The sequence below is a fragment of the Salarias fasciatus genome, chromosome 6, assembly GCF_902148845.1.
Source record: "Salarias fasciatus chromosome 6, fSalaFa1.1, whole genome shotgun sequence".
Taxonomy (NCBI): Eukaryota; Metazoa; Chordata; class Actinopteri; order Blenniiformes; family Blenniidae; genus Salarias; species Salarias fasciatus.
Window position 1 is genome coordinate 2,345,331 of NC_043750.1, and position 144,179 is coordinate 2,489,509.

Consider the following 144,179-nt stretch of genomic DNA (forward strand, 5'->3'; position numbering starts at 1 on the left):
TCCTGGAGGAACACACCTGCCGGAGGAGCGAGGCCATGGAGTGTTTGCCAGGGGGAATCTGCACCAAAAGGAATACAACTTTGTGCTTTTTGGGATCCTCTGGATTATACAATTGTTTACCATGGAGCCACCGGGCTGGAGAGGAGTAGTCGGGGACCAGAGGGCTGAGGATTGTCCCGGGCATGAGTAATTAACTGCCGCCGGCCGCTCAGTTGGTCACTTGCTGAGATGTGCACCTCGGACTTTGGGGAACATTGGGCTACAAAGATAGGACTTTGTGAAGCCTTTGGTGTTTGTTTCCAATCTTACCATGTTGACTCATTTGAAATTTATAAGGAGGAGCACTCGAGGGTCGGGTTGCTTGTTTTCTGTTGGGGGGAGGTTTGTCAGGATAAATGCTGCATTTTATTCCATCCTTCAATTTTTTGTCTGCATGACAATCACCCCTGCTGATTGGTGCTATCTGCCCATGGCCTCTTAAAGCATAGTGGCAATATCATCTTGAAAGTGACAGGTGAGTTGTTACATGTCTATCAGAAGGAGTTTGGAAATAAAGACTTACCATGTGTCTATCATTTCAAACAACATCCAACATTTAAATTTTTTATCCTGAAAATAATTCAACGCAATAATATGGAGTATTTTAGCTGGATGCCAAGGTCAAATGTGCCTAAAATCACCATCATCTTCCATAACCAGATGAAACAAATCTCCTGTTTTTGTTCTTGGAACTGCCTCATGGGGATGGACATCATCAGTTGTGCTCATATTCTTTTAAAGATATTGCTTTAAGATTCAGTTATGTCTTTTTGTGCTCTGGGTGGCAGTAGTTAGTCAGTCTTCTCACAGTTTCAGCAGATTGGCTTAAAAAATGAACAGAAGCATTAGTTTAATGCGTTGTATGTTGGGCTGGACCAGGGCACCCTGCAGCGCCTGCAAAGCGTACAAAATGCTGCAGCCCGTCTTCTGACGGAAACAAAGAAGCGGGAGCACATCACCCCTGTGCTGTGCTCTTTACATTGGCTGCCAATCCGCTTTCGAGTGGAATTCCAAGTTTTACTGATCACTTTTAAGTGTCTGAACTCCTTGGGCCCCCATACCTGAGTGATATGTTGCAGCCCTACACAACAACCAGAGACTTGAGGTCAGCTGACCTGCTCCAGCTGGTTGTCCCTAAAACCAGGCTAAAACCAGAGGTGAAAGAGCCTTCTGGGTAGCTGCACCCACCCTCTGGAACAGCCCCCCCTGGATGTCAGGTCCTCCCAGTCTGTTGGTCAGTTTAAGTCCAGACTGAAAACACACCTCTTCTCGCAGACTTTCAACACTAGCTAAACTGGAGTCTATCCTGGTGTCTGATTTGTGTGTAATAAATATATTTATGTGAGCCTTTTTATTTTTATTTATTTATTTTTTTACTTTTGTCATTCTGTGAAACACTTTGGTCAACTGTAGTTGTTTTTAAATGTGCTATACAAATAAAATTGAATTGAATTGAATTGAATAACCCAACAGAGTGAGAAGGTCTGGGGCTGTGAGTGATAAAAAAAAAACATGTCTATTTGATTCCCAGAAGTTGTTGAAGACTTGTGTGAACAGTGAATTCACATTGTTCCTGTTTGATGTGCGGTTCATCCATGGCTGGCGTAAGACCAACAACGCTGCTCTTATGATCCACCAGCTGCTCGAAGCCTCATATTCATCAGGGCAGCCCTCCCTTCATGTCACAGCACCACAGTTCTCCATGTTGAGGCTCCAGGGACAGAACTTCTAGAAGGATTTCCACCGGATGGCAGACAGGATAGTGTGAACGAAGTAGAGGAGAGTTGCAATGTAAGAGAAAACCTGAAAAGACAAAAAGACCAGAGGCATCATTTAAAGTTAACCTTAGTGCACATCAGTAAGGGTCAGTACATACTACAGGATGATCGGGCTGAATTTTGCCCCAATCTTCTTCTCCCGATCGAAGGCGACAAAGGTCCTATTGTCGGGAGTATACAAATGAGTTCGGGTCTGACCTTCCTGTGGTGTGCGGTGTATTCACAGTTTTTTTTTTTTTTTTTTTTTTCCCAGTCGGGCCCGCTTGAGAGGCGTCGGAAGGGGAGATCATAGATAATGAACATGTTTAACATTTACGATCGTAAAGACTGTTGTGTGTGGTGAGCTCCAAGAGGAGCCGATCAGCTCAGAGCCGACCTGGCCACACCCTCGGAATAGAGCTCCCTTATTGGCTGAACAGCTCAGCCTTACCAAGGTGTTAAAAATTCCCTCTCAGCTGTCAGTGCTGCAGACATGAATATATGTCTGTGAAATATATTCACTATATGACAGTGTATGACTAGAGAAGACCCGTGAATTCCGTAACGACTGCCATCTGTATATCGGATTCATTGATCTGAAGGCCACCTCTGACACGTCTGCCACTCCTCACTGTGGAACATCCTCCAACCCCTCGTAGCCCCACCGAAGATCATGGCTCTGTTTAAGCTGCTCTACAGCAATGCAGAGAGCTGTGTCCATATGAACAGTACTGACTCCAACTGGTTTACCATCTCCAGTGGCATTCGCCAGGGCTGTGTGGCTCCTGATCTTTTTAACTGCATCATCGACCATCTGATGTCCAAGGTCTGCGAGCATGTACCTGGAGTGTCCTTCAGCAGAGACCACCTGAAGGACCTGGAATACGCTGATGATACCATCCTGCTCAGCACAGCCTACAGTCAGCTGAGAGACGCTCTGGGCTTTACTGTGAGGAGGAGCACAGCTCAGCCTCCAGGTGAGCTGGACTAAAACCAAGTTCATGCATGTCGGTAATGGACAAGATCCACCTCCCATGAAAACCGGGAGCCACATCGTGGAGCCTGTCAAGAACTTTGTGTACGTGGGGTCCATGGTGACAGACAGCAGGGACCTCAAACCAGAGATTGATGGCAGATGAGCCCTGGCAGCATCTGCTCTGCAGTCCCTCTGGAAACCACTCTGATGGCACCAGACCATCTCACCAAGACCAAGCTCCGGATCTACAGCTTAGCCGTACTCTCCATCCTGCTTTATGGCTCAGAAACGTGGCCCCTGAACCACAGTCTGGCCGCCAGAATTGATGGCTTTGATAGCAGGGCTCTGAGAAACATGGAGAACGTCAGGTGGCCCCAGCGAGTTTCCAATGAAGTGCTGAGAGCCGCACAGGCCAGCCCCGAGCGTCTTCACTGGTCACACAACGCTGTACCTGCTGGCCAGTTTGACCCAAACGCCTCAGACTGGAGACGGCCATGAGGGAAACCCCCGACCCGATGGCTCAACGTCGTTGTGGGCGACCTCCAACAACACAGAGTTGCTGTGGAGGATGCAGAGCAGCTGGCACAAGACTTCCAGCACTGGAAAAATCTGGTTCATCTGGTCGGCTCAACGCACCGGGACGGGATACCCCGACCCTCGCTGGAGCACTAAGTAAGTACAGTGACACAGAAAAGCCAGAGCTCCTAAACTCAGTGGTCCAGAAAGTGAGTGATTTTGTATTTGTATTTTTTACGATCTCCATTAGCTGTAACAAGTACATAGTCCAAAAAGGTTCATTGGTCTTCCAAGTTATAATCCAAAAACAAAGGTTGTTTTCCAAAGACCAGATTGGTATTTAGTTATTTACCTGACGGTTTCGGCAGTTGTCAGTCTTGTAATAAGAACACTTTTTGACCGAACCAATATAATCACAGACGAGGAGGACAGGAAAAAAGAAGAACAACATATCATTCAAGCGCTCAAACAATGCGGATACCCCAACTGGGCAATACAAAAAGGAAGAAGGCAGATTCAGGAGAAGAAAAAGAGACCCAAGCCAAAAGAAAACAACAGAGAGCGGATGGAGAGCAGCACGATGGTAACCCTCCCATACATCAGGGGCGTCACAGAGAAAGTACAAAGAGCAATGAAAAAACACAACATCAATACTCCAGTGAAACCACATAGAAAACTCAGACAAATACTTGTACGCCCCAAAGACAGAATACAACCGGAACAAAAATGCAATATTATCTATGAAATCCCATGTAAGTTATGTAACAAAACATACAGTGGAGAGACAGGGAGGACTTTCAGCACACGAAAAAAGGAACACATGATAGAATGTGAGAAAGAAACCACAACAGCACTAACACGACCAACAAAAAGAAAAGCTGAACAGGAACAACTCAAGTCGGCTATTTCAGATCATTGCAAAAGAGAAAATCACATTATGGATTGGGACGGAGCGAGAGTCATCGGAACAGAAGAGAACAAACACCGGCACTGGATAAAAGAGGCTATTGAAATTCGGGAACGTGCCCCCAAGACAGTGAACCGGGATGAGGGGGCCTTTCTGCTTTCACACACCTGGGATGCTGTACTCAAGAAGTCGGACTGCAGATGGCGCTGTTCTCCCGCTTCCACTAGTGGGAGAATAGCGCCAAAACCTGTACAAATCAGCTGACAAGATACGTCACAACAACATCACGTGACTCTCTGAAGAAGACAGCTGACAGCTGCCGAAACTGTCAGGTAAATAACTAAATACCAATCTGGTCTTTGGAAAAGAACCTTTGTTTTTGGATTGTAACAAGTACAGCTAATCTTCCTGGAGTCATCACCACAAGAAAATACAGCATGCTCCTCACATACAGTATTTTTACACTAGCTTAAAGGTGCATTAAGGAGTTTTACAACCTTAAAAATACTTATTTTCCACCATAAATATGTTACACATTTTTAATGATGTGTACAATGTGCCCTGACATATTCATTACCAGAACCTCTAACAGCGCTAAATTGTCACTTGAAAGTCACAGTGCCGGTCCGGCACCAGCATTTTTTGGGGGGAGAATTTAAAAGGAATGACGTAATGCACGCTCCGGCTTGTTCAGTTTCGCTTTGTCCGCCATTACTCCGCCAGATGCTTAGTGAGCAACAACTGAGCAGGAGCTTCCAGAAATTAAGAAAATACTGGCTTCTAGCACTGCCACAGCTCCAGCACAGACTCCACCAGGTAGAAGAAACTTAAATCTTACTTGAGCGCTTCTAAACGAGCGAAGACGGAGTTCCCCTCTTCCGTGCACGCGAGCCACAGGGACGAGTTTTTCACTAAGCTGCATTACGCCCAAGGCCTGCAGGGGGTGCTGTTTCGCATAAAACGTGCAAACTCCTTAAGGCACCTTTAACAAAAATAACAAATAACAATTTCCCTTTCCCTCCCACACTCCCCGCATTCACACCCATTCACACACACTCACACAAATGAAAAATAATAAAAAAGGATGCACATGAAGTTATACACATTTCGCCAGCATGTTGATGTGTGGCACACCCTCCATACCTGAAAATAGAACCCAGATCTTACTGCTACTCCTGTAGTAAAACAGATACCTAAATCATGTATCAATATTGCAACAATTGCAAATATTTATTACACTGGTTAATCCTCAATAACGATATCGCTCCTGGATGAACTGTACTTCCTCCATTCAGACCCACACCCTGATCTGATTAATTCATCGGCATATCCGCCACTCCTGCAATAATCCCAATGTTTTAATTCATCTCCATTATCAAACATCACATAAATATAGGAAGAAAAAAAACTTTCCGAGGACTATGGGCCATCAGAGTGGATAGAGCAGAAGTACAATGAAAGTTTGTCTAATCAAAGCTAAATGTGTTTTTATTCTGGTCTAATCTATCCAAACTATGGAAAAAAAGAATAATTTAAGCTATTTGCTGAATTAAAAAAGTAGCTTGTATTTGTCACAGACTGTTACTAATAACATATTTCTACTGCTCCACTCAGGAGTCAAAAGAAAAAAACCCAACGCATTAATAAGCTCAATTGTTAACAAATGTGGAGGGGTAAAGTATAGATAAAAACATGGCAATACTTTACTTGAAGACCCCTGTGTTACACATTATAAGTAGTTATAAACTCTCATAAACGATCACAATGCTTTATAACCTACTATACAGCATAGGGTTAGGTCCTGATGCTAAAAAGCATTGTGATCATTGCTAAGTGTTTATCACTATAGTTATACAGTGCTATAATCTGTGTTGGGCAAGTTACTTTAAAAATTAATTAGTTAGAATTACAAATTACTTCTCCCAAAAAGTAACTGAGTTAGTAACTCAGTTACCTCTTTGAAAAAGTAATTAGTTACTCAGCAAAGTAACTGACGTTATTTTTCATGTTCTACGCATTACTACATTCTATAACATCTATAACATCAAAGATGTTTATATCAACTGATTGAAGAATAAAAACACTTTATACAGTATTTTAGAACAGTTAGTATTTATTTGAATTAAATTGCAGCCTGTTAGGAAAACACAAATGTAAACTTCTGGCCATTAAGTAGTGCAAATCTCTGTAACTGTATATTAAGCCTACTGTGTGCCAGTGGACCTGCAGTCAGTGTGTTCAGCTCGGCTCTGGTCGCCTGCTGGTTGCTTGTTTTAACTGAGTGGCTCGTCTCCCTCCTGGCTGCATTTGGGCTCGGGGTCGGGTTAGCAGCAGCAGCAACAAGTGTCATGCTAGCATATGGCAGACGTGGATAAAGTCTTCCAGTGAGACTTCCAGTTTCAGAACGGTACCTTTCTATGTCCTGGGATCGAGCTTCATGCCATTGTCTCTGTATTGTTGTGTTTACCGGTCAGAGCGTGCAGCGAGTGAAACACATGAGCAGGGCATGCCCGCCCACCAGCCAATCATCATCGCGTCTTCATCACCCCCCCAATTCCCCTCTCCCCCCTCTTCCCTGCTCTCTCCTGCAGCTGATGTGCGGCAGAAGCGGACACTCGCGCTTCATTCAATCTAATTATCATAACGCGCCACTTCATATTCTTAATAACGGTAACGGCGTTGCAACGATGGGAAAAGTAACTAATTAGATTATTCATTACTGAAAAAAATAACGCCATTACTAACGCTGTTTATTCTAACGCCCTTATTCCCAACACTGGCTATAATGTACTTATAATGTGTTATACAGGGGTGTTTCAAGTAAAGTGTTACCAAAAAACTACAGCCAATAAATCACATTTACGTTTGAATGTCTGAAATCACTAAGAAATCATACAGACCACTCTGTCTCTGTTATTGTTGTTGTTTTTAATGTCTGTGTGTGTCGTTTATGTAATGTTCTGTTACATTATTGGCATGTTATTTTAGTATTGTCTTTTTTACATTTATGTTTTTTTCAGAATATTGGTAATGATTCCGGATCAGTTTCCTAAAAGATACATCAAAAAGAAAACAAACTGTCAGGTCTGAATAAATTTTTCCATTGCTCCATATTCAAAATGAAAGAGCCTGACTCACCACTGCAGAAATGTCCAGCTGGTAGTTTTGAAAATTGGTGCCTTCACTCATTTCCAGGGTCACTTTGGCCAAAGCTACTGAAGCGCTGAGGTAGAAGAATGCGGCAAGGCCGTGATAGGCAAAGTCCTGACTCAAAAAGAACAGGAAGAAGAAGAAGGAGCGGGGGAGGGAGAGGGTGAGGGAGTAGGAGAGGGAGAGAGACATGAATAAAGTCAATATACTGTGATACAAACCCACCCATCCACCCACCTCCTACCATTGAGTACACATGCAAAAGATTAGTAAATAAATACAATTCCGAAATCCTACAACAGGTTGAAAATGATAGTTAAATGTGTTAAAAAGCTGCAGCATTCAGGTTTTCCACAGTATGCTCCAAAAACATGGTACATAATTCTGGAGAGCAGCCTCATCAAACAAAAAGGTGCAAGACCATGAAGACATTTAAAAACCATTTAAGTTTGATCCTGTAAAACATAGAAAGCCAGTGCAATGGTCTCAAAACCAACAAAATATGATCCTGATCCTGCTATCGGGTCCTCTTCAACACCTGAGCAGCTGAGGGTTATGGAACAGCTGAGGGTTATGGAACAGCTGAGGGTTATGGAACAGCTGAGGGTTATGGAACAGCTGAGGGTTATGGAACAGCTGAGGGTTATCCCTCATGCACACTGGATGCGGTCCCGCTGCAGTCCGGCTGCGGTCCATCTCTGGTCCGGAATCACCGCAGCACTGTGATTCACACCGCCTGCGGTGTCTATGTAGTCCTCTGGAGGAGGTTGCCAGATCTGTCGCTGTCCCCCGAAAACAGTATGAAACTCATTTAACTCAATAGAAAGCAGCCCAAATCGCCATCCCGGTGAAAATGCATGTTAAAACCATATTTGTATAATAAACAACACGTCATAAACACAATCATTTCATCAACTTGTTCGACGTGTTTAAAAAAGAAGCTTGGTACGGCAGAAACCCACTCAATTTGACAACCCAGAGCTGGTCCAGTCAAACAGCTTTTTGGAGTTGTCTGACTTTCCTGCAGTAGAAGAAGAAACAATTCATTCTTCTAATGTGTATAATGACTACATCACTGTTTGTTCTGTATTCTACCAGAAAAAGTAAAGTATAAAATATTAAGACAAAAAAACGACACAGGTTTTATTTTGAAGTCACTTATTTTGGAACACGTATCGCGTTTCCTTCCAGCACCAACCTGCTTCTGTCTGGAGTGACGCGGCAGGGCTGCGGCATGCGGAGAAATAGGATGCTAGCGGAAAGATACCAGAGCTCTGCAAGGGCTCCGCAGCCAGACCGGAGCCGGACCGGAGCCAGACCGCAGCCGGACCGGAGCCGAACCGGAGCCGGACCGGAGCCAGACCGCAGCCGGACCGGAGCCGGACCGGAGCCGGACCGCAGCCGGACCGGAGCCGGACCGCAGCCGGACCGCAGCCGGACCGGAGCCGGACCGCGACCGGTGTGCACCACAGCATTGAATTTAATGACTACGGATTCGCTGCGGTGTCCATTCCACAGCCGGACTGCATCCAGTGTGCATCGGAGGTTGTGGAACAGCTGAAGATTCTGGAGCAGCTGAGGGTTCTCGAGCAGTTTAAGGTTCTGGAGCAGCCGAAGGTTATGGAACGGCTTAGGGTTCTGAAGCATCTGAATGTTATAGAACAGCTGAAGGTTCTGGAACAGCTGAAGATTCTAGAGAACAGCTAAGGGTTCTGGAACAGCTGAAGATTCTAGAGAACAGCTAATGGTTCTGGAACAGCTAAATATTTTGGAGAACAGCTAAGGATCCTGGATCAGCTGAGGGTTCTGGAGCAGCTCAAAGTAATGGAACAGATGACGGTTTTGGAGCAGCTGTGGGTTATGGAACAGCTGAAGGTTCTGTGGAGTGGCTAAGGCTTCTGGAGCAGTTGAGGATTCTCGAGCAGTTGAGGGTTCTGGAGAAGCTGAAGTTTATGGAACAGATGAGGGCTCTGGAGCAGCTGAAGGTTATGGAACAGCTGCAGGTTCTGGGGAGCAGCAAAGGGTTCTCGAGCAGTTTAAGGTTCTGGAGCAGCCGAAGGTTATGGAACGGCTTAGGGTTCTGAAGCATCTGAATGTTATAGAACAGCTGAAGGTTCTGGAACAGCTGAAGATTCTAGAGAACAGCTAAGGGTTCTGGAACAGCTGAAGATTCTAGAGAACAGCTAATGGTTCTGGAACAGCTAAATATTTTGGAGAACAGCTAAGGATCCTGGATCAGCTGAGGGTTCTGGAGCAGCTCAAAGTAATGGAACAGATGACGGTTTTGGAGCAGCTGTGGGTTATGGAACAGCTGAAGGTTCTGTGGAGTGGCTAAGGCTTCTGGAGCAGTTGAGGATTCTCGAGCAGTTGAGGGTTCTGGAGAAGCTGAAGTTTATGGAACAGATGAGGGCTCTGGAGCAGCTGAAGGTTATGGAACAGCTGCAGGTTCTGGGGAGCAGCAAAGGGTTCTCGAGCAGTTTAAGGTTCTGGAGCAGCTGAAGGTTATGGAATAGCTGAGGGTTCTGGAACAGCTGAGGCTTCTGGGCAAACTGAAAGTTATGGAACACCTGAGGGTTATGGAGCAGCTGAAGATTCTGGAGAATAGCTAAGGGGTTATGGAACAGCTGAAGATCTCGGAGAGCAAGTAGAAGTTTTGGAGTACCTGAGGGTTCTGGAGAGCAGCTAAGGATCCTGGATCAGCTGAGGGTTCTGGAGCAGCTGAAATTTTTGAAACAGCTGGGGGTTCTGGAGCAGCTGAAGGTTCTCGAACAGCTAAGGGTTATGGAGCAACTGAAAGTTATGGAATACTTTAGGGTTATGGAGCTACTGAGGGTTCTGGAGCAGCTTAGGGTTCTGGGGAAACTGAAGGTTATGGAAATGCTGAGGGTTCTGGATCAGCTGAGGGTTCTAGAGTTGCTCCTCAAACTCCAGCATTGTCCTGCACCCCGGCACCATCTGATTGATTACACTCAAAGCTGACAGGGCTAATAGCCAATCAGCACAGTGCCTGTAGAGCCACAGATGTATGGGCATAGGGGAAAGGAGAGATGGAACTTTATCAGTTAAAGGAATACTCCGAAGATTTTGGACCCACGCCCTATCCCGATCATTTACAGAGTGAGATAAGCTCATAAATACCTTTTTGTGTCCGTTAGTCCAGTGCCTGGCTAACAGCTGTTAGCATCGTAGTTAGCTTAGCTCAACTACAGCAGGTGAAGAGGAAACAGAGCCAGACTGAGAAAGTGGACAAAATACTCCTTCCAGTGGTTCATGGGATGGCGTATTAGCACGCGAAGTAAATCCGAGTGGTTATAAAGCATTTTAAAATACTTTTTTTTTTTTTCAATCCGTTAAAAATTATGTTTTGATCCACACAGGCCTGCGCGTGCACAGTGCTCCGCAGAAGGATATGCTGGAGCACAGCAGTAGAAGCATAGACTCAGCCGTTGTGCGCCTGGTATATCCTTCCGCAGCGCACTATGCTTGTTCAGTTTTGTGTGTATCAAAACGCTATTTTAAGGGATTGAAAAGAAAATATGTCTTTTAAAAAGTTTTATAACCATTGGGATTTACTTCGCCGTCCCCTGGACCACTGGAAGGAGTATTTTGTCCACTTTCTCAGTCTGCCTCTGTTTCCTCTTCACCTGCCGTAGTTGAGCTAAGCTAACTACGATGCTAACAGCTATTAGCCAGGCACTGGACTAACGGACACAAAAAAGGTATTTATGGGCTTATCTCACTTTGTAAACGATAGAGATAGGGCGTGGGTTCAAAATCTTCGGAGTATTCTTTTAAATAAGCTCTGGAGGGAAGAGATTTGTCTCCTGACTATATTCATGTTAAAGCTAAATTTTGCTTTCCACACGGACCTGATGCTGTAAAACACAGTAAATCACAACATGTATTATGAAAAAAGTCTTGCTAGCTTAATGCTAACTTCAATGGGAAAGCCCATTCACATGCTAACAGTTAGCACAATATTTATAGAACTTGTTGGATCAAACTAAACTAAGCAACAATTCAGTGACTAAATCACTCAAAATACAAAATAAAAAAGACAAACGCTAATCATTTCAATACTAACAGATATATATTCCCCTCACTCAGAAAATGAGCGATAATGAAAAACTCAAAAAACTCAGAAATTCGCCTACAAAACAAACAGGAAGTAGTTACAGACGTCTGAAAGGATTTGCACTATTCAGACTTTTGCCACCATTATTTTTAATTTCATTGCAAATAAATATCGGCTGTTATCAGGTACCGATAATTGGAATCCGTATCAACCCCCCCCAAAAAAAGAACATAACAGTCTATCTCTAATTCTGATGCAGCTGAGAGTTATGAAGCAGCTGAAGGTTCTGGAGCAACAAAGGATTATGGAACAGCCAACGGTTTTGGAGCAGCTGAAGGTTGTGGAACAGGCGAGGGTTCTAGAGCAGCTGAATGTTCAGTTCTCCTATCAAATGGACTCTATGCACAACTCAACCACTTCCTGAACTTCAGGAGGCTCCTTTGCTTCCTGCCATTCATGATAGGGTGAGCTGATTACTGCAGGCGTGTCTGACCATTACTGTTGTTGTTACAGAGGTCATTGACACCTGGATTAATCAGCTCATCCTGTCATAAAAGACAGGAAACAAGGAGCCTCCTGGAGTTCAGGAAGTGGTGAAGTTGTGCATAGAGTCCATTGCATCCTCAGATTGATCAGAAGCAGTGATCATGTCTTCCTGGGAGCAGGTGAGAGAGAGAGAACAGTGTTTAAAATTAAGTTTAAGGCCCACCTTTTTAGTTTTTCCTTTAGCTGATTCATCAGTCTCATGTTCCTGTTCATTTTTCATCTTTTCTCCCTCGATTTTTGATTCTTTTTTCAGTGTGTGTGTGTGTGTGTGTGTGTGTGTGTGTGTTCTTGTATTTCTATCCTTGTTGGGGCCAAATGTCCCCACAAGGATAGCAAAACGTGGAACGACGTGCCTTGTGGGGACCTTTTTCCGGTCCTAAGTAGGAGAAACAGTGTTTTCTTGACCATGTTGTTGTTACTGAAAAAAGTAAAAGTGCAAAAACATTTCTTTAGGGTTAGGCTTTGTTGTGGTGTGGGTTAGGGTTAGGGTGAGGGTCAGGGTTAGGGGCTAGACATGAATGGGAGTCAATGGATGGTCCCCACAAGGATAGAAATACAAGACTGAGCGTGTGTGTGTGTGTGTGTGTGTGTGTGTGTGTGTGTGTGTGTGTGTGTGTGTGTGTGTGTGTGTGTGTGTGTGTGTGTGAATGTAGGGAGGATAAAGGGGTTTCTGTTGGGTATGGTGGGGTGTGGTCAGGTGGGCTTTGGGGTTTGGGATTTGTTTTCATCCTGCAAAGCACTTTGTGTTATTATATGGATGAAAAGCATTTTATAAACACACTTTGATTTGATTTGAAAATAAAACCAACCGTTGCCATAAAGCTACCAAAGTTATTCTTTGTGCCTGCCCCTGGCTGAAAGAGCTGACTGGAAAAAAATGAAAAAATTCAAGTCCATCATGCCTTGCATTATTTCACATAGATCCATCATTACAATATCAGAATTTTGCCATTTTTGCTCTTTATCTAAAAATGAAAACCTCATTTCAATATCTTCTATCAAATTTAAACTGAGCTTTAAAGTGTGGAGACAATTTCAGCAGTTTGTGGAGTTTATAATGGGTGTGTATTGGAGAGGCCTAGAGTAGGACGGGATTTCAGTTAAAACCAAAAAAAGTTTTCTCTTGTCCCCACGGCCACATTTCTAGCTCAGTCTTAACAAATCATTTCTTCAATGATTGGTTGATTCAATGACTGGTTGCTTGTGTCTTTTGAAGAAACTGGCAGGCAGACAATGAAATTGGACTGAAATTCTGTATAAACTCTGATGGAGTGTGTGGTGGACTTACTGCTGCAGCCCAGCTGCCCTTGTTGTTGTGTCCTCCACAGGCAAACACTACCAGCCAGATAAACGTCATGAGAAAGCAGAAGACGGACACGAACATGACCCAGCCCTGGGGGTTTGGAGGGACCACCAATGTGCATGCAACTAGGATCCAGACCAGACCGCCAAAAATCTGTGGAGACAAATACTTGTGAGAGGATGCCTGTCACAAAATCTTTAATTTTAATTTATAAAATGTAGAGGATCTATTATACATAAAGAAATGCTGGGTTGGATTCAACCAAACTGCTAGGTTGAGCCTGTTGGTTAATTTAATTGGGTTATTTTCATCAGAAACCAATTAACTTGATTATTTCTGTTGGAAATTGAGTTATTTGCTGTTGGGTTGCAATTTCTATAATGCTGTGTTGGTTTATTTTGGACTATCCAACACATGGGGTTGGCGTTCTGGCAGGCGCAGGCAAATACCTCCCATGAGCTCAACCCTGACACTTGGATGGATTCTGGTCATGGCGGTGCTCACTGTAGCTGTAGCTAACTGCTCTCCCAGCCAGTACTTTGAAAACAGACTCATAGATAATCTGAAAACTATCTATAGCAGACACAAACTCCTCCGGATAGGACAGGAGGTCATACAGAGTGTTACTGCTGTTTTCATTGACTCACACAACATCCCGACGGACATAGCAAGAACTCCCAGGTCTTCGTGGATCACCACTGCCCATTATTGAGACCCCTTCTCTCGCAATTTGTTCAGTGTTCTCTCCACCACAGCCTCCAGTGTCCAGTTTGCAGCCGATCACGGAGCCAGCTCTCCTGATCAGTTTGTTGAGTCTGGTGGAATCGCTGGCTCCCATGCTGCTCCCCCAGCAAACCACAGCGAAGAAAAGAACACTGGCCACTACAGACTGGTAGAACATCTCCAACATCGCGCTGCACTTGTTGAAGGATCTCACCTTCCTCAGGAAGCTACACTGTTTACTACATTTTAAGACATTTAATTGATAGTGATATAAAAGTTTAGACTTATATTTGTATGCAATGTGTAATACTCTTATTGCACCAAATTATTTCTACAATAATCCTGAATAAAGTATTTTCAAATTTACTGTATGAATATTTGTGAACCCATAATTCAGAATTTTTTTTCTTTTATTTTGAAAGCCCTCATAGGACTCACATCCTGTCGCATTCACATTATTGACACTCAAGGCAACAAAGGATGAGCAGATCCTGGTTTTGCAAGTGTAAATCCATATAATACTTTTTCGTCCTTTCTACATAGACACCATGAGAAAGGGGAGAGTCTAGACGACAGGGCACCAGTTTGATGGTGGACGGTGATTTGAACTCACTGACTTGGCTGTAATGAGTGTTTATCACTGTACTGCCTCAGGGGACTTTGGATTTACATCTTTAAGTTGAAAATAATAGAATAGACTTTATTTACCTCACCATGGAGATATTTACTGTTACAGAGGCTCGTAGGACACGGGGGGGATGATGAAAGGCGCATACAAAGAATAATGTTGGGGACGCACTGATGGACAGACCCAGCTAAGGCATGACCCGGAGTCATGTTGTCTGCGAATACTGTCCCCCGTCATGAAGGAGACATGACCCCCGCTGTGGTGGAGACGCAGCAGACTTTGAAGCTCTCTAGAACAAAGAGAGAAACTTCTTCCTCTCAGCAGGAGGCCCCAGCCATCTTGTTCCCCAGAACCTGAGATGGCTGCCCATCTCCTCCACCATGTGCTCAGAACAAAGAAACCTCATGTAATGGCCGCTTATCTGTCCTCACAGAACAAAGAAGCCAGATAAGGGTGCAATACCACTGCCAACCTCACGAGGGCGCTCGTGAGGCTCCTCCCCAGAGCAGCGGAGGGAGGACTCAGATCGCCTTCTGATTGGCTGAGCGACCGCCACTCAAAAGTGGAGATCCCGCCCTCCATCTTCAGAGTTCTAAAAGAATTTTATCCAGGAAGGACGCACAGCCGTCTCTCCAACGGATTATACCCGGTACCTAACGGACCCGCTGGCCGGGACTTTTGGGACCAGTTTCTCTTCACCGGTGAACCCCCTTTTCCCAGCGGAGCAGAACGGCAGGGACTCCCCTGGAGCGGACCGAGGACACCAGCCGGACCGCACTGCTAGAGCTCAGCTCTCCTCCGTTCTCCTCCCCCTGCAGCCGACCAAAACCCAACTGAGGACCCGGACAGAGGAACCGGGACCTCTTCCTCCACGTGGACCTCTCCAAGAGCCCGAGGTTCTGTTGGACGCAACAGAACCCGATCGAGATCCGAGCGACGGCTTTGATCTCCCCACAGAACACCTCATCAGCCACAGGACCCACAGCGGCGGAGAGCCGCTCGTTAAAGCCCCACCACACAAGGTTTGAGACCTGGGCGGCTTTAGGCAGCTTAGATAGTGGTGATGATTCAATGCTTGTGTGTTTTTATTGTGAACCAGGACTGAAGCCGTTCATGATATATGCATTGTTGTTTCCTTTGTTTCTTTTCTTCATCTTTCTCCATCTCTCTCTCTCCTCGTGCGCTCCCGTGCGCACGTTCACGAGCACGCGCTTCCTCCTCACAGATCAGACCCGCAAGATGCCGGCTAGCCCTGCATCTGTGCGTGTGAGGTAGGAAGACAGGCTCATCTTCCTCCGCCTTTCCTCTTTACTAACCCGAGAGTAGGGAATTGAACCGCGCGGTAGACCTCGAGTCGAGAGCACGCACGCGCGCCGCTCGCCCGCCCGCTCGCTCTCTCTCTCACTCTCTCACTCCGCCCCTCCCCGTTACCCCTCCCGTGGTAGCCGGACAGGGACCGTCGCTCCGCTCTCACTCAGTTCGCGGAGCCCAGACCCGGGACCCAGAGAGACTCCCCCGCTCTCTCATCCTCTCTCCCTCTCTCTCTCATCTACGCAAGCGTGGATCGCGGGGTCCACAGATGCGCCGCCCGTCGGGCGTTCCCTCATCCTCTCTCTCTCTCTCTCTACCGCGCATGCGGACACCCACGTGCCGACTCCTCAGCGATCCGCACACTCACGAACACCCGAACGTGACCCGAGTCACGCCTACTTCGTGAGTGACTCAGGATCGCCCCCTGTCGCTTCGGGTGGCCGCTCCGACACACACACACACCCACGCTCACGCCCACAATCACACACACCTCCTCTTCCTCCAGGAAGAAGGACCACACAGCCGACCCCATCGGGCCACGCTCTGAACGGGTTAATGCCCCTTCCTGTGCGTCTCCGGACGCTCACACACACACACACACACACACACACACACACACACGACTTGCAAGTTTGAATGTTTTGTTTTGTTGATCATGTGTTAATTAGTAATAGACATTGTTAATAAACGCTCATTAACTGAACTGAACGATTCATGCTTCTTTTTGGATGTCTTGTGACAAATGCCCATGGTTGGACAGTCTATGCTCGATCTCACACCTTCTCTGATAATTTAACGGTTGTTTATCCAAAGATTAACATCCAGCTTAAATTATCTTTCCATCTTTGAGACTGAAAATTGGTAATGAATGTTCCTCTGACGAGGTGGTGCCCCGGAATTATCAATTCAATAACCCACAGGTTTATTTAATGCATAATTCACAACTTCCCTCAGCTCATTTTCTGTAATTTGCCCATTTCCAGTAATTGGTAATTTGTGGCATTATTGATTAATTAATAACACCTTGTTAATCAATAAGTTAATGGTTAAATCACTCTGTGGTCTACTCCATTCCCAAATAACTGATTATTTAGCATTATTAATGAATAAATAACCATTTATTCTGATTAATAATAATTGATGTTGGGTTAAATTACTTGGTGCTTCACCTTAAACAGTTTATTACGCCGTAATTGATTGTTATTGGTGATCCACTGTTAATGACCTGCAATTATTAATTGGTAAATCAAAATTTACCCAAATTAATATGTAACTAAATTACCTAAAGTAATCCATTACTCTCAGTAATCAATACTTTAGTAATTTATTCCCAATTACCAATCATAAACCCCAACATATTGGTGCGGCCCGTGTGAGGCTGTTTTAAACCAGACTTTGTCACAAGACTCCAAAACCTGAATTGTTCCTTTGTTGTTTTTCGTTGCTGTTAACTTTATTCTGGCAGAATTTGGTTTTTCAGGGAACGTGTTACAACATTGCCGAACAAAGTCAGTTGTGGTTGTGACAAGCAAGCTCATCTGATATTGAGTGTAAGCCTCTATTATCATGGATAATCAGAGCATTCAGACATCAGGAGCAGCAGAGGCGCTGCGGACGCCTCCAGAGCCAGCCCTGCATGGCACAGCAGCGGCAGTGCTCTCATGCCTCTCCGTGCCAGAGAGAAGACGCTTCAATGACTTCAGCATTGAAGAGTGCGACGCAGAGATCCGGAGGCTGACTGACAAGCTCACCCAGCCGGACGGCATCCAGCCGAGCGTCATTACAAGCACTTTAAACGAACTTACGCTACTCTGCCAGCGTAAAGCCGAGCTCCAAGCTCAGAAAGCCCAAGTGCATCTGTTTCAGCTGCAACATCAAAACGATCAGCTGACCTGTGACGTCACGGACCCACAGGACCTGGCCCGGCCGGGCCAGAACCACCTTGTGGAGCTCCCAGAGTCACACATCACTCCTCCACCACCAGAGGAGAAATATACCGCAGGTTTTTCAGAAACATCATCCGAGGTCGTCGACCTCCCATCCGCTGACAGGACCGGGGACCCGGTCCAGCCACAGCTCAGCGCTCCTCGGGAGGGAGGAGCAGACCTGCGATGTGATCTTCAACCTGTCCAGTCAGATGGACAGCCCGACCCCAACCAGGGTCATCTTGAAGCAACCCGATCAGGGAGGCTCGACATCGTCTGCCAGCTGAGTGTCATAGCATGGATGCAGACCGTATATTACCATGACGTAAGTGATTCTGCTCCACATCACCATCATGCTTCCTCCCCCGCTTCTTACGCTGAGGTCTCTCAGCTTCCACCTCCAGCCGGTCCCCTGCCATCTGGGTCCCGCCGCTTCGGCGTGCACCTTGGCGTTCCCGCCGCTCCTTCACTGCAGGCCCCCCGCGGTGCCAGCAGCTTTGGACCCCTGGCTACTGTGGAGACCATCCACCCCAGTAGCCTCCACTTTCACCGGCCTAGAGATCCTCGGTTGTATCCGCACCGAGATCGGTCAGAGTTAGACCCAGCAGACTCTGACAGCTTCAGCTCTCCCAGGGGGCGTGGTCCGAGCACCCGCCAGTCAGGATCCCTGGTGAGAGACATTGATCGCTTCGACCCCAGTAGTTCGGAGGTTAGTATAGAGGACTACCTCCGAGAGGTCGAGCGGCTCTTCCTGGACTCTCCCTCCGCTTCCACTCATGAAAAGCTGAAGCTTTTCTGGAAGAAAAAGTCCAGAAGCAGCCATGTGTGCATGGAATCACTTCCACCCTCCATCAGAGACCGACACCCTGACTTCCATCAGGCGCTCAGTGAAGTGTACATTGACCCTGCCTCCGCGATACTTGGTCACCGCGTGATCTCCCATGAAAAGTCTGAACCTCCAGGGGAGGTTTACAGACACCTGAGAGATAGCCGCACAGAACCAGAGCTGGAGGATGATCATGCACCCTGGTCCATGTTTGTTAATAACCCACACGGCCGTGTGAGGTTCAATGTCGCTCTGTTTTCCAGGACCGCCGGACACACCATGACAGAACTCCGCAGACGTGCGCAGTTGGTGTGGGAGCAGCGTCAACGCCATACCGGCACAAAGCCTGTAGGTGGCGCCAGAGTCCATGGAATCCAGGCGACAGGCAGCACAAACCAGCGATCTGAAGGTCGTGAGTTCCCTCCCTTCAAAGCGGTTGGCATAGGAGGGTCTAATACACACCCACCGCCTCGACACCAGGGTGAACAACCAGGTCACATGGGTGTGAAACCGGGTCCACAGAACCCTCAACACAAAAGGGGGTCAGACCCAAACCACACATGGAGAGGTGAGTCTGAAAAGAACCAAGGGCTCCCCCTAGGGGACGACCTGAGAACAGAGCTGCAGCAGTGGATGAAAACCTGCACTCAAGCAGCCACACAGGGCCTGGACCTGACCTCCCGGAGGGGGGTGCAGGACCACCAGCCCCTCCTCGCCTGACTAGGCCGAGACTCCCTCCCCGCCGCTCACAGGGCTCCCCCTGTGGGTTGGGGAAGGGAGTTCGGTAAGTCAAAGAGGGGGGCCAAGACCACCGATCTCCAGCCCTCAGACTTACCGTTCCTGACTTTCCTGAGCCGTTTTGAGCGCAGAGATCATCTCAAGCGCATGTACACCACCATGGTGGTAGAGGTGTTTGTCATCATTTCTGCCCTGCTTCATTCTGGGTCTGAAACAACATTCATGTGTTCAGTGACTTTCGCAGTGGTCTGGAGAACCCTGCTCTCTCTTGGTAAACCATCTCATGCGGCAGCCTGCAGTGTTAGCATCACCAGCTACACTCAGGATTCTTCACCCACAACACCATCGGTCTGGGTGAACATCATGTTCCAAGAGACATCATTGGTGCAACCCACCGACGTCACCACACTGAACACAGAACCACGAGTCATCGGCCACGACCTCCTCGACCGACCAGCGCTGCTGATCGATCACCATCTTGGGCACCCGCGAGCCCAAATCAGCGATCCGATTCCATCTGGTCCAGAAATGGACCAGGCCGCTTCCAACAGCAGAGTCGCTGTCACCGAGTCCCGAGGTCCGACACCGATGCTCATGCCGCTCCCAGAATCCAGCTTGCAGACACCGCTGACCACACCTCCTTTCAGTCACCAGCCACCACATGCTGAGACCCAAAACCGCTTTCAGGATTACCCGTCTCGTTTATGCTCACTAAAACCCATGAGCTCTCCTTTGTACAGCCTCCACGCCGTGGTAGGAGTACATTTAAGTGGAACTTCAGTTCCTGAGACACTCTTGGACCTCTGGTCCAAGAAATCCACCATCGACGTGGACCTGCTGAAGCTTTCGTGCTCGCACGATGCACCTCCCAAGCAGGTGCAACACAGTCACCACCGACTCTCAGCAGGCTCCACCCAGACCTCCATTAAGGCCATCGGCATATGCGTTCTGTCCGTGCGCGCCGGACAGAAAGAAACCATGCACCGTATGAGCATAATTTATGGTCTGTGTCCCCCTGGTCTCACCAGGGTGGACCTCCTTCTCAGGCCTGGGACCCAACTGCACGCTGTGAACCAAGATCTGTGGTCGCCACCGAGCACTGACCCGCAGCCGCTGACGGCGGAGCCAGAAGAGCTGGCATCTGGCCAAACCAGCCCGCAGGCGCGTCATGTGGCCCGCGACACAGAAGTCACAGCCCCGGCACGACCAGCAGGGGTCCCCATTCACCTGACACTCCTTCAGGGGCAGAAAATGCCTGATCCACAGGCCCTTCTCCAACCATTGCCCCGCTTTCGTCACCTTCATCTAACGATCTGTGGCACACCTCTTCTTGAGCTGAACCGTCGTTCAGCCTACCTGCTAGTCCAGAATCCAACACAGATTGTGATTCAAGTGACTGCACGGCAACCACCGAGGGTGCCAACCGACAGTTCGTTCCACCATTTTGAGCCACTGGTCCCAGCCATCGGCGACCAATCCCCGTCCTTAAACAGGGACGGCGTGCTCAGTGACGCTTCTTTTACAGTACCGACCAGGGTGATCACAGTTAGCCGCCATAACGCCGTCGAGCAGGAGGCAGTTTGTGATGCAACCCCGGGTACGACAGGTGACATGATCGTGTACACCCTGGCAGTCCAGCCAGGAGACACAAGTACACCCGGTGAACCGGTTGAGCATGCACTCGGAAAGCCTTGCTCCGGTTCCCAGCCAGCGATCGAGCGACAGCTTGCAGAAGCGGATGTTCTCGCAACTCGGAACCGGAGAAACGGGCTCAGAGGTGCTTTCCGTGATCTTCAAGCGACCCTCGCCCGGGACTCGCATAACGGTGGGGTCACCGACCTCCACCCTGTGCCTGTTCCCACTGACCCCGGTCCGCCACCGTCCTTTGCATGGCAGTGCAGAGTTCGGTCGGCTGCCTACGAGTCAGCGCAGAGGATCCTTGACGGATCGCCGGAGGAGAACCTCAACCAAGAGTGCAGCTCAACCCACAACTCACCAATCTGGCCAGCGTTAAAACCCAAGGGTAAATGGCGGCCCACCATGGCGGTGGACCCCGCTGACCAGTACAGACTCGCCTTTTCCTTCGGCAACCGCCAGCATGCCTGGAACCGGTGCCCATTCGGCTACTTGAACCCACCATCAGAGTTCACCATCTTTCCCCACAAAGCCCTGAGCGACGCTGCCACCGGCAGCAGCCTCATCTATGTGGGTGACATCCTCATGAGGAGCCGCTCCCCGGAGGACCATTCAGCCGAAACCGAACGCGTCTTGAGCCAGCTCCTGGCTCACTTTTCGAACAGCCGTATTGCCTCAGGAATGATGGCACTTAAAGGCTATGACACCGAGGTCGAGTACGCTCAGAACCAGAAAGTGGCCGCAGGCCAAAGCCTGGTTGAGCGTCAGCATTGTGACTGTACAGAACAGTCTAACATCAAACCTCTCCTTGTCACGACTCAGACCCTCTCTTCCCCTCATCATCACCATGATGAGGACGTCTGTCAGGGTCTTCCCCGAGTCTATGTCCACGGCTGCTCATTCCACCATGACAGCCAGCTTAGGGCCGGTGTGGGTATTGTTTGGATCGGTCAAAACGGTGACCTGCCAAGTCATTTCCAGCTGAGCCCTAAGACCAATCAGTACGCTGAAACGCCAGCGGTGCTCACAGCACTGCAGCAGGCAGCAAAACTGTCCATCACACAACTGGTGCTTTGTTCCACCCTGAACTATGCCCGCCATAGTTCCACGTCGCACCTCCCCACCGGGACGGCGAACGGCATGAGAAATGCCTGGAACAAAGACGTCAAACAGTCAAAACTGTTTTCAACATGCAACCAGCTTGTGACCGACAAAGGAATGGTAGTGGACCCTGAGAGGGTCAAAGGTCATTCCCATGTCACAGGTCCGGACAAAGCTGGAGATGATGAGGCAGAACACCTAGCCAAGCTGGGAGTAAAACAGGGAACACGCTGGGAATTCCAGCACGAGTGGCTCTATGCTCTGCAGTCGTGTGTGGTCCACGCCGTCACCCGCCGTCAGGCCAGGGAAACACCAGGGGGCGCCAACGCGCAGACCCTCCACCTGGTACGGAACCTGGGCGATGACGACCTGATCACGACGCAGGAGCAGGACCCCGTGCTCGGAATCCTCCGACAGCGTGTGGAGAACACATCTACGGATGGAGTCCCACGCGTCCCGCCGGACGGGCCAACTCAACTACAGACCTTCACCCGTGATCTATCACACCTGACACGGGAGGGGGGCCCGTTAGTTCACACCAACGGCAAGGGACCCGCCCGGGGGGCGGTCCCAACCGACCACCGAGGTGCCATGTTAGCTCACGCGCATGACTCCCCGGTGGGCGGCCGCCATGGCCCCCGCGCAACCCTCCGAACTCCCCAGCAGGTGGCATACCGGCCCACAATGGCCCACAACACCGAGCTTTACGCCCAAAGCCGCCTCATCCGATGTCAATTTCAACCCTCAAGACCACTGAACCGAGCTCCACTCCTAAGGAGGGGGGTTATCTTCCGGTGGTCTCATCCGCAAGTTGACTGGATCGGGCCCGGCCCCAGATCCTCCAGAGGTAAAAACTACCTCCTCACCGTCACTTGCTCCTCCACCAAGCGGGTTGAAGGCCTTCCAGCGCCCAGTGACGCAACCATCACAACCGCGGCCCTGTTCCTGAACCACCGGTTCAGATGCTGGGGCCTCCCTCCGTCTGGGAACACAGACAGAGGCACACATTCCGTGTCACAGGTCATGACACCCCGATACGACATCTGGGGGGTGGAAGTAAGCTTCCACCTGTCATACCACACTCAGTCATCTCGTCAGGTTGAAAGAACCAACCCAACCATTACCAGCAGACCCAGAGAGCATGCTGGTAGAAGTGGTAAAGACCAGAACGTGAAACTCCCCCTGGTGCTGATGACCAACCGGTCTACACCGCACCACTCCACCAGAGTCACTCCCCTCGAACTGATGACTGACACAGAAATGACACCTCCCTTGCACATCCTGCACCACCCTGAAGGTGTCAGTGTGGCCACCGCCCACATTGCACATCAAAACGCGGCCAACCTGCGTAGACACACCCGAACCACCTTCTCATGGGCCCAAGGAGACTTGGAGGCCAGCGTTCCAGGGGCGAAGGCCGACTTGGGTCGCGCGGCACCCGCAGAGAGCACCAGGTGGCCGGCCAAGTGTTTTACGTCAGACAGGCCCAGCAAGCAGGAACCTCCAGAATGTTCCACCTCGGGTGGTCAGGACCATTTGAGACCGTGGGGAAACTGTCACCAGCGGCTGACTGGATCAGAATCCTGAAGCCCAGATAGCCCCCAGGATACAAATGGGTCCACACAAACCAGATCAAACTCGTCAAACCATTCACTCCTCAGGTACCGGAGGTCAGCTCCCCGCCTGGCGAGGGGGGAGGACCTCTAACCCGGGTAGAGTAATGAGGTCACTAGCAGGGTCCAGTAGACTGCCATGTTCAACTAACATCATGCATGCCCGAGTCCTGCCCACGTCATCCACCTGACCTAGTGACTAATGATGAGGTTCGAGTAACCGTTCAGGGTCCATAGTCGCTGTAAACTTACACTTTGCTTCAATAACACCTTGCATGCCTGAAAGACTGTGAAGTACCATGAAGAACAACCTGCGTGAGTAGTCAGAAATCAGAAGCTTCCCCCGTTAGCAGCCTCAGGATAGGTGAAACACCACCGTACTTAGCATACTAACCCCGGGTGAGCAGATTTCCAGAACTAACACCGCCACGGTTATACAACGTTCACAGGTGCCTCTGACAGAGTCTCGGCAGTGCCATTCCGTTCTCTGTTAGCCAACAGAGCCAAGAGTTGGGTTTTACACAAAACCTAATTAGCATAAAGCAGAAAGTGTAATGTCTAAGTCCGTACTGAATGTTGGATTTGGGAGGGTGACACACACATACACTTCCAAACACACCACCAACACTCACTCACCATCACGGCCGTGGTTCCCGCACCGCGTATACCATCCAAATTTACAGACCAGACTGTAGCCCTGATTCTGATATCACCGTGCGTCGTAAGGCAATGCGCATACCAACCACGGGTTATTCCTACTCCCCCCGGGGGGCGGAAATAACCTACTAACCTTGGTCTAACAACCAGCTTCCTTTCTTACTCTTTTCTTTGCTCTACACCTTCACTCTTCCATTTTGAACATGTGATCCAACTGTCTGAAATGAAGCGAGTATGTGTATGTAGCTAATTAGAACAACAACTGAGAGCCCTGCCCAGGTTCCCCTCTGCCTTACCGCCCAGGTGCTCACCTCTCAACCTTGAACTGTTTGAACATGAACTGTTTCAACATGAACTGTTTGAACCTTGAACTGTTTGAACTCTGGACTGTTTATGGACATTATGCTTCACAGAATCTGTGGATTATTCGTCCCGTACGTTGCTCCAAAGACTGTGAACCGAATCCCACTCTTCGGACCAAAGGGGGGATGTTGGGGACGCACTGATGGACAGACCCAGCTAAGGCATGACCCGGAGTCATGTTGTCTGCGAATACTGTCCCCCGTCATGAAGGAGACATGACCCCCGCTGTGGTGGAGACGCAGCAGACTTTGAAGCTCTCTAGAACAAAGAGAGAAACTTCTTCCTCTCAGCAGGAGGCCCCAGCCATCTTGTTCCCCAGAACCTGAGATGGCTGCCCATCTCCTCCACCATGTGCTCAGAACAAAGAAACCTCATGTAATGGCCGCTTATCTGTCCTCACAGAACAAAGAAGCCAGATAAGGGTGCAATACCACTGCCAACCTCACGAGGGCGCTCGTGAGGCTCCTCCCCAGAGCAGCGGAGGGAGGACTCAGATCGCCTTCTGATTGGCTGAGCGACCGCCACTCAAAAGTGGAGATCCCGCCCTCCATCTTCAGAGTTCTAAAAGAATTTTATCCAGGAAGGACGCACAGCCGTCTCTCCAACGGATTATACCCGGTACCTAACGGACCCGCTGGCCGGGACTTTTGGGACCAGTTTCTCTTCACCGGTGAACCCCCTTTTCCCAGCGGAGCAGAACGGCAGGGACTCCCCTGGAGCGGACCGAGGACACCAGCCGGACCGCACTGCTAGAGCTCAGCTCTCCTCCGTTCTCCTCCCCCTGCAGCCGACCAAAACCCAACTGAGGACCCGGACAGAGGAACCGGGACCTCTTCCTCCACGTGGACCTCTCCAAGAGCCCGAGGTTCTGTTGGACGCAACAGAACCCGATCGAGATCCGAGCGACGGCTTTGATCTCCCCACAGAACACCTCATCAGCCACAGGACCCACAGCGGCGGAGAGCCGCTCGTTAAAGCCCCACCACACAAGGTTTGAGACCTGGGCGGCTTTAGGCAGCTTAGATAGTGGTGATGATTCAATGCTTGTGTGTTTTTATTGTGAACCAGGACTGAAGCCGTTCATGATATATGCATTGTTGTTTCCTTTGTTTCTTTTCTTCATCTTTCTCCATCTCTCTCTCTCCTCGTGCGCTCCCGTGCGCACGTTCACGAGCACGCGCTTCCTCCTCACAGATCAGACCCGCAAGATGCCGGCTAGCCCTGCATCTGTGCGTGTGAGGTAGGAAGACAGGCTCATCTTCCTCCGCCTTTCCTCTTTACTAACCCGAGAGTAGGGAATTGAACCGCGCGGTAGACCTCGAGTCGAGAGCACGCACGCGCGCCGCTCGCCCGCCCGCTCGCTCTCTCTCTCACTCTCTCACTCCGCCCCTCCCCGTTACCCCTCCCGTGGTAGCCGGACAGGGACCGTCGCTCCGCTCTCACTCAGTTCGCGGAGCCCAGACCCGGGACCCAGAGAGACTCCCCCGCTCTCTCATCCTCTCTCCCTCTCTCTCTCATCTACGCAAGCGTGGATCGCGGGGTCCACAGATGCGCCGCCCGTCGGGCGTTCCCTCATCCTCTCTCTCTCTCTCTCTACCGCGCATGCGGACACCCACGTGCCGACTCCTCAGCGATCCGCACACTCACGAACACCCGAACGTGACCCGAGTCACGCCTACTTCGTGAGTGACTCAGGATCGCCCCCTGTCGCTTCGGGTGGCCGCTCCGACACACACACACACCCACGCTCACGCCCACAATCACACACACCTCCTCTTCCTCCAGGAAGAAGGACCACACAGCCGACCCCATCGGGCCACGCTCTGAACGGGTTAATGCCCCTTCCTGTGCGTCTCCGGACGCTCACACACACACACACACACACACACACACACACACACGACTTGCAAGTTTGAATGTTTTGTTTTGTTGATCATGTGTTAATTAGTAATAGACATTGTTAATAAACGCTCATTAACTGAACTGAACGATTCATGCTTCTTTTTGGATGTCTTGTGACAAATGCCCATGGTTGGACAGTCTATGCTCGATCTCACACCTTCTCTGATAATTTAACGGTTGTTTATCCAAAGATTAACATCCAGCTTAAATTATCTTTCCATCTTTGAGACTGAAAATTGGTAATGAATGTTCCTCTGACGAGGTGGTGCCCCGGAATTATCAATTCAATAACCCACAGGTTTATTTAATGCATAATTCACAACTTCCCTCAGCTCATTTCTGTAATTTGCCCATTTCCAGTAATTGGTAATTTGTGGCATTATTGATTAATTAATAACACCTTGTTAATCAATAAGTTAATGGTTAAATCACTCTGTGGTCTACTCCATTCCCAAATAACTGATTATTTAGCATTATTAATGAATAAATAACCATTTATTCTGATTAATAATAATTGATGTTGGGTTAAATTACTTGGTGCTTCACCTTAAACAGTTTATTACGCCGTAATTGATTGTTATTGGTGATCCACTGTTAATGACCTGCAATTATTAATTGGTAAATCAAAATTTACCCAAATTAATATGTAACTAAATTACCTAAAGTAATCCATTACTCTCAGTAATCAATACTTTAGTAATTTATTCCCAATTACCAATCATAAACCCCAACAATAAGTAACTGTGCAAATCTTAATAAAAATAATAATAATAGAAATCTAAAGGAAGAAAAATTCTAACTTTATACACAACACAAATCTTAATATGTGTTATATGTACAAATATGTTTTAGTGCAGTAGAATGAGAGTTTTATAAAGAGTCCATGATTTCTTATGGGGTTATAAAGTCACCATGGTTGCAGGACATTATAATGTCCAGAGTTATTGCAGTATTCTCCATAGTGGAGTTGTCCAGTATTCAATTCAATTCAATTTTATTTTTGTACAGCCCAGTATCACAACAGCAGCTGCCTCAGAGGCTTCAAGATGTTACATTGGTTGGTAAAAATAAAAACAGTGAATAAGCATAATGTTAATATGTCAAATTCACAGTAACGAGACAAAACGAAGCAACCACCGCCTTAGACCCTCACATCCGGCAAGAACAAACTCCAGAAACCCAGTGGGAGAAGAAGAAATCTTGGGGAGAACCACAGTATGGAGGGATCCCTCTCCCAGGGACGGACAGCTTTGGCAACAGCTAGCATGAGACAATAAGAAGTAAAGCCTGGGACTTAGGACAGTATGACAGCAGTGGGGATGAAGGACCTGCTCTTTCCTGCACTTAGGGTGTCTCAGTGGACTGAGCTCCTCTACCACAGCTTGCTCTACCAAACTGAAGTAAGAAGAGGCTAACCCATCATAAATCATAGCGATGATGCATAATGCTATACACCTGGGGTCTGCTCTCTTTGAGGCTCCATGGCTCGACGGAGCACAGTAGATGGATGCTGTGGGCGTTGAGGTTTGCATCGAAGATGGAGGAGGACCCAGCCGGGGGACATAGTGGTTAAAGGCTGCCTCACCGAGGGTCTTGGTTCTGACTTTTGGGACGCACAATAGACCACTGCCAGAGCACCTCAGGGCCCCGAGGGTCCAGATGGTAAAAACAGATCAGCTGAATAGAAAGGAACGAGGCCATTAAGACATTTAAAGACTAATTAAAGAACCTTAAAATCCATCCTGAAATGGACAGGGAACCAATGCAGCCACTTTAACCCGCTGGTCCCTGGTCCTATCAGGACTTTAAACTGGAGAATGTGGCCCCGCCCCCTGGTCCTATCAGGGCTTTAAACTGGAGAATGTGGCCCCGCCCCCTGGTCCTATCAGGGCTTTAAACTGGAGAATGTGGCCCCGCCCCCTGGTCCTATCAGGACTTTAAACTGGAGAATGTGGCCCCGCCCCCTGGTCCTATCAGGGCTTTAAACTGGAGAATGTGGCCCCGCCCCCTGGTCCTATCAGGAGTTTAAACTGGAGAATGTGGCCCCGCCCCCTGGTCCTATCAGGGCTTTAAACTGGTGTAATGTGACCCCGCCCCCTGGTCCTATCAGGGCTTTAAACTGGAGAATGTGGCCCTGCCCCCTGGTCCTATCAGGAATTTAAACTGGAGAATGTGGCCCCGCCCCCTGGTCCTATCAGGGCTTTAAACTGGAGAATGTGGCCCCGCCCCCTGGTCCTATCAGGACTTTAAACTGGAGTAATGTGGCCCCGCCCCCTGGTCCTATCAGGACTTTAAACTGGAGAATGTGGCCCCGCCCCCTGGTCCTATCAGGACTTTAAACTGGAGAATGTGGCCCCGCCCCCTGGTCCTATCAGGACTTTAAACTGGAGAATGTGGCCCCGCCCCCTGGTCCTATCAGGACTTTAAACTGGAGAATGTGGCCCCGCCCCCTGGTCCTATCAGGGCTTTAAACTGAAGAATGTGGCCCTGACCCCTGGTCCTATCAGGACTTTAAACTGGAGAATGTGGCCCCGCCCCCTGGTCCTATCAGGAGTTTAAACTGGAGAATGTGGCCCCGCCCCCTGGTCCTATCAGGACTTTAAACTGGAGTAATGTGGCCCCGCCCCCTGGTCCTATCAGGGCTTTAAACTGGAGAATGTGGCCCCGCCCCCTGGTCCTATCAGGGCTTTAAACTGGTGTAATGTGGCCCCGCCCCCTGGTCCTATCAGGGCTTTAAACTGGAGAATGTGGCCCCGCCCCCTGGTCCTATCAGGGCTTTAAACTGGAGAATGTGGCCCCGCCCCCTGGTCCTATCAGGGCTTTAAACTGGTGCAATGTGGTCCAGCATTACACCAGTTACTGCGTGCACTGCTTGAGCCCGAAATGAGCATTAGAGGAAGTGCGTGTGCACGTTGATGCATAGACGCCCCAGTGCCGCCGGGGAGAGCATGATCCAGGCTTTACATGTTGAGCTCCTCAGTATTTGGGGCTGGGTCTACAGCTCCATGCTGCACATCTCTGCCTTTGTTCACTCAACACTTCTAATGACTGACAGACTGCATTATTCATGGGGCTCAGCCCTCTTCCACCAGCTGCCATATGCATGTGTGTGTGTGTGTGTGTGTGTGTGTGTGTGTGTGTGTGTGTGTGTGTGTGTGTGTGTACGCATTTATGCTTGAATTCAAGTGAACATACCCTCCTCATTCCATGACTTTACTGCTACTTGAATGCCTCTGACTTTATTTTCTTTGATCTCTGTCAGACTGGTTCTCTGTTCCAGATCAGATCTGCTCTGCATTCTGTACATACAGTCACAGGAGTATCTGAATCGTCTCATGAAAACTATCCCTGAGGGTCTCACCACACTGTGGACCTTCCAAGTTTTTCCTGACTTTGAGCAGGATGGGTTGCTGTTGCTCGTGCTACATGGAGCTGGACAACTTTAGATATTCTGGGGATGAATCTTATCAATTTTTATTTTAATCATATTGAAACGGAGACTTTGGTCCTTTCCATTACATTGGTTCAAGTTCAGTGGCTCCCTGCTTTGTTTTTCTGACTCTAAGCCAAATGATGCCCCACTCTCACTAACATATATAATATGTAATAATATGTAATATATAATAACTAGCACCTTCAAAATAAAGGCAAAGCATAAAGTAATATCCTTTATCTGGATTAGGAGTCAAACTCATTTCATTTTCAGAGGTCAAAGAGATTATCTCTACTGAGCCCCACCAGTAGAAGTAGAAATACAGCACAGGAACTTGCAGCAACTCATTGTAATTCATTTGATACAATGGAAAGAAGGGCATTGTTAAAACGTTTACTTGCATTCCACAAAGAAATATTGTGAGCAACATGAACTCCATCATGAGTATTATGGTTTCTTTCACTGAATTGCAATGTTTCCACCATTTTGATGTTGATTATTTGTGATCTGTGGCCATATGCTTCACTCCTCACTTAGAAAGTCTCCTGTTACCCAATTCTGACAAACACAAGAGAAAACAAAGCAAAATATTTGTGCCTTTTGGCGCCTCTACATGGTTTCCACTTAAAGATTACAATCAAAAACAAAGCAAACACATTTCAGGAAATGTGAAGTCTCAACGCTCTCGTTACATTTGCTACATTTTAATTTAACCTGCATTTTTTTTTTTTTTTGCAGTTGCTGGAAAAGCCCTCTAAATAAACACATCATAGTCTGAACAAGAAGATTACTGCTGTTTAGAAAGAAGTTCGGCAGAAGGGAAATGTGATTTCTTACCAGTTCTGGCAGGTAGAGGATGTCAGGGATGGTTGTACATATTCCAATCCTACTGGGAAGGTTCCCCATGGTGGTGGTGTTGGAGGCCATGCTGGTGCTGCTGGTCAGACTGCAGAGCTCTCAGTCCTGCTGCTCTTTAAACCAGGAGCCAGTCAACTGGAAAAACCTGAATACTATCAGCGGAGCACGGCAGCACCCACCAGACAGGCTGCAAGCCGTAGTTCCACTGAGCTGCACCACACCTGTGATGGACCTTTACAAACAGACAGGTGACTCCTGTCACCATGACAACCTGCGGCCAGCAACAACAACACACACTTCAGTCCAGAGAAACAACAGCAGTAATGACAGTATGACGGAGCATAGTTAAACCTTTCTCTGTAGCCTGTCTTAATGTAGGATTAAATAAATTAAAAGCCATATTTCTGCTTCACAACAGAACAAAGAGGAAAATGACAATAACACATTGTTTCATATTCCCTTCTTTAGTAAGTCTCTAACCCTCCTCCTTCCTTTCCTTTCCACAGGTGCGTCAACCGGACCGCAGCAGGTCCGACAGGGTCACCCCCTCAGTTTTAAACTACGCACTGTTCCGTAGTTTCTTTATTAATAAGTAACTGGATCTCACTTACAGTTGCATTATTATTAAGCAAAGCTGTCTCATGCTTAACCCAAAAAAGACAGTGTGCATGATGTTTAGTTAAAAAAACATACAACAACCGAGGTCCCTTGTATTTCTGGATGGAGAGGAATTGGAGTTGGTGACCCATTTCAAATATCTAGGGGTGATATTAGACTCCAACCTCACATTAAAAAAGCACATTAAAAAGGTCTCCAACACCATCAAATTTAGTTTGAAAAACTTCAAACAAATTCGGTCCTCAATAACAGCGGAGGCAGCTAAGTCGTCCCTCCACTGCATGATATTCTCACACACTGAATATTGCTGAACAACTTGGTCCTTTGCTGGTGCCACTGCACTTAAACCGATCGAACAGCTTTATAAAAAGGCTATTAAGGTTTTAGATTAAAAAAAAAAAATTAAAAAAAAAAACACAGTCCTTTCATATATGTAGTTTACTTGAAAATATAATTTTTTAAAGTTTGAAAACCTGAAATTCTTTAAAAACAATTGTCTTGTATATGGAGTGTTACATGGCCTGGCACCACCACCTCTTAATGGTTTTGTTAAAATAAGGAACTGTGAAACTAGCACTCGATCAACAGCCAGGGGGCGCTGTGAAGTGCAGTTCAGGAAATGCACGTTTTCCCAAAATGTGCTCTCCATGAAGGGCTCTTCTAGTTGGAACACTTTACCAAAGACAATTAGAGAAAGTAGCACATATGTTATATTTAAAAGACAACTTAGAGAATGGCTTCTGGGTCAGCAAAGTTGCCAGCATTAGAAGGCAGGAACATATTTTTATAAACAGATGAACGTGTGAGTGTGTGGTGTGGAAGGAGGAGGGAAAGTTGAATGTGTTTTATTTTCACTTTAGGTCTTGCATGGTTTTACTATATTGTATTGTGTGTATTTTGTCATGTCTCCTGTATGTTCTTGTCCTGGTGGTTTGTTTTTACCCCATGGGACCAAGGATGGAAATTAGCCTTGAGCTAAATCCGGCATATTTACAACACTGATGTCTGTTCATTAATATGCATTGTCCCGTTCAAATAAAGTAATAAATGAAATGAAATGAATGAATATTCATTCATTTCATACTCGGTGTTGGTACAGCTACACATGTAGCCACAACTGCCCGGCCTACACTGACAGAAGCCAGGCTGCACCATCAGACCCTCCAACCACCACCAACCGTTCACTCTCACACTGCATTCACCCAGGCTTCCTGGTGCGCTGCCCAGTGTCACGGCAATTTGTGATATGACTTATGTGAATTTATCTACTGAACAATGTCCAGGAAGACATATTGCTCACTTTTGTTGGGTCTCAAATGATGACTTTTTAACAAGTACTTTCCAGTAGGAATCATCTGCCCTCCCCCCTCCCCTCCTGATTACAAGATGCATATATTATTTTTGACAGTCAGGTATGAACCATTTTTAGTGTGATGCCCTTGTCCAAAATAAAGGTAACTTTAAAGATGTGAGCATCCACACTGCTGAACAGCAACATCAATAGCAACATCAGGTTGGGTCAGTTTTATAACAAGATACAAGAGTGCATTTAACAAACTGTATTGATTTGTACCACTGGACTCTGACTAGGTCCACTCTGACATGGATATGGGAAATAAACCACATACGGCCAAAAGTAAGGTAATATATCAAAGTGCATGTAGCCTCTCTTCCTAGAACTTGACATGGAGCAAAGACCCAATTTTACTAACATCAGAGCAGCTTTTCTCACCTCGCGCTGTAAACAACAGATCCATGGAAACATAGCACGTCTCATCTGGCAGCCTGGTGGCTGTTGGGCAGGTGAACTGTCAGACAAACACCTCACATAATCGCTATGCAGGCTCTGGTTTCACACTGCTGAAATCTTAGCCTGTTGTCCAGGAAACCCAGACCTGAGAGAGGTGAGGCTTCACAGATGTGTTAGACCTGAGTCCTGAGACAACAAACTTATCCCCAGGAACTTTATTCCACAGAGGTCTCACCTTGGTGGTACTGAATGACAACCAGATAACATACATTTCAAAACATGAATTTGTTCAAATTTTGGAATCACAAAACAATGCATTAATGCACATCTTTAGCTTCGAGTGATACACACCGAACACTGAGTCTGCAGCAATTTTACTTGCGGTTGGTATTAATCTGCTATTAATCGCTGTCCTCCCTGGTCCTGGGGGGCGCCATCATTCTCGGACCCCTCTTTCCCCCCCATTTTCTTTCACCCACGCAGGGTTTTGCTCATCATGCTAGATGTGGTGGTGGTGGGGGGTATATATATCATCTAATACCCCTTTCCAACTGAAACTAGCAGGTCGACCTGCTAACAATCAGCAATTGACTCCTTTCCCCACTGCCTGCAGACCCGGGTTGCAGGTGGGCTGCGTGGCTGCATTTTCCCGCGCTGATGGTGTCCCACATTGATGACATCAACAGGGCGATAGAGCACAGCGAGATGAACAATGCAGAAGAGCACAGTTTCTGTTACCTGTTGACAAATGTCCCCTTCCCCACGGATCAAGAGAAGCTCTCTGATCGCACTCTCTTGCTGGGTTAGCTTGATGAAGGAAATCTCACACTATCTGAAAACAACAAGGGTGCTAACGTAGCCACGCTACAGCGACGTCATCAAGTTAGTTACCGCGTCAACCTGGCTGTGCCTTTCATTCTCAAGCCGGAGCTAGAGGCAAGCTGATTAAAACTGGGTTGCTTGCAGGGTTGATCGACCCGGGTCGAAATACGATTTAAACCCTTTCCCACTGCCATGGGGAGCCAATTATTAGCGGGTTTAAACAAGTTCTTTGTCCAGTGGGAAACGGGTACAAGTGGCCTCATTCACTGCACTCTTTGGTGGCTGGCCTCTCAGTTTTAATTACACCGAGTCATCTAACACGACTAAATATGTACAACATACACATCTGGGGAGTTGGCATGCCATGTTAATTTGGGGGGGGGCTGCTCAGGTTTTGAGGGGTTGTGATCCCTGGATTTCGGGGTATGCAGCTAGAATGCTGGGGGGGGGGGTGCTGGCCTCAGCTCTGCCCGCCCTGGGTGTCTGGTGCCCGGCGGGGGTTGGCACCTGCTGGTCTTAGCTCCCATGGCCCCCGGGGGTCCCAGCTGGGGCCTTCCTGTTCCCCCTTCTGGACCGAATGTCTTCCTGGGGGTGGCTGGGATCCGGGCTCTGGGATAGCTGCCCATTGGCTGGGTGCTGAGGGCCTCTCTGGCCTGCTTCTGGTCTTCTCAGTTGTCAGAGGTTATATACACATGATCACTGTCACATCCAATGGCTATGCAAAGGATCGATGTACAACCTGATCACCAAATAAGCCATATGTGAATTTATTCATCCTGAAATAATGCTTTCTCTTACAGATGTTTGATGATTAGCTGAGCATTGGGAGTGGAGAGAAATATGTAGTGAAAACAATTTGACAGTTCACAAAGCAGTTTCCCCACTACAATATGAATTTTGAAAAGTCTATAAAATAGACTTCAAACAAGTTTTTCAGAGAAGCTGATGCTCCATCAAAGAGGAAACATGCAGCCAAAATCTTCAGAAACTAACCAAACACAAAGCAATGGAGGCATTGTTAACTAGCTTATCAATAGTTTGGTAAAATATCCTATTAATTATTGTGTTAAACTATTATTGCTGGTTCTGTCAGTCTTTGAGTTAGTTATCAGCTCTGATTCGGTGCTGTTCGGATAGAGGTTTTGGATTGTTCTCTGTTAAATTCAAATGTCAACAACAGACCTTCCAACCTTGGTGAAAATTTTTGAGTGCCACTTGCGGCCCCCCCCCCCCCCCCCCCCCCCCCCCCCCCCCCCAACCAATGATCTCTACGGATTCCGCAGCAGCAGAATCATGTGACAGCAATCAGCAATCATTTTTCATTTTTGAAATTGCTTTTTTCCATTGATTGTTTTATTCTATTTACCCCACCCCTTTGCTTTTTTGATTGACAGGTAAGTGACAGCGGCGCACACGTTTCCTGCCGGTTCCATACCTGCGGTGCACCAGCCCAATTTATCAGTATTTTTTTCAGAGTGACAAATAGTGTGCCGTGACCGCGTGACAACACACCGCAATGCGAGACACTTAAGAGCCCTGCTGCTGCATCGTGTTGTCAGACATGAGTACTGCACGTCCACATTTCTAACAGTGCTCACTGATGTCTGCAGCTTTTTGCGTAGTTTAATGAGGCGGACCGTACCGGCGTATTTTGATGTCAAACTGCGTACCTGCTTCGCAAAATGCGTACAGGTTGGCAGGTCTGCAACAAGATTATTTTGTATTGTGAATTTATATGTATATGTTATGTTCCCCCCCCCCCCCCCTTTTTATCTCTCTTGCTCTCTGAGCGTTTCCATCCTGGTCCTGTCCGGCCGCCATGCCAGATGCCAGTCTGAAATAAAGGCAGCAGCAGGAGGAGATTCAGTCTCTTCCTGCTGCTAAGATTAAAATCTGTTCAGACAGTAAAAGGCTTCAATCATTGCACACCCCAGCTCCCGAACAGGCCAAGGGAAATTTGAGAAAAAAATATGAATTTAACTCATTTTTAAACAATAAAAAAAAAAAAATTAACAGCCTCTTCACAAGGGTTTTATATCAAGACCCTGACATGAAGACAGTCTGTGCAAAGCAGACAATGACTGGAGACAAGGCAGTCTGACCAACCAAATACAGACGGACAGCCCCTTAAGAACCCACAGCACCAGGTGACTGCAATCACATGATCAGGCACAGGTGAACCCCATCAGGACAAGGAACAGCAATCAAACATGAGGAGAGGGAGCCACAGAGCCTGAAACAGAGACCGAGGCCCCATCCACACGAAGACAAATCCAGGCCAAAACTCCAAAATATTTGATCAATTCGCCCTGTCATCCACACGAATTCAGCATTCAGTGGATCGGAAACCGAACATTTTTGAAACCAGGTCCCAGGGTTAACAGATCCGAAAACTGTTGAATCCGCGTCTCCGTATTTACTCCTGTTTTGGAGCATTTCCTGATACACTTATGTCATCGTGCTAAGTCGTAACAAATGTGCATGTGTGCAACACTGTAAACAACAATAACAATGGCGCTGTGCAGTGTAGCAGAGGTCCTGCTGAAGACTACGAGCCTTTTGCCGCTTTAACAGCAAAATATTTCACTCCTTCAGCACCACCGGATACAACAAACCAACATGGAGAACGCCATGCTTCATGTGACTTGTTTTATTGTAAATATAGACGTACATGGCAAACATTATGCTGGGGGGTACACAATAAGCAATCAGTTTCTTTCAAACGGTTTAAATTTCTCACAGACACTGAGAGTTTTTACAGCCTTTTTGTTTTCAGAGTCTTTTAACAGTTTTATACAAGAGAGTACAACATTTCTGAAGTGGGTAAATGACGGCTTCTGCCTGCTGTATTTGCATTTATGAATAAAGAATTTTGATTTTAGGATTAGTAAATTGATGATAAAAAGCCATCCTTTTCCTGTTTTCTGAAGAAACAAACAAACAAAAAAAAAACACATTTTCCCACCTCAAAGTAAAGTCCTTGTCTACATTATTAATTACAAAGCGACAGAAATCCTTCCAAAAGATCTTGGAGTCATCACATGTCCAAAAGAGGTGTTGAGTTGTTTCAGGGTGATTTCCCCAGAAAGAAAAGTTCACATCAAGATTCCTTTTATATTTTGTCATGAAGTGGATGCAGGATACTTCATGTAATGTTGGATCAACCACGAAAAAGATCAGGGCTACTCGGCGGAGGCGCTATGATATTGCCATGTAAGAAGCGCCACCTAACGGCCTGGCATGTTATTGCAACGTTTCAGCCATTTTGAAAACAGTCATGTGGACGGTCATAAATATTGAATCAACTCCATCTTTACGGGCGAACGTTTTTGGAACTATGAGTGTTTTGGCTTCGTGTGGATAGGGCCCAAGTTAGAAACAAAACAAACAGACAGGACAAGACGTCACTGAGACACTGGGATCCACTTAAACTAATGTAACAACTTCACCTGGAATATGGCAAGAATTCAAGTCACAAGCATAAATTAAAGTTAACAATGAAAGATTTGACTAAAACTTATTACAAACCAGTACATCAAGAGTAATCAGTAAAACCAATCAGAAGGTCCCAGTTTCACTTTAGACTGACTGAAACAGGTTGGCTTTTGACAAATACCTGGGATACCACAGGGAAATGGCAACCAGGATGAAGCAGACCAGAGGTCAGGAGGTCAGCCACAGCCAAACCCCTCCAGAGGGTGAGACAGATCCTGAACAGTCAGCTGAATGGCAGGAATCAAATCCAGGCCATTAACATGTCTGTCCTACCAGTAATCAGATTACCCAGCTGGTATAATATCCTGGACACTGGAAGAGATGCAAGGTACCGACATCAAGACAAGGAAACTCCTCACAATGCAGGAGGGTTCCACCCCAAGTCCAGAGTCCTGAGGCTGGACACGAAGCGCAGTGAGGGAGACCAAGGACTGGTGAGGGTCAAATGTCAAAGCTACCATCCAGGAGGAAACATCATCCCTCCAAGAACACATCCAGAAAATGACCCCAATGACAACCTGCTCAATGAACGCCTCAGACAGTGGAACCCTGAGAGAACCAGGAGCCAGAGGAGGATCATGGAAAGACAAACCAAGACACAGTATGAACCACCACAAACTGAAGAAGAGGCTGACAGAGAGAACATGTCAGTGAAAGAGCAGAGGCTCTGATAGAACAGGCCCTAAATAGCAGATCAGTAGAACCTGGGGTGGATCACACTGGGCCAGATCCCAAGAGCAGACTGAGACAGGAACCCCTGAAACAGTACATACCATCACAGCAGGAGGCAAGATGCTGCAGGAAAGGCAGACCTGGAACCAGAGTATACAGAAACATCTGTGGCAAGTACAGACTGGAGAACTCAGAGTCTAGATCCGAGTTCCTCAATTAGCGGACCGCGGTCCATGTCTGGACCACGGCACACCTCGTTGCAGACCCAGGGCAAATGTATAGAAAAAAAAAAGGAAAAAAAGTCTTTCTTTAAACGCTCCGTGTTCCGTGTGAGCACCGTTCTGCTCTGCGGCGTGCTCCGTTGCACTGCACTGCCCGGCATCCCTCGGTACCCCCCCCCCCCCCCCCCCCCCCCACCTCGCTCCCACAGGGCGCTGAAGCCCGGACCCATGCTTGTATGTAAAAAACATGTGGACCTTCAAGATTTGTATTTGAGGACCCCTGGTCTAGATGGAGAACAACCAAGACAAAATCTTGAGCCACTTCAAGCTTCAGACTGACTAAGTGGTGAAGGACGATCAGCCTGACATGGTGGTGGAGGAGAACCAGCAGAACCAGGAGAAGAGAGCAGTAGTGATGGATGCAGCAATCCCCTCTGAGTCTGGGTCTGCAGGAAGTCTCCTCTGAATCTGGTTCTTCAGGAAGTCTCCTCTGAGTCTGGTTCTACAGAAAGTCTCCTCTGAGTCTGGTTCTACAGAAAGTCTCCTCTGAGTCTGGTTCTGCAGAAAGTCTCCTCTGAGTCTGGTTCTGCAGAAAGTCTCCTCTGAGCCTGGTTCTGCAGTTTTAGTTTTGCACTATCTAGATAGTGTTGTAGTTGGACTGAAACAAATGAAGTTGAATTGATTATTTTAAGTCTACAGTCTGCTGCTTTGTTGCAGGATTTTCTTTGGTTGTTTTAAACACAGAGTTAAGCATCATTGTCCCTTCAGCTCTGCATCCTGCTGGCTCTCTAGGGTTGTGTTTCCCAACCTGATGTAGCCTGAGCTGGTGAATTCCTCCTTTTGCTCCAGTCTGTGCTGTCCTTCTCGTGATGTGATATGATCACAGCCCTCTGACTGTGCCATCTAATCCAGAGTCAATCAGCAGAGCCGATGATATGATCGTACCACAGCCATGGATCCACACCCAGTCTGAGCCTCCCTGCACTCAATGACATTTTCAGTCCTGCCACCCTCTGAAAGGTCCATAGTTATTGATATCAACTTCATTGTGTTATACTTTCCAGAATGAACTGGTTTACAACAGCTATATGAAGTTATATCTGCCCCTTTCAGACGCTGCATGACCACACATGGAGTTCCTGATGATTCGCACTAAAATCTAACTTTATTTAATACTAAGCAAAGACACTCATATTCAATCAGAGTAAACTTTGTCTTAATGGAGGGATTGAAAAACAGCTACATAACAAAAAGAAACAGCTGAGTTCTGAATTTTTCTTGTTTTCCTTAGGCATTTGCCATATCTCATAAAAATGCCTGTCAGAGTTTAAATGGATGGATGAATGGATGGATGGATAGATGGATAGATGGAATCAAAATAAAATGCAATATAAAAACATGAGCCACTATAAATTTGCTGTATGACAATATTGCATTTCTTTTTGATTCCATCCATCTGTCCATTTGCTATTCGAACTCCTAAAACAATACTTTGTGCTGAGTTAAGCTTCATTTAAGTATGAAGACAATTTAAAATGTAGGAGTCACAATGGCTGGAGAAAATCTTGTGATCACAACAGACATTGTAGATGCAGATCATGTTTGTGAAGTGGTGTGTTGAGAGCTGTGTGCTGTGTGTTGGACTGGACTCAGATCCATGGTTACTCCTCCTATAGTGAGCAACATGAATGAGCCCACTGACTCGATCTTATATAGCCTGAATCTCAGACAGTAAAAACTGTACAGTGAGTGTGACTGAGATGCCCTGCTGCCACAGCTCAGGGTGTTTTGTTGTGGTATTTACATTCCTTACATCTGCTGTGGTTTTGGTTCACTGGCCAACGCCATTGTGGCAACATGCATATCATGCATCCACATCAGAGATCTGAGGTGTGACAGACAACTTGGCATCTCTCTCTCTCTCTCTCTCTCTCTCTCTCTCTCTCTCTCTCTCTCTCTCTCTCACACACACACACACACACACACACACACACACACACACACACACACACACACACACACACACACACACAGGAATACCTAATGCTTAATAGAATAGAACACATATAAAGGTTACCCTGAACAGACAAGGGGAATTACCTGGAATGTCTCCTCTTGAAAAACTGTTCCATAACAGTGAAACAGTGGTGAAACCATCAGTGAGGTGTATGGAGACATGTGATCCTTTAAGTCCTGATCTGAACCAGACAAACCCGGGCTTCCTTGAGAGGGAGATTTAGGCACAGGATTGACCCGGTACAGTGAAAGATCTTCTGAAGTTTTGCAGTTCATCCAGTTTCATTTGTTGCATCAAACTTATTTTCCTGCATGGATTTTCTCCCACAGGTTTCAGATGTGCTCTTGTTAAAGAACCTCTGCGCACTCCACCTCACAATGCAGTAAACAGTCAAGTTTTTGGCCAAGCATGTTTGAGGCTTTATTCACAATACATGGCATGGCTTTTCCATGGGATTAGGTGTGCCTTTTGGGAATCCTCACAAAGTTGAACCTTGTGCACAGGCCCCGTTTTCACCTGGTAATAATGTATTAGTTTTATGTAGCACTTTTTTTGGATACTCAACAATGTTTACTCATTCATTCCATACCAAGTGGTGGTAAGCTACATAAGTAGCCACAGATACCCTGGGGTAAACTGACAGAAGTGAGGCTGCCATTCTGCACAATTAGACTCTGACAGCCAAACAATTCACTCATACACTGAAACCACACAGGCTTTGTAGTGTTCCCTTGAGGTCTCCCATCCAGGTACTGACCAGGCCATATCCTGCTTAGCTTCCAAGCTGTGATGGGTGCGGGCATCAGTAAGGCCAGCTACCGGCTTTGCATCCAATTGAATGTTAGCAATGTTGACAGATCTGGACCAATCAGGTGCCTTGTTTCAACATTTCAATCAATTGCGGAGCCCTAATGTTGATAAGATCAAAATCTACAACATTCAACCAATCTGGAGACGGAAATTTTAACGCTGAGCGGGAGGGCGGAAACTCGAAGAAAAAAACCAAAAGCCTCATTTTCTTATGTCGCTGTCAGAACAGTTTATCAAATCGATCTTAATTGAAGGGAAAATGAGGGTATCACTGGTAGGGCAAGGCTTTCTTCACTCACAGCAATGTAAGTACTAGTTTGTTTCATGTTGTCATGTCTGTTTTACAATGAAAATGGTAAAAACTCTTTTTTTATTTATGCAATTTGTTGGATGAGGTGCAGTAAACAGTCTTGCTAATCATGCCTTCTGACTGTAAAAAACATGATCCTAATAATGCACACGATGTAATGTCTCAAGAGTTATAGTATACATTGATTTTATTATATTATCAAATGCTTTAAGTCATTTCTTGCTATCTAAAGGATTGTTACGTGCCGAGGGCACGATCGGCTGTTGTCAGATCCGGGTCAGGAGGTTGCAAAAGGAGAGGCAGGGGAGCTGGGTGATGTGGTGCACCAAAAGGGTAGAGGTTTATTTACAAAAAATGATGAGGTGTCCAACAAAGGAAAAAGAACCAAAGAAAACAATGGGCAAAGGAACAAACAAGCTGGCTCAGGATGTGCTGCTGCAGGAGGCCAGGACCCACTGGTCAACTCTCCCCCCCAGGCAGCAGCTCCAGCTTCTTATGCTGTGGCTGATTGGCTCCACCTGGCATGGCTGATTTAAAGAAGGGAGGTGAGGTGTTGAGCAGGAGAGAACACACACACACACACACACACACACACACACACACACACACACATACACACCTCCCAAAAAAAAAATGTCCAGCACCACCACCTTTTTTCTTCTTGTGATGCATGAGTTCTTTAGGTAATAATGTGGGAAATGGGCAGCCATGGCTGCGGCTGTCCGACAGGTTTGATGATCAGGACAGCATGAACGACCGGTCCAGGGCAGGAGGAAGGAACCATCAACGGATACGGACCACCAGGAGCCACCACTGGGCCAGGAACCACCACTGGGATGGGACACCTGGGCACAGGGAGAAGAGGAGGTGCAGCAAGCAGGGGGGCCAGGATCAGAGGAGCTAACACCTCCTGAGCGGAAGCAGTTACCTCAACACCGATGGGACGTGCCCATCGATGTCCAGAAATGTCACGCAGCGGGGCTGTATCAGGCGCAGCACCCGACGCACCAGTCCTCGGCTTGGTCCGGTGGTTGTCCAGGTTTATGGTGGCTTTTCCATCAAATCGTCTCTTCTTAGCTTGGGAAGAAGACAGTGCCTTCCGAGCTAATACGGTGCCCTGCTGCAGCCGTTCCTACGTTTTGAAACAAAGTCCAGCAAACCACCTCCAGACAGACCCGGAGACAAAAATCGCCCCTTTAACTCCTTCAGGGAGCCACGAGTTAGAGGTGAACAACAGGAACACCCTCTGGTTTTTCAGCTCTGAGCTTCACTTTGACACCATTTTCCACAAGACCAGAAGGGGGCACACAATCCCCGTGGAAAACGGGACCCCAGACAGGGTCACCTAAGTCAACAACACTCTGAGTCACTTTCTTAGCCTGTGCTCGAGACAGGACACTCACGGAGGAAACATCAGGATGTTGACTAGCCAGATCATCATCTGGACCAACGATTGGCTGGGAGCCCACCTCAGGGGAAAGATGGACTTTCCCCACCAGCAATGTCATTTCCCAAAATGAAATCCACTCCATCATCTGGAAACCAGTCCTTCACAGCCACTGGAAACACTCCACTCACCAGGTCAGACTCAAAGTGGACGTTATGCAGAGGGGCTGTTACGTAGTCCAACCCAATACCTCTCACTACCGTGCTCACTTTACAATCAGTCTTATGGCCAAGAGGCAGGACACCAGAAAGAATAAATGACTGTGAGCCACCCGTATCACGCAGGACTCTGACGGGACACTTAGATTCTCCTGGGACTGAAACGAATGCTTCAAAAATGAATGGCTTGCAGCACTCATCGGGAGAAGTGGCAGGCAGAGGAGACACGGCAGTGGGACCAGCTGGGCAAGTTTTAACCAGAGCAACAACTTTGGGTTTTGGCTCGGTCGACCTGCGTCGACGGAGCACGTCACAATCTGAAATTAGGTGACCAGTCTTATGACAGTAGAAGCATTGCTTCAGCCTACTCGATTTCGGACTGATGGAGAACTCTGGCTGCAAAGGCTTTTCATTTCAGGTGGTTGTCACACAATTATGTTTGAAGACGGATTTGTGAGTAAGGACAAACTCATCTGCGGAAATGGCAGCCTGCTGGAGCGTACATACTGTCTGCTCATTTAAATAGATGAGTATACGCTCAGGAAGACAGTTCTTAAAATCTTCAAGCAGGACTAACTCACGCAGAGCATCAAAGCTTGTAAGGTTTGGTAGCTGAGCACCACCTGTCGAACAAGGACTTTTCTTGGGCAAAATCCACGAAACTCTGGGCCAAGGATTTTTTGAGGCCTCTGAATCTCTGCCTATAAGCTTCCGGAACAAGTTCGTAAGCCCTGAGAATAGCACCATTTAAGATGTTGCAATTAAGACTGTTCGAGACTGACAGGGATGCACAATCTTCCAAAGATTTACCAGCTAGTTTGCATTGTAGCAATATTGCCCAAACATCTGGTGGCCAATGCAGCGCGCTCGCAATATGCTCGAAGGCCCCGAAGTAAGACTCCACTTCGGCTTCTCTGAACGCAGGGACCAACTAAATATTTTTTGAAACATCGAACGCATTGCGGGACGCAGTAATTTTCACCTCTTCACCTCTGACCTGTGCCGCCTGTAACTCCAGCTGACGTATTTTTAGAGCAGATTCCGCTTCCACTTTCTTGATCTCAACCTCTCTAGTGGTGGCAGCTTCAGCTTCCACCTTCTTGATCTCCACCTCTCTAGCGGTGGCAGCATCCAACTCCAGCCTCTTAAGTTCCAGCTCACGCCTGAGCTGAAACTCCCTCTCTCTCTCCTCCTCCTCTCTCATGAGTCGAGCAACTCAGACTCCCACTTCCACCCGGGAAATTCCGGTACGCTGGGAGGAAGAAGCGCTGGAACTCACAGACGACCGGGCTCCGGGCTTCTCCTCAGCGTCACCCGCTAACTTAAGCTGGGAATCATCGTGCGCCGCGGCCCCCTCCGCACCCGCGCCAAGACGCACCGAGGACGCCCCCGCACCTCCCGGTACCGTCACCGCCTCATCACACTCAGGCAAAACTAGTTTTTTAGTTCAGGCAAAATGCACGCTACAACAAAATAAAAAAACTAATTTTTAATTTACCAGCACTGATTGGCTTCTCTGACAAAGACCCTGTCATCTCAGTCCAGCATGGAGCAGAATGAAAGACCAATGAGGATCTCCCATCAGCACGAGGACGAATAATGACGGACAATGCTCGGGTCATACTCGGATTCGAAAAAAATGCATTATCCATAATGAGTACTCATTTAAAACAAGTATTCGGCTCACCCCTAATTAATAGCAACTGGGTTTTAAAAGTGAGTTGCTTTTTGCAGGTCGTGACCACTGCATCCACAAATCAACCAGCTGCCTCAGCCCCGGGAGTTCCATCCACCCCCACCCGTTCTGGCTTCCTCTGTGTTCTCTGCCTCCAAACTGCAGGCTTCCTCTACCTTCAGTGCAGGTCCTGGCTCTTCTGGGACGGCCTCTTCTGCATCTCTTCTGCCCTGCAGTTCATCACATGAGGCTGCAGATATGGTCAGTAATCGTTTTCAGCACATATCCTTAGCTATTTTTTGTTAAGTAATAAGTTGTTCATGAAATGTTGCCTTGCTTTTTCTATTTTTTCACTTTTTTAACTCCAGGCTGTTGATGACAGGAACAGACCAGGATACCAGCATGTGGACAGGCTCGCAGCTTTCCTGGTTGAGCTGCAGGAGCAGACGTCTCGCCGCCTTTCCAACCAGCAGGTGGACACCATCACAGCTCTGTGGGACAGCCTGGACGGAGCTGACAGGAGGCGGGTTGGACGTGCAGCTCGGCACCAGGAGAGTCTGTTGAGTGGACTCACTGTCCTCGGTCAGAGGCAGTGTCAAAGGAACAATGGTTAGAGGACATGATAAGAAGGGAGCTCAAGTCACTCTGATAGAGATAGTTTTTCACTCTAACTGTTCTTAAGTCAGTTATGTTTCTAGTTAAATTTGTGATTTACAGTCTTGTCATTGTTGCTTTTAAATAGTAATTTGGAATTGTTTCGCAATCCTCTGTAAATAGTTTTGTAACAGTGTATTATAGTTGTACTGTGATTAAGTAACACAATGCATATTAACAGAGAATTTTCTTATATCACTTGAGTTTATGTTTGTTGTTTAAAATCTTTCAAATAAAATTGTGTTTTCAATCAATAAAAAAATGGGAATATGATAAAGATGTGAATAAGAGTTTCGATCACATGGTGCAATAATAATCACAACAAGAAAACATGTCTTTATTCGGAACATTTTATTTACCCACAGCATTGAAATCCACTACAATATGTATAAAAACTAGAATAAAATTCACATAAACATGTAAAATGGAGCATGATTTGTAATTGATATCTTTCAAAGAACAAGGATGACAACAGCGTCATCTCTGGGGATCCTTCATCCCTCCACTAGATGTGAGTATCTTCATCAAACCTCTGGGTGACGTCGTTTCAAGCACAAAGGTGAGGGTTCAAATCTCACCAAGAACTACATCTGAATGAGTTTTTGGCATCAAAAGAGAACCAGAGTCAATAAAGCAGCTCTGTGAGTATATATGACACCAACATGCTCAACCTTTCCTCTTCTCTCTTTTTCTTTCTTCTTTTTTCCTTTTTTCTTCTTCCTCCCTTCTTCCCCCTTCTCTCCCATCTTTGTTGGATGAGTGTTCCCCAGCCTCAAGGCAGTATGGCATGAAATTAATAATAATGCATTGGTTTCATACAGCGCTTTTCTGGACACTTAAAGTCGCTTTACATTGCATTCTTCATTCTCTCCATACTGGGTGGTGGTAAGCTGCTGCTGTAGCCACAGCTGCCCTGGGGCAGACTGACGGAGGCGAGGCTGCCAGTCTGCACCATCGGCCCCTCCGACCACAGCTTTCATACCAGGCAAGGTGGGCGAAGTGTCTTGCCCAAGGACACAACGACAATTTTACGCCTGCGGGAGCGGGGATCAAACCGCCAACCTTCCGGTTATAGGATGACCTGCTCTACCAACTGAGCTCCTGTCACCCCTAAAAATTACACCATCCCAGTGCTGTTTAATGGCCACCGCTGGGGCGAGGTTTTATGGCCCATCACTGTCTGGTTTCTAAAGTAAGTTAACAACCTGAACATTGACTAACACTGAAGAATAATGAAGCACCCAGACTACGAAATTTACCGCCAGCTCCACTGCATATAACTTACTTTTCTGGCTACACCACCATCTCCAACCACATTCAAGACATATATGGTTGTCATGACAAAACCTATAGGAGTAATTTCATGCCAGACCACCTAAGAAAGTAGTCTGAGTGAAGACACATGGACACATGGTGCCTGTTTTCACTTGTCTTTAGGGCTCAACCCTCACATTAAGGTCATCAAAGATGGATTTGAACGCCAGGTGAAACCAGGGTGTAGACACTCCATCAAGCTGACAGGAATCAAGCTAGCTTTGTGAAAAAGTGCTTTGCAAATAATATGAAAGTCAGACCTTGTGGAACCTGTTGGACTGTGGTTCTCAGATCTAGGTTGTTGCATGCCTGTAGCAAAGATAACATACAACAGAATGAGATAAAACGAGAAAATTTTACTTTGTGCCTGCCAGCTGCTGGCAACAGTAATCTGTGTGTGTGTGTGTGTGTGTGTGTGTGTGTGTGTGTGTGTGTGTGTGTGTGTGTGTGTGTGTGTTCTTGTATTTCTATCCTTGTCGGGGCCAAATGTCCCCACAAGGATAGCAAAACGTGGAACGACGTGCCTTGTGGGACCTTTTTCCGGTCCTAAGTAGGAGAAACAGTGTTTTCTTGACCATGTTGTTGTTACTGAAAAAGGTAAAAGTGCAAAAACATTTCTTTAGGGTTAGGCTTTGTTGTGGTGTGGGTTAGGGTTAGGGTAAGGGTCAGGGTTAGGGGCTAGACATGAATGGGAGTCAATGGACGGTCCCCACAAGGATAGAAATACAAGACTGGGCGTGTGTGCGTGTGTGTATGACACCTCCACATTCACTGTGGGCTCTGAGCTGAGATCAGCCGTGACAGAAGCCGTTTCTCAGTTTGTGTACTACTCTGTACTTGTGTACTCATGAACTCATGCACTCATTAATCATCAGTCAGAGACCGAGTACTGATCTGAGAACTGTTGTTATTGGCACTTCATAAATAAAAGCTAAATTGAATTGAATTGGACTGATCCAATTCAAAGTATGCATCTCACCAAGTATGCAAGAAATACCCAGATGTGGACTAACTCCGCCCACTTTACTGAGTCTGCATCGGGCCAGACTTGTGCAGACTTGAGAATCAAAATTACCCAGAATGCATTTCGCAATACATGACAGAGAAGTAAACACACAGCGGTGGGTTAAAAAAACTGAAATGTTAATGTTATTGTTTAGCAGAACATAGTTTTAACAGTTTTAGGCGAGAATATAATTTAGTTTAGTTTAGTTTAATTAATTTCATTTTTTGAGCAGTTTACATTGGTCACTTTCGAGATTTACAACAAAAAATACATGTTGGCTCAAAAAAAGGAGTAGGCTGAAGCTAAAGCAAGCATATAACTGTTAAGAATTTTGACCGAGGCCCATTTCTCCACATCAGGCTGATTTGGAAATTTGTTCTGAGGATTTTGGACATTTGTGGACCACATGGCGGTCCAGGGTGACCTGGCAGACCGTAGTGACCCGGTGGACCGAGGTGACCCGCCAGTCCGAGGTGACTCGAGGTGACCCGCCAGTCCGAGGTGACTCGAGGTGACCCGGCAGTCCAAGGTGACCTGAGGTGACCCAGCAGACTGGGGTGACCCGGCGGTCCGAGGTGACTCGAGGTGATCCGGCGGGCCAAGGTGACTCGAGGTGACCCAGCAGACTGGGGTGACCCGGCGGTCCAAGGTGACTCGAGGTGATCCGGCAGGCCAAGGTGACTCGAGGTGATCCAGCAGACTGGGGTGACCCGGCGGTCCGAGGTGACTCGAGGTGATCCGGCGGGCCAAGGTGACTTGAGGTGACCCAGCGGACTGGGGTGACCCGACGGTCCCAGGTGACTCAAGGTGACCCGGTGGTCCGAGGTGACTTGAGGTGACCCGGTGGTCTGAGGAGGCTCAACGTGAGCTGGCGGGCCGAGGTGATTCAAGGTGACCCGGCCATCCGAGGTGACCCGGCAGTCCAAGGTGACTCGAGGTGAGCTGGCGGTCCGAGGTGACCCGAGGTGACCCGGCGGTCTGAGGTGAGCCGGCGGTCAGAGGTGACTGGAGGTGAGCCGGCACTCAGCTGCTTCATGTGGGCTGCAGCAGACTGCGGCTCTCCGCTGTGGTTAAACATGAGATATGGACCATTTCTGCACTATATGGCACACGGGATTATGAGGCGCACGTCAATGAATGGCTTTTTTAAAAACTTTTTTCATATGTAGGGCGCACCTCATTATGAGGCGCATAGATCAGACAACCCAGTCTCACGGCAATTCGCACTCTGAGTCACATCAATTAATCTATTGAATCGTGTCCAGGAGCAGCGCTGTTTTTTCAGTTTTTTTGCACAGTTTTTTCGTGTCCCACACCTCTTTTTAAAATAATACATTTCAATGAGAGCCACCTCGCCATGCACCCCTCACGGTTAAAGGATGTATATACTATTGTTTCTTCTATCCATACAGAAAACGGTAACATGCTGGAAACATCGTGATAATGTCCATTCCATTATAAAAGGGGGAGAATAACGTTCATCCACTTTCTGTATGAGCGAAATGCATATTGGTGATCTAGCTGGTTCCATTCTCGATTGAAATGTGTTCAGCAGTGAGTAAAGCCACATGTCAAAGCCAGTTTGACTGAGGACCACTCCTCTTCATGGACATACAGCACAGCGCCAGCATGACTGATCTAACCTGCTTAATCACCAGATCCAGCCAGCTGCTGAGCCCGGCTGGTCTCCAACTCCCCCACCGACAGCTCAGCCGTGGCCAGCCAGCTCCCCGCATCGGGGCTGCTGGGCTGCCACTCCCGGCGTCGCAGCAGGCGGGCTGCCACTCCCGGCGTTGTGGCGGGCAGGCTGCCGGGCTGCCGCTCCTAGCGTTGCAGCGGGCGGGCTGCTGGGCTGCCACTCCTGGCGTCGCAGCAGGCGGGCTGCCACTCCCGGCGTTGCAGCGGGCGGGCTGCTACTCCCGGCGTTGTGGCGGGCGGGCTGCCGGGCTGCCGCTCCCGGCGTTGTGGCGGGCGGGCTGCCGGGCTGCCGCTCCCGGCGTTGTGGCGGGCGGGCTGCCGGGCTGCCGCTCCCGGCGTTGTGGTGGGCGGGCTGCCGGGCTGCCGCTCCCGGCGTTGTGGCGGGCGGGCTGCCAGGCTGCTGCTCCTAGCGTTGCAGCGGGCGGGCTTCTGGGCTGCCGCTCCCGGCGTTGCAGCGGGCAGGCTGCTGCTCCCGGCGTCGCGGCTGACATGAGTGAAGGTTAGAGGTGGATAATGTGCGTGAAGTTTAATGTTTGCCATTTTGTTTAAACTGCCTAGCTTAGCTACAAGCAAGCAAAGCTTGATTGCTCATGTGATTATCCTGAAATTTCATGTCTTAAGGATCATCCATATAGTGGCAGTCATTTTTTAAAAATGTGTGAACTTCAGGAGTCAGACGAGAAATTCCCTGATTAATTTGCACAATTCCTCAATTTTTTCCCCCACCCCACTCCCCGAGTGTTCTATGAGCCTCTGTAACCGAGAAGACACCCCAAGGTGCAGCAGTCTTTACAGAATTCAGAATTCGGTTTCTTTATTACAGCAGCATCAGCTTCATGTTTCTTTCCCTCATGCTCATCTTCAGCAGTATGTTGATGACAGAGACCTAATGGCCCATAAACCATTGAACTGGCTGGAGTGCCATTGTGATTCTAGTGTAGCTTCATGTCATGTTCCAGATAAATCATGTCTGCAACACTTGTGAAGCAGTGGTGACTTCTCACACATGACTTTTTAATTCTTGAAATCATGTGAAAGATGATGTGTTTCATGAGATTTGTTAGTCGTCTGTAGGGGTGTCCTCAAATATTCGACGATTCGATGATTCATTCAAAGGGGCCTGATTCGTCTGCCAATCATACAGTCGAAGCATCGCAAAATGTGGTGATGAAATGAGGACCATTCCATTCCAGCTGTATGGGGGTGCTGAATGACTGATTTTACATAGAATTGCCTTTTTTTTTTAAAAAATAAACATGATATAAATCCTATTTGATTAGCCTATCAAATACACTGTGGATAAATGTATTTGTACTTTTATCCAATATTCTAACTATTTACTGTTTGTGAATGAACCACCGTGGTGAGTGGCACAACCCGATTTTGCACAGAGCTCCGTCACAGAGCAGCGTCTCGGTGGTGATTTGGCTTAACTTTAAAAGGCTCAAAATGTCAGGAAAAAACTTCAGACCAAGTCAAAGATGACCCAAAAAAGTCAAATGCAAGCTGTGTCCTTTCATATCACTTCACAACAACATGGCTTTCCACCTTAAACGGGTCAGTAGCCAGATAATTGGGCTAATAAAAGACGGTTCTGCTACTCAGTTCTCATTTTTAATGCTCACTTTTATTTCGTTTAATTGCAATATTTGAGGATATAATTATTATATTATTATTTTTATTTATCTAAAAGGCTAATTCTATTTAATTTAGTGTTTGTTTTTGCGTGGATGTTGCGCTGCGAAACGGACCGACACAGTGCAATTAAGCCTTTCATTTAATTTGATCAGATAATGTGAGAAATTGTTTAGCCAAAAAATGTGAGCTTATCTGCAGAGATTATAGATATAAATAAATGACAAGCTTTAGCCCGTTTGTTAGAAGTGGGTTTGGTTCTGGTCATTTGAACTACAGGCTACTTCATTTGTTTGATGTTTAGAGTTACCGACACTTTGTTCCAGTCTGTGCTTCAGCTGTGTGTAGGAAAAAAATAAGTGTTGTTTTACCTGCCTGCTGTTTTTTTATTATTATTATTATTAGTGCAGTCAGGGCCAGCTGTAGGCATAGGTGCCCCGATGCTCCGTGTGCTGTGTGAGCACTGCTCTGCTGTGCTGCGATGAGGCACGCTCCACAGCGCAGCGCCGCGCCACCCCCCACCCCCCCTCCACCCCCCGCCAAACAAGATGATAGATTTGACAATTGGCAGGAATCAGATTCGACCATGGACATTCTTAGTCGGGGACACCTCTAGTCGTCTGTGATGAATGAACTCTGTTTCAGGAAGATTCAAGCATTTCATGGTTTCAGAATATGAGGGAGACTCATATTTACCTGAAGCAACTCCATCAAAATGAGACCAAGTGTCAGTAAATCCAGAACAGAGCTGCTGAATGAGGCAGAAGCCATGAATTTTTATTATGGTCTGGTATATTTCTCATATTTAAAGAGCAAAGCAGCTAATAAAACCCTCTCCAGTGGTCACAATTCACAAAACCACCATGCAAAGACAAACATGCAGTTTTGTTCTCAATGGTATTTCTTGTAGGTTTGTCGATATTTCTTATTCAGTTAAGTGGAACATATACTGATATAAAGCAAACCAATGTCACAAAGCCGTGCTGCTCTCAGCCATAATGTTCAATAGAAAAGGCTCCAGAGTCACTGGATCTCATCATGTGTTGTCTGAGGGAGAGCTGCGATCGATACAGCCCATTCTTCTGTGGTTCCAGCGGACTGTCTGACACCTGCAGAGAACCAGAGAGGCTGTTTGATTTCCAGGAAATCATCTGGAATGTGTTCACTTTTAGGAGAACACAGAAAACTGTGATCCAGGTGAAGACAGCTCATAAGAATCCATCCACCCATCCAACCGACCATCCACTGAAGCAATGCAGTGGCTGCTGATCTGATCTCAGTGTGTGTCAATAAGGTCACACCTGAACAGGTAAGCAGTCCCACAAGCTAAACTAACAGCATGAGTTAACATGATTTAGTTCTCTTAACAATTGTGAGTTTAGTAATTTATCTCCTAAAATAAGCTTGAATTGAAAACCATATGAAGTCCTGATGAAAAATGATTATGAAAACTTTAGGCTTATTTAGTAATGGAGTCTCAGCACCAGCTGGTATCTTCTGAGTCTCCACTGTGCTGCATTTACACAGTCGGCGAGATTTAACCTGAGATTCTCTTCAATGTGTCGGTCAAAGTAACAATGTCTAATGAAATGGCACCTGAAGAAATGCGCTTGGATGAGGGCATTTTACCTCCTCAAACTTCTTGGCTTTGTACTGCTCTGCTCCTTTGAGGAAGTTCAGCAGTATAATGTCACACAGCACCGTGCCCTGCAGAGCAAAACACACCATCACCACCAGAAACAAGGAGAAAACACTGACCAAGACTAAATCACACATGCAGCCTCGTTGGTAATCATTTCATATTACTGTAGCACTCAAAAATTAATCACTATTCTTCTGCAAATATTTGTACATTAAGCATTTATGGTTGGTATGATATTACTGAAAAAACAAAGCTGAACTACTCCTCCATCCTCTGAGATCCACAGATCCTGATCGTATCCAGCTAACTGAAGTTCGGCTCACCTGGAGGGGTGAGCGGTCCTTCATAGGACAAACTCAGGCAAACACTCCCTTTCACACCTACAGTCACCAGCTCACCTCACACACAGGAGCTTACACTGCGGGAAGATAAAAACTAATCCTGTGCCAGAAGAAAATCAAGACTCAGAGAAAAACCTGGACTTGAACCTGACTTTTTGAACCTGTTCTTTTTGCATGACTGTGCTTTTGGGTTCACCAAAGACCCAGCTTGAATGTGGACTCATACTCACCACTCCCACTGAGGTGAAGGCAGCCACCATGTTAATGAGAGTGGGAATCATGTTGAACTTTCCTGCCTTCAAAGAAAGAAAGAAAGGAGATCTCAGCATGTTTCAGTCTCCACAAACAAAGCTAGAATCTTTTATTCAGGAGTGTAATCCACTCAGCTCTGACTGAAACTTACATTTCCATTGACCAGGACATCAAATCTGATGGCGTAGGCTTTAACCAGAGTGCGATAGTCTGTTCCGTTTTCCATCTTAAAGTATTTAGCAAACCTGCACAGACAGTCAAAGCACATGGTTGTTATTGCAGAGAACATTATGCAGTTTATGTGTGACTGTAAACCCAAGGAATACAGGTGAACTTAACAGAAACAGCACTGACTGTGAAGGAAATAAAAGCTTGTTTCTGAGTTGTTGTTTTTTGTGATTCACAGAACACAAATGTAAATGCAAGACTGTTGTCTTTGCTCCAAAAGCCGTGCTCACTCGTACAGTGGGAGTGGGGGTAGGGATGGGACTTGTTAAGAATTTAGCGATTCCCATTCCATTATTATTACTGCTTATCGATTCTCTTATCAATTCTCATTGAGTGAGAAATTAAAAAATTAAAATGGAGTGTTTGCATTAACTCTTTAATATCTGCATCCTGAACAGAAGAAAAAAATATCCAAGTCATGAAAACTTAGCAGCTGCCAGTCGCCCCAGTTTCATCATCTGGTGTGAAATTCAGCCGAACTCTGGAGCTTCTTCCTGACGCCCGGCTGGAAAGCTCAGAACCAGATTCCACCGCCTCACACTGGATGCCCCTGTCTGGTCCAGCTCCACAGCTCTGTCACTCACAGTCTGGTGTGTCTTCTGTCAGCTGATGGAGGTTGTCAGATCTGAGACTTCTTATTGTCTCATGCTAGCTGTTGCCAAAGCTGTCCGTCCCTGGGAGAGGGATCCCTCCATACTGTGGTTCTCCCCAAGATCTCTTCTTCTCCCACTGGGTTTCTGGAGTTTTTTCTTGCCGGATGTGAGGGTCTAAGGCGGTGGTTGCTTCGTTTTGTCTCCTTACTGTGAATCTGACATATTAACATTATGCTTATTCACTGTTTTTATTTTTACCAACCAATGTAACATCTTGAAGCCCTCTGAGGCAGCTGCTGTTGTGATACTGGGCTATACAAAAATGAATTGATTGATTGATTGATTGATTGATTGATTGATTGATCTGCCCCAAATATAATGTTAAAACCATCCAACAATTGAAAGCAATCCAAACCTCCATGTCTGTGGAAAATGCATGTTAAAACCGTGTGGGCTTCGGAAGCCCACAAGTTTTTTTTTTCTTCTCTGTAGGGGAGCCGCAGCTCCCCTGAAACCCTCTGGCGCCCCCCAGGGGAGGCGCGCCTCACACTTTGAAAACCCTAAACCATCAATAACACATATTACTGAAGCCATTTAACTTAAGTGAGCGACATGAACATTTTATTCACACAAAGCCACGTTGGATTTCTGTTCAGTGACTCATCCTGCTTCCAGCTTCACAAACCATAAACCATAGATTTCCATTGACAACGAACGAAATCCTTTCAAACTTTCTACAGTGATTCAATATTATATACAGGGGTGCACATAACTGGTACGCATGCGTGACAAAAATCACTGAGGCGTAACGTCACCTGCGCCACCACGCGCCTTCGCATACCTGACAGTCAGGTTATAAACGTCTCATCTGCATGTGCTCAGCACAACGGAGGAGTCAACTGTGAGAGACGGCAACAAAACAGCAGGCTTTAAGCAGCTTCTCTGGTGTCTCACCACCACAAACAACAAAGACGAGGCAAACTGAGCCGGAGCCCAACAAAAGAGGTTTTTCTGAAGAGTGGCGAAAAGATGTGCCGTGGCTCGAAGCTAATGAGGAGCGGACTGAAATGTGGTGCAAGATTTTCCGGTCACATCCACATCCAGCAGACAAAACAGGTGCATTTTATAAAGTCTCAAAGAATTTCAGTCATCCTTTATTTTACGAACATGAAAAGAGCAACTGCTCTGCAAAGAGCTGCTCTGCATCTGCCGGATGCAGAGCAGCTGGCACAAGATCGCCAGCAATGGAAAAATCCAGTTAACCTGGTCGGCTCAACGCACCGGGATGGGATACCCTGAGCCTCCTGGAGCACTGAGTGAGTAAGTAAGTATAAAAGAAAACAGCAAAGAGCACGTTAATGTGGCGCAAGCTATTGGTAATGAACAAGCCAGCTGAGAAGAAATATCCAATCATCCGCTTGCCAGATGGCGAGACAGGCTGAATGAACAAATGATCTTCCTTTCATCTTAAAGGAGTCATATTATGCTATTTTTCAGTCATGTCATATCGGTCACGGATGCCCAAAAACATAGTATATAAGTTTGTTTGCCCCAAATTCGTCCTCTGTTCGGAGTGTGAGGGTCTAAAAAGTGGCTCTGAGGAGCCTTCTTCAGAACAGCCTATTTTGACAGCCTATTTTCCGTGATGAACTTGAATGCATCTGGCCACGCCCACCTCGTAAATTCACTGTCGTTAAGAACGCACCTTACAGGAAATTACACCGGAAGTTTCAAAATAAAACACAATGCACGACCTCACGGACGTAAACTTCTTCCTATATGTTGTTATTCCGCCGCCTCGGGAGGAGAGAATCAGCTGAACAGGGTCCAGACAGCAGCAAACGCGGAAATTACCGTTTTTATATAGAATGAACCAAACAAAAGGAACTATTGGACAAAGAAAAGCTCTCATTTGAGATCGAAACATAAACCATGTACTCATCCTTGCTGGAAGTCTATAAATTACAGATCAGTGTGGCTGGACGAGCAGAGCGACCTTGCAGAAGCGATTTGAGGTGTTTTTTTTTTTTTTATTTTCTGTTTATATCATGTGTTGTTGGTGTGATATCGAGAGCAGAGAGCCTCTCAGAGGAGCAGCCCTCTTCATCCGGACGGCGCTGCCGGTGTGTGTTGACTTTGTGCCCGGCGCGCAGTGCGCCTCCGCTGGGCTCCGGAGCTTCGCAGCGTCCCGGCGAGGAGAGGAGCGGCCCGGCGGCCGGGCGAGCCCTGCGTCTCCGCCGGCTTCGTGAGCTTCCGTGGAGCAGCTCCGGGCCGTTTACCCAATCGGCCCCAACTCGGCCCTGGAAGTCAGACGCCCGGGCGCCGTCACAGCCGCGGCCGACTCAAAGAGCCTCTCTGCTGGGGAGAGGAGCTCCGCTACGTTCCCATCAGAGCTAACTGTGGCTAAGCTAGCAAAAACTGTCAGCTCGTCAGCTGACCCACCTGAAGACGGAGGAGGAGCTGACTTTATGAAAACACTGGAGATGGATGAGAAAATACAGCCGAAATGAGTAATATATATATATATATATGAGAAATATATTTTCTTAAAAGTGGAGTGCACAATTGAGGGAGGCGACTGAATTTTTCACTTCTGGGGGATCATACATAGGCTCTGGGAGGCAACATGACTGTAAAGACTCCTTTTTAAAGTGAGTTTTGCATAATATGACACCTTTAAAAAGATCCTTTATGTATGCTGACGATTCAACTACATATTATGATACAGAGAACCTGCACATCTTAAATCATACGCTTCAAAGTGATTCAGACCAGGTATCTGAATGGGTGGAGTCTGATAAACTAGCATTAAACGTTAGTAAAACGAAGTGCATGATTCTAGACTCTAGGAAGCAATCAAAGAATAGAAACTTTTTTGTCGTTCACCATAAATAATATCCCTCTGGAGCAGGTGCATAAGTTTGTTCCCCTAGGCTTAACCATGAAGAAAATCTGAGCTGAACTAGTTGTGTTGAAAAGATTATGACAAAAATGAGAAGAGCTCTTTCTGCTATTAGACGATATGCCGACTTCATGACAGACTCGTCAGTCAAACATGTCACCCAGCCTTTAGTGCTATCTCATCTGGATTACTGCTCAGTCTGGTAACGCTTCCTTTTACAGTACGGTAATTACCATGTATTAACATGGTAATTGCAAGGTAAGTACCATGTAATAAGGAGAAGTTACTGTAAAATTACCATGTAATTACAGGGTAACTATGTTGCTTTTTTTTTTTTTTTTTTTTTTTTTTCCCTTGTCCTGTTCGGCAGCTGGGGCGTGCAATATTGTATGATTGTAGCCTTTTACTATCCGAACAGATTTTGATATTAGCAGCAGGACGAGACTGAGTCTCCTCCTGCTGCTGCCTTTATTTAAAGCTGGCATCCGGCATGGCTGCCGGACAGGACCGGGACGGAAATGCTCAGAGAGCAGGGACAGAAAGAGAGAAAGATAAAGAGAGGGAGAACGGAAGGGGGGGGGGGGGGCACAACCTATGTACAAAGTCACAATACAAAACAGTGTTGTCGACACACCACACGCAACCTAGAACAATCCCAAACCCCCAATCTAGACAACACCAACACAGAGCCGACAACCAACACAGAAAATTACAGAACCATACATACATTTTTTTTTTTACTTTTTTTCCGAACCATATTAGTGAACAGACCAGGCCACAAAAATAAAAGGAGGTGTAGGGGAGGAAGGAAATGCAAGGACACCACAAACCGTTTTTTTTTTTTTTTTTGAATATAGCTAGTCGTAACTAGTAGTAAACTCGGGGCGTGCATCAAGAGAGGTCTGCTACAGATCACCATTATTCTAACCACCACAAGAAGACAAGGTAACCCAGTATGTAAAGAGTGATTAAAGATCAACGTGATCATGTGAATATGATGGTGACAGTGATGGTGATAGTGATCATGCATATATGACCTCTGACCTCTGAGAAGGCCAGAAGCAGGCCAGAGAGGCCCTCAGAGCCCAGACAGCCGGCGGTCATCACAGAGCCCGGATCCAAGCCGCCCCCCCAGGCATACGCCCACGCTCCGGTCCAGAAACGGGGCAGAGGAAAGCCCCGGCCGGGGACCCCGGCAGTCCCGGGGCCCGGGCCCCGCGGAGCCATGACCGGCAGGAGCCGGTCCACCCCGGGCGCCGGACGCCCGGGGCGGGCAGGGCCGAGAGCCCAAGGCCCAAGAGCCCAGGAGCCAACCCCCCACCCAGGCGGAGGGCCATGACCCATCCGGGAGAACCAGCCCACACGGGCGGCTACCCGCCCCGGGCCGGTACACCCCCCAGCGCTCCGGCCACGCACCCCGAGATCCAGGGCATCACCCCCCCCCCCCCCCCCCCCCCACCCCCACCCCACGACCCCCACCCGGAACCCACCCCCCCGTCCACCGCCCGGCCCACCCCTCCCACCCCCTGTCCTCTCCCGCCTCACTCCCCCCCGCCCCAACCCAACACTCATACCCACTCACTCATACTGACACACACACATGCACACACGCACACACACAACCACTCATCCCCAAACCAAACGCACACACACACACACTCACATTCCAACACACTCACACCCTCTCACGCACACGCTAACAAGCTCGCACACGCACGCACGCACACACGCACGCACGCACGCACGCACGCACACACACACACACACACACACACACACACACACACACACACACACACACACACACACACACACACACAGTCCATCCTACCCCAAACACACTCACATTCCCGCGTCATCCAACTGTCACATCCTGTGGGAGACACCCCCGGAAGGCAAGGGAACACCGAACCCCACATCCAGACATGCAAAAACAAGAGAGCTGCCAAAGATAAACATTTTAATCAAATGGAGTTCAACTTCTTATAAAACAATTTACAAAACTGCACATTTTTAGCAGTCAGGCACCTTTTTTTTTTAAGAAACAGAACAGATTTCTTTTGCAAAAAACAAAATACAAATAACAGTGATAAACAATCACTATAAATCTTTGGCAGCTCTCTTGTTTTTGCATGTCTGTCACAGTGAGGTGTTTGGAGTGAGGAAGTGTAATAATAATGTGTTCATCTTAATGTAATGTGATGGCTGGTGATGGTGGTTTTGATGGAAACTCTGATCTCCTGACAGATACAGTGTGCTGTTCAGAGACTGGATCACACACACTGATCAGGTTTGCTGCATTTTTGGTGCAAGTGTGTGGGGTAATGTGAAAGTTTCCGAGTAACAGGCTAAATACTGAGTAATTACCAGGTAATAACATGGAAACAGACCTCACTTCCTTTTACAGTACAAATCCACTTTAATAACTATGTAATTTCCAGGTAGGTATTTTTGCAGTTCCTGGGTAACGAATAAGTAGTTACCAGGTAATAGCGTGGAAACAGGCCTCACTTCCTTTTGCAGTAGTCCACAGTTCAACCGTAATTACCAGGTAAATGTTGTAGTTACTGGGAAATACTAAGAAGTTACCAGGTAAGTAGCAAAAAACACTTGACTACTAGGGAAATACATAGCGTACACACCTAGCAGTACCTAGTAATACCTAGTAAGAAGTCTACATTTCCCATTGATTACATGGTAATTACTTAGTAATTACTTAGTAAGTACTTGGCAATTAAGGACATAGTTGCTATATACATTATAATTACCCAGTAATTAATACTTACTACCAGGTAGTTACTTGGTATTTGCCTGGAATGGGCTTGGTAATTACTCTAAAAGTACTAGGTAATTAGCAACATAGTTACCCTGTAATTACATGGTAATTTTACAGTAACTTCTCCTTATTACATGGTTCTTACCTTGCAATTACCATGTTAATACATGGTAATTACCGTACTGTAAAAGGAAGCGTTACCAACAGCCCTATGGTCGTGTACCGCAAAAAAAGGTATTCACAAGCTACAGGTTCTGCATGGCAAAGCTGCAGGAGGAATCGGAGGTCCCCTGCCCCAGTCTTCATCCAGGGAGTGGAAGTGGAGAGGGTGGACTCATACAAGTGCATTGGGATTCAAATTAACAAGAAACTGGACTGGTCCCATAACACCAAAGCCCCCTTCAGGAAGGGTCAGAGCAGCTGTTCTTCCTGAGGAGACTGAGGTCTTCTCCTGAAGGCCTTCTACCAGTCTGCTGTGGCCAGCACGCTGTTCTTTGCTGTGGTGTGTTGGTGGGCGGGCATCAGGGCTGGGGAGGCCAGCAGGACCAATAAGCTGGGGAGGAAGGCCCGTTCTGCGGTCGGTCTTGAACTGGACACTCTGGAGTCGGTGTCTGAGAGGAGGGTGAGGGATAAAACTGATACCATCTTAGATAATCCCTCTCACCCGCTCCAGGGAGAACAGGGGCAGACGGGCGGCTCATTCAGCCATCTCCTTGTTGCACCCGGGGCAGAACGGAGCAGTTCCGGCGCTCCTTTGTGCCCACTGCCATAATACTCTAATAACAGTGGAAGCCACGGGCGGTCATCATGCTGACACACTCACACTCCTGTCTGTTATTGCACGTCACACTGCACCTCATGTTTATTCTTTATTTTTATTTTTCTATTTTTACTGCCATTTTATCTGGTCACTTATCGAATCACTTCATTTGTATATAGTCATATTGTATTATTGTCTTTCTATTCTCATTTTTATTATTTCTCTGCTTATGCTACTGGAACACCTGAATTTCCCCTGTGGGGATCAATAAAAGAGTATCTTAACTTATCTTATCTTCTTCGCTGTCCATTTCAGACACATGTTGAATATATACACCAGAGTCTTTTGTGGCTACATGTGGAGAAGAGATTAGAGAATAATCTTTTTTTTTGGAATGTACAGGAATAAATGAAACCAAGGCCTCTTTATGAGAAAATTACATATGTTCATGAACGCCATAACCATTTGGCTAGGCGCCATATGGCAGATTATATACAGGACTGTCTCAGAAAATTAGAATATTGTGATAAAGTTCTTTATTTTCTGAAATGCAATTAAAAAAACAAAAATGTCATACATTCTGGATTCATTACAAATCAACTGAAATATTTCAAGCCTTTTATTATCTTAATATTGCTGATTATGGCTTACAGTAGGGCTGTCACGATATCAAATTTTCTCTTCACGATTATCATGGGCAAAAAATATCACGATAACGATATTATCACGATATCAGCAAAAATGTAACTAATAATGATACAAACATTCAGATTAATCTTTAATTTTATTTTTGTTTTCTCTCTTTTCCCAAATGAATTACATTCAGAATACCTGTCAAATGAGGTGTTGAAACAATGTGAGAACAGTAACTGTACAACTGCATACAACAGTGTAGTTACACTCAACTAATTAAAATCTGATGAACTGATTAACAGAGGATCCACAGCAGAGGCATAATATACGTCGGGTTGGTGGGTTATGAAAACCCACGGCCCTGTTGGGGTGAAATCCTGTCCCACCACCACACTACCGAGGATTTTTTTTTGTTTGTTTGTTTAAATCCGAGGCGGAATGAGCAGCAGCTGCTTCTCTCCAGCCAGAGGCGCCGCTACTGGCTAGGGCCCCGAGCTGAAGGGGGCCCCGAGGGACGGCTGACATCAGTCAATTTCAATGACAAGTTTAAGGTGCTACGCTCGACGCTGCAACGACAACGTGTCGAAAATCCCCCGCATGGGGCCCTTTCCAATTACTCACCGGTTAGTTGCTAGAAGGGGGCCGGCGGAGAAGACGGCGGATATCAGCGACACAACTTGAAATCCCCCGGACACATTACAATGACACGTCTGGAACCTACCTAATGGGGCCCCACTGCTACCCGGCTAGCTTCAACGTGCAGTCAGTGTTGCTAAACACACTTTTTTTCGGGTTAGGATAGAGCGTCTCGCTGTCGTTGTCAACATGTTTAGTTCACTCGTGATGCTCGCTAACTGGGAGCCACGCTAGCTAGGAGCCGAGCCGCTACCGCTGCTCTGCTGTGTTTACATGTGAGGGGAGGGGGAGAGGTGGGGGGGCTGCAGGAGGGAGACGAAGCAGGGCGGAAGAACAGGAGCGGATTTTGAAAATACACTTCAACACGTTTCAACTGGCACTAGATCCTCTTTACGATATTATCATGGGCGCATTTTGAACACAATATTGAAATTTCATTTTTTTAATACCACGATTATCGTCAATACCGGTTTACTGCGACAGCCCTGGCTTACAGCTTAAGAAAACTCAAAAATCCTATCTCAAAATATTAGAATATTTCCTCAGACCAAGTAAAAAAACCAAATTATAACAGCAAAACAAAATCAAACATTTGAAAATGTCCATTAATGCACCCAGTACTTGGTTGGGAATCCTTTTGCACGAATTACTGCATCAATGCGGCGTGGCATGGAGGCAATCAGCCTGTGGCATTGCTGAGGTGTTATGGATGCCCAGGATGCTTCAATAGCGGCCTTTAGCTCATTTGCATTGTTGGGTCTGGTGTCTTTCAGCTTCTTCTTGACAATACCCCACAAATTCTCAATGGGGTTCAGGTCAGGGGAATTGGCAGGCCAATCGAGGACAGTAATGCCATGGTCAGTACACCAGTTACTGGTGGTTTTGGCACTGTGGGCAGGTGCCAGATCATGCTGGAAAATGAAATCATCATCTCCACAGAGCTTTTCAGCAGGAGGAAGCATGTCGTGCTCTAAAATCTCTTGGTACACAGCTGCATTTACTCTGGACTGGATGAGACACAGTGGACCAACACCAGCAGCTGACATGGCTCCAAACCATCGCTGACTGTGGGAACTTCACACTGGAGTTCAAGCAACTTGGATTTTGCTCCTCTCCAGCCTTTCTCCAGACTCTGGCGCCTTGACTTCCAAATGAAATACAAAACTTGCTTTCGTCTGAAAATAGGACTTTGGACCACTCTTCAACTGTCCAGTGCTTCTTTTCCACAGCCCAAGTCAGACGCTTTTTCCGTTGTCTTGAGTTCAGAAGTGGCTTGACCATGGGAATACGGCTATTGTAGCCCATTTCCCGGACACGTCTGTGAACAGTGGCTTTTGATACCTGGACTCCAGCTTCAGTCCACTGTCTTTGAAGCTCCCCCAAATTCTGGAAGCGGCTCTTCTTCACAATGCAGTTCAGCCTACGGTCATCTCTCTTGGCTGTGCAGCGTTTTCTGCCACATTTCTCCCTTCCAACAGACTTTTTGTGAATGTGCTTTGAAACTGCACTCTGTGAACAGCCTGCTCTTTGAGAAATCTCTTTTTGTGTCTCACCCTCCTGATGGAGGGTGTCAGAGATGGTCCTCTGGACAGCAGTCAGATCAGCAGTCTTCCACATACTTGTGATTTAGTTTACTGAACCAAGCTGGGTGTTTTTCAAGGCTCAGGAAACACTTGCAGGTGTTTCGAGTTATTTAGACGATTCAAGTGATTAGTTAAATAGCCTACTAGTATACTTTTTCATGATATTCTAATATTTTGAGATAGGATTTTTGAGTTTTCTTAAGCTGTAAGCCATAATCACCAATATTAAAATAATAAAAGGCTTGAAATATTTCAGTTGATTTGTAATGAATCCAGAATGTATGACATTTTTGTTTTTTTTTAATTGCATTTCAGAAAATAAAGAACTTTATCACAATATTCTAATTTTCTGAGACAGTCCTGTATGTCTTCCTAAGGCTCAAACAGGTGCAATGCAGAGAGCGGTGAAGTACAGGGCAGCTAATCTGTGGAACAATTTACTTTTAGCAGTAAGAAAAGAGAACAACATAAAAACTTCTAAAACCATGCTGGCAAAAATGTTTAAAGCTTGATTTAATCGGTGGTGCAGTTTGTGTTTCTTTTATGTTTTAATTGTATTATTGTCTTGTTTCATTCTAATTCTATTGTGTGTATGCGCTCCTTTCACTTTTTATTTCATTGTATTCTACTGATTAATGGCTTTATGTAATGCATTTCATTTTAAATAGTTATGGACCCCAGGAAGACTAGACTTCACCCTGGTGGCAGCTAATGGGGATCCAATCTCTATTAAATTGATAAATAAATAAACACCAGACATGAATCTCTTTACATGAGGGGGAGGAGCCCGACCAGGGTTAGGAAGGTGAGGAGGGGGACCAGTGAAGACGTGAGATGTGAAACTCCAGCTGCATTTACAGCACTGAAATAAATTTGACCTACTTGCACACATACACTGTGGGCTAAACACAATGATCCTTTTTCTTTGTGTTTCGATCACAGTAAGTTGAACTCTGATGGATGGAAGTTACTTTGTGTGTGAATAAAAGTGATAATTGTCTTGGAAGTATGAGAGCAATGTGTGAATCAAACCTTGAAGGTTTTTCTTACTGTAATTGTTTTTCTCCTTCAGTTTCTTTTACAATATGTATTCTGTTAGCTGAACAACAACAACAACAACAACAACAACAACAACAACAACAACAACAACAACAACAACAACCAAAAAAAGCACAGTAACCATTGTGAGTGAAGGACTGGGCTCAGATAGAAAGGTAGACAAGGAATATTCCTTGTTCCTCTGCCTTAACGACAAAACATCTAAACATTTCGGCTGTCAGTGCTCACTCAATGCCAAAGAGACACTGATCATTTGTTTGAGAGAAATTTCGTTTTATCGCCTGAATGAACAGTTTTGCGAGAGCTCTGAGCTTTGACAGGTGAACCATGTGGTTCTGCTGAACCGTCCAGAAGGACCAAGAGAACTGAGAACGTCTGGTCTGTTTCGAGAAACGAGCCAAAGCTGTTGAGAATCATCTCTGTATTTTGGAGGCTCTGACTGTTAATATGGGAAAGAAACGTAGCTTTGAAACATGAGTGAATGGTTTTGGAGAGAGATGGTGAACTATGGTGTCGAGCTGAACTATAAGACCGTTTTGCCAAATGATCTTAGAGTTTTGAAACAAACTTGTTGAGACACTAAGTGCACTGAAACGAGCTTCTGCCGTCTGCATCAGCTGAACGTAAAGAGCACAACACCGCTCTGTCATTTTCCTACAGTGTAAGCATTGTAGTTCAAGCAGGCCTTCATCTTCAGTCACGTGTGGCTGTGCTCTCTGAATGTAACATGGCAGCAAATACCTGAAGTTGTATCCTGGCGAGACAGTGTTCTTCTGGGACATAGCGTCCAGCCGGGTGAAGGAGTAGGAGGGGTTACACTGGTCGTCTGACTTGTCCAGGTCACACACCCAACCGATTTTGATCCCGATCACTCCGCCCTGCTCCAGTCAAACATAACAATGTCTCTGATCCACATAAATCCACATTTACAACAAAGTCCAATACAAATTACTATCAGTTACACTGAAAGTTTGACCAGAATTCTGTTTGACAGAGGTTTAAGGCACAAGGTGCTGCCAATAACTGATGTTTGTTTATTGAATGATAGAACAAAGCCTGTATCTTCCTTGGCTACCGTGTTTGCCAGTTTGGTGAAGTTCTGCTGAGCGTAGTGGACCACGTCTCCCACTCTGAAGATGGGGCAGTAAGTGTTGTTGACCATGTCAAAGTTACACTTTTTGATGTAGCTGTCAGTGATTGTAGGAAGAAAGTTCCCCCTGCAGGTGAAACCAACATGTCAGCCATGTCTCCTGAGAAGCACTGGGAGCAGATTCACTCAGAGAGCAGCAGGTTGCAGGGAAGCAGTACTTTGTGTAGTTGAAGGTTGGAAAGCGAATGCTGTTCTTAATGAAGATGGTGAAATTCTCCACTTCCATCATTGGTCTCCTGGACACAGGGCAATAGACAACAAACACATCCACAAAGTTTAGAGGCAAATTACAATAAACACTAAAATACAGAATTCCAGGTGAAATACAACTCCATTTCATTTAAATCTTGTTCCAATGAAGCTTTGCCATCAGTGCACTTAAAGACTATTATAAACCTACTCAGTAGTATATATTAGAAGTGCACCACAAAATAGAAGATCCTTATTCACAAGAACATTAATCATCACAGAGAAATGCAACAAAGCAGCCTAGGGCCAAAGATGTTTGACCAAAGTGTCAAATAATGTTGGAACAGTTGATGTCGGATCAGCACAGCCTTTTTACAGTAACAGTAATGTGGAAAAGCCAGTAGGTTTGCAGAGTGTGCCCCCTTGTGGTGACTAGTGGTAAGCGCACCCTTCACTTGAGACGCCACAGCCTCCTGCTTCATGAGCTGAGCAAGAGGCTCGTGGCAGCTCCACTCTGGCAGCTCCAGTTACGGCATTGCTGAGCAACAGTAACTCATGATAGACTGTTGATATTTCTAAAGGGAAGTCAAAAACAAATCTTTTTAATCAAGCTATTAACTGACCTTTTATTCAATTCAATTCAGCTTTATTTATAAAGTGCCAACTGCAACATAGTCATTTCTAGACACTTTTACAGAGCAGACCCAACAGATCCACATTAGCAAGAACCCTGCAGAACCAGGCTCAGAGGAGAACCCTGCAGAACCAGGCTCAGAGGAGAACCCTGCAGAACCAGGCTCAGAGGAGCAGAACCCTGCAGAACCAGGCTCAGAGGAGCAGAACCCTGCAGAACCAGGCTCAGAGGAGCAGAACCCTGCAGAACCAGGATCAGAGGAGCAGAACCCTGCAGAACCAGGCTCAGAGGAGCAGAACCCTGCAGAACCAGGATCAGAGGAGCAGAATCCTGCAGAACCAGGATCAGAGCAGAACCCTGCAGAACCAGGCTCAGAGGAGAACCCTGCAGAACCAGGCTCAGAGGAGCAGAACCCTGCAGAACCAGGATCAGAGGAGGAGAACCCTGCAGAACCAGGCTCAGAGGAGGAGAACCCTGCAGAACCAGGCTCAGAGGAGAACCCTGCAGAAACAGGCTCAGAGGAGGAGAACCCTGCAGAACCAGGCTCAGAGGAGAACCCTGCAGAACCAGGCTCAGAGGAGAACCCTGCAGAACCAGGCTCAGAGGAGCAGAACCCTGCAGAACCAGGATCAGAGGAGCAGAACCCTGCAGAACCAGGCTCAGAGGAGCAGAACCCTGCAGAACCAGGCTCAGAGGAGGAGAACCCTGCAGAACCAGGCTCAGAGGAGGAGAACCCTGCAGAACCAGGCTCAGAGGAGGAGAACCCTGCAGAACCAGGCTCAGAGGAGGAGGCTTTCTGCTGCTCCGGTTGGGGTGAAGGGACAGACAGAGATGGAGACAGGACAGTTTTTTTGTATCCACATATAGGTGCTCATCAGAAAATTAGAAAATCATGAGAAAGTTGATTTATTTCAGTAATACCACTCAAAAAGTGAACCTTGTCGAATGTATACATTCATTCCACACGGACTGATGTATTTCAAGTGTTTATTTTTTTGTTGATGATTAGAACTGAAAACTAATAAAAACAAACCCAAATTCACTATCTCAGAAAATTTGAATATTTTGAAAAGGGTGAGTACTGAAGACACCTGGTGTCACACTCAATCAGCCTGATAACTCAAAACACCTGCAAAGGCCTTCAAATGGTCCCTCAGTGTAGTTTTGTAGGCGATACAATCATGGGGAAGGCTGCTGACCTGACAGTTGTTCAAAGACCATCATTGACACCTTACACAAGGAGGACAAAAGAAGCCGGTTGTTCACAGAGCTCTGTGTCCAAACACATTCATCGAGAGACAAAGGGAAGGAAGGAAAAGATGCAGTACAAAAAAAGTGTACAAGCACTAGGGACACCTGCACCCTGATACAAAACATGTTCAAACATGTGGGGGAGATTGACAAAGAGTGGACTGCAGCTAGACTCAGAGCTTCAGGGACTTATGCGAGACATGGGTCTCAGCTGTCGCAGTCCTTGTGTCAAGCCACTCTTGACCAACAAATAGCGTCAGAAGCGTCTCGTTTGGGCTAAAGACAAGAAGGACTGGACTGCTGCTGCCTGGTATAAAGTCATCTTCTCTGATGAAAGCAAATTTTGCATTTCCTTTGGAGACCAGGGTCCAGAGTCTGGGGGAAGCAAGGTAGGTCACAGATTCCACGTTGCCTCAGGTCTAGTGTCAAATTTCCACAGTCAGTCATGGTTAGGGGCGCCATGCCCTCTGCTGGTGTTGCTCCTTTGTGTTTCCTGAAGTCCAAGGTCAATGCAGCCATCTACCAGGAAGTTTTAGAGCACTTCCTGCTTCCTGCTGCTGAGCAGTTTCATGGTAATGCAGATTTCATTTTCCAACAGGACTTGACGCCTGCACACAGAGCCACAGCTCTCAGGACCTGGTTTAAGGACCTGGTTTTCAGATTGGTAAAAGAAGTTCCTTTTTTGTGATGGGAATTGGTATATTGCATTGTGAAGAGAGACTGAGTTTGAATACAGTATATTGTTTACCTGAGTCTACCTTTTTTAACCATTTTATCTTTAAAAGTGTTTTGTTTACTGAAAGTACTGTACTTTTCTGTGGGTTTTACTTTATTCGTTTATGCAATTTATTTTGTAGCGGGATGCACATTGATACCTGCAGTCCTGGGAGAGCAAATGAGCAGTGAGAGAGTGGGCCATGTGATCGAGAATGAGCGAGCAGGTGGCGGAGGCAGTTCGAGGCATGCAGGGACGAGCAAGCTATAGTTGAATGAATGAAAGAACCTTGAGAACGGAGCGGGACAGATGATCCGGGACATTCTTATAGTTATCGGGGTGAAACATCGCTGGAGGACTGTGAGAAAAGTCTGTGGAACGGCCACACCAGTCATCAAGCCTGGGCAGTGTCGCTCTGCAGTGAAGAGTAGCAGTTAGCTCGCTAAGCTAGCTGCGCCTGCAGTACAGTGTGTTGCTAACCCAGCCAGCCGCCGTTTGAGTGGAGGAATGTGGACTTAGTGATCAGAGGGGATTGCCAGGACCATTTTTTCTTCTGCACAGAGACTGTGGATTACTTTGGACGACTTTGTGCTCGTTAGGCAAATTTGTGTGGAGCTTGGAACTTTATAACAAGGAAATCATCTGACTGTGCGTAAGCTTATCCCTTTACCACTGGCGCCATCTGGTGGACTACAATGGAACAGGCCTGCAACGTAGGGTGGGCTTTGCTTGCTGTTTTCATTTAGATGCTGGCTTAGGTTATTATGCTAAGGTATTTCCATGTTTGATTTAAGGTACTAAATTCATTAATGATATATGATCATTTAAAGGTGAGCACAGTTGAAGGTTTATATTTCTAAGTTTAAATAATTCATAATCTGAAGGTATTCAATTCATGATTGTATCTGCTTGATTGGTTCTACTTGATTGAGGGTACATATTTCTTATTTGAAGGTGATGTCATGAAGGTGACATGACTAATTGACCGAAACAGTGTTGTTAGTTAAAAATCACAAGTGACAGAGTTTGGATAGGACAGTTTATTTCATTTGTTTGATAAAAACAGTTGTCATGTTAATCTATTCCTTCTCCCTAAACCTGATTCCATAAAACAAATTCCCATTCCCTAACTCATTTTCCGAACTAAAATATCTATAAAACACATGTGGTATTGTCTGCCTCTGTTATTTTAAAATACAAGTTCATTGCACACAAGTTCATTGTTGGGGTGATTTATCTAAAAACATCAGGAATCCCATAAAGAACTCGTAGCCATCCTATTTTTTTAGGATAGTAAGGGTTACAATGGTATCAGTGTTCTTGACTGGCCAGCAAACTCGCCTGAGCTTAACCCCATAGAAAACCTACGGGGTATTGTGAAGAGAAAGATGGGATATGCCAGACCCAGCAATGCAGAAGAGCTGAAGATAGATAGATAGATAGATAGATAGATAGATAGATAGATACTTTATTAATCCCGAAGGAAATTGTGTAGTCTGTTGCTCACATTTATAAATCCAGAAATAGAAATAAAGTTAAAAAGTACAGTTAAAAAGACAAATAGCAACAGCCATAATAAATAAATAAATCCAACATTAAAAAGTCAAGTGGTACTCCATAAGGTGCTATGAAGTAAAAGTTAAAGTTACGCACTAAAAAGCAAAGTTCAGGACCAGCATCAGACTCTGTTGCTCCTCCCTGAAGTGGCTGCCTTATACATCCTGATGGCACGAGGGACAAAAGAGTTTTTAAGTCTTTCGGTGGAGCAGCACAATGGAAAGTACCTGGAGCTAAAACAGAGCTCCTTTGCCCTGAGACCACAGGATTTAGGGGGTGGCTCTGATTGGACACTGAAGGCCACTACCAGAGCAGCCTGGGCTCTCATAACACCTGAGCAGTGGCACACACTGATGGACTCCAGGCCACGTCGCATTGCTGCAGTCATTCAGGCAAAAGGAGCCCCAGCCCAGTACTGAGTGCTGTACATGTACATACTTTTCATGTTTACACTTTTCAGTTGGCCAGCATTTCTAAAACTCCCTTTTATTGTATAGTCTTAAGTATTATTTTAATTTTCTGAGATAGTGGATTTGGGTTTTCTATTAGTTTTCAGTTCTAATCATGAAAATTAAAATAAGCACGTGACATACATCAGCCTGTGTGGAATGAATGCAGACATTAGACAAGGTTCACTTTTTGAGTGGTATTACTGAAATAAATAAACTTTTCCATGACATTCTGATTTTTTGACGAGCACCTGTACATTTCATATATAAACAGAGAAAACATAGGCTACAAGAGGAACAATCATCAGTGACAACGTAGTACGACAATGAAATTACATTGAAATGAGAGAAAGGAGCCGGTTCCACATGGAACAGGGTATACTAAACCTTAAGCACCCACTGGGTCCGGGTTTCCTCAATCAGTCAATGGATCAGCTGTTTTGATTGATGCCCAGTTAGAACTGATTGCACCTGCTGAATTCAGGTTGTCTCATTAGATCAATGGATCAGCTGATTGATGTTCTATCTGCGAACCCTCAATCACAGCTCTAGTCCACCTAATGGCGTGTTTCCACCGGCCCCACTCTATCCTACTCGGCTTGGTTGTGTCTCCACCAGCCTGCTTCATCTCAGTTTTCGGTGGGCGGGGAAACGAGAAGGCAGGAAAAATGGCAGTGCTTTGGGTTTCGGGTTTCAGTTCAGCCATGGCTGGTCATTGATTGGTCAGTGATTTTGACCAATCAGCGACCAGTATGTGTTTAACATCACATTTCCAGCCTGACTCAGCCTGACTCGGCCCTGCTGTTGACCGTAGAGTAGGGCCGGTGGAATCACGCCATAAGAGACAGCCGCCTCGTCCAGGGTTTAGTGTTCTGACTTTTTAGTCTCCCACAGTGGAGAGAAAGAGAGAGAGGGCGAGAGATCATTTTATTTCTATTGAAGTGGACACAGGTTCACAGATTTGTACAATCAGTCCATGACTCATTTTCCCAACATCACTTTACAGAACAGTGACATAATAGTTCCTGAGATACAGGCAGACAGAGAGAGAGAGAGAGAGAGAGAGAGCTAGCAAGCTCCCGGCTTACAAAGAAAGCCTGAACCAGCACTAACTGTAAGCCCTAACTGTAAGCTTTATTAAATAGGAAGGCATTTTATAGTCCTATTATTTCCATCATCATTTATGCAATTTTATTATATTTTATTTCATACTTTTATCTTATTTTACTATTTTACTTTATAATCTTAAATTATTAATTTATATTCACTTTGTATGACATCCTCTCAAGTTTTTAGCTGTTTAATTCCAGTGTTTCCTGAGGGGGGTCCTCCACACCGGGAGTTGGTTCTGGTCCCCTGCTGGGGTTACTGTGCTCGGGTCCTCTGGTCCCGGCTGGCCCGGGGGGTCTCCACACCTTGGTGTGCGGGTTCCCTTGGTCTGACTGACGGAGTCGGGAGTCGGGCGCTGGAGCCCCAGTATTAAAGGGGCATAAAATAGATCCTGCATCATATTTGTGTTCTGACCAACACCCCGAAGCAGATTGCATTATGTGGACTGATAGTGATTAACCACAAATCTCAGTGGACTGAAGATCTACAATTTCTAGTTGAAGGAAACAGAATCTATGATTGATGGAGATCTTTTGAGCAAGTGTAGTTATTCATTTGTATTTGTGTTTTTGAAGAATGCTAATTTTTTTTCAAGACAAATTATTTTATGGACATTAAAAATGTATTATTCAGTTCTTATTCAGTTCTCCAGACTGCAGTGCTCCACAGTGGGAACCATGTCCAAACTATCGAGAGGCATGGTCCTGAGGTCAGACTTTCTTGAAAAAGATAAAATGTTTGTTTCAGATTTTTCTTTTTCTACTGCAAATAAATTATATTGACTTTTTCTAAACTGTTGGTCAACTTATGACATTTTGCATATTGATGCTAAATATTCTTCAAGTGCTGGTATGAATACAAGTGGTCTGAGTGTACTAAGTTGTACGGCTCTAAGAATTCACTCTGATATTCTCTCTTGGCAAGTTTATGTAGAAAACATGTGGAAAGCCTGTTTACAGAAATTCTGGTTGCCTCTTACGTTGTGATGGTGTCGATTTCAGCAGGACACCAGCCTTTAATCTCACACATCTTCACGGTGGAATTGAAAGGAATGCACCTCCCTGTAGGAATTCCTAAGTTAAACATAAAGGAGATATTACTGTGAAGCAAAAGGACATGGGGTAAATATGACAAATCTGCGGCAAATTTCAAAATAAAAACCAACATGAGAAGAGAATATAAGTCAGAGGAAAGGTCTCACCGTAACTTCCCGGCTTATTGAGGTGCCTCATGCAGTCACTGTTCCGAGAGCAGGCATACTTGTTCTCACTCTGGGGACACACACACACACACACACACACACACACACACACACACACACACACACACACACACACACCTTCATTGCTTTATCATTGCATTGAAATTTTCAGTCCCTTCTTTCAGGGACTGATTTTTTACCAGTGCCTCAATTGGGAATGAACACTAAATTAAAAAAAAAATGCCTTTTGAGGTTTTCGGATAATCTTTCAAAATAAAGTGTCACGTAGACCAACTTAATACAATTTCTACATCAAATGCAGTTTAAAAGTTGAAAAAAATACATCCCGAATTCTGATTAATTGTCACAAAGAAAATGATCTATTGACAGCCCTACACTATTTAATCACGAGTAATGCAATCAACTATGACAGATGCATGAAACACTATCACTATCACATTTGTATGATCACGCTGATCTTTAATCACTCTTCACATTCTACCTGTGGACTCAGTTACCTTGTCTTCCTGTGGAGGGTTAGACTAATGATGATCTGTAGCGGACCTCTCTTGATGCTCCGTTTTTTTTTGTTTGTTTTTTTTCCTTCCCTTGTCCTGTTCGGCAGCTGGGGCGTGCAATATTGTATGATTGTAGCCTTTTACTATCTGAACAGATTTTAATGTTAGCAGCAGGACGAGACTGAATCTCCTCCTGCTGCTGCCTTTATTTAAAACTGGCATCTGGCATGGCTGAGGACAGGACTGGGACGGAAACGCTCAGAGAGCGAGAGACAAAAAGAGAGAGAGATAAAGAGAGTGTAACAATTCACCTGTTATTTCCAAGGCGATCTTGCCACTACGCATAAAGAGGTTACGGGCGGAAGACACCAATCAGCAGGGGTGATTAACAGGCAGTCAAAAACCTTAAGATTGGAAGACATTACTCCCATTCTAAAATCTCTTCACTGGCTTCCTGTCGAGTTTAGAGTTAGATTTAAAATCCTTCTCCTCACTTACAAAATCCTAAATGGGATGGCTCCGACCTATCTCCAAGATGCTTTAATACCTTATCAACCAATCAGAGCACTTCGCTCTCAAAATGCAGGGTTACTGGTGACTCCTGGAGTCTCTAAATGGACACTAGGTGGAAGAGCCTTTAGCTATCAGGCACCGTTTTTATGGAACCAGCTTCCAAGTGGTGTCAAAGAGGCAGACACAGTCTCCACATTTAAGGTGAGGCTCAAGACGTTTCTCTTCGATGCAGCCTATGATCAGGTCAGATAGGGACTCTAAACTAAACTTAACTTAACTATACTAACTAAATACTAGTTTAAGTACTAAACTATTCACAAAGCTGCCCGAGGAGCTAGAATGCTGTGGGAAGTACGGTGCACTGAGCTCTATCCTCTAATGTCTGAATGTTATTCCCTTTAGTCCGTTCATTGCTTTTCACCTGCTGTCCCCCCCTTCGAGGGGGAGTCTTCTCCAGTTTCAGTTGCTGACTCCACTATCACGAGGGCCTACGAACAAGCTCCGTCCGGACCGGGAGGACACTCCTGTTGGTGCTGTGCCCGCGGACTGGCTTCGGTTCTACTTCTGGGATTGGTGCTTCTTGTGCTGGACCGTCCAACGGACTGTCCTCAACATAGTCCTAAGCTTTACTTCTTGTTGTCTCATGTTAGCTGTTGCTGTCCGTCCCTGGGAGTGGGATCCCTCCATACTGTGGGTCTCCCACTGGGTTTTTGGAGTTTTTTCTTGCCGGATGTGAGGGTCTAAGGCGGTGGTTGCTTCGTTTTGTCTCCTTACTGTGAATTTGACATATTAACATTATGCTTATTCACTGTTTTTATTTTTACCAACCAATGTAACATCTTGAAACCCTCTGAGGCAGCTGTTGTGATACTGGGCTATACAAAAATACATTGATCGATTGATTGATTGATTGATTGATCAAAGCAGATTTTATTTTAACAAAAACCCCTCCCAAAGGAAAACAAGCAACCCGCCGCTTGGGCGCTCCTCCTTATAAATTAAACAGAAAATGCCGCACAACGCGGGAAGTCCAGAAATAAACACATAGGGCTCACAAAGTCCTATCTTTTATTGGCCAAAGTTTCCCAAAGTTCAAGGCTCACGTCCCTGCGGGGACCGACTGAGTGGCCGGCAGCTGTTAATTACTCACGCCGGTACAATCCTCAGTCCGCTGGTCCCCGTAGCTCCTCCTCACCAGCCCAGTAGCTCTGTGGTGAAAAGACAGTTTAATCCAGTAGATCCCACAAAAGAACATTAAGTTATATTCCACACTGGTGCAGATCCAACCTGGCAAATGCTCCATGGCCTCGCTCCTCCGGCAGGTGAGTTCCAGGACGGCGTGTGACGTCACTCCCCTCCCAAACAGGTGCGCTGCTTCACCTTAAATAGTCTCCCTGCCCCGGTACAAATGTCCTGATAACTACGTCCTTGTCACGGTTTCCAAACACAAAACTGTGCACCAGATTAAATAGCCACAGTGACCCAAGTTTTGCACATTAGAATGACGGCACAGGAACACATTTTATCACTCCTGCTGGGTGGAACATGTCGGGACCTCCATGGTCGTTACATTCCACCCCCACCTCAAGCCAGCGGCTTATCTGGTCTGAAGTAGGGCTTCACGTCAACCACACTGTGTCCCCCTTTCCTTTAGCCGTCACCCTGCGTACTTGGTAATTCACTGGCCTAACCTTTTCTCAACCATTGCAGGCCCTGTCCATCGTGGCGCAAAATTGGCTGAGAACTTTACGGATGATTTCAACAGTGGGAGCGACCCGACCCGGCCCAGACTACCGACCGCAAAGTGTACATCCCTGCGTTGTGCACTGGAGCATCTGGCTTGCCTAGCTTTAGCTGCGCCCACGTTTCTCCTGACCTCCTCCTGCAGCTGTGTGTGTGTGTGCAGGGGTTGGTGTGTGGTTGTGTGTGGTGCTGGTGCCCTCCCCACAAGTCTCTCCAGAGGCCCCTTCAGCTCCCTTCCTAGAGCCAGCATGGCTGGAGTTGCACCCGTGGACTCATGCACCACCGTACTGAGGGCCAACCGGAGCTCCGGCAGCCTTTTGTCCCAGTCCTGGTGGCGGTCCCTGACAAAGGAGGCCATCATAGTCTTCAGGGTGTGGTCGACCCCCCCTGTCATGTTGGTCTGGGGGTGGTAGGCTGTTGCGAGTTTCTGGGTCACCCTCCAGGACTCACACAGCCGTGCCATATGGTGACTCTTTAACTGGGGACCACGATCCGTCACCAGGCACCTGGGGACTCCCCAGTGGGTGAAGATCTCATTCTTGAGTATCTTACAGACCTTGAGCGTCTTTGCATCCTTCAAAGCGAATAACTCCACCCACCGGCTGTAATGGTCCACCACGACCAATAGGATGGAGTGCCGGTCCTTGCTGGGAGGAAACGGGCCCATGAAGTCCACTCCACTCACCTCCCCAGGGGTTGTGACGTCGAGTGGGGTCCCCAGGCTGTCCACTGCCTGCTGCAGCCCCTCTGTTGTGTGGCCCTCCATGCTTTAGGAACACCCCTGGAAAGTGCGAATCAGGCACCAGCCCGTGTATATGTTTATTTGTTAAACAACGGAGTGAGATGTGCTTGCACTTGCGCGCAAAGGTGCACGTGTGGTGCACGCGCGCACGTGAAAGAGCTGTGCGTAGAGACGCGCGTAAAGCGTGCGTAAAAGGAAAAAAAAAGCACCCCTTAACAGAAAACGCTGTATACAGAGCTGCATACTGGAATCTGGCATATAAGGTGTGTGTCTAAATATGCCCTGAGTACCATCTAAGCCCCGTATAAACTCTGTAGATTTGCTGATTGATGTAATTAAATTTGCGCGATTCCGGGCCACCACTCTGTAACAGGCCGGTGAATTACCCAGTACGCGGGGTGACGGCTAAAGGAAAGGGGGACACAGTTAGTGTGGTCGATGTGAAGGCCTACTTCAGACCAGATAAGCCGCTGGCTTGGTGGGGGAATGTAACGACCAGAGGTCCCTACATGTTCCACCCAGCAGGGATGATAAGATGTGTTCCTGTGCCGTCATTCTAATGTGCAAAACTTGGGTCACTGTGGCTATTTAATCTGGGGCATGGTTTTGTGTTTGGAAACTGTGACAAGGATGTAATTGTCAGGACATTTGTACCGGGGCAGGGACACTATTTAAGGTGAAGCAGCGCACCTGCGGCAGGAGGGGAGTGACGTCACATGCCATCCTGGAGGGAACTCACCTGCCGGAGGAGCGAGGCCGTGGAGCATTTGCCAGGTTGGATCTGCACCAGTGTGGAATATAACTTGGTGTTCTTTTGTGGGATCTACTGGATTAAACTGTCTTTTCACCACAGAGCTACTGGGCTGGTGAGGAGGAGCTACGGGGACCAGCGGACTGAGGATTGTACCGGCGTGAGTAATTAACAGCTGCCGGCCACTCAGTCGGTCCCCGCAGGGACGTGAGCCTCGAACTTTGGGAAACTTTGGCCAATAAAAGATAGGACTTTGTGGAGACTTTGAGTTTGTTGTGGATATCCCGCGTTGTGCAGCATTTTGTGTTTGATATATAACGAGGAGCACTTGAGCAACGAGTTGCGTCTTTTCTGTTTGGGAGGGGTTTTCTAGAATAAATACTGCTTTATGTTACCAATTTTAAGTTTCTCTTCTGCTTGTTAATCACCCTTGCTGGTTGGTGTTTTCTGCCCGTGACCTCTTTATGCGTAGTGGCGAGATCGCCTTGGAAATAATAGGTAAATTGTTACAAGAGGGAAAACGGGGGGGAGGGGCACAACCTATGTACACATTCACAATGCAAAACAGTGTTGTCGACGCACCACACGCAATCAAGAATAATCCCAAACCCCAATCTAGACAACACCAAAACAGAGCCGACAACCAACACAAAAACTGTCAGAACCATACATATACATATATATATATATATATACTGTATGTATATATATATATATATATATATATATATATATATATATATATATATGTATATATATATATATATGTATGTATATAAACATACAATTTTTTTTTCCCCTTCCCCCTGACGAACCATATTAGCCATATTAGTGAACAGACCAGGCCACAAAAATAAAAGGAGGTACAGGGAAGGAAGGAAATGCAAGGACACCGCAAACCCTTTTTTTTTTTTTTTTTTTTTTTTTTAGAATATAGCTAGTAGTAACTAGTAGTAACTAGTAGTAAACTCGGGGCGTGCATCAAGAGAGGTCTGCTACAGATCACCATTAGTCTAACCACCACAAGAAGACAAGGTAACCCAGTATGTGAAGAGTGATTAAAGATCAGCGTGATCCTGCAAATATGATGGTGACAGTGATGGTGATAGTGATCATGCATATATGACCTCTGACCCCTGAGAAAGCCAGAAGCAGGCCAGAGAGGTCCTCAGAGCCCAGACAGCCGGCGGTCATCACAGAGCCCGGATCCAAGCCGCCCCCCCAGGCAGACGCCCCCGCTCCGGTCCAGAAACGGGGCAGAGGGATACCCACCCCAAGCAAGCAGCCCCCCCAGCGCTCCGGCCACGCACCCCGAGATCCAGGGCATCCCACCTCACCCCACACTTGACCTGTCGTCCTGGCTCCTCCTCACCGTAGCATCTTGTAACGTAACGTGGGTGAGGTGCTGGAGCTTGGTATCCATTCTTGTTGCACCTCATCAATCTCCAACTGTGACAGCAAGTTCCTCGAGCACTGACTGAGTAGCTGGTTCTTAGTCAGCTTAGATGTTGGGTTTCGAAGTAACCATTGTTCCCACATTCTCTGCATGTATCCCCTTTCGCTGGGATTACTGCTGTAGTAGCATTCCATTAACGCTCTGTTCTCCAACCTGCTCCACGAGTGTCTTGTTCCAGTAGCCAATTTCTCATCATTTATGTCCTGGTTCTACAACAACGGACAAGGAGCTTTTGACCCGGTTTATGGTTTCGCTCATGCTGAGGTGTGGACATACATGTGTTAAGGGCCTTGTCCAAGGGCCCAACTGGATTACCATACGCCCTGATTTTCTATTGTGCTAGCGCATCAACTGATTGTCGATTCTGGGTAGGTATGTTCGATACCACTTTTTTCAGACTGATTCCAAGTACGAGTATTTCATCTTCAGTACTCACCGATACCGATACTCATACTGATACTTTTGATATATAAAATTTAAAATAATGCAATGACAGATCATTTTTGAAAAATATTATTTCTAAAACAAGGCAGCACAGCCACTATGTTTAAAGGGGACGTTGATCGGCTGGTTTTGCTCGTTGGTATTTAATTTCTAGCCCCCCCTAGAGGGCCTATACAGGATAACCGGCACTGAAAGCTTCTTAGATCTGTGTCTTTTACTGCGCCGCTTCCTTGCTTTTCCTCCCTCCTCCGAAAACGCTCTGTTCAGTTGACTCCATCCCAGTCTCATCCATGTGCGCATTCCACTCACTGTGATTGGTCAAACCCACTTTGCCGATTCTTCAGAAATCAAGCCTTAACTTTTGAATATATCGTGCCTCTTTTGTGTAATCACTTCCATTTAATTTCGCGTTGCGTTCCTTGGCAGTGTGGTGCATTCAAAGACAGTTGGTGACAACTGCTGGCTCTCCTCTGTGACTCAGACATGTAAACAGCTGATTGTAAAAATATTTATTTGCTTCTTATTTATGGGACGATTATATTTTCACTAACCTGCTGCAGTGACGCTGCTCTGATAATAAACATGCTACGTCTTGCTGTAACATACGATGTGCTATTATGCTAGGATAACTCCGATGCACCATAGACATGCTGCACTATGTTTTCGTTTCAACTTGTAGTGATCCCACACTTTGCGCCCCAAAACGCTTACTAGTAATATTATTATGGTACAAGACATTCACCCGCTTGCCCCGTGTGGCAGATAACCCCCGCTACTTATTCGCCAAACAGAAAATTCATCTGTCGTTGGCGGCTATTAATTTTTCAGGGCTTGCGGGCAAAGACATGAACCGCATTACTTGACACTTTGACGTTGTTTCACATTGGTATCAGACAATTTAATAGTGTTTACAGGTTTAAAAAAGGGGTCCACTGATCAACGTCCCCTTGAAGTCCAACATAATAGTCTGAAAAATGAAACAATTCTTTGAGTTTTACACTTTTTTAAATGAAATTAAATGTAAGAGAAAACAATTCTCTGAGTTTTAAGTTTTTTTAATGAAATGAAGTAGAAGATGTAAGAAAACAACTCTAAATTATACACTTTTCAAAATGAACTTATTTTAATGTTCTAGAAATGAACTAAAGTGCAAGATAAAACAGTTTTCTCTGAGTTTTACACTTTACATGAACTAAAGTTTTTAAATGTACTCATTTTAATGACAACCCCTGAGTTTAAAGAGTTGCTGGTGTTCTTTGTGCTGCTCTCGGATCTCTGCTCTTCAGTTTCTCGGTCTTCTGCAGAGTTTGCCGTCGAGTTGACTGCAGGAGTTTTTTTTTTTTTTTTTTTCCAGCACAACAGCGTCAGACTCTCATCCACAGACTTCACCCAGAGGTGTTTCAGCAAATTACTAGTGGTAAATGAACAAGTTCGCGTACCTCCTTTAGCAATTTTAGCATAGCAGAGTTAGCATTCTGCAAAGCTCGGCTCGTTTTCGCTTTTATAAAAGAATTTACACCGCAGCGAAGTTTTGGTGAGACGAACAGCCGTTCTGGATTCATCCTGTTGTCTCTGCTCTGGACGAGACTCATGGAGAAGTCAGCCTGCTGCAGTGTAGCGCCCCCTCCCAGAGAGAAGGGCTTCTTCCTCTCTCCTGTTTAATGGCAGCTTGCATCCCATTCGGTTGCACTACCGCCATCTGCTGGTGAGGAGGGCTTACTACGCCTGGGATTTTCTTGCCTTGAATATCGGCGGCTGGTATCGGTAGCCTTCACAAGTACTAGATACTTTGAAACAAGGCCAGTATCTGCCCAATACCGATACCTGGTATCGGTACTCGCACATCCTTAATTGTGGGTATTTGTGTGCATGGGGGCTGACTGTTTTGAATGCATGTTGTATTGTACACGCACTGATGCTCTGCACAAATAAAGTTACTAACAGATAAATAAAGTTCTTTGAATTGGACTGAGCATATATGTTTGTGAGTGTTATTTTTCGTTTTTAAAAAATTGGAACGTTCTTCAGAATGATTTGAATCTTGTCATAAGAGCTACATTGATGGACGGACAGTGGGGGAAGATCACACAATTAGAAATGAATAAGTAAAGAATCCCTTGAGAAAATCCTCAAGACAATACCATTAGAAAAGCAAGATAGGTAAATACGTACAACATGGCGGCAGGGAGGAGGGAGGGTGAGGGGAAGATCTTGGGGCATTGTGATACCCTGGATCTCGGGGTACGCGGCTGGAACCCTGGGGGTATGCTAGCCTGGGGCAACCAGCTGCTCGTGCATGGCGGTTCTCCTGGGTATGGTTATAACCCTCTGCCAGAGTGTGGGGGGTCAGCTCTTAGGTTGTTGGGATGCCCTGGGTGTCCGGTGCCTAATGGGCCCGGTGTCTGCTGGTCTTGGCTCCCTGGGGTCCTATAACTGCCAGGGGTCCCGGCCAGGGTCTTCCTCTGCCCCCCTTCTGGACCAGTCTGTGGACGTCTTTCTTGGTTGGGGGGGTCTGGGATCTGGGATGGGCGTCAGCTGTCTGGGCCCTGAGGGCCTCTCTGGCCTGCTTCTGCTCTTCTCAGAGGTCAGAGGTCATGGTCAGACTGATCTTTAATGCCTCTTCATATTCTGCTTGTGGACTCAGTCCCCTTGTTGTCTTGTGGGCTGTTAGACTAGTGACTATCTGGATAAGGTCTCTTCTGATGCTCTTGTGTAATTTGATACCTGGATCCTCAACTTCACATCCGAGATCACTACCAGCTGTGTTCTGCAACAGAAGTCCATAAGATGCTGTCTGCCATGTCTTTCTGCAGCTGCAGCAGCCGCTCGTCTGGAGTGTTGATACTAAATGAAAGGCCGCCGAATCTTTGCTGTCTTCCTTCTCTCCATTTTTTTCATTGTTGTTGTTGTCCGTTCATTTGTGTTTCCATCTCTCTTCGTCTCTCTTCCTGTCTTTCTGCCCCCTGTCAGCTCCAGCAATATCATGTATCAGTACTCAAAATAAATAAAATAAAGTAAGACCCCATGTTAACAAGAGGAGCTTTATGCCGATAAGCTCCTCTTGGAAGAACAAATCTGTCCGGAACATAACAGCAGCCAGAACCTCCGTTCTGCTGTTTCCACGCTGGACAGGACAGGTGTAAAAAAAAAAAAAAAAAAAAAAAAGAAAGAAAACTAAGATATGAAAGTTAAGGGGAGGGACTTTCCAAAAAGGACTTTCATGGACACAATGATTACTGGATAAATGGAGGATGGTCCAAAAAATTACAAGGTGATGATAAGCATGGCAAAATCAGTCTTGAACTGGTTCTCTTCTCTAAGTTTTTCCTATTGTGGGAATAAAACACACTCAGGATGGGACAGGAGACAAGATGGGGGTGGGAAGGAAGACATGGTGGGAGTGGATACCTGCAGGACTTAAATCCAAAATCCCAACTGCAGCTGAAATGACTGATCACTACATTTCTAACCTTTGAAGCAGTACAGTCCTACAGTATCATCAGCTGACCAACTGACCTCAGGACAGTATCCCTGGACCTGATTCTCTGTGGTGATGAGCTTGGTGATGATGCAGAAGACTGAGGCTCCCTGCAGAAAAAAAAAAAAAAACAAGGGTTCCTCATTATTGTCATTAGGGTTCCTCATTATTGTGGGACTGCTCAGTCACCTGTCAGACTATGCACACAAACCTGTGTCGGAGTGATGTAGTCTGCAACGTCCATCACCTTGTTGTTATACACTCCAAAGCCTTTGACCTTGGTCATCACTGAGGACTCAATGGCCGTGTCCCTCACCTGGTAAGCCTTCTCAAATAGAAACACCCAGCTGAAATATACCAGCACACACAGAAGCTTCATTTCAGTTTATTTAGACCTAAAACTTTCAGTGTGGACTTGGCTTATTACTAGCTTCATATGTTCCTATATGTGCATTTTGATTTCCTTATTCTTGTGAGTGCTTTGGGGACCTCTTTGGTTTTACCAATTGAACTACTATTGCAAGAACACATCATCAGTAGGGTAAAACTAACCCGTCTCACGACAGTGTAGTCCCAGCTCACGTTACCAGTGACTGCTAGATTTATGCTGTATCTTGCCTTGGTGCTCCTTAGAGGATCTTTGACAGGAAATAAAAGTCTCCTATATTAATGTGAAGCTCCACAGGCCTGAGCTCCAGCATCGCTGTGCTATGCTTGTAGTGAATCTGGGCACTAATGACTGGAGGGGTGAGCCTGTGGGTCCCGGAGCATGACACAGCTGACCTGGCTAGCTAGCTAGGTTGCAGCCATGCAGCACAGATTAGACCCACACTTGGCAATCGCAAAAGTCAATAAAACGATTGATGACCTGAAGGACTTTTGCCAACTGTTGAATGAACTCAGGGAGACTCTGCTAGCTAAGTCCATGGAGGTGGCACACGAGCAGTCACTAATCATTGTGTTGCTCATTGCTGCCAGGCACCCTGGGGTTCCACCTGCTCTACACCAGTGACAGTATATTAAAGATGGACAGAGCTTAAGTCATGTCCCCATAGCTTCCAGCAGGACGTCTCCACACTGAACACTGATAAACAGATGTAAATGTGATTGGTCCAGCCTGTCACATGACCACATCATGTGGCCGAAGGTGGCAGTGATAGGGCAATTTATTTATTTAAACTCAAAAATTCAAATCAACAGACGACTGACTTGAAAACGGGAGTCTGGTCACGATGACATGGTTGTAGAAATGAGTGATAGAGACTAAAACATGTACTGAAACTGTTTTTTTTTTTTATATGCTTATTTGCAGTCTGAATAGCTCTCTTCAGACGGGTTGAGTTGAGTTGAGTTGAGTTGAGTTGAGTTGAGTTGAGTTGAATTGAGATAAACTTTATTGCCCCTTTCGGGAATTTTTTCTTGGACAGCAGTGCGACTGGCTACAGGTACAATGTACATACAGAAAAAAATTACCAGACAACATAAAAACAGAAACAGCAGAGGTCAGCAACAAGCATGGTCAGTAGTTACTGCACAGGGTTAAAGTGCGGTGCTCATAAAAATCATCATTAAAAATAAATAGGAAGTTAAATGATTGAAGAATATAAGAATAATAAAACCATGAATAAAAGAGGAATAATAGCAAATAAGAGACCGGTGGCAATAAACAGCTAAAAAACAGAAAAAGACAAAAGAAGAAGAGAGGGGTCTATAACCTGAAATTAGATATCAATTTCCAGGAAACAACTTACTCAGACTGTTTGTTAGAAGACTGTTTGTTAAGAAGAGATATGGATGTTGGGAGAAATGAGAGCTTATAGCGATTAGTTTTGTATTTGCTTGCTCTGTATCGTCTCCCAGAAGGCAAAAGTTCATATTCAGGAAAAAGAACATGAGAAGGATCATTAAGAATCTGATGTGCCTGATTAAGGACCACACTATCATAAACAGACTGGAGAGAAGGGTGGTCTTTTTGACCTATTACCTTCATAGCAGATTTAATCAGTTTGTACATTTTTGATTTACCCTGGGTGGATAGTGTGCCGAACCAGGCTGCCAGTCCATATCTCAAGAGACTCTGAAAGATGGCATTATAGAAAATCAACATGATTTCTCGCCTGACACCAAACAGTCTGAGTTTGCGTAGGAAATGCAGCCTTTGAGATAATTTGCTGCAGAGGAAATCCACTTGGTCTGACCATTTCAAAAAGTTGTCCATGATAATACCTAAATATTTGTACGAGGCAACCTGGTGGATAACAGTTGTCTTTCCGTACCGAGTCATGTTTCTGTACCCCTCTCGGGTTGAAAACCATCTCTTTAGTTTTTATAGTATTTAAAATGAGATTGTTTTTCACACACCAGTCCTTAAAACACGTTATCTCATTAAAATACACAGAGGGACATTCACCAGCATGCAGAAGACTCAAGATGATTGTATCATCTGAAAATTTGATGATGAAGTTATTTGTTTGGCTGCTTCTGCATTCGTTTGTATACAATGTGAATAAAAAAGGGGAACTCACAGCTCCTTGTGGGACTCCAGTACTACAATGTTTAACAGCTGATAGTGTGCTTTTTACATTTACTTGTTGTGTCCGGTCAGTTAAAAGAGCATGGAACCATTTTAGAATCCAGGGGTTTACCTCTAAATTAATTAGTTTCTGAATGATCAAGTGAGGACCGACTGTGTCAAAAGCAGAACTAAAGTCTGCGAATAAAATACGGGCATAGGCCTGGGATTTTCCAGGTGCTTACTGACCAAATGGGTCACACTAACAAGCGCATCCTCTGTTCCATGCCCTGCCCTGTATGCATACTGGAGGAGATCCAGATATGGGGACAAGCCAAGTTTGATTAAGTTTATAATGAGTTTTTTGAAACATTTCATGACAGAATGGGCTCTAGCTTCGTAGACTGTGCCGAGTCCACCCGCTGTCAGCGGAGCGCAAAGTGCGCCGTCGGCGGATAAAGTCAACAGGGCGTGTCCAGAAAATTGTCCTAGTTTCGTGAACCAGGTGCAGTCACGCCTCCATCCCGCCCACTGGCGCAGGTGGCGCAAGAGGGAGGAGAGAAAGTGGGTTTAACCCAGCTGAGCGTAATTTGACCAATCAAATGAACACCTCTCCTTTTTTTCAAATGCTCTGCCGCAAAGGACACTGCTTCATTAACATGATGAAATACATTTTATTTCCTGGCCTCAATACTAAACCATAGTGAAGCAACAGTTTATATGAAGATATTTTAAAATAAATAATCTCTTGAAGAGCTTGGGGAACCAGACAAATGAAATAACAATGCAGACACATTTACAGGCTAATACTTCTTTCAGAGCGCCGATCGGCTCCGCCGAGGTCTTTACATACAGCGCGCTTTTACGCACGGCACTATTCATTCACAAAGAAAGACAAGGCAAACTGACAGGTGCATGCCTGTAGCAAATGCGTCGTGACAAGATGCAAGATCAATAAAACACTCTAAGAGCCTGCCCAAGACTGTCCGAACCGTGTTTTGGTCCTATGGTGTGGAATAACTTCTGACATCGTGCGGGTTTCCTCCTCAAAATCACAGGTAGAAATGATGATTCATTTGCTTTTTACGCTGTTCAACGCATGCATATACAGCCGTGCGGGATCCACATAGTTCCGCGCCTGCAATATGTTCATTTTATTTTTTTAATCAGATCAGTCAACTGAATGAAGCCGCTGTCATTGCGTGGAGTGTGTTGGTCAGCTCTAGTGACAAACGGACTGGTTGTCCATATGAAGGATTTTCTTTAAGCCGGTTCAAAATGACCTGAGAGATCTTCCGAGCACAAAATAGAGACTGTTCATGCACGAATGAGGCGACGCAAAGCGGAGAGTCCCTCATTTTTGACTCGTTCATGATGACAGAGTTGGTTTCACAACTCTGTAGAGACAACGTATCCTGCTCTGGGCCCGGCCGAATTGTACATTGACCCACTTGAAACCATTTTCGTGTGTGGTTTGTTTTTCTTTTGTCTTTTCTTTCTTTCTTTCTCTTTTTTTGTGTTTTTTTTTTTTTGTTGGTTCTTTGCCTGAGGAAGATCGACAGCGGTCGAAACCTAGCGCGAAAATAAGATAAATAAACAAAATATTAAGTCAAGAGGATCAGCAAACCTTTTAATGCCTCATGTCTGCTTTATCAATGCCTCAAATCAGGTTTCAAAATTTATTTAACTTTTTACAGTGAGCATTTGTGCAGCGTCACCTCTCACTGACACTCCGCGCACTCGTGTCCCTGATAAACATGCACACACACACCAACACACATAAAAAAGTTGTATTATTAACCATCAATAATAATCAAAAGCATATTAAAATGAGTAAAATAAGTCTCCCCGGCTGCGCACCAGGACGGACAACTTCCCACACGGTACCGTCCTGACTCTGCTCATTTGATTCTGGGACTACATCCTCGACAGGACAAAGGTTTTTATTTCGAAAATATGTTTGTTCTAAAATTAATTTTTGGAAACGAAAAATACATGGTTTGCTGTACTTTGATGGAGGATATAATATTTTACCTGAATCTGTAACTGGCACCTCTGGAGACGCTGGGCCAGTGCTCCTGCTGTCAACTACCGTGTTCACTGTTGTGTTTAATTTTATTACATTAGTTTTTTTTGGGTTTTTTTACACCATTTTATGTTATAATTATTTAGTTGTAAACTGACAGTAGCCTACAGTAATTCTCTATACCTGGAGGTGATGCGTGAGCGCTTCATGCGCCACTGTACAGCAGCTGGAGGTCGGCCGGACATTTTTGGGGCAGCAGGATTAAATTTGTTTCGCTGTTTGGCGCGTGCCTGTTCTGACTCTGATTCAGAACGTTCCTCCTCTTCACTCCAGTAAAAATCGCTGATGTCCGACTTGTCTCCGCCATCGATTCCCCCTCACTGACCTCCTGTATCATTGCTAAAGCTTCTTCCACCTTATATCTCTTATTTATGCCTGTTTTTATTGTCTTTCTTTTGGGATTTGCTTGATGTTTTTGGCCGTCTGTCTGATTGTCTGCTGTCAGAGCTAGCTCCCTGTTCAGATGCACGCATGAACCAAAACAAATCAATAGCAGAGAAAAAAAAAGCCCCGTGAAGTGCGTCTTTTTTTATCAGGGGTCTGTGAGACGCTGTTGGCCTTTGGAGGTATAAATGCTTTGTAATATTATGTGTGTCATTGTTAGGACCTTATTTGCTTCAGAAAAACATACAAGACACATATTTAGGAAAAGTCAAAGAATTAGAGGACAAGGAAATTATTTTTAACAGATTTATTTGAATTCCAAAAACCCAAACGGTCTGTCAGACCATTTTGGCTGTTCTAGTGCTAAAGAAGATAATAAAAACAATTATGTGCTTCATGAGTGATTCTGTGTATCTGGGTCATCAGATCCTCCACTCCCCAGCCTGCTCACACCTTCTGCACTAAACTCTCACTGCGCCCAGCTGATTCTGTCGACCCCTCCCCCTGGTGCGCCGCCACGCCCATCTTGGCGCAAGTGCAGCGGACCGGCCAGACACCCTCTTCTGCGCCTGTTGAAAATAGGAATGCGCTGCCTCCGCCGGTGATCATCGTCAAGTTGCGCCGTCAAATTAGAGCCTAACATGTTAATGTAATCGGGTGGAAGTCCTTATTTACCTGGGGATGTGGAATATTTGGGACTGGAATGATTATGGACTCCTTCCAGAGAGCAGGAACATGGTGACAGTCAATAGATTGCTGGAAGATGGGGAGCCAGGCAGCAGATTTCAGATTTCAGATTTCAGTTTATTCATTTGTCCCTTGGAGGGCGATTCAGTGTGCAGTAGGTTCACATTCATACATAACATAAATATATAAGACAACATAAAAGCATAATGAACCTCGGTGCATAGTTAGCTCCAGTACAAATAAAAAGCAGATCAGCAAGGTGGACCCATGAAACCAAGCTGTGTGAAACATTCCAGACGGTAAATAAGAAATGACAAACTACTGTCAGCAAATATACAGTAGTTGCATAGTAAAGCATGGAAACTGGTAGACATGCTATTACTTCCTCTTCTTCTCGGCGTTTAAAGCGCGGATGGAGAGAGGCACAAAGGAGAATTTATATCTGTTTTCAGTCGCTGGAGGGACAGTGAAGCGGTGGCCAGAGGGGAGGAGCTGATCCTCCTGATGCAGAGGGGGGGTTTCGTCTCTGCAAATGTTCTTGGCTTTCTTAAGCAGCTGGATGTTATAAATTTCCTCCAGGCTGCTGAACTTCACCCCGGCTACTTTGGAAGCAACGTGCACAATTTTCCCTAAGGAGTTTTTGTCCTTAACAGCAAGATTACCGTACCAACAAAGGATACAGAAGGAAATAACGGACTCGATAAAAGCACAGTAAAACATTTTCATCAGGCTCCTGTCTACCTGGAATTTGGCGAGCTTCCTCAGACAAAATAGGCGCTGCTGACCCTTTTTACAGAGCATGTCACAGTTGTCATCAAATTTGAGTGAGTTTTCTATTATCGTGCCCAGATATTTGTAACTGCTCACCAGTTCAACTGTGTGTCGATTGTGAACGACACTGCGATGAGGAACCTGAGTCGCTCGTCTGAAGTCAATACAGACTTCCTTAGTTCTAGTAACGTTGATCTGTAAAAAGAAATCATCACACCAGGATACAAAATCGTCAAGTACCTGGCCGTGGCTGACCTCCTCATCAGGGAGCAGGCTGACTATAACAGAGTCGTCCGTGTACTTTATGATGAATCTGTTTGTGTGACGACTACGACAGTCATTAGTATACAGAATGTAAAGAAGTGCAGACAGAACCCAGCCTGGAGGTGAACCGGTTGAGGATGAGAGAAGGCTGGACAGTGTTCCGTTCACTCTGACTTGTTGTGATCTGTTAGTGAGGAAGTCAAGAATCCAACCCACAAGACACCATCCAGACCAAACAAGTCCACCAGTTTCTCCACCAGGATGTGAGGCTGGATCCTGTTGAAAGCTGATGAGAAATCAAAAAAAAGCAATCTGACATGATTTTTGCTGCCCTCGAGATGTTTGTATACCAGGTTGAGTAAAGTAGCTGTGGCATCTTGAACACCTCTATTGTTCCTATCAGCGAATTGGAGGGGGTCTAGTAGATGCTCGGTTTTTGCTAGTATCTCCATTTTAACTAACTTCTCAAACTGCTTCATCACTGTGGAGGTCAGTGCCACCGGCCAAAAATCATTCAGTGTGCTGGGATTTCTTGTTTTAGCAACAGGTACCACAATAGACTGTTTCCATAGAGATGGCACAGTCTGAGGAGAGAGACACGTTAAAGATATAGTGGAAAATAGGGCCAAGCTGTTCAGCACAAGTTTTTAACAGGCGACCGCTTCTATGATCAGAGCCCGGGCTTTTCTTTGGTTTACATTTTTTGAAACACTTAATTACATCTTCCCCTTCAAGGAAGTGGTTTAAAGGAGGAGCAGATGAGAGGCGGTTTTTAAGCTCAGTGTGTTTTCTATGGAAATCAGAATCATCGAATCTTACGAGGGTGGGCCCAAAAGAATCCGGAATTTGACTGTAACTTTTTATTTCTGACATTTCAAAATAAAACATCACTGTCGCCTTCAAAATAGTCTCCATCCGCATTAATGCAGCGCTCCAGCTGTGTCTCCCACTTCACGAATGCGTCGTCAGACTCGTGCGTAATTGTGCCATTTTTTGCCGGCTGCGATTTTTCTGTCACCTCCTCCACATCTGCAAACTGCTGTCCCTTCAGCTCCTTCTTCAACTTGGGGAACAAGAAAAAGTCACTGGAGGCTTCATCTGGAGAATAAGGCGGATGGAAGAGGAGATTCATCTCATTCTTCTCCAGAAACTGCGTGACGCGCAGCGCCGTGTCCGCTGGCGCTCTGTGGTGGTGGATCAACCGGCTCCACTCCGCCACGACGCTCTGCTTCCTCCTCACATCCTCACGGAGCGTCTGAGGACTTCCTGTAGTAGTCCTGGTTTACAGTCTGACCTGGAGGGACAGACTCGCTGTGGACGAGACCCTGGACAGCCAAGAAGCAGCTCAGCATTGTTTTCACGCTGAGCGGACCTGACGCGCCGACATCTGACCCTTTTTAAACCACCCGAACCACTCATGGACCTGATTCTTCCCCAGAGCATCATCCTTGTGGACTTGCTGCAACAAGCTGAGTGTTTCTGCTGCTGTTTTTTCCCAGCAAAAAGCAGAATTTAATGTTTGCGTGCTGCTCTGGCTTCCCAGTCAATGTCGCCATTTTGGAAAAAATGGCAGACTGCCGCTGCACTCTGTTACTATAAATAGTGCCTGACAGGCGTCAGTGTCACTCTGGGAGCTCAGATTTCTCACAGATGTGCATGAGGCTTACCTGCAGCACATCTGACGGCCAGAAGTCGGAACTCATTATTATTATTGTTTTCTGACCAAATTCCGGTTTCTTTTGGGTACCCCCTTGTACATAAAAGCCATTAAGGCTCTGAGCTAGTTCTAAGTCTGAGTTGTAGCCATTGAGTTGAATGTGTTTCTGGCTACATTCGTTCACCCCAGTGATCGTTTTCAAACTGTCCCAAACAGAACCCAAGTCATTTGTTTTTAGCCGATTCTCAATTTTCTCCTTATAGTGCTTTTTACAGGCTCTGATCTCAGCAGTTAATTCAGATGAACAAGACCTAAGCAATATGCCTGGTATACCATCAGGCCCTACAGTTTTCTTAGTGCTCACTTTCTTAAAGGTGGCTTGGACCTCCATGGGGTTTATTTCCACCTGGTTAGAAAAAAGCAGTTTTCAAAGGACACATCCAGCAGTACAGGGGAAGAGGACTGAGAGGACTGCGAATCAAATCTCAAAAAGAAGTCATTCAAAGAGTTGGCTTTGTCAAAATTGTTGGGGGTGACAATTCCCTTTTCATCCATTGTCGTCATATTAGTCATCCTCTTCATGGAGTCCCACAGTTTTTTACTGTTATTGGAGTTATAACTCTGCTCTAATACAGACCAATGCCTCATTCTAACCTCCCTCAAGACTGCATTAATTTCTTTTTCTGCAGCGGCCACACCCACGCCATCTTTGTTTTTAAAAGCAATCTTCTTTTTGCTTGTTATTGGAAAAATGGGTGACCACTTTTTTGGAATTAAGCTTTCAACACAGAATTTAATGTAGTCAGTGATAGTCTCTGTAGCATCGTCCATCCCCAGATCATGGAAAATGCTCCAGTTTGTACACTCAAAACAGCCCCGTAATGTCTCTAAGCTGTCTTCGTTCCATTGCAGAATGGATTTTTGTTGAGGCTTGCTGGACTTAAGCATAGACATATACATGGGGATGAGATGGACTGTGTGATGATCAGAGTTGGAAAGAGGTGGGGGAGACTTAGCCATATAAGCCCCACTGACATTTCCATAACACTTGTCAAGAGTTTTGTTGTTCCGTGTGCTGCATTTCACATATTGATAAAACTCAGGTAAAACAGACTCCAGCTTACAATGTTTAAAATCTCCAAAAAGGAATATGGGGCCTGCAGGGGTCCGCAAAAGTTGATTGTGCGCACATTCCATGAGCCGATTTGCAGCTTTGGCAGCGTTCCCATTTCAGGGTACATAAGCTGCACAGATAACAATCTTCCCAAACTCCCTGGGGAGGTAAAACGGCCGCAGAGACACACAGAGTAGCTCCAAGTCTGGGTCACAAACAGACTCCTTAACTGTGACTTGTTTACACCAAGAAGAAATGCCCCTGTCCTGACGCACACAGGAGAAACCCCGCAAGTCAATCAGTGCGTCGGGAATGTCCTTGTGTAGCCAAGATTCGGTAAAAACCATAACGCATGACTTTCTATATTCATAACTGTAAAGCGCATTCATTCTGAGTTTGTCCATTTTACCGTACAGAGAGCGCACGTTGCTCAAGATGATAGATGGCAGCGGTGGTTTGTTTCCCCTCCATCTGAGGCGCTGTCTGACTCCTCCATGTCTGCCCCTCTTATGACGATAAAGTCTTTTTTCGGACCCTCCACTACCCACGGTGAGAGGCGGTGGTCTGGTGTGGTTTGCTTATATCCCTCCAGCTTAGCGCTATGTGTTGAAGTTCACCCCAGTAAAGAAGAGGGTCCCTGGTCCTTCAGGTCAGTCACAGGTGCCTCACTGTTGTTTTGGCTTACAGGCTGAACAGCAGTGCAGAGTACCCGGCCTTCTTGGAGACCCTGGGAGGGGTACTGGACAGTGCTCCGACTGGGGACTCCATGGTTCTACTGGGGGACTTCATTGTTCTACTGGGGGACTTCAAGGCCCACGTGGACAGAGACAGTGAGACCTGGAGGGGGGTCAGGACTCAGGGCCTCCCTGATCTGAACCCAGTGGAGTTCTGATACTGGATGTCTGTTCTAGCCACAGTCTGTCCAGAACCAACACCATTTTCCAGCACAGGGGGGTCCATAAGACCACCTGGAACCAGGACAGCCTAGGTCAGAGGTCAATGATCAACTTTGTTGTTGTGTCATCTGGCCTCTGACCTCGTGTCTTGGACACTCGGGTGAAGAGAGGACAGAGCTGTGGACCGATCTCCACCTGGTGGAGGAGGAACCTGGAAAGACCCAGCAGAACCAGACCTGTTGTGAGGGCCTGCTGGGACTGTCTGGTGGAACCCTCTGTCAGCAGGGTTTTCAAGCTTCTCTCATGTCCCGAGGGAGGCTGGGGACATTGAATCTGGTGGTCCGTGTCCTCCACCTCCATTGTCGAAGCAGCTGCTCGGAGCTGTGGTCTCCTGGTCTCCTGGTTTCCAGGTCTCCGGTGCCTGTCATGGCAGAACCCAGAACCCGGTGGTGGAGACAGGAAGTAAGTGCTGCCATCCAGCTGAAGAAGGAGTCCTGGAGAGTCCAGAAGCAGCTGACAGGAACCAGCAGGCCAAGCAAATTGCAAGTCTGAGCGGTTGTGGAGGCAAAAACCAGGTCTGGAAGAGCTCAGGAGGACATGGAGGAGGACTACCATTCGGCCTTAAAGACATTCTGTCAAACTGTCCGGCACCTCAGGAGGGACAGCAGGCCTTCACTAACACTGTTTGCAGTGGAGGACGGGAGCCGCTGTCCTCCACTGGAGACATAGGACAGTGGAAGGAAGACTTCCAGGACCTCCTCAATCCCGTCCCCACGTCTTCCTGGAGGAAGCAGAGGCTGAGGACTCAGAGGTGGACTGAGGTCTCAGAGGAGGACTGAGGTCTCAGAGGTGGACTGAGGTCTCAGAGGTGGACTGAGGTCTCAGAGGAGGACTGAGGTCTCAGAGGTGGACTCGTCCATCACCCAAGCCAAAGTCACCGAGGTGGTCGGTAAGCTCCTCGGTTTCAAGGCACCGGGGGTGGATGAGATTTGACCTGAGTACCTTAAGTGTCTGGATGTGCAGGAACTGTCTTGGTTGACACGTCTCTGTCTCACCTGGGAATCAGGGACAGTACCTCTGGATTGGCAGACCGGGTGGTGGGTCCCACTGTTTAAAAGGGGGGCCAGAAGATGTGCTGCAACTACAGGGGGATCACACTCCTCAGCCTCCCCGGGAAAGTCTATTCCAGGGTACTGGAAAGGAGGGTTCCACTGTTTTTGGTGAACCTCGGATCCTGGAGGAACAATGTGGTTTTCGTCCTAGTCCTTGAACACTGGCTCAGTTCTAGACCCTCCATAGGGTGCTCGAGGGCTGATCCGGCAGCTGATTTGGCGGCACTCTTGGGATTTGCTAGTGAGAAAGGTGCTTCTGTGGAGCCTGAATATCGGCATTGTGATTTGTCAGATATTTTCTTTCCAGAAGGTGACGAGGCCATCTCAGCAGGAAAGAGTTAAGCAATTGGCATCCCTCTGGTCTAAGTAATTTGTTTTGCAGAAATGTTTCTGACTGAAACAGTGATTTTCTTAGACCTCACAATAATGGAGGCTGGCAAGTCTGGGTTTTCATTTAAAAAACATATCTTAATGCACCAGCAAGTTCATCAGGTGAATCTACAAGAACAGCTTGAGTATTCAGCATTTCCTGAAACTTTGGTGCACCTGTCATCCTAGCAAATACGAGGCCAGATGGACCCAGCTGTTGCAAATCTCTCCATGTTTCCAAAGTTTACATGAAGTTGCAGTAGAGCTCTGCACCCTTACGAATCTATCAGTAGCTGGACTCCTCAAGCCCTTCACTATCTTTTGGTTTATTTTTCATATCACTAGACTGCCACTCCTCCAGTAAATGCATTATCTGGTATATAATATTTCTCACCACTTGGGGAGGCGTCACTCCAGGAAACATGCAGACTAAATGGGAACTCTCAGAGGCAGATTTTGGTGTGGGTGGTATGGGGAAATACCCAGGGCAAAATCTGTTAGAGGGAGAAGGACTCACAACGGGGGGGGGGGAACTGTTAAACCACCAATGAATAGAAAATGCGGTGTTAGGGCATCCGCTAGTGGGAGCAGCGAAGACCTGGGAGTCCAATCAAATGATGAAACACAACTGCATGCATTTTGTAATATTATGTATATCATAAGGATATATATACACACAGTACTCGAGTTGAGGGGGGTTGAGGGCGGATGGCGTCCCCCCAAAATAAAAACGATCAAAATCATCCCCCCTGTAAAACTGCCATCCCTTCACTTTTTACAGTAAATGTTGGAAATCCATATTATAATTATAGAATTATTTCATCATTAGAAAGTAGCACGGATGCTGCATAAAAGGAATAAACTCTGAGGGCGCTGGAGTGCTCAAACATGCAATGATGCAACATGACTGTTATTTCTACAATTCTACAATTCTACAATTTTATTTAGCAGACGCTTTTGTCCAAAGCGACGTACAACACAAGCATTATTATTATTTCTAATTGGTTGATGCCTGATGCGGGAACGGAACAAGCAGCAGTGCAGAGCGACATCACTTCAGCATCAGCATGGCCAAACGAGCGGCTGGACAACGAGATGTCAGGGAATATTTTAAAAGGATACTCCAAAGATTTTGGAACCACGCCCTATCCCTACCATTTTTATAGTGAGACAAGATCATACATACCTTCATTGTCTCTGTGCGTCCAGCGGCTGGCTCCCAGCTGTTAGCATAGCAGTTAGCTTAGCTCAATAGCTGGAGGTGAACAGGAGACAGACTTGGACTGACGAAAGTGGACAAAATACTCCTCACAGTGGTCCGGGTGGTGGCGTATTAGCACGTGAAGTAAATCCCAATGGTTATTAAAAAAAATTAAAAGACGTGTTTTCTTTTTAACCCGTTTTAAGAACATCTTGATACACACAGACCCGTGCATGCGCAGTGGTCCGCGGAAGGATATACAGGTGCGCAGCAGTGCTTAGCTGGAAGGAGCCGGCCCTCGGACGTAACAATGTTTATATATGTAGCCTAGCAAAAGCGGCTAGAGCCAAGATGGACGACGAAGCTGAACAAGAGTTTACAGACACAGAGCCAGAGTCATACCTGTATTAGCCAGAATACAGTGAAGACGAACTCCAGTTGTTGGATGCTGAGCAGGCAAGAAGAGAGGCTGAGTCCGAGGCAGTGGATCGGGCGAGGTGCGGAGCAGAGACAAAGAGCAGGGGAGGATTGGTGGTGTCGATGTGGGGTCTGCCATTCAATGCCGACCGAGGTGGAATCATTTTGCTGTTGTGAATTTAATATGGTGCTGCCGTCGGTGGGGAGGCTCTCTTTGTGTCATCAGGTGGAAAACCATGGAGACTGTGTCACACGGACCGAAAACTTCACAGCCATCACAAATCCAGGCGTGATAGAGACCTTTTTCCATGTCCTGAAAACCAATTGGAAAAAGCGTCCCAGGCCTGCAGGAGCTGGTGGACAACTGTCAGTCGAGTGAGTACACTTTATTTACAGTGCTGTGATTGTGCTTTGACTTCTTGCATGAGAAAGTAACTTTGATTAAAAAAGTAATTGCATAATGTGTATAAATAAACTTATGCCAAATTATTTTACTAATCATATTTATACATATGTCTTATTTATTTTTTTCAGTCAAAATAGGTTGGTCTCCTACCGCCTAGTTTTGGAGTGGGCGCTGCAGGGAGAAATGTTGGGAAAAGACAATCGAAAACCATTGCCATCCTGCGTTGTCCAAGCCATCAGACAATGATATCCCTCAGAGACGGGTGTCTACGCGGGTTTCAAAGAGGCTGAGGATGCTATGGACATGCTGTAGGCCTGTACAGGGATTGTAGTCAGTCCAGTTGACCTACTAATATGTCATTTATGCACGTCGTTGTTCTGTTTACATTACTGGTATTGCAACAATCTAAGTTCTTTCACAAATAAATTTTTTGAATACTTTTCCTGTGTAATGCTTGATTCACATTGGATATCTATGAATAATTATTTGATTGCATTGGTTATACATAATCACACTCTGAACATTTAAACATTGCAATCTGATCATTTTAATTTTTATATATGTACAGGACATTTCAATAAACAGGATGGTACGCTCAGTAGAGTAGAATGCAGATACATCCTTTATCACCTGTTACTTAGGCAAGGATGAAGAATGCACAACCTTTGAATAAAGAATGAAATAGTCAGACATGTTATATGTTCCCATATTTACAATACTTTGAAAGTACTAGCGAGACGTGTTAGTCTCATCCAGGGTGTATGCTTTCTTCATCACCTTAGTCCTTACTACTAAGTACAGAAAAAATTGTTAAAGTCCCTGTATAAAACTTTGGACAGTGGAAATACTCGTAAGTGTACAAAAAAGAATTGAGAAGCTTGCATTAACACAATAACATTTCAAAATACAAACAGAACTGTATTCCATAATACAGAAACATCCTGAGTATTTCTTTTCTGAGATGAGGACAAAAGTGATGATAAAATACGCTTTATTTGAAACGTGATGTGTGCATTTTCACAGCATCCTCCTTGTTGGGTTTTGGGACCAGACCGATGTTGGCAGCCGGAGGAGGGATGGACATGCGTGATGTGGTGTGTCTGTATTTCACTGCGGTTGACAACCGTCTTTGGATCACTTGCTCCATCAGGCCCTGTCTGAAGCTCTGAGTCTTGTTTTGGTAGACTGGTTTGGCCACCCTTTGCTTAGACTGCTTCTGGTCCACAACATTGTGTCTTGGGAGCCCTGAAAAACACAGAGAAAAACAATTTTACAATATTTTACTTGTAACACAGTGTCAATTGCAGTAAATAAATGCCACTGAAAAGCACTAAAAGTAATTTTATGCAAAGGACAACATGTTGGTGAATGGATTGTAGAGAAGAGGAGAGGAGGATAATTGATCAATAGGGTTTTCCTTCTGCAGTTGTGGCCTGTTCCTGCTTTGCTGCATGGTTTTCATTGTGGTCCATGACAGCTAGCATCGTGCGTGCTTTCATGGCGGGATATGAAAAGTGTAGTCGCTTGGGGCAGTACTTCAGCAGGGCATTGTGGAAGACTTCAAGTTCACCTGTTGAAATAAACAAAATGATGCATAAATTCACTTTTAAGCTTAGACAGATACAGTGTCTAATGAAACAGTTATTATTATTATTATTTTTTTGCAGGCATGGGTGTTTTTTGAAGCTCTATTGCGTATTGAATTAATACAAGCTGTGTTTATGTAGAAATTGCACTTGAAACAATAATTCCAAAAGGCAGCTTTGAACGCCATTGAACTCACCAGTGTGTTTGAACAGTGTCATTTGCTCAAGATCTCTGAGCAGGCTTTTGTTCATGACCACATCATGCAGGGCTTTATAGGCAGGAGAGTCTTCGGTCAACCACCTCTTCTTCCTGTGGTCATCTGGTGACAGCTCTTTGTGATAGCACGTGTGTGCCACACCACATTCCTCCCACCGATGGACTCCACGTATGTGGTGCAGTATTGACCTCCATCGTTGTGCCAACTCCTGGTAGGAACATTAGAAATGAGAATGTGTCAGTATAGAAGTTGAATATTTCTATTCCCTAAATAGCTGTGTGGGGAAAACAGTTGTTCACACACATTTTGTGAGGTTACATGAAAAAAAAGCAGCTTCATTGTACATGTCTGTCAGCCATGGGTTGTAGTGTTTTGTGTGTACCTCTGGGTCTCCCTTGGAAGAGCGACAGCACCACCACATGTGGTTTGCAATGCTCTTCACCCAAGGAGCCAGATCCTTGCAGTCCTTATGAACAGATGCTGCCAAAAGTTTTTTCTTGATTCCTACAAGCAACCGTAGTGAAGAAAAGAAACCCATACCACCCTTATTCCTGCATATAATACACACTGTGAAGAAAAGGGGCACGACATTAGTAATGAATGAGTTTTGTGACAACTAGTGAAGTAATTAAAAAAGAAAAGAAAAATTACCTTTTGCAGTGTGCCATGGATCAAACTCATGTCTGATCTCAGGGTGCGATTCCCTCATTATCTTTCTGATGGACGGGTGTCTGTCCGTGGTGACAACCCTGATGTCCAGCCCCTCATCAAGAAGTGTTTGAAGGCCATTCTGGAAACCTAATGACTCCATAGCCACTGCATTTTTGGCCTGGGTCACCTGGGTAAGAAGTGAAGAACAGTTATTTGTGGTTCATTGTGTAGAATCTTTATTAATTAGGGCAAATAAAAACATTTGTTTGGCTGTTTTTAAATAATCATTACCTGAAGCAAGTCAAACAGCACAATCTGTTTGGTGGAGTCATCCATGAATGAATATGTGGAGTATTTGCATGAATGGCCTGGGCTGTCACTCCTGGCATCTCCACAGACCTCCACCCCCTCACCATCCAGACATCGTCCGATGAGTCCTGCTAAGACAATCTGCTGTTGCCCCTGGTAAGCTTCTTCAGTAACAGGAAACAGGTAGCTGGACCGTAAATCATAAAAAGTTGACTTGCTGAAAAACTGAATATTGCAAAGTTCCGCCCGTTCTGCTATGTCCGTGTACGTTGCTCCAGTGAAGAGGATTGCTGCCGCTGCAACTAGGTTGCTTTGTGCCGTCCCACGAATGTTTGGATTCGACACCCAGTCTCCAGTATGGTTGTTCAGACAACTCCAGGTCACTTTGATTTTGCTGCCAATCCTTGTTACTTTTTCCACTGAGCCAATACCTCCACACATTCGGCATCTTTGGAAAAGTTGTAGGAGACAGGATTCATTGACGATCCACTTCCTTTCAATCCGTGTATCATTCGTTCAATTGATATTCAATTAAGAATCGAAAAAAAAAAATTGAAAAATGAGTCGTTTTTCCTTTTTTTGTTTTTAAAATGAAAACAAATAAATGAAAATTGGTTTGTTTTTCAATATCCCGTTTGTTAAGACAGATCAAATACAGGAAATTTGAAATACGGCCACAGAGCAGACTTTCATGTGATTTTTCAATTTCTTCGATCTCCGTGACCCGGAAGTTCTATCGTCTGTGTTTTGGTTTCTGTCGGCGGGAAAGTGGGCGGGTCACGTCAACCTGTGGGTCAGTTTAAGGCCAGCACACACTACAGAATCCCGATCTTCTCCTCCCGGCCGAAGCCGACAAGGTCTGACTGTCGGGAGTATGCAAATGAGTTCGGCTCCGATCTTCGTATAGTGTTCGGTGCGTTCCGAGAGATTTTTTCCAGTCGGAGCCTCTCGGGAGGCGTCGGAAGGGGAGATCATCGATAATGAACATGTTTAATATTTCTGATCGCAAATCCTGTGGAGTGTGGAGCTCTGAGAGGCGCTGATCAGCTCCGAGTAGAGCTGTCCACACCCTCGAAATAAAGCTTTCTGATTGGCTGGTGCTGCTGCTTAAAAAAATCCCCTCTCAGCTGTCAGAGATGGAGACATATGTGAAATATATTCACGATATGACAGTGAAAGAGAAAAGTCAGAACTCCTAAACTCAGCAGTGCAGAAAGTGAGAGGTTAATCCTCAATAACTGGATCCTCCTGGATAAACTGTATTTCCTCCATTCAGACCCAAACTCCGATCTGATTCATTCATCTGCATCGCCAGTTCTGCAATAATTCAAAAGTAATAATTCATCTCCATTATTAACCATCACTCAAGAATGAGGAAAAAAATACATGGAAAAAAAAAAAAAACTTCCTGACTCCGTGCCTTCAGAGCACAGAGCGACGTATAATGAAACTTAACAAAGCTCAATGAGATTTTATTCTGGTGTAAACTATCCAATCTGGGGACAAAGCGAATGATTTAAAATATTTGGTGATTCAAAAAGGCACCACAGACTGCTACTAATAACTTTATTCTACTTTATTCCCTCTTCAGTAGCCTACTAGAACATTTACATTTTCTGACAAATGGGGGGGGAATATAGTGAATATCGTGAATATATTTCACATATGTCTCCATCCCTGACAGCTGAGAGGGGATTTTTTTGAAGCAGCAGCACCAGCCAATCAGGGAGCTTTATTCCGAGGGTGTGGACAGGTCAGCTCTCAGCTGATCAGCGCCTCTCAGAGCTCCACACACCACAGGATTTGCGTTCAGAAATATTAAAAATGTTCATTATCTACGATCTCCCCTTCCGACGCCTCCCGAGAGGCTCCGACTGGAAAAAAATCTCTCTGAACCCCCCGAACACTACACGAAGATCGGACCCGAACTCATTTGCATACTCCCGACAGTCGGACTTCGGTCGGGAGGAGAAGATCGGGGCAAAATTCGGCCTGATCATTCTGTAGTGTGTGCTGGACTTAAACTGACCCACAGGTTGACGTGACCCGCCCACTTTCCCGCCGACAGAAACCAAAACGCAGACGATAGAACTTCCGGGTCGCGGAGATCGAAGAAATTGAAAAATCACATGAAAGTCTGCTCTGTGGCCGTATTTCAACTTTCCTTTATTTGATCTGTCTTAACAAACGGGATATTGAAAAACAAACCAATTTTCATTTATTTGTTTTCATTTTAAAAACAAAAAAAGGAAAAAACGACTCATTTTTCAATATTTTGTTTTACGATTCTTAATTGAATATCAATTGAACGAATGATACACGGATTCCTTTCACTCCATCCTCCTGTTTGATCTCTTGAAACCTCGGCTGTGTTTCCAGAGCTGGATCCGTTCCCTGAGGTTGACGTGTGTGTAGACGCCACAAAACTGCTGTCTGCAGGATCACTGGCAACCTCCGAAGACATGCTAACATCAAAGGCTGATGTCTCTGCTGTAGTGTCCATTTCAGTTGGTCCCTGCAATAATAATAATAAAAAAATGGATCCCATAAAAACATTTACATGTGTGTATGTATGTGTATGCGTGTGTGCACACTACAGTAAAATTGCATGTCACAAGACTTCTCGTTTATGTATCATCATTGTGTTGCCAGTGTTAACTTTGTAAGAGTAACAAAAATTAATCAATAACAGTTACTTATTATACATAGAGTGAAGAAACGTCTTACCTCCAAATACAAGTAACTAGTGATATGTAATACATTACATTTTAGTAAGTAACTTACCCAACAATGATAGCTGTACATTTTATATTAAATGGTATGTCATTTCACACAATCAAAAATACTCACTGGAAAAACCAGTTTCATCCTGGATGGTGTGGATGATGATGCTATGTCCTGCAAAATACACATTCATTTATTTTTACTTTATGGAGATATACACAGAATTGTGATAGGAAATGTGATTTATCTACTCACAGATTGAGTTGTCCAAGTAGGTGCCAGGGCAAGGTATCTCCCCGAGGTTGATGGCTTTGTGCGAATCCCAGGTACATGAGGACTGGTGAGCTGCAAGACATGGGGCTGGAAGAAGGCTTGAGGATGGGTTCTCTCTTCTGTCGGGGGACTTTTTACTGGTGTGGAATGTGAACAGCCAGCAGCACCCTCAGTCTCCATTGAGCCATCTTTTCCAAACACTGGCAGATCCTGCTGGACATCACTGGCCTCAGCCTATTGATACATGAAAAATAAATAATATATAATTACAGATTGAAGAAGCTGAAGGGATACATCGAACTTCAATAATACATGAAAACTAAATTTACTATCAAAAACACTCAAAATGTAACCGTGTACTGAGAGTCAGTCTTTTGTTTTTGGGAGTACAACTTAAATAGTGTTACAAACTGTTTTGGTGGTCCCAAAATAACTTTCAGGGCAGATGATTTCTTGTTGCTTGTGGTTTATACATGCTTTGTTGTACTAAGTGACATGAAACAAGTGAAGAGATTGGGGAAGTACTTTGTCTGAGGAAGCTCTTTTTACAGTGAATCAATGGGGACAATCATTCCGTGTGATTGTTACCATCCCCCTCCTCCTCACGAAGTCACCAAGCGCTCCTTATTGTGTAAACACGCGTTTATGTACACAAAAAAAGCATCACTTAGGCTATACTCCACATAAACCTATCACTCATTATATGGACCCCAGACGCAGCAACACAGTGATGTAACAAAGGCCCAGTTTACACGGGTGTTTTTTCAATCAGATAGTAAACAATCGCATTAAACGGAGTGTATTCATGTACGGCATACAAAACGTTCCACGATGAATCCTTGTTTACAAGGACCCTGGTGAAGCGGATTATACAGCGTCCTGTGACATGCACACAAAGCCTCATGAGGAGCTTCCAGTCTTCCTCTCCGCAGCAGCAGTCCTCAGCACCGAGCAGAATGTTTCTATCTGCTGATATCTGCTCCAATAATGTCCCAACATCTCCATGATACGATGCTGAGGGAGCGGCTGCTCCCCGGCCGGAGCACCGCCGCCGAGCGGCACGTCTCGGTGTGAGCTCTGTTCCGCATGCCAATGTTCCGAATTAACTGGTGCCCGTGTTAACTTGTGACCAGTACATAACTGAAACATGTAGTTGTTCTGGCGATCGTCGGTTATCGACAGTTACAGTGAGTGCATACGTTTAAAGTCTTTTGTGAGTCTGACTTTAACAACTGCTGTAATCAGCATGTGTTTACAAAGCCGCCGTCATGCGTTAACACAGGAACCAGTTAATCCATAACACCGGCCGGACCATCGCTCATAATCTGCTATGGAGCTCTTTATACAACTCGCTGTTGCACGATTTGGTTCCATCTCGCCTCTCCAGTGAGCCATCAGCGTGTTTAGAGTTGAATCTACAGTAAACTCAAAAGCATTGCATAGTATGAGTAACGTATTTTACTTACCAGAGCCTCAGGATTTTCTGTTTGTGGCTGGGGAAGGCCAACCGATGGGACGGCTGTGTCTTTGAGAAAATGTCTTTTAGAACCAGTCCTGTGCTCCGTTTTTGCAATACAATCCTCCTTCACAAAATGGTCCGAGCAAATAAGCAGGCTTTCAATGACATGGTACAGTGTGTTGGGGTCCAGGTGGAGAGCTGTCATCCAATTACGTAAGCGCTGCGGGTTGCGGGCTGGAAAATGATGAAAATTCACCATCATCCCGCGAGGTCTGCATTCAACATTTAAGCATGTTGGCACAATGCACCTCCGAGGCATGATGTTTTTTCTTTCACCGAAAAAGTCACTGGTTTACTAAACTCACCGGGCGCACTTTTGTTTACTTCTGCTCCTTCCGGCTAAGCACTGCTGCACACCGGTATATCCTTCCGCGGACCACTGCGCATGCGCGGGTCTGTGTGTATCAAGATGTTCTTAAAACGGGTTAAAAAGAAAACACGTCTTTTGATTTTTTTATAACCATTGGGATTTACTTCACGTGCTAATACGCCACCACCCGGACCACTGTGAGCAGTATTTTGTCCACTTTCGTCAGTCCAAGTCTGTCTCCTGTTCACCTCCAGCTATTGAGCTAAGCTAACTGCGATGCTAACAGCTGGGAGCCAGCCGCTGGACGCACAGAGACAATGAAGGTATGTATGATCTTGTCTCACTATAAAAATGTAGGGATAGGGCATGGGTCCAAAATCTTTGGAGTATTCCTTTAAAAAGACAAGATTTACAGATGAGCTTTAAATCAAGACTCAGGAATCTTAGTCATTAATTTGTATTCATCTTCAAGTAGCCAGACTTGCCACAGGCTGCATGCACAATAACATAACAGCTAGTTTTCCAAAGTCGCCGTGCAGCCTCCAAACTAGCTCATGTTAACGTTAATCTAGCAAGTTAAAACACAGAACTTGTCATTCAGTCACATTAGATTTGGGTTTATGAACATGGAAAACATGGAACGGCTTACTGTTAATGTTAGACGAGAGTTTGTCTCAAATATTTTACCAGTATTAAAGATGAAATATTCTTCACGTGGCTAATACTATTTTCACCAATAAGACTCGTCAGGCTACAAAAATAAGTGGAGATGTTTGCTAAAATTCAGAAGTTCAAGGCAGGTGACATTGAAGGTGATCTCCAACGAGTTTTTCCCCCTTCTGGGGCCTTTTGCTAGCCTGTAAGTTAACACAGACAGTGAATATGCTGTACATTCTGTCTGTTATCCATGAGCAAGCTCATGAACTTTTAATCATTTGTGAAACTTAATAGCATGACATGCCTGCTCATCTATCAAAGCCTATAATGTTGTTTTCTTGTCATAGAGGAAAGCCATGGCAGGAAGCAGGAGCGTCCAGAGGAGGAGGAGGAACAGGTTTGATTATTAAAATGGGAATTCCCAGTAATTGACTGGTTTTTCTACACAATAATTGAAAAATCTGAACACTGTCAGTCATCTTTTAATGTAATTGAGTAATTTTAATGTAGAAACTGATAACAAAATTTTCATGACTGTCAAAATGACTGATTACAACAAAAAGTACAGTGTAGTTTACACACTTATCTTTTTCTATTCATATGTAGGCCTACTAGTATATCACTCATTATCTCAGTGAAAATAAGCAAAATTAATCCATGCTTGATTTTGTGTTTTTTTTTTTTCGTGGAAACACAGAGAGAGGAGGGTCGGGACAGGAGAGCAGGAGGGCCGAGAGGAGGAGTCGGAACAGGTTTGATTATTTTACATTGAGTTTCGACTCTTTTTCAATGCATACATAGGCCTGCCACCTGCCGTGGCTCATTATGTCAATGGAAATGAGACAAATTAATCTATGTTTGATTTTGTTGTAAGAGTATTGTAAAATGTTGGAAATTCTGTTCTGTAAGTTGCTATGATTTTTCAATTAAAATAAACTTGACTTGATTTGAGAGGATTCAGAAGTCTTATTTACAGTGTTTTGTGTTGATAATGAATTTACATGAATGGGACTCCTGCCCCCCCCCACTCCTTATTTTGTAAAGATGAAAAAAAATTGACCATCCCTCCTGAATTTTTTTACAACTTCTCTACTGTATATAAATGTGTGCGTGTGTGTGTGTATATATTTCTATATATATGTATGTATATATACGTAGGGCTGTCAAATGATTACATTTTTTAATCAGATTAATCACAGCTTACAAATTAATGAATCATGATTAATCACAAATAATCACAATTTCCAACTATGTCTGAAATATACCCTTTTTTCCTGTATTGCATTAACAAAGAAACAACAGGACATGATTATATATATTTAACATGTGAAGTGTTTTATATTTAAGGCTCCAAATAAAATAAAAATTCAAAAAACTAAAACATGCACACCATAACATAATGTGTGTGTGTGCAGCGCTCCCTCTGCAGTCCCTCTACAGTTGGCTTTTAGCAGGAGTTACATTTTCAGGTCTGTAACAAATGTAGTACCACAAGAAAAGTCAAACTAAGAAATACTTCACTTGTTTCTTACACAATTAAACAGGTGATTCTAGCCAGTGTTCCTTTTTTTGTGGAAAACAGAAAACTGCTTCAACATTTTTTTAATCAAACAAGTAGAATCCATGGGGCCAGCGGCTTATCTCCCTCCATACTGCTTTCTTCTTCTGTTGTGATAAATTAGTTGGCCTCCTCTGCCTCCTGTCTGCTGCCTCAGAGCTGAGGCTTCTTCTTCTTCTTTGGTGCTTAAAGTTCGTGTTCGGAGTTTTGAAAGAGACAGGGGTTTTTTGTTTTTTTTTTTTTTTTTTTTTTTCCCCTTGTCCTGTTCGGCAGCTGGGGCGTGCAATATTGTATGATTGTAGCCTTTTACTATCCGAACAGATTTTAATGTTAGCAGCAGGACGAGACTGAGTCTCCTCCTGCTGCTGCCTTTATTTAAAGCTGGCGTCCGGCATGGCTGAGGACAGGACCGGGACGGAGATGCTCAGAGAGCAGGAACAGAAAGAGATAAAGATAAAGAGAGGGAGAACGGAAGGTGGGGGGGGGGCACAACCTATGTACAAAGTCACAATACAATAGAGAGGTTTTTTTTTAATCCAACGTCCTGAGGTTCTGCCCTCCCTCTGCTTTTATGACCGACCAAGCCACGCCCCTTTAATTGTGCACGCTGTTATCCGTCGGGTGAAAATGAGAGCCTCTGAGTCCTACAGCTTCCTGCATGTTGAGCTGTTTACGGTGGATGTTCAGCAGACAGTGGATATATCCGAGGTGAGCGCAGCGGCTGCTGCAGAGCTAACTCTCCCCTGCTGGGCGAGCGCCGTGCTCTCTGGCTGCTCCACACTGACTGACAGCAAGGCGGAAGCTCAAAATCTATTGGCTGAAGCTGACCGGCGCTTTTTCGGATAACATGGGGGTCTATGAGACGAAGGCGGAGCTCATAAATAAATTCTTATATTGCTTTATGCTGATATTATATTATAGTATCGAACCAGACTGACACATTTAAGCTCTGTTAAAAAATGATTCATACATTGGAAACCAGCAGCTTGTATTCCATGAGGGTGCACTACCTCCACCGCTGATAGAGGTGAGGCTTGTCATGATGCGCATGTGTTAAACTGCGTTAAAAATTTTAATGAGATTGATCACATAAATTAATTATATATATATATATTATATATATATATATATATATTATATATATATATATATATATATATGTATATATGTATATATGTGTATATGTGTATATGTATATACATATATATATATATATATATATACATATATATATATATATATTTATATATATATATATATATATATATATATATATATATATATATATATATATATACAGTGATACCAGTAGTGATTGGGACACTGGGAGCAGGAACCCCCAAGCTGGGAGGATGGCTCCTGCAGAGACCAGGAACAACGTCTGAGAGCTCTGTTCAGAAGAGCACATATATATACATATATACATATACATATACATATATACATATATATACAGTGATATACACACATACACACACATAAATATATATATATATATATATATATATATATATATATATATATATACATATGTGTGTGTGTGTGTGTGTATGATGTCAGTTTTGACAGTCAGAACCTTGTTCAAGGCAGAAACTGGAAACAGTTTGATCTTCATCCAGTTTGTTGGACATGTTTTTAATGAAATATGAAGCCATGCATTCCAGACTTTGAGACTAACTGCTAACATGGAAAGAAAACCAAATTGTACTTACCCAACAAAATAAGTGATGATGAGCAGTTGGACGACTCGGTTTATGATTCCGATGGTCCAGCTCTTCACCACCACTGACTTGGTGGTTTCGTAGGTGAAGAAGTCCTTTATACATGACCACATGGTGGCAGTGATCCTCAGGACCAGGCGGGATGCCCCACAGGCTGCAGTGACAGACCAGCTCCAGATGGAGGTCCCCAGTTTGAGCTTCTTTTTTTGGAAGTGGTGATCAGTGTTCTCCTCCAGCCGGACGTCTTCCTGCTGTGAAGCTCACTGCGACTCCGCTCTGTCCTAATGCATCAGGATGAAGATCAGCAGTCATCCTCAGCTCTCTTCACTCCGTCTGGAGATCCTCTTCCTCCACCTCCCTCCCCTCCTCTGCATCCTCCACCTCTGTCAAAGCTCTGCAGAAAGCTCTTGCAGTTCTGCTTCCACAGGTAATGAAATTAAGTTCTCTCTGATAGTTCCCTTCATGTTTCGGGAAGGAATAGTGTTACCTTTAAACTCATTTTCTCTCTAATTTAGAACATTAAGGCTGTCAGTGAGCCAGGAAAGTTTCATATATCATCCATACTTGCTCCAGCAGCCAGCTTCTCTTCAGGATACCCTGGTTCCACAAAACCAGACACAAACCTCCTTAACAGAGGCGACTCTCCGACCAGTGCGACTCTTTTGGTCTGTGAATCAGTCATTACAGAGGTACACTCGTCTCTTTTAAATGTCCCTTATTTTAATGAAGTTATTTGAATAGAAATTAGTTAATTTCATGTTACTCATAAAATGTAATTACATCTAAAATTAAAACTTAAAAAAAAATCAATTGGATGTAGCATAAAACTTGTTTGCATAAGTTCATTAAAGACCCATCAGGTTGAATGAGAATCTGCTAGCTGGAAGCTATTGTCCTCCACTGCATCTCTCTCTCTCTCTCTCTCTCTCTCTCTCTCTCTCTCTCTCTCTCTCTCATTCTTCAGTAAACAAGATATTTGCCCCAAGCCGCTGTGGCACTGGTTGGTTTAATTTCATGTCATTTATTTATGTTGTTGATCCCTGACTGGTGGAATCTCTGGAAGACCCGCCTCCTCAGTGTGCCTTTTCAGGCACCGCAAGCTGTTTTATCTGCTCTTTTATTACAGACTATTTGTAGAAAATCAATACACACATTTAATTGTTTAATTAGTGACAATTTATCAACTTTATCTTAGCCACAGTTGACATCAGCCCAGTTAATATCAAGCCAGTGACCATACTGGCAGTTAATAATGGTCTGTTCTGTGTCTGTCTGGGCATAATGCCCTCCTGGGGGAAGAGCAGATGAAGAGACACTGAAATATCCTCACTGAACACTGAGCAGTCAGCTGAGTTAACTGGACAGCTGACATTTGTCCACTCTTCTGTGTTCTTACTGGGGGCTTAGCGCACATGGAAGACCTATAGAGGTCAACAGGATTTAGACTTGTCATGTTGATTTATGGAACATTTGGGATTTCACTTGCCATGCTCATCCCCGTTCAACTACTCTACATGCTTGTTAGAAACACCAGAAAAACCAAACAATCGTTCTTTTGTTTTGCATGTTTCAGTGTTTACTGGTTGTTATTTCCAATAAAGAAAACTGGAAATAACTGCAACTGGCTCTGGCAACTCCAACAGGTTAAGCAGTTCAGAAACTGAATAGCTTAAAAATAAATTTCAATATAACACATGGTGTGTTGTTCCTGGGATGGCAGTACTGTGGTTCTAGCTGTAACAGGTATTTTTAGGCACTGTAAAGAGGCAGCCAGACTTTTTATGCATGCAATGGTTTTTTCTCATTTTGAATACGGGTTCACTAACTGGTCCTTTACTCCCAAAACTGTGCTCGGTCAGGTGGAGTCGTTATACAAAAGAGCAATAAAAATCCTAGACGAAACACCAGTAACGCATCATCATTGTCATATACTTAAAAAAATATGGTCTTCTTAGTTTTGACAACTTCACAACTTTTAAATATGCCTGTGCAACATTCAGGATCTTGAGAGGTTTAGCACCGCCCCCACTGTCTGCTTATGTTAGACAGAATGACAATGTCAGCCATACAACCAGGGCAACCGACAGAGGGGACGGTGTAACTCCACCCAGACGCTCCTCACAGGGCAGACAGTGCTGTCGGTCGCAGGCAGTCGCATTTGGAACACCTCACCTGTCTTTATAACGGACTGTACTACATATGCCACATTTAGAAAGACCTAAAGAAGTGGCTGCTAAGAAAACCCAACCGGAACAGCAGAAAGCCTTCTCCTCTGAGCCTGGTTCTGCAGGGTTGTCCTCCTCTGAGCCTGGTTCTGCAGGGTTGTCCTCCTCTGAGCCTGGTTCTGCAGGGTTGTCCTCCTCTGAGCCTGGTTCTGCAGGGTTGTCCTCCTCTGAGCCTGGTTCTGCAGGGTTCTCCTCCTCTGAGCCTGGTTCTGCAGGGTTCTCCTCCTCTGAGCCTGGTTCTGCAGGGTTGTCCTCCTCTGAGCCTGGTTCTGCAGGGTTCTCCTCTGAGCCTGGTTCTTCAGGGTTCTTCCTGTTAAAGGGAGTGTTTCCTTTCCACAGTCCTGATGCTGCTCATGTGGATCTGTTGGGTTTCTCTGTAAAAGCGTCTAGAAACCACCATGTTGTAATTGGCACTTCATAAATAAAGCTGAATTGAATTGAATTGAAAACAAAACTGCAATCATGATCTCTGATAACGAATAAATGTCACCATGTCAGTCTTTGCATAATCATGTTATATTGTTAATATTGTGCAATATCACTATGTCTCTTTGTCTAAGTACTGGTAATCCTGTTGGAGGACCAGAGGTGATGATGCCATGTCATCACTTCTTGGACTACTATTTATTTATTTATTTATGTATTTATTTGCTTCAATGGATCTGGTACTTTGAATATCAACTTTAGCACTTTAATTATTAATTCTAGCCCTTTATACTCGGCTCCAGCACTTTACTGCCTGAATCTAGTACTTTAACATCTGGTAATGACCACCTGTGTACAATAAAAACTATGATTGTGATGTATTGTAAAATGTTTTATTATATTGTTTCTCTGTTCTTTTTAAAAAGAAGCAAAACAAGAAGAACAGAACTTTTTAAATATAATTCTTGTATTTTCTTCCTTTAACCTGTTTGTTTTTATATTTTGGCTAGTGGACTACCAATGGAAATTAGCTTGGTAGCTAGATTTGGGTACATTCGCACTTTATTTTTCTTAAAGGTGCATTAAGGAGTTTTCACATTTGATATGAAACAACGGCCCCTTCAGGCCTTGGGCGTAACTGCAGGTTAGTGAAACACTCGTGTCTGTGGCTTGGGTGCCGTATGTGCACGGAAGAGGGGGACTCCTTCCTCACTCGCTTAGTAGCGCTAGAGTAAAATTTGAGTTTCTTCTGCCTGGTGGGGTCTGTGCTGGAGCTGTGGCAGAGCTAGAAGCCGGTCTTACTTTCTAGAAGATCCATCCTCAATACTGCTCAGTTGCTACTCGCTAAGCATCTGGAGTAATGGCGGACAAAATGAAACTTAAGGATATCAGGCCAGCGGGAGGCGCATTACGTCACATCATCTCAAATTCTCCCCAAAAAAACTCTGGAGCCGGACCGGCACTGTGACTTTCAAGTGACAGTTTAGCGCTGTTAGAGGTACTGGTAATGAATATGTCAGGGCACATTGTACACATCATTGAATATTTGTAACACATTTATGGTGAAAAATAAGTATTCTTAAATTGAAAAACTCCTTAATGCACCTTTAAAGTGTGTATGAATGTGCATTGTCCCTGTATTAAATAAACTAAAACTGAAACTGTATCGTAATGTACAGGCAGAATGGATTACAGTGACTTGCTTGCCAATCGCTATCAGCTAGTTTCCGTACATTTCACGGTTAAATTGTTACAGAAATGTTTGTAACTGGGACAGACAATATCCTGTAAATACGCAGAAGTTGTCAGAACATTTTCTGATACGTTACAGATTTGTTTCTTGCAGTGTGGACTACATATTGCTGTTATGCACTTGCACATTATGGTTCCTGCCTTTACAGTATTTGACTTCATTAATAAGGTTTTTTATTTTTTAAACTTAATTTTGTGCTGAATTGGATGGTGGGATTATTAAAAACTACATACATTTTATTAGATTGAGGTAAAACAATAAATGAAACAGTCAACCTTCATTTCAGACTCTGTCCATAAAAATAACAAAATAAAGAAAAGAAAATGGTAAATACAGAAAACCAAACAGGCAACAATAAAACAGAGTCTCACTGACCATGTCAGCTCTGCCTCCAGAAGAGTATCTGATCCTGGTCTCTGTAGGACTGATCAGAGCCTTTAGTGCAGGGTTCCCCAATAGGCGGCCCGCGGGCCACATCCGGCCTGAGAGAGCCAAACATCTGGCCCGCACCGCTGCACCGACCGACTGGCATTAATGCAGTATGCACACAACTCACCTTTCGGTGAGGTCCGCGCCTGTGCACACACACACCCACACAAACAAACACACATGCTCAGGCTCGCGTACACAGCTACCGCTGCTCTGTTATTTGACCTCACGGCACACCGTACACTTTCATTTCACAGAGAGCGGGTTTTCAACAACAACAAACTGCATGTGTCATGTGCATCTGTCATTCAGTGGCAAGCAGCCTGCCAAAAGTAAGTCCCACGTACTGAGATATGACAAAAACAACAATATGGCCTGTAGTAAAAAGCAAAAAGTGGACCAAGAAAATCGCCTGTTCAAAGCTGAATGGACTGATCATTTTTGCTTCATTTTGCCTGATTATGTAAATGCCAAGGCGACGTGCCTCATATGCATGCAGACTGTGGCTGTCTGCAAAGCAGAAAATATTAAACGGCACTTCAACACGATGCATTCTGCAAGTTTTACCTCCAGCTACCCAGCCAATTCAGACCAACGCAAACAAAAAATTGCGAACATGATGGCCTCATACAAGCACTCTGTGTCAACCATGGTAAAATCAGCCTCTGCACAGGAGAACGCCACAGCTACATCCCTGCAAGTGGAATGGAATTTAGCAAAAGCTACAAAACCATTTGTTGATGCCGAGTTAATCAAAAACTGTGCAAAAGACATGGTTGGAGAGGTTTTAAATAATGATGAAAAAAACAAGAGGAACATCATGGAGCTATTAAAGCAGGTGCCATTGTCAGCTAACACAACAGCAAGAAGAGTAGAAGCATTAGCAAAGGAATGTTTTTCTAGTCTACTCACTGATTTGAAGACAGCAGAGACAATTTCCCTTGCACTTGACTCGTCCAGTGACCAGACCGATATGGAGCAGTTGTCCATTTTTGTGAGGTTCTTCAATGGGAAGACTTTGCAGGAAAAACTACTTTGCTTAACTCCTCTCCCTGGGCGCACAACTAGAGAAATCCTTTTCAATGAGCTGACGCAGTTCCACGAGAAGAACAGCTTGGATGTGCGTAAAATGGTGTCCGTTGCCACCGATGGGGCTCCGTGGATGGTGGGACCACAGAAGGGCTTGGTGAGCAGACTTGCCACAGTTAATCCAGCGCTTCTGACATTTCATTGCATCATTCATAAAGCTGTACTCTGCGCTAAACTCTGTGGAGAAATGAAGGTGGTGATGGATACCGTGACCAGACTGGTTAATTTTCTTCGGGAGAGTTCTAGTCTGCAACATCGTCTTCTCAGATCATTCCTGGAGGAAATGTCAGCGGAACACACAGATCTCTTGCTGCATAACGATGTACGATGAAACCTTGACCTTGACCTTGACCTTGACCTTGACCTTGATGGCTGAGTAAAGGCCGCATGTTGGAAAGAGTGTGTGACCTGAGCTAGCGTCACACCGGTCCAGCTTGCATAGCGCAAAAGTGCAAGAATTCCAGCAGTTTTTCAGCAACAACAAGAAGATGGCACATGTTCTCTTTTTGTGCGACATCATGTCTCATTTGAATCAGCTTAATCTTTTTTTCTTTTTTTTTCTTCCCTTGTCTTGTTTGGCATCTGGGACGTGCAATATTGTATCAATCAATCAATCAATTTATTTTTGTATAGCCCAGTATCACAACAACAGCTGCCTCAGAGGCTTCAAGATGTTACATTGGTCGGTAAAAACAAAAACAGCGAATAAGCATAATGTTAATATGTCATATTCACATTCCCGGCTGGAGCTTGTTTGTAGGCCCTCGTAATAATGGAGTCAGCAACTGAAACTCAAGAAGATTCCCCCTCGAAGGGGGGGGCAACAGCTGAAAAGCAATGAAGGGACTAACGGGAAAACACAGATTGAACCAAATGACATTCAGTCATTAGAAGGTAGTGGGGAGAACCAGAGGATAGGGCTCAGTGCACTGTACTTCCCACAGCATTCGAGCTCCTAGGGCAGCTTTTAATAATGATGGTTTAGAGTCCCAAGCTGACCTGATCATAGGCTGCATCGAAGAGAAACGTCTTGACCGTAACCTTAAATGTGGATGTGATCGGGCGCTTGGGAAAGGGCTTTGTTTCATTTGTGTGCTGTGTGTTGCTGTGTTTGCCTTTGTTTTCCTTTTTTCCTTGAATAAGCCCTTCCCATTCACCTTGATTGGAACCCCTGTTCACGTGAGCCTCTAGCCAAACCTGTATTCAATTAGCGCACCTGGGCTGTGGCAAATTGACAGGTGCATAAAAGGCAGTGTGGCTGTTGGCAGCAGGAGAGCAGACACAGGGCAGCAGACACGGAGGAGCAGACACAGGGGAAGCAGCGCACCGGGAGGACGGCAGCCACACCGCCAAGGGAGCACACTCTGGGGCCGTGACGGAACCAGGACGGGACCAGCGGAGCGATCCAGTTCGAGCACCACACATTGTTGACACGCAGCGGCAGGGAGGAAACCCTGCCACGCCCGTGAGTATTATACTCGTCCAGTGTGGTGCTCACTACATGGACTAGAGCGTGGAGTCGCTTGGTCCTGCTTTGTGCTGGCCCGGTTTTGTACGTGGCAGGTGCCGTCCGGACGTCCCTCTGGTGACCGGAGCAACGCAGAAGGAGGAACTGCACCCCACCCCAGACGACGTTGGGATTGTCTTGGGGATCCAGCCTCCGTCCACGCAGGGTGGAGAAGCCCTGCCCCCAGAGCGGCACCCGGGAGCTGATATTGAAGTGCTTGGACCCCCCCGCAGTATTTAAGACCCGTTTAGAGTAGTTTTGTATTGTTTTAACCCTTTTATTCTTCTTTTAACACTATTTATAATATTTTAGACCAAATAAACTGCATCTTGTATTTCATTACGTGGATTGCTCTTTGTTGGTCACACCCTGCTCTCACTCACCCAATTTCAATACTTTGCCGGCCACTAATATCCATTTACATCCCCCAGCGATAACTCTTTTGAATCTCCCCCGTTACATTTGGCGTTGTCGGCAGGATCCATTTTGAGAGCTGGTGTCGCCAAATAAGAGCAAACATGATGATGCCTGTGTACCCTGGTGCACCTTGGCTACCAAAATTTATGGGGCCAGGTGGCGATTTAAAATACTCTGAATGGAAAGAGCAAATTAAAGGGCTTTTGAGTTCCCAGGATATAGCAGAGGCAAGGAAGGTTAGCATTGTATTGGGAGCATTAAGTGGTGAAGCCAAACGACAAATAACGGTTTTGAACGCAGCTGAAAAAGATACAACAGCTAAAATATTTGAGTACTTGGATTCTCTGTACGGTGACCAGACCCCCATACCAGTTATGAGATCAAAATTTTTTAGCTGCTTACAGGGAGTGGATGAGCCTGTCCAATCATTTATTTTGAGGCTGCGTGAGTTGTACTGCAAATTGGACAGTCAGGATCCAGATAATGCTCCTTCTGAAACTGCTTTGCGGGATCAACTACTGCTTGGACTGTGTGATGGGCCTTTGGCTCAAGTCTTAAAGGTTTATGCTCGCCGCAACCCGGGCCTAGGGTTTGCTGATTTGCGGGAGGAAGCCTTGAAGTTGGACTCAGAATATAGCCACCAAAGGCCCGAGGTAACCTGCTCTATGATTACTAAACAGTCTGTTCCTTCCAGACCCCCACAGGATGCCGACTGGAAGGAACAGCTCAAGCGTGAAATTATGGATGACGTGAAGGCCCATGTGAAGGGGCTGACACAGGATATCGTGGCAGAACTCAAACCACTGCTGCAGCCAGCCTCACCTCGGCCCCGCTCTTCTAACCCAACGTGGAACAAGCGCTACTCACCCAGACCCCACAACGACAGAGATGAACAGGGCAGGCCTATTTGCCACCGCTGCAGGGAGGCAGGCCACATAGCTCGCTATTGTAGAGGACCTGCTACACCTGAACCAGCTTTAAACTAGCTACCCCTGCTGCTGAGGTCCGAGTAGCAGGGCTTGTTGACACTCCACCACCACCACCCAGGGCCTCTGAAGCAGTTGTCGGCCAATGCCCTATAATTAAACTAACCATTGAGGGGGTTCAGCTCAGTGGGCTTTTAGACACAGGGTCTCAGGTCACATTAATGGCAGAAAGTGTGTTTAATGCACATTTCACACAAGCTAAGCTTGGAAAGACCCCTACCTTGTTCCAATTAAGGGCTGCTAATGGCTTAGAAATACCCTACGTCGGTTATGCCGTCTTAGACCTGGAGGTGGAGAGTATTCAAGTCCCGGGACGGGGGGTGGTAATTGTCGAAGACGAGAGGTGTACCCACCCTTTAATTGTGGGAATGAATGTCATTGTGGCTTGTTGGGATACCTTGTTCAGAAGCCCTCGGGAGTCAGCCGTCCCACAGGTCTTCAAAAAGCAGAAAGTTTGGAGGGATGCGTTTGCCACCTGTTGTCAAATTAACCTTTCCCCCAGCGAAGATGGACATTTGGGTTATGTGAGGTTAGCTTCCAAACGTAGTGTCACAGTACCCGCACAGAGTGAGATGCTAGTCTGGGGGCGGGCAAAGATGGGACCAGGTGGGACAAATTACTGCGCTCTTATAGAGGCCGTGCCACGTGCTGGTGATGTGGGTGTCGCAAAGGCTCTGGTTGAGGTGAGGAGAGGTAAAGTTCCTGTACGTATTTGTAATCCACACCCATACAGTGTTTCCATTGGTCGATTTGAAAAATTAGGACAGCTCTATCACATTGAAGACGCGGATGTGCACGGTTCCAGTGACCTGGCCCTGTCTCTGGAGGAGGATGGCATTGTCCAGGTGGCCCTGACGAACGCTGCAGCCGCTGTCGAAATCCCAGAATGGCCGACTGAGGTGAGCCTGATGACGGAGCGATCCAATCTGTCCGAGCAACAGCAGGAGGAGCTGTGTGCTCTGTTGCAGAAGTGGGAGAAAGTCTTCGCACAGCACAAGGAGGATTTTGGGCGGACAAATCTAGTGCAGCACAGGATCCCTACAGGAGACGCGGCCCCTATCCGGGAGAGGTACCGGCCTATTCCACCTATGCTGTATAAAGAAATGAAAACCCTCCTCTCCAGTATGCTTGAAAAAGGGGTGATCAAAGAAAGTTGTAGTCCTTGGGCTGCCCCTATCGTCCTTGTGCGCAAAAAAGATGGCAGCTGGCATTTTTGTGTGGATTACCGGAAGTTAAACGCTGTCACTCATAAAGACTCTTTCCCATTACCACGCATTGAAGAGACCTTAACCAACTTAAGTAAATCGGAGTGGTTTTCGACCCTGGACCTCGCCAGTGGTTACTGGCAGGTCGAGATGCATCCTGATGATCAAGAAAAGACTGCATTTGCGACCCCGCTTGGCCTATACGAATTTGAGCGTATGCCATTTGGACTATGTAATGCGCCAGCAACGTTCCAACGTTTAATGCAACAGTGTCTCAATGGACAAATAGCCGAGTCGTTATTGGTATACTTGGATGACATCATAGTATACTCTGCTGACTTCTCTTCCCATCTCCAGCATCTGGACCAGGTGTTTGAGCGGCTGTGGGGACATGGTCTGAAGCTACGCCCGGACAAGTGTAGGCTACTGCAGCAGGAGGTGACGTTCCTGGGACATGTAGTGGACCAGCATGGTGTGAGGCCAGACCCGGGGAAAGTTCAAGCGGTCCAAGGTTGGCCAGTCCCAACGACGATAAAGCAGGTTAGAGCATTCCTTGGCCTGGCTGGGTACTACAGACGCTTTGTAGCAGGTTTTGCTAAGATTGCACGTCCTTTGAATAGACTCTTAACTGGTATTCCAGCGGACAAGCGTTCCCAATCAAAGAGAGTAACTTGGACCCCTGAATGTCAGGCTTCTTTTGATCATTTAAAAACGGCACTGACTCAAGCTCCTGTACTCGCATACGCCCATTACGACAAACCATTTATTGTGTATACGGATGCTAGCCATCAAGGTCTTGGAGCCGTTCTGTCACAGGTTCAGGACGGTCATGAACGTGTAATCGCGTATGCCAGTAGAAGCCTTCACCCAACTGAACAAAATGATGCCAATTACAGCTCCTTTAAGCTTGAACTGTTAGCCCTCAAATGGGCTGTGACGGAAAAATTTAAGGATTTTCTTACAGGAGCAGAGTTCACCATCTACACAGACAATAACCCTCTGGCCCACCTGCAAACAGCGCAACTCGGAGCAGTGGAACAACGCTGGGTGGCACAGCTTGCTTCCTTCAATTATACAGTGAAATACCGCTCAGGTAAAAGTAACGTCAATGCTGATGCGCTCTCCAGGTTTCCTGTCCATGTAGAACAGGTTGCAGTACAACCGAAGGAGCCCGCCGATGTATCGGCTGTCAACATCATGCCCGACGTTGGATGGAGGGAGGCACAGGATTCTGATCCGGACATCAGGATTGTCAAGGAATATGTCGCAAAGAACAGCTTCCCATCACGCGCTGTACGTTTGGCACTTCCAAATCGAGCTCAGAAGCTGCTTCAACAGTGGAAAAGGCTGACGGTGAGGGGTGACCTACTGTACCGGACGTTTGTTGATGGGGTGACCCATGAGGAGCACCATCAGGTTGTGTGTCCAAGTTGTAGGTGTGAAGAAGTCTGGAGGAGGACACACGAAGCTGGGGCCCACTGTGGTGTGGAAAAGACTCTTGCTCGGTTACGGCAGCAGTTCTATTGGCCCAATATGGAGGGAGAGGTACGAGCATTACATGAAAAATGTGATAGGTGCTGCCTTCAAAAAAGTCGCATTGAGCCTAGGGCTCCACTCCACCCTATCGAATCCACCTACCCACTTCAAATCATTGAGCTGGACTACCTAACTCTAGGCCGACCTACAGATACCTATCAAAATATCCTTGTCGCTACAGATAAATTCACTCGTTTCGCATGGGCTATGCCCACTACTGACCAAACAGCCCAAACCACCGTAAAAATGCTTTGGAATCACATCATACAACCGTTTGGCTGCCCGGCGCGTTTCCATTCTGATCGTGGCCCAAATTTTGAGTCGGCCCTAATGCAACAACTTTGTGATTTGTATGGCATAACGAAGAGTAGGACCACATCCTACCATCCCGCTGGGAATGGTGGTGTTGAGCGTTTTAACCAAACCTTGTTAAACATTCTCCGCTCCTTAGATGAGGAAAAGAAATGCTGTTGGCAAAGTTACTTACCTGAACTAGTCCACGCCTACAACAACACAGTCCACAGTGCCACGGGGTATGCCCCCTCCTTTTTGATGTTCGGTAGGCACCTGCGACTTCCTGTAGATGTACGTTTAGGTCTAAGCTCCCAGCAGCAGTCCTTTGATTTACCTGGATGGGTTCGAGATCATCAAAATAGACTCGCTTTCGCTTATGGCATTGCTCGAAAGAAAGCCGCTGACGCAGCCTCCCAAAACAAACAGCAATTTGATAAAAAAGCCAAAGCCTTGCCTCTGGTACCTGGTGAACGTGTGTGGTTGCGAAACAGACGCAAGGAGGGGAAGGGTAAGCTGAGCACATGGTGGGACCCTGAACCCTTTGTGATATTGGACTGTGTGGGGGACACTGGGGTTGTTTATAGGGTGCGCCGTGAGAAAGATGGCCATGAACAGACTGTGCATCGGAATGCTTTAAAATTATGTACTGTACCCCCAACTGTGACGGAGCCACCTACTGGAGAAGCATCCTCCCTGACACAGCAGGCTGGACTCCCTGTTTTCTATGGGTTCATCCCAGCTGCATCAGAGCAAGATGAGCCTCAAGACTTGCCCCGTCGCTCAACCCGTGTGAACTTTGGCCAACAGCCAGCCCGCTATGGGGACTAGTTTGAGTGCAGGGACTGGCAACTAAAAAAGGTGGGGGGGTGTGATCGGGCGCTTGGGAAAGGGCTTTGTTTCATTTGTGTGCTGTGTGTTGCTGTGTTTGCCTTTGTTTTCCTTTTTTCCTTGAATAAGCCCTTCCCATTCACCTTGATTGGAACCCCTGTTCACGTGAGCCTCTAGCCAAACCTGTATTCAATTAGCGCACCTGGGCTGTGGCAAATTGACAGGTGCATAAAAGGCAGTGTGGCTGTTGGCAGCAGGAGAGCAGACACAGGGCAGCAGACACGGAGGAGCAGACACAGGGGAAGCAGCGCACCGGGAGGACGGCAGCCACACCGCCAAGGGAGCACACTCTGGGGCCGTGACGGAACCAGGACGGGACCAGCGGAGCGATCCAGTTCGAGCACCACACATTGTTGACACGCAGCGGCAGGGAGGAAACCCTGCCACGCCCGTGAGTATTATACTCGTCCAGTGTGGTGCTCACTACATGGACTAGAGCGTGGAGTCGCTTGGTCCTGCTTTGTGCTGGCCCGGTTTTGTACGTGGCAGGTGCCGTCCGGACGTCCCTCTGGTGACCGGAGCAACGCAGAAGGAGGAACTGCACCCCACCCCAGACGACGTTGGGATTGTCTTGGGGATCCAGCCTCCGTCCACGCAGGGTGGAGAAGCCCTGCCCCCAGAGCGGCACCCGGGAGCTGATATTTTTTTTTTTTTTTTTTTTTTTTTTTATTTCATTCATTTCAGGCGATTAACACTGCAAAACAAAACAAAAATTCCAATATAATAACATAAACACAGAATGCCTGAAAAAGGGGAGTAGGAGGAAGAAAACTTATTTAATCCTACCCCCAAGCTCAACAATGGAAACACTGTGAGCACATGGTTAATACAAAATACAGTAAACAGTAGACAATAACAATTACACAATACCGACAATGGTAATTAACAAAAACCAGCTATTATGACGGACAGAATGGCAGAATGGACAAATAGCATGAATGATAACGGACTAATAGCAGAATGGACAGATACTGGAATGGACAAATACCAGAATTGAGCAAGGTGAAGGACAGAATACAATTGAAGGTAATGGAACACTAATATAGACGATAAACCAACATGGATAATGGACGACATGTAAGCGACAGTAGGAGAACGTACATTATGGTGAAGAATAACACAATGATCAGTAACTGTAAATGACCAGGTGAATTACAAGATGCTGTACCTATATTTAGACCAGATCTGGTGTTTATAATACAGTTTAAATCGATTAATACTTTGGCATTGCTTGTGCTGTAAGTCCAAACTGTTCCAGAGTTTCACTCCACACACAGACACACAAAAACTTTTACGAGTAGTTCGAATTCTGGGTAATGTGAAATTAGCATAACCTCTCAAATCATGTGTTTGCTCTCGAATTATAAAGAAGCGTTGAAGATTGGATGGTAATAATTTATTGAAAGCTTTAAAGAGAATGATTGATGTGTTATATTTTACGAGATCATTGAATTTAAACAACTTTGACTGCGTAAACAAATTATGTGTGTGTTCTAAAAAACCCACCTTGTGAATGATCCGCACAGCTCGTTTTTGTAACAGAACAAGAGGGTTAATTGTGCTCTGGTAGGTGTTTCCCCACACTTCGACACAGTATGTCAGGTAAGGAAAGATTAAAGAATAGTAAAGTGTGCGAAGTGCATTCACATCCAGGTAAGGTTTTGCTTTGTTTATAATTGAGAGACTTTTGGAAATTTTAGTTTTAATGTGTTTGATGTGTGGTTTCCATGACAACTTGTTGTCAATTACAACACCCAAAAATTTAGTTTCATATTGAAGTGCTTGGACCCCCCCGCAGTATTTAAGACCCATTTAGAGTAGTTTTGTATTGTTTTAACCCTTTTATTCTTCTTTTAACACTATTTATAATATTTTAGACCAAATAAACTGCATCTTGTATTTCATTACGTGGATTGCTCTTTGTTGGTCACACCCTGCTCTCACTCACCCAATTTCAATACTTTGCCGGCCACTAATATCCATTTACATCCCCCAGCGATAACTCTTTTGAATCTCCCCCCTGTTACATGGAGACTGTGTCTGCCTCTTTGACACCACTTGGAAGCTGGTTCCATAAAAACGGTGCCGTAGTCCAGTCTAGTAGAAACAAATGCATGGATGAGTTTTTCTGCATCGCTTCTAGGTAGAATGTTTCTTATTTTAGCTATGTTGCGCAAGTGGAAATATGCTGTTTTACAAGCCAGGTTGATGTGTGCTTTAAAGGAGATATCCTGATCAAATAAGACCCCGAGGTTCCTGACAGTAGAGGAGGAGGATACACTGACGTTATCTAAGGTGATAATCTGTTCAGATAGACACTCTCTCCGTTTATGGGGGCCTAGTATAATGACCTCTGTTTTGCCAGGATTCAGACGGAGATAGTTCGTAGTCATCCAGGATTTAATTTCTCTGGTACAGTCACTGAGTCTGTCTATTTGATTAGTTTGATCAGGTTTCATAGATAAATACAGTTGTGTGTCATCTGCATAGCAATGAAAATTGATATTATGACTTATTATTACTACTAATTATGTTCCCTAAAGGAAGCATATACAACAGAAATAAAATTGGCCCGAGCACGGACCCTTGAGGAACTCCATAACTGACCTGGGAGCACGGTGAGGACTGTTGGTTAACGTGAACAAATTGGTACCTATTAGATAAATAGGATTTGAACCAGCAGAGGGCTTTTCCTCTGATGCCGACCTCACATTCTAACCTCTGCAGTAGAATATTGTCGTCGATTGTATCAAAAGCTGCACTGAGGTCTAAGAGAACCAGGACTGAGACTAGACCTGCGTCAGCCGCCAATAGCAAGTCATTGGTGACTTTAACTAACGCAGTCTCAGTGCTGTGATAAGCTCTATATCCTGAATGAAATTTCTCAAATAAACTATTGTCCTGTAGGTGGCGGCGAAGCTGTTTAACCATGACTTTTTCCAGGACTTTTGAAATAAAAGGCAGAATTGATATCGGTCTGTAGTTGGCTAGAATATCAGGATCAAGATTAAGTTTTTTGCAGCAGTGGTTTGATTACTGCGAATTTAAATGACTGTGGCACATAGCCAATTTCTAGAGACGTATTTATTATAGTTATGATCGTATTTAAGATAACTGGAAGAATATCTTTGAAAAGCTTAGTTGGAATTGGATCTAGGAGACAGGTTGAAGTTTTAGAAGACATTAGGGTGGACTGCTGACGTCACTCCGGTGAGTGTTTTCCGTGTTGCTGAAGCTTGCGAGCGACTGAAGTGCTTGCTGTCTCTCTCTTGCTATTACTGTTAATTCACGGAGCAATCAAAAAATCGGGGTTATTTACTCTCCTGGGGTTATTTTCGCCCCCGATTGACCAGTGATCTCTCGTGAATTACATTTCTTCTTTGCCGTTAGCACCACCAGCATGCTAACTAGCTTAGCGTGCTAACTAGCTTGGTCCGCCGGGACCGCTATGGCGTCCTCCCCTCTGTCTTCTTTTCTTTCCTGCTCAGTATGCCGTATGTTGAGTCAGAACCCTGCCTCCCTTGACGATAGGGGTATTTGCGTAAAATGCAGTGTATTGACAGCGCTGGAGGCCAGGGTAACCGAGTTAGAGGAGTGACTGCGCAGATGTGAGGGGCAGGGCAGAGCTAGCTACAGCGAGGTAGCGGCAGGGCTCGCAGCCCGCTCCTGCAGTGAAAGGAGTGTTAGCAAGCCTAGCCCCGCAGCGTGTCCCGAGCAGCCGGGGCAAGACCAGGACCGGTTTGTGACAGTCCGGAGGAAGGCTAGTGCTAAGCACCGCCGCCACGTAGCACTCCAAGAACCGCTTCACGTCTGCAATAGGTTCTCTCCCCTCAGCGACGACACGCCGGCTGAACTGGACACGCTGGTGATTGGCAGCTCTATAGTTAGAGACGTGAAGCTGCCAGCGGTGAAGGTTAGGTGTTACCCGGGGGCCAGAGTGGGGGACATCGAGGGGAACCTTAGGCTTTTAAAACAGGAAGGTAGGAGATTCCGTCAAGTCGTGATTCACGCAGGCGGTAATGATGCCCGGCGGAGACAATCAGAGGTGCTCAAATTACAAGTAGCCTCGGTGTGTGAATTGGCTAAGTCGATGTCTGATGCTGTAATATTCTCTGGTCCCCTGCCCAATTTGGTCAATGATGAAATGTATAGCCGACTTTCATCATTCAATCGCTGGTTGTCTAGATGGAGTGAGGAAAACAGAGTTATTTCTCTAAACAACTGGTGCACCTTCTGGGGAAAGCCTGGGCTCATTCGCAGGGACGGCATCCACCCAACTTTGGATGGTGCAGCCCTTTTAGCTCACAATATGGCTGATCGGCTTAGTACTCTAAATTGACAAACCAGCTATGAGCCCCGGGCGCAGAGCAGTCGTGTAGAACGCTCCTCTGTTGATCTTGTTGATCCCGTCACTAATCCTGCACCCGGATTTTTACAAGTCAAGCATGGAGGTTTACCTAGGCGAACAGAGACTGTGTCTGTCCATAGTGCTCAAAGCATTAAAAAAAAGTCAATGAGTAAAAAGCTTAACACCTGTACGAAACAGAATAACTTTTCCAGTAGGAAATACATAAAATGTGGTCTACTAAACATTAGAGCAATAGACCTTTCCCAGCTAACGTCACAATCGCGTCACAATCCAAAAAGGCGGCTCGCGTCGGTGAAGACAAGACTGTCATCAGTGAGAAAACACATCGGACTCAGAGCGCTTTTGGCTTTTTTGTGCATTTTTTTTTCTTTAAAACAGTAGTGGAATGACGTATGAGTATTACAGCACCCTGCCCAGAGAGGCAAAAGTCCGCTACAAACAGAAATTGGACTTGATAGGTGTAACTTCAGATGAATGTCCATACAAACTGCCGACAGGTACTTGGAGTAACGACCCCACGAAATGACCAGATAATGGATGTATGGGGACCTGTACACCTATCTCATCGACACCAGGTAAGTTCTTTTATAATACACATGCAAGTTAAAACCATTAGCTGGAGTGTACCTTTGACCTACTTAATGTAAGCCTTTTGAGAGAAGTAGTATATTTACATGCTGTGTGTTGTTTTGTTTGTTTCAGGAAAGTTCACCAGGGACAGCATGAACAACAAGAAGAGTCTGGAAGCCTACCAGTACTTCCAATCTGGAAGGGTGGAGAACGTCTTATCTTGCCACAACCACATTACTACATGCCAATGTGAAACCGTCACAGAGAGACACATCAAATCACACATCACGTCAAATATATGTACACAGCCTTGTAAGTGGTTCAACCACATCTCACTGCCAGCGTGCATGTGCACGTGACAGATAAGAGCCTTACACTGGAAGTCAGTTTTTGTTATTATTCATGTTTATGTGTCAGTTTAACTAGTCATGTTGTGATGTGCTTTGTAAATAAAGAGAGAAACATTTTCAAGTTTTCTGTTTTATTATAATGACATTAAAAAAAACATTTTCAACAGATCGGAATGACTACCCATTTAACCTAAATGATGTAAATTCAACAAGGAGAGTTAATTCTTCAGCACAATGTTGCACCACTGTGTTTTTTACTCCTGGTACACAATGCTGTCACCTAGGTTGACAAAAACTGCACAGAAAATCAGTATTTTGTCAATCCTGCTAAGATTAAGTTCATCTACCTCATCAGTCAAAGTTTTAATTACGGACAAATTTGGACAGACTTGGTGTTGGGATGAGATATTTTCTCTTCTGGCAGCAGCAAATCTCCAGCGTTTTGACTCTGATGACTTGGGGTCAGTTTGGGTATGCTTGAAGATGGAGGGAATGGAGTGATGTGTAGGATCTTTGCTGGGTCTCCCTGAAAACAGAAAGAAAATGAATAAATAAGGCTAGATGATAATGCATAGTTCCTACAGTCAGACTGGTGTGTTATTCATAACTCGACATTGAATTGAATTGAATTGAAATTGAAAGTCCTTTAATTGTCCCGCAGGGGGAAATTGCAGGGTTACAGCAGCACAACGTAGAAAAGAAGATGAAAAGGTGTCGGGAGCTGTATTTAGATACGGTTGATAGCACTAACTACTTGTGTAGTTTTGAAGTCATTTGCGTCTGAGAATTTGAAGATAAGAGTGATGCGTCTCGCACTTGCCGTTTAGTTTACCCCTTATGAAGAGGGTTCCCGATATCAATGTCATAATAGAATGTGTGTTGTGAAATGCAGACACTAAAATACACCCACCTAAAGTTATTTGTTTGAAAAAAAAAAAACACCACTCGTTCGCCAGTTTTCAGTCCTCCGACGCCACTGGCATTTATCTAAACAGGTGCCAAGGTACTTACCCCCGATGACGGCGTTACGGTATTAATAACTTAGTGTGGCAGGATGGGTGTGTTTATTGTTGTTCTCAGCCTATTGGCTGGGGGCGCTATAAAAACCCCTCGTATGTCTGTGTCGGCCTCTGGTTCTTGCACTTCCGGGTTGGTGCTGGCTGGTAGCGGTGTTCCATGAGAGCAGGTAAAGGCTAACGCCCCTTCTATGAAATATATCGTGTTGGTCCTGATGAAAGTTATGCCTTGCAGTATCGCGATGGCTCCGGGGGAGCGCGTCAAGCGCATGCCGCAGCAGCTGTAGATCGGGCACGTGGGTCCCGATGGTCCGGTGCTGGTCTGAGCATTTGTCCCGCTAACGGAAGTAGGAAGCGGTATGTTGTTGTGTAACTTTTTGTTAATCAACAGGTGTGCAGGCTGTAACAAATCTTTTTCTTAATAAGTTCTGCCCTGTTCGAGCCCCGTTTCCAGCGCAGACACACCACGGCTGTCTTTGTCTTTGTCTTTGTCCGTCCTGGAGCTGCTGTCATGTTAAATGTTATCCTGTGTCGTGTCCTCAGCACGGTGGCGTGTTGGTGTGGGCCAGCCCAACCACGCACGGGACTTTGGACCGAAATGATGTGAGCTCCTGTCAATTAAGTTTCTTCTAAACAATAACTTGAACGAGCCTTTAATCTAAGTGTATTTCAAAACGATAATGCAACGCAACTAAGAAGAAAATAAATTATTTTCACTGGGAACCACTGTACTCCTTTTGTTAACCGGTGAACCTGTGTGTCCTTTCGTGTCACTGGGAAAGCTGGGAGGAATAATTACTATCGTCCAAATTGACCAGACGCACCACTCTGTTACATTGGTAAACCGACAACACAGCGCTGGCGCTAAATCAAAAACATGTTGGGAACAAAACGACAGGTTTTATCTTTCTCAAAAACGATTCTTACCACTTAAGAAGTGTTCACCACAGAGGGCTGCTGGCTCCACTCCGAGCCGTCCGGTTCCACTCTCTTCCTCTCTTCACGGCGTTTAACTACTTTCTCCGACGATCGGGGTCCATGGGAAAGATGTGGAAAGACAATGCCTTCTCCTTCATGTTGTGGTTGGAACATCTAACCGCACAAAAACTTTTCAGCATGATTTCTAGAAAACGCTTACAGCTGTCACAAAGCTACCTCTAAGGCTTGTTTTCACCGAGTAAAGTGCGTTGCATTGTGGGTAACCTTGGAAATGCCCAAATATTTGGAAAGGTCTATTACCACTAAATCTCTGTTAGTTAATGACCTTATCGGTGACAATAACATTGATCTCCTTGCTCTAACAGAAACTTGGCTTCAGCAAGATGACTCTGTGAGGCTCAATGAATGTACCCCTCCAATCTATGTTCATTTCCAAACAGCTAGATCAACAGGTCGAGGTGGAGGTGTGGCAGTGATATCCCACTCCAGTCTTCTTAAACCCAAAACTAATGTTAAATTCAACTCTTTTGAAAGCTTAATACTAACGCTTACTTGTCCAAATTGGAAGAATCAAAAAGCTGTGCTATTAATTACTGTGTATCGACCTCCTGGTCCTTACTCTGACTTTTCAACTGAGTTCTCAGAGTTTTTAAGCAATATAGTATTGGCTCATAACAAGATCCTTATAATAGGTGACTTTAACATCCATGTGGATGATTCTGGTGACAGTTTGAGTAATGCGTTTATTGCAGTATTAGATAGTATCGGTTTCACTCAAAATGTTGATGAATCCACTCATTCCCTGAGCTTGATCTGAGGAAAGCGCTTCACAGATTTTACCTCTAATGGTTATGATTTTATCATTAAAGAATTTAAGAAAGTCATGGCAGTTTGACTTTTCCTAAATATGTGTCTTGTATGTTTTTCTGAAGCAAATAAGGTCCTAACAATGACACACATAATAGCATTTATACCTCCAAAGGCTAAAAAAAAGATGCACTTCACGGGCCTTTTTTTTTTTTTTTTTTTTTTTTTCTACTGTTGATTTGTTTTGGTTTATGCGCGCATCTGAACAGGGGGCTAGCTCTGACAGCAGACAATCAGACAGACGGCCAAAAATATCAACCAAATCCCAAAAGAAAGACAATAAAAACAGGCATAAATAAGAGATATAAGGTGGAAGAAGCTTTAGCAATGATACAGGAGGTCAGTGAGGGGGAATCGGATGGCGGAGACGTGTCGGACATCGGCGATCTTGACTGGAGTGAAGAGGAGGAACGTTCTGAATCAGAGTCAGAACAACCGCGGGCCAAACAGCGAAACAAATGTAATCCTGCCCCAAAAATACCCGACCGACCTCCAGCTGCTGCATACAGTCCAGCACAGAACCTGCAGTGGTGCATGAAAGCGCTCACGCGTCACCTCCAAGTATAGTGAATTACTGTAGGCTGCTGTCAGTTTACAACTAAATAATAATAACATAAAATGGTGTAAAAAAAAAATAAAAATAAACTAATGTAATAAATCTCAACACAACAGTGAACACGGTATTGACAGCAGGAGCTGCAGCGTCTCCAGAGGTGAAAGTTACAGATTCAGGTAAAATATTATATCCTCCATCAAAGTACAGCAAACCATGTATTTTTCATTTCCAAAAATTAATTTTAGAACGAACATATTTTCTGAATAAATACCTTTGTCCTGTGGAGCCTGCAGTCCCAGAATCAAATGAGCAGGGTAAGGACGGACAGTGTGGGGAGGTGTCCGTCCTGGAGCACAGCCGGGGAGACTTGTTTTACTAATTTTAATATGTTCTTGATTATTATTGACGGTTAATAATACAACTATTTTGTGTGTGTTGGCGTGTGTGTGCATGTGTATCAGGGAAACGAGTGCGCGGAGTGTGAGTGGTGACGCTGCGCAAATGCGCACTGTAAAAAGTTCAATAAATTTTAAAACCTGACTTGAGGCATTAATAAAGCAGATATGAGGCATTAAAAGTTTGCTGATCCTCTTGATTTAATATTTTGTTTCTTTATCTTAATTTCTAATACATTAGATTACAGAAAAGCAACCTGTCGGTGTGCTCCTGCGCAAAAACACTGCATATGTATGACGGTCTGGCTGAGCGTAGTGGCCTTTGGAGGGGTGTAAGAATGCTGGCAACACGTGAAGCAGAGCGGAGGACGGAGCAGATAGCAGATGTCGCCACCATTCTCTCATAATTGATTATCCTTCATCTGGGATGGCGGGAATGCCATGTGTGTGATAGGAATTATAGGGAATCATTTCAGAGGACATTGATCTGGATGACAGCAGAGCCAGCAGTCCTAAACTCACCCAGCTCCGCTGTGCAGCTGCGCTGAGTGATTGGCGCGCAGACACCTGTAATTCTTTGTGCTTTCCCAAATGTATCTTTAAGAGTTATGATGCACACAAATAAAAACAGATTTTCCCTTTCCCTACAAAGTCTTTATGTAGCCTCTAAATGCAGGGTGTCTGCATTTTTATTTCATTTGTCTGGCTCCCCAAGCTCTTCAAGAGATTATTTATTTCAAAATGCAGTCATATACATTGTTGCTTCACTATGGTTTAGTATTGAGGCCAGGAAATAAAATGTATTTCATCATGCTAATATAGCAGTGTACTTCGCTGCAGTGCATTTGAAAAAAAGGAGAGGTGTTCATTTGATTGGTCAAATTACACTCAGCTGGGTTAAACCCATTTTCTCTCCTCCCTCTTGCGCCACCTGCGCCGGTGGGCGGGATGGAGGTGTGATTGCGCCTGGTTCATGAAATTAGGACAATTTTCTGGACACGCCCCGTTGACTTTATCTGCCGACGGCGCACTTTACGATCCACTGACAGTGGGCGGACTCGGCGGAGTCTACCAAGTTAGGGCCCACAGTCTTGGCTTTAAAAAGAGTTTGTTTATAGCTTAGCAAGCTACATTTCCAAGCCTTCAGAGATTGTTCCGATTTAGATTTACGCCACAGTCTTTCTAATTGCCGAGTTTTTTTTTTTAGAACACGGGTTTCAGAATTAAACCATGGAGCAACGCGGCTGGGTCAATTAGTTTTCTGCTTCAACAGGGCCACTACGTCAAGGGCAGATTTTAGTGAGTGCATAGCACTGTCAACGAACTGATCACTATTATCACCACTAGTCAGTAGGCTCATTTCTGTGAGTTCACAAGATAATACAGCAAATGCAGGCTGGATCAATTCTTTGTACCGAGCCACAGATTTTTCAGATAATGTCTGTATCAGCTGAATTTTATCTTTTTGAGCAGAGTAGTCTTCAATCAAAACCTGAAAAGTAATTAAAAAATGGTCTGACAGTATGGTGTTCTGAGGGAGAACATTTAGGTCACTGACCTCTATCCCATATGTTAACACTCCTCTCACTGCAGAAGCGGGCTGCAGGCCCTGCCGCTACCTCACTGTAGCTAGCGCTGCCCTGCCCATCTGCGCAGCCGCTCCTCTAACTCGGTTACCCTGGCCTCCAGCGCTGTCAATACACTGCACTTTACGCAAATACCCCTATCGTCAAGGGAGGCAGGGTTCCGACTCAACATACGGCACACTGAGCAGGAAAGAAAAGAAGACAGAGGGGAGGACGCCACAGCGGTCCCGGCGGACCAAGCTAGTTAGCACGCTAAGCTAGTTAGCATGCTGGTGGCGCTAACAGCGGAGAAGAAATGTAATTCACGAGAGATCACTGGTCAATCAGGGGCATAAATAACCCCAGAATAAGCTAACCCCAGACCTGTTTAATAAACAGTCAGTTGTATATGAGCACTATGCTTTTTTTTTTTTTTGATTGCTTCATGAATTAACAGTAATAGCAAGAGAGAGACAGCAAACACTTGAGTCGCTCGCAAGCTTCACCAACACGGAAAACACTCACCAAAAGTGACGTCAGCTCTCACCCCACATGACTGTAGCCTTCTACTATCCGAACAGATTTTAATGTCAGCAGCAGGACGAGACTGAATCTCCTCCTGCTGCTGCCTTTATTTAAAACTGGCATCTGGCATGGCGGCCAGACAGGACCGGGACGGAAACGCTCAGAGAGCGAGAGACAGAAAGAGATAAAGATAAAGGGGGGGCGGGGGGGGGGGGGGGGGGGGGGGGGGGGGGTTTACCTATGTACAAATTCACAATGCAAAACAGTGTTGTCAACGCACCACACGCAACCAAGAACAATCCCAAACCCCAATCTAGACAACACCAAAACTACAACCAACACAAAAACTAACAGAATCATACATATACATATATATACATACAATTTTTTTTTTTTTTTTTGAGAATATAGCTAGTAGTAACTAGTAGTAAACTCGGGGCATGCATCAAGAGAGGTCTACTGTATGTATGTGAAGAGTGATTAAAGATCAGCGTGATCATGCAAATATGATGGTGATAGTGATGGTTAGGGATGTGCGAGTACCGATACCAAGTATCGGTATCGGGCCGATACTGGCCTTATTTCAAAGTATCGGGTACTCGTGAAGGCTACCGATGCCAGCCGCCAATACTCACCGCAAGAAAACCCCACGCGTAGTAAGCCCTCCTCACCAGCAGTTGGCGGTAGTGCAACCAAATGGGATGCAAGCTGCCGACAAACATGAAAGAGGAAGAAGCTCCTCTCTGGGAGTCTGCGCTGACAGGCGCTGAGCTACACTGCAGCGGGATGACTTCTCCATGAGCGTCACATCCAGAGCAGAGACAACAGGAATGAATCCAGAACGGCTGTTCGTCTCACCAAAACTTCGCCGGTGTGGAAATTCTTTTATATAAGCAAAAACAAGCCGAGCTTTGCAGAATGCAAACTCTGCAATGCTAAAATTGTTAATGGAGGTGCGCGATGTTGTTCATTTACCACTAGTAATTTGTTTAAACACCTCAGGGTGAAGCTTGTGGATTTGGAGACTTGGAGAGTCTGACGAGAGTCTGACGCTGTTGTGCTGGAAAAAAAAGAAAACTCCGGCAGCAACTCGACGGCAAACTCTGCAGAAGACCGAGAAACTGAAGAGCAGAGATCCGAGAGCAGCACAAATAACACAAACAACTCTTTAAACTCAGGGGTTGTTCTATCTTTGACTTTAGTTCTTAAAAAAATCATTAAAATTAGTACATTTAAAAACCTTAGTTTATGTAAACTGTAAAACTCAGAGAAAACTGTTTTATCTTGCACTTAATTTCATTTAAAAAAACCGTTAAAATAATGCATTGGTTTTATATAGCGCTTTTCAGGACACTCAAAGATGGTTTACATTGCATTGTATTATTCATGCTCTCCATACTGGGTGGTGGTAAGCTACTGCTGTAGCCACAGCTGCCCTGGGGCAGGCTGACGGAAGCGAGGCTGCCAATCTGCACCATCGGCCCCTCCCACCACCATCAACCATTCACTCTCACAACTTTCATGCTAGGCAAGGTGGGTGAAGTGTCTTAAAATAAGTTTATTTTAAAAAGTGTATAACTTAGAGTTGTTTGTTTATGTCTTGTAATTCAGTTCATTTAACAAAAACTTAAAATTCAGAGAAATTGTTTTATCTTGCACTTAATTTAATTTGAATAAGTGTAAACTCAGAGTTGTTTGTTTTATTTTTTAGACTATTATTTTGGACATAGTGGCTGGGCTGCCTTTTTATTAGAAATAAAATTCATTTTCAAAAATAATCTGTCATTGCATTATTTCAAATTTTATGTATACAAAGTATTGGTATGCGAGTATCGGTATCGGTGAGTACTGAAGATGAAGTACTTGTACTTGGTATCGATCTGAAAAAAAGTGGTATCGCACATCCCTAGTGATGGTGATAGTGATCATGCATATATGACCTCTGACCCCTAAGAAGGCCAGAAGCAGGCCAGAGAGGCCCTCAGAGCCCAGACAGCCGGCCTTCATCACAGAGCCCGGATCCAAGCCGCCCCCCCAGGCAGACGCCCCCGCTCTGGTTCAGAAATTTCTGAACTGAAACAGCTTAATCTGCAGTTACAAGGCAGGAATCACACAGTCTCAGACATGTACGAGGCGATTGGAACTTTTCAGACAAAGCTGAAACTAGGGGTGGGCGATATGGCCTTACATTTATATCACGGTATAATTTGAAACTTACATGGTAGACGATATATATCACGAAAAAAGTCTATATATCAAGAATAAAAGCCAAAATTTCCACAGGAATTTTCAAGTTTGATATATGAATTTCAGCATAACAGTCTTTTAATGGTTACCATGGTTACCATAGCACATGGTGAAACAAGGAAGCAGAAAGTGGTTTTTAAACTATTAAATAACATAACTCAAATTACTTTGAACCCAAACCATGTCCAGATTACAGATCAGGGGTCGGCAACTTGATTTGGCATCAGGCCGATTTTTTTTGACTGATCCCCGTTCGTCGTCGGTGGCTAACAGCTCAGCTAACAGCTGACTGAGGCACCAGTAGCGTCTATCAGCAGGCTAATTTTACAAAGTGTCCCTGAATGCAGCAGGAGCTGCACGGCTCAGGTTGTTCACTGAATCAGAGGGTTTCCAGGTGTTTCACAGGTAATGAAGGTGGTTTAGGAGGAGCTGGATGCTGACAGGTTAATGGACGGAGTTACTGCCTCCGTGAAGCAGCTGCCTCAGATTCTCAAAATCATCTGGCGGCCAGATATTGTTCAGCTGGTGGGCCACCAGTTACAGATCACTGGTATAGATGTTGCAACAATCTTTTTCACGAGCTCTTCCTCTGTCTGTTCACTGCTTGCCACCATCGCTGATGTTGTGTACTACTTATTCTGGGAATGGGCATCTAAAACGTTGCATTACTGCCCCCTAGTGGACGTAATGTCCTATCGCGGTTGGGCGGTGTGACCAAAATCCCTATCGTGGGCCAAATTTATATCACATACAGTTTATATTGTTTATATTGCCCACCCCTAGCTGAAACTTTTGGAAAGGGACATCAAAAGGAGAAAGTTACACTTCCACGTCTGTGGGAGCACTGTGAGAGACAGGGGGAAAAGGAGGATGCTGCAATGACGGATTCTGTGACCAGGCTGTCAGAAAACTTCAGAGAAAGATTTGAAGGCTCTTGTAAACTATCACATGATATCCTTTTCTTCCTGAGACAGCCTTTCACCATGTCCGCTGACGGCCAGTGGACTGCAGAAGCCAAACGGCTGCTGCCCTCCATAGATGAGGCATCCCTTCAGATGGAAGTGTTGGAGATGGGAACATCCGATGTGCTCAAAGCACAACACAAGGATGTTACAGTGAGTGACTTTTGGATCAGTGTGGTTCCCCAAGATTGATTAAAAAATACGAGAGCTGTTGCAGTTCTCCTGCTCACGATGTTCCCCTCCACGTACATATGCCAGTCATCATTTTCATCAATGAACTCCATCAAAACGCAGGACAGAAACAGTCTCTCCAACGAACATCTCGGACAATGCCTCAGGATTGCCGCAACTGAATGCAGGCTCGACATCCGACGGAGTGCTGCATCCCATCGTTCTCACTTCTCTCACTGGATGGTGAGTGAATCTCCAGCTCTTTCCCCCAAATTAACGATCATGGGTTGATGTGTTTTATCATATAAAATCTGACACACTCTCTCTTTCTCTCTCTCTCTCTGTCTGTGTGTGTGTGTGTGTGTGTGTGTGTGTCTCTCTTTCTCAGTGTGTCTGTGTTTAGATTCTCTGCCAGGGAGCTTGTGAGGTGCTGACAGGAATTTGTGCCTCAGAATGGGCTTTGAGCCGTTTACGAAGAAGCCCACAATCACCGGTTTAGAGTTTTCGTGTTTGTCTACTGTTGTGAACTGATATTTCATAGGTGGGTTCTCTTAACTCTGATGATTTTCAGAAATGTTTGTGGACATTTTACAGTAGGTTATGTTGTGGAATTTTTGGTGAATCAGAGCCAAAGATGAGGAGTCCAGGTGTTGACGCTGCACAAGGAGGATTTATTGAGGATTGCAGAGGAAGCACACACAAATCAGCTGATTGAGAGCAAGGCTGTCGCTCCAAGGAGAATCCAACCCGACTCTGGCAGGACTTCTGGCCACGCCATCTCATATAGCGAGATCTCACAAGACTAGCAGACGCTGTTTCCAAGTGACTTCAGACAAAACGGAGCGGCCTTCACACTGAGTTCCTGAGGACTTTGAAACAAAGCTTTGTCAGGTTAGTTAACACTGTTCTTGTTCTGTTGAGTGCCACAACTGTTATATATTATGTATTTGTAAATATTTTGAATATCAAAATAAACTCCACCGGCTCAACTCTCATTGTCTTTCTTTATGTTAGGCCTTTATTGTTGGTGGATGATTAAAAAAAACTGTTAAATCCACATTGTAATAATATTGTAATTAAATAACAATAATAGCGATAACAGCAGCAACACAATTTATCTGTATGAATGAAATTTTCTTAGCAAAGTGGGGAAAAAAACTGGACCTGGCCCTTAGCTTGGAATATTTCACATACTTTGGCCCTTGGGAAAATTAATTGGGGAACGCTGCTTTAGTGTGTGATCCTGGTCTCTGTGGGACCGATCAGAGTCTGATCAGAGCCTTCAGTGTGTGATCCTGGTCTCTGCAGGACCGATCAGATCCTGGACTCCTCCAGCCTGTTCAGATGTGAGCACTGAGGGATCAAACAGCTGACTGGCTCTGCTCCACCTGGAGCCTTCAATAATAAACCACACCACCAGGGGGCAGTGTTCAGTGGCATACAGGAGTTGAAAGCTAGTTTCACCCATCAGTACCTGTGCTGAGTTTCCGAGCCAGCATGTTGGTCAGAGATGTTTCCTGGTCACAGGACCGAGGAACTGGCCCGTCAGCTCCAGCCAGGTAGACCACAGTTCAGGCTCAGAGACACAGATGTGGACGGAGACACAGCAGACCAGACGTTTCCAAAGGCCGGGCGAGGCACCGCTGGGGGAGGAACCGCCGGGAGAAAAGCTGCCGGGCGAGAAGCCGCCGGGCGAGAAGCCACCAGGTGAGGGGCCGCTGGGCGAGCCGCCGCCGGCCCCCTTTAATCCCTCAGGCGGCCTCAGGATTGGCTGACTGGGCTGACGAGCTGCTCTCCAGTCAGGCTCCACAGGTGCAGCCGGTGAAACAAGGCTGAGAGCAGCAGCAGCCCGAGAACTGCGCTCAGACACACACCAACGGAAACACGCACACGCTGAGGGAGGAAGATGTAGGTCAACACACAGGCTGACTTCCTGTGGAGTGGTTGGGTGGGTATCGGACAGATTTCCACCTCCGGCTTGATCTTTCTTCACAGCACACTGGCTTCAACAGAAACACCTTTCATTCAGCCGCGGGCTGCCGTCCCACTGACTCAGAAAAACAACGCAGAGCTTCGTTTCTTTTCATGGAGCTTGTTTCGCCTCATAAGATACTGTATAGAGAGACACCATATAAGAGACTATGAGATAACCTCCCCTTAATTTAGAAAAACTGAGCCCATTTTTATTTACTTCATGTGATCGCAATGTTTCTCTGTTTCCACCCAGCCTGAAGAAAACTGCAGACGTCAGCGCTGGCAGTGAGGCAGATGATCCTCAGCTGTCGCGTCCATTTCTCCTGAGGCTGGGAGGTAGCGGCTGTCTCAGCCTGGCTCACCTCCCTGTGCGGTGCTGAACCAGAGGCTCCAGCTTCTCACCGCCGGGTCCTGGACGACCCGGCTTTGACCCCCTGCTGGTTCCTCTGACTTGTCTTCACGGTCTGAAAACGCCAGCCTGCTCTCTGTCTGCTTTTGAGTCCAGCCCGGTCCTGAAAATGGAACACATACCACGGCTTGAGAACCAACAGTATAAAAGCTGTGATGCACAGAAACCTGTTTGTAAGGGATTCGTTCAGATGCTGAGCGAGTAAAACACACACTGCTCCATGTGAGCTGCTGAGAGTGATTCTGGAATAAACTGTTCCAGCATAAATGTGATCATTTCAGTAGCTTTAAGCAGTTTCAATTACCGTATTGTACCGAATATAGGACGACTCTGATTGTAAGACAACCCCTGCTTTTCAAATATGATTTTGTGAAAATAAAAATATGTTCATGAAAATAAGGTTACTCATAAAACAACTTGTTACTGTACAATTATTCGAAACTCACAACACATAACATTTCACGTGATTTAAGATAAAAAATATCACTGCAGTATTAAATAAAAAATATATTCTCTTTCTCAAAATAAGCAACAATAAGCAACAAATAAATACCTCAAAGGTTCAATAACTGCAATAATGATGTAAATAACTTTATAACCACCAAATTCAAGTCCTGTTTAGCTTGATGAACATGAATAATTCAGCCTCCTGGATGCTGGGTTCAGTCTGGCCTGTAGAGAACAGTTCTTCAGAGAGAAAGCAGCAGGTTTCAGCTGCTCTGAGCTTTTATTAATTTCTCCTGAAGGCTGGAAAACTGAAACCAACCAGATAAACATAGACGTGAACAAACACACAGGATGTATCACAGCATACATCACTGTCTGAAAACACAAGTCAGGATTTAAAATCAAAGCCGCTAGCTCAATGCTAACCATTAATGGAAACGCCACTGACATGCTAACGGAATTAGCATCTGTGTTGAAACTTCAAAACTAACGGCCAAACTCACAAGTATCCGTTTCCCCTCCATCCTGAACATCAACTAAGTATACTCGAGTACTGACAGGCAGGTATTCTGGATGCTGTTTGAAATGAAGCTTAGAAAAACCAGCAGCAGCCACACTGCTCAGTCTTCTTCTCTCACTGCTGCAGGCTGACACTCTGTCCAGCTCACTAGCTCCCCCTAACGGGGGGCGGAGCCACTGCATGGAGCAGAGGCAGTCCAGCTCCCCGGGACTCTGGCTCCATCCAGTCCTCAATCAATCAATCAATCAATCAATGTATTTTTGTATAGCCCAGTATCACAACAACAGCCGCCTCAGAGGCTTCAAGATGTTACATTGGTTGGTAGAAATAAAAACAGTGAATAAGCATCATGTTAATATGTCAAATTCACAGTAAGGAGACAAAACGAAGCAACCACCGCCTTAGACCCTCACATCCGGCAAGAAAAACCTCCAGAAACCCAGTGGGAGAAGAAGAGATCTTGGGGAGAACCACAGTATGGAGGGATCCCTCTCCCAGGGACGGACAGCTTTGGCAACAGCTAGCATGAGACAATAAGAAGTAAAGCCGAGGACTATGTTGAGGACAGTCCGTTGGACGGTCCAGCACAAGAACCACGGATCCCAGAAGTAGAACTGAAGCCAGTCCACGGGCACAGCACCGACAGTCCTCCATTATAGCACCACCCCATTTTTGAGAATACCATTCCTGGAAAAAAATATCATCTTATATTCGGGCCAAAGCGGTAGTTCCATTCATTGGATTTACCGCTTCATTCTTTTTGATCACTTTTGTCCCAGAAAATGCTCCAGCTGCCGAGTGTGACAATGAAACAGGCTTTCAGGAGACGCCGTCTGTCCTTTCACCGTTGGAGCATGAAACACAAAACATGATGTTTTATCAGTTTACAGCAAAATCAGATGTAACAAACCTGTTTGATCATGACAGCAAGACGTCTCTGCTGAAGACGTCAAAACATGCTGCCTCTGGGGCGTCAAGGTCTCCTGAAGAATGGAAGCAGAACGAAAGAGTGAGGACAGCTCAGCATGAGAGAGTGAGGACAGCTCAGCATGAGAGAGTGAGGACAGCTCAGCATGAGAGAGTGAGGACAGCTCAGCATGAAAGAGTGAGGACAGCTCAGCATGAGAGAGTGAGGACAGCTCAGCATGAGAGAGTGAGGACAGCTCAGCATGAGAGAGTGAGGACAGCTCAGCATGAGAAAGTGAGGACAGCTCAGCATGAGAGAGTGAGGACAGCTCAGCATGAGAAAGTGAGGACAGCTCAGCATGAGAGAGTGAGGACTTCTCAGCATGAGAGAGTGAGGACAGCTCAGCATGAGAGAGTGAGGACAGCTCAGCATGAGAGAGTGAGGACAGCTCAGCATGAGAGAGTGAGGACAGCTCAGCATGAAAGAGTGAGGACTTCTCAGCATGAGAGAGTGAGGACAGCTCAGCATGAGAGAGTGAGGACAGCTCAGCATGAGAGAGTGAGGACTTCTCAGCATGAGAGAGTGAGGACAGCTCAGCATGAGAGAGTGAGGACAGCTCAGCATGAAAGAGTGAGGACTTCTCAGCATGAGAGAGTGAGGACAACTCAGCATGAAAGAGTGAGGACTTCTCAGCATGAGATAGTGAGGACAGCTCAGCATGAGAGAGTGAGGACAGCTCAGCATGAAAGAGTGAGGACAGCTCAGCATGAGAGAGTGAGGACAACTCAGCATGAAAGAGTGAGGACTTCTCAGCATGAGAGAGTGAGGACAACTCAGCATGAAAGAGTGAGGACTTCTCAGCATGAGATAGTGAGGACAGCTCAGCATGAGAGAGTGAGGACAGCTCAGCATGAAAGAGTGAGGACTTCTCAGCATGAGAGAGTGAGGACAGCTCAGCATGAGAGAGTGAGGACAGCTCAGCATGAAAGAGTGAGGACTTCTCAGCATGAGAGAGTGAGGACAGCTCAGCATGAGAGAGTGAGGACAGCTCAGCATGAGAGAGTGAGGACAGCTCAGCATGCTAGCTGAGTGGAGAACTGGGCAGAGGAGGACTGGGGGGAGGAGGGCTGGGTGGAGGAGGACTTTGAGGTGGAGGAGGACTGGGGGGGGAGGACTTTGAGGTGGAGGAGGGCTTGGAGGTGGAGGAGGGCTTGGAGGTGGAGGAGGGCTGGGGGGTGGAGGAGGACTTTGAGGTGGAGGAGGGCTTGGAGGTGGAGGAGGGCTGGGGGGGGAGGACTTTGAGGTGGAGGAGGGCTTGGAGGTGGAGGAGGGCTGGGGGGAGGAGGACTTTGAGGTGGAGGAGGGCTTGGAGGTGGAGGAGGGCTGGGTGGAGGAGGGCTTGGAGGTGGAGGAGGGCTGGGGGGAGGAGGGCTTGGAGGTGGAGGAGGACTGGGGGGGAGGACTTTGAGGTGGAGGAGGGCTTGGAGGTGGAGGAGGGCTGGGGGGAGGAGGGCTTGGAGGTGGAGGAGGACTTTGAGGTGGAGGAGGGCTTGGAGGTGGAGGAGGGCTGGGGGGAGGAGGGCTTGGAGGTGGAGGAGGGCTGGGGGGAGGAGGGCTTGGAGGTGGAGGAGGACTTTGAGGTGGAGGAGGGCTTGGAGGTGGAGGAGGGCTGGGGGGAGGAGGGCTTGGAGGTGGAGGAGGACTGGGGGGGAGGACTTTGAGGGGGAGGAGGGCTTGGAGGTGGAGGAGGGCTTGGAGGTGGAGGAGGGCTGGGGGGAGGAGGGCTTGGAGGTGGAGGAGGGCTGGGGGGAGGAGGGCTTGGAGGTGGAGGAGGGCTGGGGGGAGGAGGGCTTGGAGGTGGAGGAGGACTGGGGGGGAGGACTTTGAGGGGGAGGAGGGCTTGGAGGTGGAGGAGGGCTTGGAGGTGGAGGAGGGCTGGGGGGAGGAGGGCTTGGAGGTGGAGGAGGGCTGGGGGGAGGAGGGCTTGGAGGTGGAGGAGGGCTGGGTGGAGGAGGGCTTGGAGGTGGAGGAGGGCTGGGGGGAGGAGGGCTTGGAGGTGGAGGAGGGCTGGGGGGAGGAGGACTTGGAGGTGGAGGAGGGCTTGGAGGTGGAGGAGGGCTTGGAGGTGGAGGAGGGCTGGGGGGAGGAGGGCTTGGAGGTGGAGGAGGGCTGGGGGGAGGAGGGCTTGGAGGTGGAGGAGGGCTGGGGGGAGGAGGGCTTGGAGGTGGAGGAGGGCTTGGAGGTGGAGGAGGGCTGGGTGGAGGAGGGCTTGGAGGTGGAGGAGGGCTGGGGGGAGGAGGGCTTGGAGGTGGAGGAGGGCTGGGGGGAGGAGGGCTTGGAGGTGGAGGTGGGCTGGGTGGAGAAGGCCTGGCGGGAGGAGGGCTGTGGGGAGGACGGCTGGGTGGAGGAGGGCTGGGTGGAGGAGGGCTTGGAGGTGGAGGAGGGCTGGGTGGAGGACGGCTGGGTGTCTTCCTGCCGTCAGCTCGAGCTCACTTGGTTTTCTGAAGCAGGAACTCTGAACTCATCCTCTCGGTCGGACTCTGTTGCTCCGCCCACTGCCAGCAGGCCTCTGTTGCTCCGCCCACTGCCAGCAGGCCTCTGTTGCTCCGCCCACTGCCAGCAGGCCTCTGTTGCTCCGCCCACTGCCAGCAGGCCTCTGTTGCTCCGCCCACGCCGGCCATCCTCACACTCTTCATTCTTTGTCTCTGAGCTCCTGGTCTTCCTCCGTCTGCTGCTCCGCCCGGACGCCTGCAGAAGGTGAGTCCAGACTTTCTTCTTCTCAGACTTTCTCTCCGGTCTGGTTCCTGCTCGCTCAGGCAGGCGGAGGAGCTGGAGGCGGGTGGAGGAAGCCTGGCGGCTTCCCGCCCGTCTCTGGTTAGGAAGGAACCTGAAGACCTGGACCTGAACCCGGTGCCTGGTGCCTGGTCGGCCGTCTGACCTCTGACCCTCCGTCGCTGCCTGCCCTGGTTTAGCACTCAGCGCTCCTCGGTGTCTTCTGCTCATCGTGGAGGAAAATATCAGTCTTCATATTGATGAGCCGAGAGAAGACTATAAATAAAATCTATTGTTATCATTATTATTTCAGAAAATGAATCAAGTCACAGTTTTGCCAGTATGGAGCCCAGGGAAGTCGTGGTGAGCAAGGTTTCTTTTCACTTACTGTGCCGGATGTGGCTGAAGCAGGTCACACGTCGGGTTGTTTATACAAGAACATCGAAACAATCGACATACAATCTTCCCCAGAACATTAAAAAGTAGTGATTCAAAAGAAACCTGCTCCGCATTTTTGTTGTATTTCAGGATAGAGAAAGACTATATGAAAGAGAGGGAGGCTTCCAGAGTTGAACATTAATAGAATTACAGAGAAATACTGCAGTAATATGACAAAAATAATCACGGTCTCTAAACCAAGTGCCAGAGTGGTGATCTGGAGGAGCTGGGCTGGAGACAGTTTCATCACCAAGAAGCTTCAGAACTCTCAACACACCGAGGAAAGACACACATGAAGGTGTGTTTGCTGCCGGCTCCTGCAGCGCAGCAGAGACAGCATTCAGCTTTTCATGAGTAAAAGAACAGAGGATCATTAAAGACGCTCTTGTTTTTACCAGAAACAATCTGAAAAGTTCTGGAAGCGTGGATAAAAAGGTTTCCACGCTTTCCATGTTGCTCCAGACAACAACAGTAAATGCCGACACACATGAGAACTCAGTGGGTCGATCATAAGAAGGTGGAAGCGGAGACCGTTGGCGGCGGTTCTTCCCCGTGTGGTTAATCTTGACAGAACCGCAGCGGGACAGCCATGCCCGTCACAGGCAGAGCTGCCACTTGCTGCAAAGTCGCTGCAAAAGTCAACTTCCTGTTATTTCCTGAGAGAGCTGCAGGTGCAAAGTCGACAAGAAGAACCACATCCTGAACTGTGAGAGCACAGTCGAAAACGCCTGACTTGGTGCTGGACTCAACCTGCACTTTGAGAACCGACTGAAAATAACCTTGTTGTTCAGGCTTGTTTATCACACGGTGAAACATGATCGGTGTCTCGTTTGGTGCAGGAGCTGCTCTCACTGCCTTCTGAGTCCTCACGTCTTCGTCCTCACCTCCAGTTGGTTCTCCTCAGCGATTCTCCTCTGAGCTGCCTGCTCTCCATGAAGCCTTCACACAGTTATCACCGTGAAAACGACTCACTGAGTCCTTCACCTAACGCTTCAACAGTTTCAAGAGGTTTTGCTAGAATCTGAATGGATGTGAAAACTCTGGAGGTCTTGTGGTTCTTGTCCTCGTGCAAACTCACCCAATCAACACGGTCCATTCAGAGGTCCGGAGGAAAGTCATTTAGAAAGTCTCAGTCCGACAGGAGACCTGAGGGTCTGCAGCCGTTTGGAGGCCCGACTGACTCACTCTCAGCTGAAGCAGCAAACCTGGAAAACAATGCTGGACTCACTGAAAATGTCCATTTTTTTTTCCAGAGTAAAACGTTTCCACAAACGACTGGTTCTCCATCTCCAGGTGAACAGAGAACATTTTCTGAAACACGGGCTACTGTACCTGTAGCCTGGTAAACCAGCCCCGCCCACTCCACACCTGGATCGTGGAGCTGGGTGGAGCTGGGTGGAGCCAGGGACGAGGCAACGGCGCAGTGCGATCAGCGTCTCTGCTTTTTGTTTTCAAATTTCTTTGGCGAATTCCGGTGGCTAAACCAGAACTGACAGCATCACTGCTTAGCTTTTTCCAAAACAGACATGGCAGAGATCACGGAGACGAACATTAACCATCATCCGAGAGCAGCAATAAGTAAAGTTAGAGCAAAGTACCAAGTATTAAAACAATCCAGCAGAGCCAGAGTCTGCGCCTGGCGAGAAGCTAGAGCTAAAGAGCTAAAGCTAACCCTCAGAGAAGCTAGAGCTAAAGAGTTAAAGCTAACCCTGAGAGAAGCTAGAGCTAAAGAGCTAAAGCTAACCCTGAGAGAAGCTAGAGCTAAAGAGCTAAAGAGTTAAAGCTAACCCTGAGAGAAGCTAGAGCTAAAGAGCTAAAGTTAACCCTCAGAGAAACTAGAGCTATAGAGCTAAAGCTGACCCTCAGAGAAGCTAGAGCTAAAGAGCTATAGAGCTAAAGCTAACCCTCAGAGAGGCTAGAGCTAAAGAGCTAAT

The 144,179-nt window shown here is 45.9% G+C and overlaps 2 protein-coding genes and 1 long non-coding RNA gene across 3 annotated transcripts; all 3 read right to left on the reverse strand.

Annotated features, from left to right (window-relative positions):
• Positions 1-1,127: 1,127 nt before the first annotated feature.
• On the reverse strand, positions 1,128-31,176 carry LOC115390458 (myelin and lymphocyte protein-like). The gene is made up of 4 exons (XM_030094340.1): positions 30,962-31,176; positions 13,255-13,422; positions 7,334-7,459; positions 1,128-1,842 (listed from the first exon to the last, which is right to left on the reverse strand). Exons 1-4 carry the CDS (start codon positions 31,049-31,051, stop codon positions 1,768-1,770), a joined length of 459 nt encoding a protein of 152 aa, XP_029950200.1. The 5' UTR covers positions 31,052-31,176; the 3' UTR covers positions 1,128-1,767.
• Positions 31,177-52,273: 21,097 nt separating this feature from the next.
• On the reverse strand, positions 52,274-108,111 carry p2rx4a (purinergic receptor P2X, ligand-gated ion channel, 4a). The gene is made up of 12 exons (XM_030095199.1): positions 107,984-108,111; positions 82,802-82,937; positions 82,629-82,700; positions 72,946-73,015; positions 72,724-72,817; positions 65,998-66,075; positions 65,765-65,906; positions 65,431-65,567; positions 53,671-53,764; positions 53,498-53,563; positions 52,914-52,991; positions 52,274-52,393 (listed from the first exon to the last, which is right to left on the reverse strand). The coding sequence occupies exons 1-12, from the start codon at positions 108,103-108,105 to the stop codon at positions 52,274-52,276; spliced, it is 1,209 nt and encodes a 402-aa protein (XP_029951059.1). The 5' UTR covers positions 108,106-108,111.
• A 27,504-nt stretch (positions 108,112-135,615) lies between these two features.
• Positions 135,616-142,826, reverse strand: LOC115390474 (uncharacterized). The gene is made up of 3 exons (XR_003931682.1): positions 141,529-142,826; positions 139,039-139,111; positions 135,616-137,264 (listed from the first exon to the last, which is right to left on the reverse strand). It is a non-coding gene; the product is annotated as an uncharacterized LOC115390474 (long non-coding RNA).
• Positions 142,827-144,179: the final 1,353 nt, after the last annotated feature.

Bases quoted from the DNA above. Each gene is read 5' to 3' on its own strand.
- LOC115390458 (XM_030094340.1), bottom strand. From the start codon at position 31,051: ATGGCCTCCAACACCACCACCATGGGGAACCTTCCCAGTAGGATTGGA. The intron at 13,423-30,961 runs GTAAGAAATCAC...TTGTCTCCACAG, and splicing joins TCCTCTACCTGCCAGAACTG to ATTTTTGGCGGTCTGGTCTG. The intron at 7,460-13,254 runs GTAAGTCCACCA...TTTTTGAGTCAG, and splicing joins AGGGCAGCTGGGCTGCAGCA to GACTTTGCCTATCACGGCCT.
- p2rx4a (XM_030095199.1), bottom strand. From the start codon at position 108,105: ATGTGGTCATGTATAAAGGACTTCTTCACCTACGAAACCACCAAGTCA. The intron at 72,818-72,945 runs GTGAGACCTTTC...TGTTTAACTTAG, and splicing joins CAATAAGCCGGGAAGTTACG to GAATTCCTACAGGGAGGTGC. The intron at 52,992-53,497 runs GTGAGTATGAGT...TTTGCTCTGCAG, and splicing joins CCTTCACCTCAGTGGGAGTG to GGCACGGTGCTGTGTGACAT.